At 39.8% G+C, this 133,645-nt stretch overlaps 1 protein-coding gene and 1 long non-coding RNA gene across 4 annotated transcripts; both read left to right on the top strand.

The window, feature by feature from the left end:
• The first annotated feature begins 23,571 nt into the window (after window positions 1–23,571).
• LOC111570442 (xylosyltransferase 1) lies at window positions 23,572–107,554 on the top strand. Its single transcript, XM_023273210.3, has 11 exons — window positions 23,572–23,994; window positions 65,724–66,315; window positions 72,234–72,406; window positions 72,608–72,810; window positions 78,392–78,472; window positions 81,500–81,716; window positions 82,148–82,324; window positions 86,503–86,768; window positions 91,846–92,044; window positions 98,365–98,698; window positions 104,326–107,554. Exons 1-11 carry the CDS (start codon window positions 23,707–23,709, stop codon window positions 104,646–104,648), a joined length of 2,853 nt encoding a protein of 950 aa, XP_023128978.2. The 5' UTR covers window positions 23,572–23,706; the 3' UTR covers window positions 104,649–107,554.
• Window positions 107,555–109,972: 2,418 nt separating this feature from the next.
• Window positions 109,973–121,227, top strand: LOC129348838 (uncharacterized). Of its 3 annotated transcripts, none has more exons than XR_008601553.1 (3): window positions 109,996–110,215; window positions 112,616–113,979; window positions 118,547–121,227. It is a non-coding gene; the product is annotated as an uncharacterized LOC129348838 (long non-coding RNA). The 3 variants fall into 3 exon arrangements; XR_008601552.1 differs by lacking the exon at window positions 118,547–121,227 and having other exon boundaries at window positions 109,999–110,215; window positions 112,616–112,764; window positions 113,756–114,123; XR_008601551.1 differs by lacking the exon at window positions 118,547–121,227 and having other exon boundaries at window positions 109,973–110,215; window positions 112,616–114,123.
• The last annotated feature ends 12,418 nt before the right edge of the window (window positions 121,228–133,645 follow it).

The following is a 133,645-nucleotide window of genomic DNA, read 5'->3' on the forward strand; positions in this document are numbered from 1 at the left end:
TTTAACATGGAGATCTAAGAGGATTGGCCCACTTTTGGAGCAAGCCTCAAGTGGCTATCTGAGGAATTGCATTATTTGGCACTTTGGCTTTGGCTTCATTTTTCAGCTGCAGAATTTGCTGCTTGTTTGTGCTTTATTTGTTGTTTTAATGCCCATGTTCAGTTTCCTTTTCACCATTTCCATGCACTGAAAAATCCTGATAAATGACTTCTCTGTGTTGGTGTGATGTGGCCAGCTGACATATCTAGATGCTAACATTTTGATCCACTAAAATACGAAATGTGGCTGAATTTCCCTCTGGACAGCTGCAAGTGAAGAAATGTACATCTGGAAGTGAGTGTTGTACTAAAAGGAATAGTCAGCTTGGGAAACATAGTTCCATGTGTGTGGGGTAAATATAAAGCCACTGACAGCAGCTGCTTAGCTTAGCATAAAAACTGGACTGATCCAGAGTCCCGCTGGACAGAACAAGAACAGCTGACATGTCATGTCTTAGTATGAGCAAACACATTAATGTAAAATTAACATTTTTCATCATATAGATGATTGTCAAAGTCGCATAATAAAACCTTTGAATCTCAAACGTTAACTGTCAAAATTGTGCACAGAGAGGTATTTATTTAATCCCTGCAAGACATTACAGACCTTTAAAAGCAAACAAGGACATTTGTTCTGATCACAGAAAGAGTGAAATATCTTTGGTTACAGGATGAACAGACCTTGAGTATTTCTGCCACTGTATGTATGTGTGTGTGTGTGTGTGTGTGTGTGTGTGTGTGTGTGTGTGTGTGTGTGTGTGTGTGTGTGTGTGTGTGTGTGTGTGTGTGTGTGTGTGTGTGTGTGTGTGTGTGTGTAGGGGGGTGTTATTGCTGAGGGCAGAAAATCAAAGGGAAGAGAAAACAATACAGGCTATTCTCTCCATTCTCTCCCCGGTGGTTTTCTGAGACCTGCTTCTCTGCAGAGATGCACCGCCCTCTCGTAATATTTTCTTTCTCCTTCCTCCTTTTTTTTCCCCTGTCGTCTATGTATTTTCATCTCTTTTTCTATGGGTTGTTTGTACCACGTTTCCACAGTTTTCTCTCTCTGCCTCTCTTTCTTTCCCCTCGTCTCCTGCTGTCTTTGCCTCTGGAGAAAACGAATGAAGCTGCCTCTCCTTACTCAGGGATTTGCAAGCATGTAAGAGAATCCTGCTTCTGCCTATAACTTAAAACGAAGCCTAAAGTGAATGAAATTAATAGTGACATGCCCACAACACACAAGAAAACACGCACATACACACATCTTCTACAGCTTGTGCAGCTCATCCACGTTCAAGTTGTGCTCCCTTGTAACAACACATCCCGGGATGCTCTCAAACCACTTCACCCCAGCACCCAGCTTGGATAAATGGTGCTCATCGTCTTGTAAAGTATCCTCGATTCCTCTCTGTTTCCCGTCTGACTTTGACTGAGTCCTCACTGTATCATTCTCCCACTTCGTCAGCGTGATGTGAATTTTAAAAAAGGAAGAGGAGGAGAGGGGTCCTCATGGACAGACTAGTCCTGTCCAACCATTTGTGGCTTCCATTAGCCCGGCCCATGCAGCCGCGCTGGTTTCACACTACATTTCCCTTCATTCACTTTAACACTCCATTGGGTCTCAAAAAGAAAGGGGTGGGGTGTAATTGCATTTTGAGTGATGTTTGTGTCATTACCTTGCTTCAAAGTCAGCTACAAACAACAACCATTTAGCAACACACTCCAGCCTGCCTTAAAAGTTGCAGCTGGCAATTTGGAGCAGAGCTAGTCTCAAGCAAAAAAAAAGAAAAAAGAGATAGACTGTGGATTTCAAGAGTCACTTTCAGCGGCATTTACTACTGATCACACATCGTCTGGAAGAAGAAGTTAAGGCCGAATGCACATTTGAACACTCCTCAATTGTTCTGTAAAGAAATACATATGTCAAGACATTGATACAAGATGTTTCCCCGTTTTTCAACAGGCCTGCATATCATTATGTACTGTTAGGAATTTAAAATGTCTGTTTATTTCCGATATTTAACATTTATGAAGACCTGCTGTGTTGTGAAGTTAGTATTGCACAAGCATGCAAGCTACACCAACTACACAACCATTTAACTACCTTTGACTATAGATGGCATAAACCTGCATTCTTTCAAATGGCCAGCAGGAGGCAACTCCTTCAGCTGCAAAAAAAAAATGTTTTTATAGAAGTCAATGAGAACATGACTCTACTTCTCACTTAATTTATTGCCTCTAAATAGTTTCCCAATGAATTTATGGTCTCAATCACTACTTTTGTGCTTCCTTAATACAACATGGTGACTAAAAGGTCACTACTGTACCGACACACTTAGTTTTCCTCAGGTGACTCCCATAAATTACATTCTTAAACAACCAAACTGCTTTGCATCGTTCTGAAGCAATCATAATTTGTCGCTAAAAAGTAGGCTATCACACAGTCGGAAAGGCTTCCAGTTTGAATCGGTGTGATAATGCAGGAGGAGAGAAAGGAGGCATACACCTGCAACACCAGGATTCGCAGCCAATCTGGAACCATTATGCTCAGACTTATGACTTTTGGTTGTAACTCTCTCACCCTCCCTAATCATCATCCCATTTTATGAGCACTAGCAGTTTGAGTGGCAGCGCTCTTTTTTCTTCTATATTATTCTTTGCTTGACAGTTTCACAATGATTACTACATGTTAGATGCTTGGCTAAGCATCTGCACTAAGCTACATGGTTGGGCTTAGGAAAATAGCTCAGGCTAAGTTACAAAAACAATTCTTTGACAACTGGGTGATGCGTCCAACCCCTCTAATATATGATTGGATGGTTGGAAATAATAAAAGGCAAAGATTTACTAAAATGCATTTGTGATAAGTCATGAACAAATGTAATCTGGCTGAAAACACACTTCTCCCAAAATGTATTTCAGAATGCAATCTATCAATCTGTTCTTTAAAAAAAAAAAATGATCCGCTGCTCGTTCATCGTATCCGGTTTCAAAAGGCCAAGTTTCAAACTCAAGGCTTTATAACAGTACTCCACAAACCAATAGTTGATATTACAATAGCTCAGTCTATCTTTTTTGTAGAATCTATGTGTTCAACCCACACAGAAAATACAGCCTACCTCAATGCCTCTCTTTCTGGATCCAGCTCTGCTATAGTTACAGTGGTGGCAAATCACCAGGCTGTCAAACCTCACAGTTATAGGCATGTACAGACATTACTATCTGTAAATAGCCAAGGACCCAAATCATAGCATGGTGTACCGTAAAAAGACTCTAACAAATGTCTAAACATGCATTTTTCAGTGCCTAAATAAATTGCACCAATCAAATTACTAGCAGCAACATTGCCAGTGAGGTTCACAAATGATTGGCATTGCTACAAAAGCTGCATCCAAGTGTAAGACAAATGTTACCAACATTTCTATAAAAATTAAAATGAAAGCACATTTTCCCATTGTATGTCCATTACTTTTATTATGTCATAATTTACATATGCATATGTAGACATATAATCAATACACCAAGATTTTTTTTAATTACTATTTGATTATATTACTTTGCATTAAAAACAGATGGATGGAAATCCACCTGCTGTCTCTGAAAAATAATGAATTAAACATACATCTGTCGTCTTTTAGGTAAGAATTTTGAGCAAATAAGGACATCATTCAAAATAAATACTGAAGACACACACTGATTTGTTAGATAAATCATATTTTTTGTTAAGTTTGAAAAAAAAAAACATCTGTATATTTAGAAACTATTACACAAAACCTGCAGATACAAACTGAATACGGCATGTTAGCGGTCTTGTCAGCAACATTTAAAATCTTCTTTTTTTTCCCGTTTTTGATCTTCACAGCTCTCAGTGCTGTTAAATGCATCAAGATCCTTCAGAGAAAGGAGGATTTATTTCTTGGTTGTTACAGTTGTTTTTTGCACTTCACAGACTACGTGATGCTGCTGAAAATTGCGTCTGACAGTAGAGTGGTTTTAATCTATTCTAGTTGAACGCTGCAGTTGTTTTGTCACATGTAATTGTTATTATTTGGCTTGTTGTTACAGTGGTGAGGTATAAAACCCAGCCCACTCTACTAATGCTCCTAATATAGATGCCTCTGATATTAAAATATGGTTTCCTTTTGGCATGATGTGATGCACGGCACTTTAATGGCTCCATCTACACAAGACTTCATTTATAAGCTGAGCAACAGTTGCATAAACACAGCTGTTGTTTATGTTTACGAAGGCTCGCAAGTGCCAATTGTTCCGCAGTTTCTGACTCAAAAGATAATAAAATTATGTGCTCAATTTCAACTCCAGAAAAGCTGCAGAGCATTGACCAGAAATAGGCTGCTGTTTGTCAGATTAATGAGGGAGTCATTTGCCAAGACGAGGGATGCTCAGCTGGACTCGCTCGTCAGATAAATATAGTTCAATCCAAAACACACCTTTGGTTCAACCTGTCAGAAAGTCAGGAATCATCTTCTTTGTATGTCTGTAGCTGCGAATAATCTGCCATCCTGCAGCGTCATGGCGACCTGGCACTCCTTACAGCCGGTGTACTCCCACAGTATTGACATGCATGTGTGAGTACGTGTGTGAGCTTTTACTGTTTTGCTATGCCTTAAATGCTAATCTGCTCGGACAACAGGACCAGCCGTGTCCAGGGGCTATGGGCTAAGGACAGAAGGACCTTGACTGTGCTGAGTCTGTCCGAGTGTAAGGGTGCCTCCACCCACTGAACTGGTCAGCCTCTCTCACCGCGTGACTGTCAACACAATTATGATTTGCCCTCATGGTGCAGAATTAGATAAATAAGGCTCAGGGGAGACAACTGCCTGAAAACGTAGACGACCATCTCACATGAAAAATTAGCCATTTTACCAGAAATGAAAGGTGTCGACGTTTTTTACCTTACATTAAAATAAAAAGGCTGATAAAATGAAAGACTGCCAACCTTAATTGAGTGACAGGGCAGAGAATGCGATAGTAGTGTGACAGTGGCACAGAGATAGTGGAGTTTGAGATAAAAAGAAGGAGAAGAGAGGGAGAACTAGAGAGATATGGGCAGGCAGCCAGTGGTGGCTCTGGAGGGAGTCTGGGATTGCTGGCGGTTGAACAGCACGCCAAGCAGCTGGTCAGTCCGCGCTATTTGCTATATTGGCCTTAAAGCACTGCTGAGATGAAAGCCAACAACCCCAGCCCCTGATGCACACAGACACACACACACACACACACACACACACACACACACACACACAGAAATCCACATGCCATCCTCTGAGCACATGCACCTGCACTCCTGTGGCTAAAAGGCAACTCCAATTATCGCATAATAGATCTTTGCCCCCTCGCTGGAACCGGGCCACGTGGATATCAGATGCACTAAACTTCTTCCTCCTACAGTTGTGAGAAGGAAAAAGAAGTCGACTAAGGGCTGGGAAAAAAAATCCACATATTTGTCAGGACAGTCCGATATTAGCAGCCCACATCACAAAATCACATGCATCAGCTGTAATAGCTCTCATTTATCACAATGCTCAGTAAGGAAGACCAACCTTATGCATGCAACGCTCCGTACCAAAGAGTTATGGCTTGTTGTCAGTGTGAGGGGCACTTCATAGATTAGATTCATCACTGACCTCATCAAGTGCACAAAGAAAACAAATTGGTTGAAAATGTGCACTGTTTGTCATTAGCTGACATGTGGCCTTATTTCCCTCCCCCTTCTTGTCACTCCCTAATTTGAGGCATCGATGCCGCGGGCTGCAACACAATGCAAAGAAATGTAGCAGCGCTGCTCTGCCGAGAGCGGGCGTTGCCTTGTATCTAGACAAACAAATCGATAAGCAGTCCACTCTATTCCATTATTGGGCAAAAAAAAAAAAAAAAGTTAACCACCGGCACCAACAGTGGGAGTACAGCAGCAGCAGCAGCGGAGAGTTGTGATGGGGAGGAGGGGAAGAAAACTGAATGAATTCCCAATTTATTTGAGAGCAAACACTTACACTGGCATCTTATTGATTGAGGACAAGTTGGGTGGAAACTATTAGTGTTTTAATGCTGAATTCAGCAGAGCTTTGCCTGCAGTGCCACCACTTCCACTGCCAAAAATATCAGATATGGCATTAAAGTTTGACCTTAGTTCCATCTAAAGTTTGCTCCAAACTTCACATAAAACTTTGAAAACTGATGTGATATTTCTCTGCCACGTTCAAAAGCATGCTGTGTCCAAGGTTGTTTTTACCTCTCTGTCAGACCATCTGTTGTATGTTTTGTTTTTTCAGTCAGTTTTAACACACTCAGCCATAAATGCAATTGATCGATCATTTCCTTGCAGAGAAAAACACAAGAGGTGCATACTTGAACAGCCAGAAAAAATTACTACTGTATTCAATTAAAAAAATATCTCATCATCTGAATAAAGATGCAAACTGTTGAGCTATGATCTAAGCCAGCTAAAGTCAGTCATTTATATCAAAGGTCACTGCTAATCAGCCAAACCATTAGGGGCAAATAATCTGCCTCAAAGTTGGGAAGCTCTGAGGGCTTCTGTCGCCGGCACATATATTTCCCAGTCTGTCTCCCTCATTACCTGCCTCCATTTCTTCTCTCTCCCTTTCTTTTTATAAACACACTCTCGCCTCTCTCAAATCATCACCGGTGTGACTATTTTTACCAATCTAACAAGGTTGCTTGGTCACAGAGGACTGTGGGGAGCGGCAAAGGACAGAAATGCTCACCGAATTCGAAGATGAAGACATGGTACTTCTGTTACGCCTGCCCTCAGAGCGAATGGCCCTGGGGCTGAAAGTGGAGCCCCCCTGAGATGGAGAGAGATGGGAGTCAAAGAAGACAGAGCCGGAACGAGAGCCGCCGCTACAGTCCAGGCGATTCTTAGACAAACTCTTAACCTTGAGGACAGATGAAAAGAATAAGCCTGGAGCCGAGTGAATATGTCGAAAAGCTGGGTTTAAATCAAGGATATGTGGTGTCATTTGGGGAGGAAAGGTTTGAACCTCTGAAAAGTCAAAATGGAGCAAAGATTTTGATCTAACTGCTAAGTAAAATGGCGCTACAGTGAGCTGTGTCAACTGGTGCTGGTCCTTCTCATCGTGTTAACTTTACCCAGAAGCATTAGTGGCTCTAATGATGTTTTTGAACTTGTGTCATCCATCTATGAGTTTCTACCTTTTGCTCTTCAACAAAGTCAGGCGATCTGTTTTCACTTGTTACTGGTCTTTATGCTAAGCTAAATGGCTTCTGGCTCCAGCTTCATTTTTAATGAAATGAGAGTGGTATCAATTTTCTCATTAACTCTCAGCAAGAAACTTAAAAGGTGTTTTTTGTGCATTTATTTCCTCAAATGTCATTCTGTCAATCGAGATACTTGCACTGTTGCCAAATGTTATACATAAGTCATAATTTGCATGCTGTCAAAACATCTCTCAACTGCCAGTTCAAGGACTTGACAACACCTCTGAAGGTGCCTTGTGGAATCTGGCACCAAGACATTAGGAGAAAATCCTTTAAGTTGGAAGTTGGAGTCAGTCTTGTTCCCCTTTGAACAAATATGTGATCCTCTTTAAAACAATGAAAACACATTAACTAGATATACTTAAAACAAAATGGGGATCTGCAGTTGTCTACGATCAGAAAGAAATTTTAAAAATTTGACCTGTATGGGAGGTATGCCTAGAAAAGGTTCAGAAAGAACGCTAAAGTAAAACTGCAGTTTGCCTGTAAATATATAGGCTAAGATCAGGCCTTTTAAAAATAATGTGCTCTGGACATACAAATGAAAGTGAGAAGAACCTCAAAACTATTGTGAAGCATGGTGGTTGAGATGTTATGATTTGAGGTTGCCTTGTTGCTTCAGACACTGGGCAAATTGTAGGCACTGAATCAACTATGAATTCTGCCACATATCAAATGGTGCTTGAAGATAATGTGAAGTCATCTGCCTGAAAGTTGAAGATGAACCAGAAGTGGACCATTCAATGGGATAATGAGTCTAAGAACACAGCAAGTCCACCAAAGGCTACTTTAAAAGGAACATCCTACTCAAAGCTCAGATTTGAATCCAAATGGGACGTTGAAACATTATGCAAAACGCCTGAGGGAGGTAATATCTGTTAATGGGAGCAGTACTAGCTTCTAAAATCAAGGGTGTAGTTACTGTTTCAACAGAACGATATTACATCTGTTGGTATTTTGTTGTATTTTTTCCTTGTGATCTTGGGCAAGTGCACCACATTTATCATTAAGCACTGCACCAAAGAGAATCAAATGTTTTCTTGTTCAAATATGTCGAAAAAGTCAGCAGTTTCCATTGGATGTACTTATATTTATCACTTTCTCACCTGACTCTACTTGACACTGCTGATCCCTTAAACCTTGCTGCTTTTGTAACACTCTGACCCAGTCATCTGGACATAATGATTTGGTTCTTGTCAAAGCTGCGCAGGTCTTTACACCCACATGCAACATGTTGAATAAAAAAAGCCAACTGCTCATCTAATATCTCCCAAGCCATCTTATTAGATAATCAATGCTGGTGACTTTGACCACTTCCGATATGTGGCAGCTCCAACTTGCCGCCAGTGTTTTGGTGAGCGATACTACAGGGCACCTTCAGAGGTAGTTGATGGTTTTCCTTTTCATTAAAATACTGCATGCAGGAAGGCATTGAACGGGCCAGGTTATATGAAATCCAATATCCTTCTATTTACATAGAGGTCACACACAGTCCACTGGATATTATCCGCCGGCTGCCATGTCATATGAATAACTCATGCACAAAAGAGAGGAACAGATGTCAATGTACAAAAAGTCATTTTCTATCTGTCAGACATAGAGAACCATTCAAACTCATTTAACTGTGCTTTGCATTATGTCTAGTCAGCAAAAAAAAAAAAAAAACACACATGAGGGGCAGGAACCGGCACAGATAAATTATTCTGTGCTTTAATGAAGGTGCACGGGGGTAGATTTGTTCTGCAAAATGGTGCGTTCCTGCGAGAGGAAGTTCACAGAGTGACTCGGGACAAACAGAATAGCTCTGAGGTCATACAACATCAATATTAATAGATGTAAAGCTACAGAGAGCTGCGCTATTTCCCAAAGGTTAATGCTTCTGACAGGTTACATGACATGACATCCATACAGTCTGGCTAAGAGAGAGGAGAGCTGTAGTTAAAGGTGCTCTTATTCTGTGGCTTTATTCTATAATGTTGACGGGGGGCAGAGCCAATTACAATGCATCCTAAATAGACAGCATGAATACGAGCAGCCCAAAGCTGACAGTTATTTCGATGTCATTCTGATTGTGTGCCATACGTCCCAGATATTAAAAGGTTTTCCATAACATTTGAAACCAAAATGTGCATGGCAATGAACTGGTCCTCTGGGGATGGACCTCCACACTAAGCAGTTATTGATAGGTTGCCATTTAATTTGAAATTTTGTCCTCCAGTGAATGAATCCCAATGACTTTGGTGATTTGGACTCTTCCAGTAATGACACCACTAGTCTAACAAACCGGATGTGGATGCAGGTATAAGCCACTGCTCATTTCAGGGGCTTTGTCTTTCTTTTCACTCTCTGTGTATTTTCTTCTGTATATGGGAAACAACAGCAGCTTCCTAGCAGCAACCTACCACACTGGAAATTTTAAATTTTGCTAAGGTTTGTTCCACCAAAGCAATTCCACCTGTCACTAATTTGAGGAAACACAGAAGCTGCATCCTTCACTCAACCCCACTCACACTGAACAGTGATTGGTATAAAGAAGTACAAACAAGCCAGAGAGGGGTTTTTTTGTTTTGTTTTTTCCTGTTTGTTTTTTAAAATCTCCTAGCAAAATGATACTGAGGAGCAACCAGACTATTATGTACCACAGAGTGGGCTGGCAAAATGAGACCACAACATCACCTACCATGTGAACTGTATCAGCATTTACTCGGTGGATTGGCACAATTTTCCCTGTAGATCCACCATGACATTTGTGATTTGACCTGTCAAATACTATTGGATTCGTTACCGTGAAATTTGGTGCAGACATTTGTATTTTGTTATAAATTGGTATTATTTTCCACTTTCAGTTAGCTTTTTTTAAACCAACATCTGTCCTGAGCATTACTACCAAATATTCATTCATTTTTAGGATTTTAACCCCTTAAATGCCAGTTTGTTTACATACTGCCACTTTAAAAATGATAGATTTTTTTTTGCCACAGACAAATTTCTTTAGGAAATAAAACATTAAAAGGAGTAAGAATGCCCTTGTGTGTTTAAAGATCCCCTTACATTTTATGTTGCACCATCACGTTAATGACCAAATATCTAAAGAAGCTGACATTCCCGTCAGCCCCAGCTATGCTTTACTGCTGATAAAGAAATTTTTGCGTGCTCACATGACCATACTAAACATCACCATCACATTGTCTCTGTGTGAATCCTAGCATGTTGATTTACCAGTGATCTTAAGCACCACTGATCCTACAGCTGCCACTAGCTGCTACATAACCCTAAAGCAGAATATGTCCACCCCCATGTCTCCATACAAGGAGTTCTTAATACACCTCTGACGATTGTGACCAAAGAGTTTGATTTTAACTTGTTGTGTCAACAGCACTTCCTTCCAGAATGACGCTGGCTTATTCAGACGTTGCTTTCAGATGCTCACATTTGTGATGAGGTCAGGTTTTCTTCTGATGATTGTTCCATGTATATCCTGTTTGTGTGTTGTTGATGCTGCAGAGTGTCTTGGTGCACCATCCCTCTGTGACAGCTAAACCTTCCTACACCTTTGCAGTCATGTGTGAATTCGGCTTAGTGTTTCTCCTGAGCAGATGTGTAGTATTTTCAGAAAAAATTCTTGGTCTTTCAGGTCTTGACATCCACAGTTGCCTTTAGCTGCTATTTCCTAATGACATTTTAGACAGTGGAAATTGCAAGCTGGAAGTGCTCTGGTATTTTTTCATAGCCTTCCGTTCTTTGTAGGCTGCCATTATCTTCATTTTCATATCCTCAGTCAGTTGCTTAGAAGTGAAGAAAGATTGTTTGTTGCAGGAGTTGTATTTACTTCTTAATCCCTATAAACTTATAAATGTGTAATTTTACCAGGGCTGCCAAACCTTTGCATATAATTGTAAGTACAGCCACACTGAGAGCTGTAATCTTGTTAGCTCTTGTTCTCCCAGACAGCAGTAACTGAGAAAACACTGTTGGATGGTTGGCATGTTGGGAGACTACCACATGATTTCACTTCAGCTGTCTGGTCTGAGCTGCTGCTGTCAACACTAAAAACACCATGAGCAGCTTTGTTTTGTGCTTGCTGTTCAACCAAAGCAAGAAAAACAGCAGTTTTCCACTTTATGGCCAAAATGGTTCACACCTACGAGTGAGAACAAATCAACCATCAGTACAAAGATATCTGTAAACTGCTTCGATTGCTCTGCTAAACAGTGCAGTCCATCTGTTCTGATCATTGAAGTTCCCCTCCTGGGTTCAATTAAACCTACAAAAACTCATTTGTGCTCATCAGAATTACAGATTTAGAAAATTTTCTCCATTAAAATAATAATAATAATAATCCCTTCATGATTTAAAATGGCTCAGGTGTAACTATACATCTCTTTCAGTAAGCACAGATCTATAATTGTGCACATGTGTCTAAGTGAGAATATTTTTATTCCAATCAGCTTGAGCATACCTGGTCTCCATCAACTCATTCGAATACTATAAAAGTACTTTGTGCAACATAATAATAGGTTGTAATAATTACTGGAGTAATTCAGCAAGACATGTTGTAACTGGAGACTGATTCTAAAAGAGCAATAATACATAAAGCCTCACCCTCCAAGCTGAAGGGTTGGTTTCCTTAATTTTCATGTCAAGCCCTGGCTGACAAAACACCATATAGGGTCTTTACATTTGACTCCACATCTGGATGCATAGTTTTTAAAAATTTTTTTAATAACACTGACTTTCTATTTATTGATGCTATAAGGACAAAACTAAGCATCGATTTCAACAGCTTTTATTTTTACTGAACTAATCTTTACTGCATAAAAGGCATAGATGTTGTTTAAGAGTGAAACTGTTCATTTAATGTCAGGTGAGGTGAGTTTTTCCAAAAGATAATACCAGTGAAATATTATATGTTTCCTGTCAGCCTTAATGGAGGGCAGGAGTAAACCATACAGAGCCTCATTTTTACAAAATGAGTCCAGATTAGCTCTGATTATGTTTTTCTATCACAAATATGAATCAGGCTAAGTGTTGGATATGAACTAGAATTCTTAAACGTCGTCTCTGTCTGTTCGACGTTCAAAAATCGAAGGTGTGAAGATACCTTGAGCAATCAGTCATTTTGAGTACTTTGCCTTTAAATAAAGTTATTGTAAGGTTTATGGAAATCATTCCAAAAGTAGATTCCTTCTGGAGGAGCTGGATGGGGTTTTTCTAGCACATATTTGCATTGTTATTCTGCGTGAAGTTTTATTTTGCCTTGTGCTGTCACTAGAAACAGTGTGAAATAAAGACAAAGGATAAAATGGTGTAAAAGATGAAAATCCTCACTGCTGTGTAGAAACATAAACAAAGAAAACAGAAATAGAGTACTAACCCTTTCTACTGCTGCCGAAGTTTATTACTTATTAACAACAAATAAAGGCAGCTCTCTTGCGGGCAATTAAAAAATGCAACCATACTTTGTTATTATGTCCTAAGATAGAAATACACACATGATTTAGCATTTTAATATAGGGGTTTATGACTCCAAATTGCTACAATGAACTTGCAATAGTCTCTTCTGAATAGGAAAAGACCTAAATTAGGTGTTTTTTTTCTTAAAACTATGTATACCATGTCGAATAGAAAGTGTGTCATCCAGGTTAGTCAACATTTCTCTTCATTTGATGAGTGTTCACAGCACTGTGCAGCTACCTTTATTAGTAGTAGTAATAAAAACCTGTCATGGATCCTTATTAATGATGGGCTGAACATCTACTAACTTGACAGTGGTCTTTGAAGAGGACTCCAGGAACCAGAATGATTGCCGTGTGTGGTATTTAGATTACCTCTGCAAAGGCGCATAAAACTGCTTTATATATCTAACATGGAAATCAGGCCCATATCAACAAAACATCAAATCACCACAGTGATGTGCAAATATGCTTCTACATCATTTGATGGCCTTCCACTTTACAAACCACGTGGTCTTAATGCACTGTCTCGTAGAACTCGTCTTTCGGCTGACTTCACTTTTCCTTATCCATTTGCCCTTTTGAAGCTGTGGCTTCACATTGTACTGGATGGTCTGTTTTTCCCTGGTGGTGATTTCAGCTTTGCACCTGATAAGAAGTGCTATGTTCCTCCAGGGTAAGCTGTCTGATGTGAGAGAAGCTTAGTACCCTGGAATACATCCATTTCCTCAGGAAACACACTCACATTCATGCACACGTGCACACACACATGCCAATGGAAACTGACACATAGCTTTTTACATATAACGTTGGTAACTGGCTGGAAATCATCAAATGGGCTTCCAATTGAGTCAGTCACAACAGCTAGCTGTCAGTGTGTACTAATGTCACAGTCACATCAAAGATATGTCACCTAATAGGGAAATATTTGAACACAAAACACGGCTGCTTAATGATTTTACAATGATCGTTGAGACCCCTGACTGTGGCAGGTGATGCTTTGACATAGTCAGCAGTTGTAAATTTAGCTTGTGTCAGTTTAACGAAGTCCTCTAAGAGAGAATTTTCTGACCACTCGGCCCTTAGTTACTGCTGCTGCACCTGTCATGATTTCCATTCCAGTATGGCACATGTGCAGATGACTGTGATAACAGTGGCAGCTTTACCATTTGAAATTTACAGTAATTATTAAGAGTGATTTTCATGAGAAAAAGCAGCACTGCATGCAACATTGGCCATTAATTTGCAAAGCAGAGTTAGTCTATAAGAAATAATGCAAATAAAGCATTGTTTGCTTTATTATCACCCTTGGCTAGCTTAAGTTCTCTAATATTATCCATGGATAAACAACTAGGAGCTTTGATGAAAGCTTTAATGTTTGTATTTTCAAACTGTGGCTTCATTTCAAAAATAGATGACAAAAAAATCAATTAATCAAATTAAACAGCTCACATTGCTCAAAACTCATAAGTAGCAACCTGCTTTCCACACTGTAAGATGCTCCATTCATGAAGAGGTATCTTCATTATGTAACCTTTTTTATAATACAATACCAAGTAGGTAGTAGGCTTGCTAGCCACATATGCTAATGTAGCTTCGATGAACAGTTTATTCTGTCCTTAAACTTTTTCTAAAATAAATTTGGTTTGAAACTATTTCGAAAAATACAAGGCACCGGCTTTCAAAATCTTTGTATACAGTAGCATCACACGCTAGAATGTCCACTTACCAGGTGCAAAAGTCATGCCAAAGACTTTATATTAGGATTTCCTTTGTAAATACTATTTTACAAATATAAAAGTAGACTAAAACACGAGTCAATTCACCATTATTTATATAACACTATAGAAACAACGGCTGCTGAGCCAAAATTCTTTCCAGCAGAGAAATGAGATTGTGAATTTACCTATTGAAGTTATTGAAGTTAAGACCCTACATTTTTGTTAATGGTGTGAAATCATCTGAGTGTATTAAATATGCTATGTACTGTTCACGCTATACAAAATTCTAGAAAATCCTAATTTATCTGACCAGATTACACTGAATTTGCAGCATTAAGACCAAGCAGCATTATTAAAAATGGAGATTTACCTGGCCTCTTTGAAAAATAAAGTTAAAACCCTACAGACCTATGCGTGTAAAACATAAGGATTCCCTATGGAGAAGCATATTTGTGACAGGAAAGGAAAAACCCCAGCAACAAGAGACCTCCAGCAGAACCAGGCTGAGGTAGGATGACCATCTGCCTCGACCAGCTGGGGTTAGGATCCAAACAAGAGAGAAAAAACTAGCAGAGAGAAAACAGACAACAAACATGAGAATAGAAACAGTGAACAGATTGGGGAAACCAGCGGCTGCAGATTAGACCGTCGCAGCTTCAGAGCCAAAAACACCTGCAGAGAAGACGGAGAGAACAAAGCACAATCTACAGGAGAGAGGCGAGAAAGTTAATGACATGAAATAGTGAATATAAATGCACGGAGGAAGTGACAAGAATGAATACATGTGAAGCCAGCCAAATGAATAGGACAGCTGAGAGAAGGACCATTGGCTGGATTAAAAAGAAATGGAACTATAAAGCAAAAGAGTTCAGGACAAAAGTGAGTGAAATTAGGCAATTGATCAAAACAAAACAGCAGGGCGATTAAAAAAAAAAAAACTGAGTGGACATGATTAGGGTGGCTTCAGGAAGAACTGAAAGAAATGGGGGAAAAAAATGAGCTTTTAATTTTTGATTTGAAATTGCCAGTGGTGGGAGAGCCTGAGTGCAATAACTGAAAAAACCTTGGTCGCCTTTGGTTTTGAGGCATGAATATGGGAATGAGTGGAGTAAACGATGACCTTAGTGGCCTTGAGGCAGAAAACAGAGCATATTGTAATGTATTGCAAAGCTAAACCTTTAGGGCTTTATAAACAAATAGTGGAATTTTACACTCAGTTCTGTATTTCAATAGTAGCCAATGCAAAAGAGCCAGAACCAGAAATTACCTGGTTTCATTTGAGTTGTCTTGATCAAATAATGTCAGTTTGTAGTGCGTCATCCAATGTGGAAGCAAACCCGGAAGCTAGAAAAAAATGTTTCTATTTCACATCTTGTATTTCTGTCCTGGGCACCATCTTTGCAGTCCAGTGTCCACTTCGAATAATACATCTACAGCTTACATAAGAAGCAAGAGGCCCTCACCTCTTCAGAATTGTGACATTTTCAGTCCCTGACACAGGCAGTACAGATCACTTGTGCTGATACCTACATCTTATTTATAGAGCACCTTAACGACTCCTTGAACTCTGTAGCAGCTCTTTGCAGTCGCATAAAAAAAGTCAACAAACCTCCCTCCCTTCCTGCGCGTACAGCATCAGCAATATATGAACCCCGACTGCATCTTTAGTCTCTTGTATCGCAGTGGGAAAAAGGGAGAAAAAAAAAGCCTCCCTCTGGTCTCCTGGGGCATCGCTGTCAAGGACACCTGTCTGCTGCTGTGTTTCTCTGTGTTCTACTGCACTCCAGTCAGCACGCTGCCTGATTACATAAAACACCGAGTGCATGAGAGTGTCCTACAGCAGGATGCCTGAGGCGTCACCAGTCGTGTTGTGCAGCGCCCACTCGAGCTCCTCTCCCCTCCCGTCCCAGACTGTCCCTCCACCAGCTGCCTGCTCATCTGTCCCTCTGCCTCCCCTGTTGTTAGTGCCTCAGAAAAACACAGGGCGGAGTGTTTCCCAGCAAGTTACTCTGGTCAGTCAATGTGTGTGCGTCTGTCTGTCGGAGTGACAAAGAGATCGACTCTAATTAAAATCAGCATTTGTTGCCACAGGGAATGGTAACCATCGTCGTGGCGACGGTCAGCCCACTCCATCCCCTAAGCAACAGAGCAACAGCTAATGAGAGGGGAAGACATGGCTCCTTGCTTCATTTTATTTTTCCCTTTTCTCTGTCTTTAGTCTTTTTAGATTGAGCTTCTGTTTTTCTGCTCTCTGACACTCATCTATCTCCTCTATTTTACTCTTTAATAATTTATTTATCCTATAGGCTCACATGCAATGCTTTGATTATGTTTTCTGACTTCTATTTTTGTCTTTCAACCACTCTCCATCTCACTCTTCCTTCATTTTTGTTGGTATGTGCATCTCCTCCCTTATTGCCATCCCATGTTCTTTTCTTTGCTCTCATCCCTGTTGTAATTAACGGCTATACATTTCTGCAGCTTTCAGCTTCCCTCCCCTCCTCCTGTTCCTCGCTGTCCTTGTGAAGTAAGAATTAACATTTTTAAGATGCTCAGATACCTTTGGAGTGTCTGTGAGCATATAAAGACATTTTGAAATTCAATGCAGCTTTTATCTGTCTGAGGTCTGCAGCTTTATCTGTGTAGCATTAACTCTGTTTGCCTGCAGAAATACCACCAACTTAATCATTTGTGCAACAATTCAAATGCTAACATACTTTAAGAAAGCTGTACGATGAGAATGCAGATTAGACATTTGAAATGTAAAGAACACTATCATCTCTGCTTTTGTGAGAAGTGCTGCACTCAAGCTCCCACAACGTTATATTCCTGTCTAACTACCTGCATTACAGCTTGCAAAATAGGAGACATGAACAAATAGGTCCCCTTATGTTTGGACAGACAAGTTGCTTCTTTGCTGTCGGGGAATCCTACAGGGACAAGATTAACAAACAGGTAAGCTGAAAATGAACAGATGTAACTCTGAAAATGGCAGGAATGTCTAATTACCTTGTTGGTTTACGAAACACAAGGTCAAAAGCTCAGGCTCTGAGAAGAAATATGTTCCTTTGTCTCCTATCGAACTGTTGTTTTGTACTCTGCGTATGCTTTGTCTGCGTGTCAGTCAAGGAATCCCTGAAGATGAAAACCACAGTGTGGAGCTCAAAGTGATTTCTTTTTCAGTGTTTCAATAGCCACCACACTATATAATTTGCTTCCTTGTCCTGGATATGATATATGCAAAACATCGACTGATGTCAGAATCTGCATCTAGCAATTTTATTGTTTTCCTTCCCCAATTATGCTATTTTGACCTTCATTCAACATCTAACCAGCTTTCAATTTGTCAGAAAGATGCAGCTACTGTCTGTGTCAAGTCTGCAATCTTATTTATTCACCTCAAACAAACAAGAATGAATAGCTTTCACCAGAGTGTCTGTGTTTTATACATCATTATTAGATGTAGTGTTGAGAGTTTTCGCATTCTTATGCTGATAAAACTGTGTTCTTTGTCCCAAAGCTTTCTGAACCTTGGTTTGTAGTCAGCATAGACTTAGACAGAGATTACATCATTGAGGAAACAATATGATGAAGTGAATAATGTTGATTATCTCCTAACAATGGTGCTTGTCAAGATCTGGGAGACAGTAACTGAACAACTGTCTCTTGTAGACAATGTGTTGGAAGCAGGGTGAATGGGCAAAGACTTGACAACTTTGATAAGGCCAAATCTTTATGGTTTATATTACTGGGTCGGAGTCAAACTGGGGTGAGTGCCTTCCTTCAGTGATCCGAGGAAGAACAAACCACAAACCAGCAACAGAGTGTAGAGGAATGTGCTGGAATATATCCAGTCGGAGGTGTTGAAGGTTCCAAGCCTTGGTACATCGGATTTGTTTGGTGTCACAGAGAATCTACAGCATATCAGGCATCAGTGGCCACAACGCCTTGCCACAAAGTTTTTCTTCACCAGTCAGCTCAAACCTCTTTAAATGTGCCTTTAGAAATATTCTTTGTTGTCGGCTAATAGTCATGTATCCCATCTGCAGCCTTTTATCACCTAAAGCTCAATTACTTATTCAGCACTACAGTGTAAACATGGTAAATGCTCAGAGTAGGCAGTAGACTCTTCTTTCATTTACCAATACACAGGGTCTGATGTAACCGTCCCTCGTGTGCCACATCTTGGTAAATGGAAAACACTCCCCACACAGCATAGCAGCTTTCATTAAAAGCTTCAGTTCTCAGTCGGGTGTGAGGCAGATGAGACTGCAACCTGAACGCCAAACAGAGTTGTCATTCTGAAGAGATTAGATAAACTAACGGTGTAGTTTGCTGGAGCTTTAACATCAGCAGGCTGAAAACCTGTAAACTGATGGGTCGTGTCTATCAGCGTGTCACAACTGTCACTCAGGATTGTAGCTTCCTCACAGGTTATCTTCTGGTAGAGTGCACTGGAAAAACAGAATTGCTCGACCAACTGAGAAGACACAACTGATTGAATCAAAACGAAGTAAAATATAATATTTATGTTCCAGGTTTAAGTTAGATTCTTCTCAAATGAGCATTGCTGCTACTTAATTTTGAGAAAAGTCAACTTGAAGTTTTCTGCTTTATCCAAATGTATGTACTTTACTTAAACTACAGCTCAAATATACTTTTATTAAAATGGATCTAGTCTTTGTTGCACTAGTAAATAAAGTTAGTGGAACGAAACAGATCAAATGACTATATATAACAGGTTTGTCACCCAGAAACTGGTCACCTAACCCTGAGATTTTGCTCAAGTTTTACAGAACATTTTAGTGTCTTTCAGCTAATTGTTCTGGTGTTCTGCTCTGCAAACTTCAAGCTCATCGATCCCATTTCAGGCCAGAGGAGGCAGCTGTTTTCAACAAAAACATCTAATAATCTCAACCTGAGATGACAGAGATAGCGAGTGTTGATCATTCAACAGCTACAGACCACACCAGAGCTAAAAAGACAAGATATATTGGATTTGCATTTGCTGATGAGATTTTAAAAAGGGCTCCAAATTAAGGTCTGTTTCATGTGTAAGTGTCTGCAAACACAATATATATATAATATCTTTTAATATCGTTATGAGTGGCAGGATGTTTGTGTTATCAGCTTTTTCACTGGGCCTAAATACTCATTGTTGGTTAATTAGTGGAAGATGGCAGCAGCCATGGAGATCTGGGAGATTCCAGTATTGTAAATGCAAATAATTTGCAAATTGTCATTTGTTTGGTACTCCAGAGATACTGCACGATCATACAATATCTGAGTGGACAATTTGAATATGTCAGAATGGCCAAAATCTTCTCTCCTAAAGTGATGTATGTGACAGTCCCAGTGATATTCAAGACAAAATAGTGGGAAATTGGAGGAATTCTCCAGTTCTCCTGTATCGGCCCTGAAGTGTTGCAACAGTAACCCAACCATGAGAGCTCCTTGTACTCTGAATCACACTAGCAGCGCTGCTGTCAGTTTGCCTGGCGTGGACTGCAGCCTAGTCTCTGGGCGAGTTTTATTTCCAGAGCCAGTGCAGATACAGTCATCCAAGTAAATTATAGTCTTGAGTGCATTAAATGACATAATTTGAGTCTTTTTCAAATTAAGAACATAGGCTGCATGTAAACGCTGTTACACTGTTCAAATGTGCTCTCAGCTTCTGAATTATGTAACAGCAGAGCACAGAATATGTCATCATGCAGTTAGAAAGTGGCCATAGACCTTCAGAAAAACAGATTACCATAAAAAAAATACCTTCATCTGCATTCTTCATGTGCCACCGGGTACACTTTACTTTATACTGAAAGGACACTTCTCATAATGCATCTTCAAAGCTGTGTTTAGAGCTACAGAAAGCATATCCTTCAATCCACCCTTGTGCCATTCTGTCCTGATGTCGACAGTCAACACAAAGAAGAGAATCATCATGAGTGAATGCAGTCGAACACTCTTATGTTGATATAATTCTTTCTAACTGACACATGGACCATGTTAATGATCAAAAGTACAATAATTACTGTCAGGACCAGATGAAATGTTGCACTGAAAAGACAAAAATGAAAAATAAAACCATTTTATTCATATAAACAAAGCAAAATTGTCAGATATTTGTCAGTTAAACTAAGTTACATACAGTGATATATCTTACTTTAAATCCTAATGTTGGCAGCATAATTGCAACCACTCACAAATCTCTTTATGTACATTCTAAACTTTCTTATAATTCAGTTTATTGAGGAATATTTAACACTGGATATAATGTGGACTTTCAGATTAGTGCAGTAAACCACGAATGAATGGTGCAACGAGACTTTGGAGGCCGGTGATTCAGTGTTTGAGGGAGCGACACCACTTGAAGTTCAACACTCATCGTACTTGAATCCCAGATTAGCTGAGATTTAGCAGTAAATTTATTTTAGCACCAATGCAGCACTGAAGCCCTATTTTCCTAAAGAATCTCTTGACTCACGAGTCAAAGTTTCCAATTATTCTCGGCGGTTCTATATTCGTTTTATTGCCACTGCAGGTCTTAACCCTCATAGCGTGAATTTCAGCCTTCTGTACAAACCACGCACAACTAAAATGTAGATGTAGGTGTAGATGAAGCGCTGATCTATGCATGTAGAGGAGCTTTCTATCTCGTGATGTTTGCATGTCAATAGAGCTCCGGATGTGTCTTTAACAAGCATCTCTGAGTCACTCCCCAGAATCCTGCTCAAAGTTTGATTGCACTAGAAATATTCCCTCCTCAGAGCAGGACTTGAGAGTTATTTATGAAGCTTCCTACACCAACTCTCAGAAAGCCTTAAACGGTCTCCTCTGAGTGTGAATGACATCATCATTCCCAGACTCTGTGTAGTTATTCTTAGCAATCACCATGTACAGTCAAGACTAACACACTGATATAGGCAAAATTTATAACAGTTTTATTTGTTATTCTGTAAGACATGGGTATTAAAAGTGCTCTAGATTTTTACATGGATTCAGTTAGATGAATTATTTAATGTGAGCTACTCGGTGAGAAATACAAGGTGACCACCAGTCTGAATGGGATTTTTCGGAATCATGCTGTGGAGTGATTGAATTTGTGCCGTTGGTGCTCTCAGGTGCAATGAATCCAATCACAGTTATGAGAGGGAGCCAAGTCATTGTTGTTGTAGTTGTATCTCTTTGTTGTCAGTTTGGCTGAAATTACATGAATTCTGTGGAGCGGAAACAGAATTGTGTGAAAATTACAATATCAGTAACTTAAAATATGAACTTTAGCTCTGCTACACCTTCAAACTACACTTGCAAGCCTGTTTTTAAACCTATGACCCTTGACAAATCTTTAATTAATTGTGGAGATTCCAAACATTCAAGCATTTTAAATATCACTACTGTTTTTTTTCTTTAAAGTGGAGAAGATGGTGATTGTAAATAGTGCATTTCACCATCATTCTGTTTGTTTGTAGATGTTTTTTACATAGATAGATAGATAGATAGATAGATAGATAGATAGACATTCAAAAATCTATACCAAAACAAGTACATTTCTAGAATGAAATTTTGCTGGCTCATCAATGCCGTGTACAAAAAGGAATATATATGAAGAAAAGACAAATACTATAAGAGAATACAACAAAAATGTAAGAATTAGGACGGACCTTATTGAAGTCCACTGCACTGAACAGATCTTCTTTCCACAAACAGGTGTGTTTCACAAAGAACATTTTGGATTTTCGCGGCAGGAAAATCACAGGTGTAAGCTAAAAAAAAATGAACAGCGGCTGAATTCCATTTAGCTCCTTCAATTGCTCACGCTGGTTCGCTGTTGTGACTCACTGGGAAACTTGAATAGAACTGAGGCATATTTTTAGCAACACCTGTGCTTTTCCTACTGCGACAAGTCAAAATGCCTGCTGTGTATCAAAAGTCCTGCTGGAGGAGGTATTAGGACTTTCCTTCTGTCAGAACAAAACCTGAGATCTGTTTACCACCCCAAGAAAATATAATAATGCTCCCTACTTAGTGAGCTCAGGTGTGTTTCCAATTCGTAACTAATTAGTTCTATCAGTGTAGGACGTGGTTTTCCTGTCTGTTGGAGGAGATACTATTCTATTCCAAAATCCTGTTTTTGTGGCTGACATGAAGGAGAAACCTTAGATGAGCGGGAGGCTGCAGAACTGAATGCTGTCAGGTGGTGAGCTACAGTAACCAGCTGGTCTGACACCAAATCCACAGAACAACATGCAAAGCAACCCCATGAGCCACGATAAATAAACCCATCCTGCACACGCGCAGACTTTTATTACTGACAGCCGAGGAAGGCAGGAGCACAGTCAAAATCACACTTGATTTTATTTAGATTTTTTTTGTTGTTTTAATTTCTGATGTCAACGAAGGTACCTTATTTATCTTTCAGTGTTCCAGGAACTCCCAAACTCTGAATTTTGCCTCTGGAGGATTTCATGTCCCCATCACTGGTTCACACTTCACTTAGAGGAAGATTAGAGCGAACAGCAGGGCGGCACATTGGTTAAAAAGACACTCAAGCAGATGACCAACACACATAATGACAATTCTCTGCCATTTTGGACTGTCTTGGCAAATCACCAGCTCCACGATACAGCTGTAACACAACTCCTCCAAATCAGGGGGGAGAAGAAAAAAAAGAGTTAATTTTCCTATTCTGGATTCCAGCTGGGCTTGTGACAAATGAAGATAATCTTTCCAAAACTTCGAAGACACCCTACAGATATTCCATTGGGATGTATGAATTAGTTAAAAGCCACCCGAGGCAATAATATATCAGGGGACCCAGAGCGCCTTTACGCCCCTGTTGGAATCTGTCTGTCATGAAGCCCCTGGAGGCTCAGTATTACTGCTATTTTCCGCCTTGTAATAATGAAAGTGGGCATTTCAACATTCGCAGGTTTTCGGTCATTATGAGAATTCCTTTTTGGAAAGATGAAAAATTAGACTATAATTTCTCTCACACAGAGAGAGGAGCCGCCTGGAGCATCATGTCTGTCAGCGCACCGACTCTCACCACACGGTGGCCCTGTGCCTCTCCGTGTCCACGCTCCTCCTCGCCTCCGCCACCGTAAAAAAGCTCAGCCTCCCTCCCTCTCTCTGTCTCCCTCTCCCACCTCCTCCACCAGCCTCCTCCTCCTCCTCCTCCCCCCTTCTCCTTCCACTCTTTTTGCTCCCGTCGCGCTGCGCACAGCCAACAGACGGTCCTCCAGCTCCGGTGCGAAGATGGTCGGCGGCTTGTGCGCTCGCAGGTTGGCCCGCCGGTCTCGGTCCGCCCTGATCGCAGCCCTCACGGTGCTGCTGGTGCAGACGCTGATCGTGTGGAACTTCAGCACCCTCGACTCCGGCGAGGAGAGAGAAAACGGGGCATCCAACGTGCGGGAGAAGAGGGACCGGGTCGCGGGCAACAAAGCCGCTGGCAGCGACTATTTCCAGCAGCACGGGGTCCGGCAGCGACGGCAGCAGCATCTTCCCCCGCCGGGGAGGGGGACGTCTCGCCACATACAGCAGCCGGTAAGCAGCTAAGACTAATCAGTATTACAGCACCAGCTTTTAGAAACAGCCGCTGTCTGAATGAGGGGGTTGGCAGGCGGGTCAAAACATCCCCAGTTTTGTTTGTTTTTTTACGCTTTTAGGAAGACGAGCGCACGGCGTGGCCTCCAAATGATGAGTGTTTGTTGTCACTTGAGTGGACACTGTCTCGTAGGGAAATGATACGATGTCTGAAGCGAGACAGATGCAGAAGCTTCTTTGTTTGCTGTGAAGACGAGCATCCTCGGCTGGATGAAGCCACATTGCCCCGTTTGAATGAGCGCACTCCGCTCCAGCCTCCAGTTTTCAAATGCCAAAGCTTGAAATGTGGACTCAGCGTGCAGATTACCTGCAGGGCAGAACGGTAGCAGAGAAGGGACACATCCTAAGATAGCAGCTGTGGAGGCGCCTGAGCAGCACAGCCTCTGACTGGGGTTGGAGCTCTATACCTGTCACGGTCTATTTGGTGTTTCAAGTCAACTACAGTAGCTGCGTGGCTCAGTCTGAGCAGGCCGAACTGAGACACAACCTAATTTGCAGAGTAGTTTTCTGATGAGTGTACAAACATCGTCAGCTGTTTGTGAAAACATGAGCACTTTTTTATTGTCAGTGGCAACATTAAGGAGGATATGGAGACGAAACAAACCTCTGCACAGTGAACATCCTGCACACAAAATGAATGAGTTGAGGATCCCCTGTGGAACTGAGAGGATTTAATGCAATGCTTTTCTCAGTGAAAATTTCTAAAAATTGGCTCCCAGAAACCCAAATATTTACATGTAGATTCCACTGACTGAGCTCCATACCCTGGAGGCTGTCACACTGAGCAGGTTTTGCACAGGGCTTCCTCCACGCAGCATCTGATTAATTTTCTCACAACCTGCTGTCAGGAATTACTGATCTTCCGACTGGCGTGGTCTCTCAAGCATCCAGGGTCCCCCAAAGAAGTTGGGAGTTGTTCCTGGCAGCCGTGCAGCAAGTTTCCCCTCATAAAAGCTGCCAGCCCATCCAAGTGTAGCCCTGCTCTTCAGCCACCATGCAACCAGCAGATAACTGTGATGCAGCATGATACACTGTGTGGCAGTCAGTCACTGTGTCATCTGTCTCCTCCGTACATTTTTACAGTGATTCACTCCCTTCATCTGGCGGGACTGTGTGTCCCACCTGCCGGCATCTCCGCAGTGCAAAGTCATGCCAAGGACGGGTTATATTTGAGTCAGTTGTCTGTTTTCCAACAGTTGGAGGATCCGCTAATGAAATATCGCTGTAATATCCCCCCTCGTTACTCGTGTATGAAGTGTGGTGCTCCTCAGTGAGTTGACATTAATATTTGCTTCCTGTGGATCAGTTGTGTCAGAACCTTTTCATGCTGCATCAACACCAATTTGTCCGAATCCGTTTCACAATTGAAAGACATAGTGGATCCGCTCACACGACCTTTCAGCGAACAGCTTTCATTCCTGTAACCTGCAGGCGCTTCACTGTATGCCAGTCAGTCCACCAGCCTGTCAGCTCAGCTCGCCGGCCGCCTGCCTGTCAGATTGTCGACTCGCTCGCTGCGGCTCTGTGGCCTCCGGACTCTTACGATTTCAACTGGTCGCCCTCAGCCACTTCTTACATATTCCCTCCACTAGCTAATCACTGCATTTTCATTTTTCTCTCTCCTTGTGGGTGGTGTGTATGTGTTTCCATGTGTATATGTGTGTGGCTTTGGTGAGGCAGAGTTGTCCAGCCTAAGGGTGACACATAAGCGCCAACTGATGCTATATGAGACATCTCAGGGAGGGGTTGCGCAGCACTTTGATCCAGAATAGAATGAGCCAGAAGGCACAATATGACAATGGCAGAATTGCTATGTGATAACTCGTGCTGCATGGAAACATTATGCATAGATTTGGATGTGTCCTCCCAGCAGGCAGGAGCTACAGTTGTCATTAGTGGTTGTCTCCTGTTGTGTCTCTTGAGGAAAAATGCCACTAGAGTGTAGACATTTTCCTCTATCGTATGACAGACACCACAGCTTGTTGCTTGCCTCTTCCAGTGCTGGATTTAATCTCATGAAAGATATTGTGGGCTGTGGCTAGCTGTTGCAAGATTGGTCATTGAAAAAGTTCCACACGCATTCATTAGTTTGTCATGTTTTACCTGACATCGGTTTATTACAAGAGTTATTATCACAATTATTTTTAATAGGTGCTTGTTAAGGCGGTCCCGGTGATGGATGTGAAAAACTTTTAATGTGCCAGAATTACAACCTACTTTCGGCAGCAAAATGAGTAAACCTCCTGAAAAGCTCCCAGCTTCACATCTGGTCGTCAGCGTTTTCTTTCCATCTGCCGCAGTAGTCATATACTATCATGATCCCCATGTGCCCAGCGGGTGTCGAGCTCACACATGTTGTAAAGACTTTCCCTGTTAGTCATGGTAAAACACGTAACATTACCTCTGATGTACACTTTTTCCACTGCTCTGAGTTTTCCTATTGACTTCCTATGGTACAGCGTTACAAACCGTCTGGATGTTCCGTCTACTGTTTTTTTTCTCCATATTCCCACAATATGGGGGTGATGTATGACAGGCTCAACCACAAATTATAAATTCTATTGTATTATAGAGATGTTCATCGCAGTTTTTTCCCACAGCGACACGCTCATCTTTGCCGCAGACCTAATTTATACAAAGAAAACGGGGATATTTTAATAGAACACTTTGTGATTGACAGAAGGCCTTGTTAATTCTGAGTCAGAGGAAAACACAGAAGGACAAGAGAAGAAAAAAATGTGGAAGGAAATCTCCCAACGCCTGTCCAGTCAGCTCTATAGGGGTTCCCATATGTGACCACATAATAATCTTCTCATGTCATTAAAAACCCCTTTTATCTTTAATCAAAAAAGAAGCTGCTTTTTGCAATTGAACGGAAAAAAAAGAGCCTTGGATCTGTTGAAAAAAAGGATTTAAAGACAGTCAGGATGCCCATTAACAATGTGGGAATGAAAAAATGATTCACTTCCGTCACGCTGGGATGAACTTTAAACTTCTAATCAGGCACAAAACAAGAAACAATGCACTGTACATATGTGTTGTATTTGGGAGCTTTGCTGAAATCCAGTGTAGTTGCCATGTATTCTGCAACCACCATCACCACAACCACAATGTGATTCATCCCACTGAGTCCATGATCACTCTGCTGACTCACACACACACACACACACACACACACACACACACACACACACGCACACACAGACACACACACACACACACACACACGCACACACACACACACACACACACACACACACACACACACACATACACTCCAGCGCTCCCACAAACACCCAAAATTATTCATGTACGTAGATGCAGGGAAGCAGCTCCCTGCAAACACGCCCACATGCACTTACAAATTTATAGCTGCAAACACACACACACACACACACACACACACACACACACACAATACAATCACATAAAGTATGACTCATTTTTTTCTAATTTACTTTTTTTTTTTTTTTTGAATTAACACCTAGCTGTATTTTTGTCCCGTTAGGTATTTTAAGATTGTGTTGCACGTGTTGCATTCACATTCATTCAGTTTAAAGTTGCAGAAATCTGGAAAAGACGATACGCTAAAAGGTTATTGTGGAATTTTTGTCCCCCCAATAAACCACTGCCTTCCCCAGCTAGTTCTTATTCATGCAGACTTGATTTTTTGACAGTGACTGACCTCATATGTGCTGTATTTTACAGAGAAGTAATACAAAAGTGTGGCATTTTCTGGCGTGGCATTTTTGATGGTGTAATTGTTTCTTGAAAGTCTTGTAGTCAGCGTGTAATAAAACCTCCTTTCTCACCTTTCCCACGTTTCAAATTCAGATCCTTCTCACATTGCGTTCCTGGCAGCGTCATTTGTTCCAGCGCCACTTCATGCGCCAGTCACTGTCACTGCCGGTTTTTTATCCTATCAAAGCCACTTTCGCAGCGGTAATTGGCAGTTAAATTGGCACTCCCCAAAAGTAAATCGTCTTGGAGTGTGAGCTATTCTGCTTTAAACAGACCTTTGAACATACATAATTACAGTCCGGAGACACCCAGAAGATACACTGTGCGATTTAAAATTTCAAACGTTGTAATCATTACATCAATAAAGTGTTATTCTGTAAAACCTGTAATGAGGGAAAAATAAAGTACAGCCTGCCCATCAGTCGGTCCATCTGTCGTGATGTTGCACACAGAGAGCTTCTTCTTTTTTGCCAGAGTTAGTCTCCGAGAAAGCTGAGAATATATTCGGATCTAAGCGAAGAAGCATCAGACTTGAAAGAGGCACATCGAAAAACCCGAGACACTTTGATGTTGAAATGTAATTTGTATACATGACACCATGCCTCTTCCTGCAACGGAAAAAAAGAACATTTTTATCATTATCATAATGTAATACCGTTAAAACCCTGTCATGTTATTTCACTAAGCCAATCCTACTAATATGCAAAATGTCAGTGTCATTGTGGAATCCTGAGACTTTAGATTATGTGCTTGTATAGTTTGGAAACTCAAAGCTTGGGTATCCCTAGCAACTCAAATACCACAACACAGACACTTCCCTGCTAAACACTCCTTCTAGCACAGGTGCTGAATGTACTGCAGGCCTCCTCAGTGTGGTATGCATGTCATCTTCTTACATCTCGTTCTGCCTTTCTTCTGTCTCTTTGCTGACGTTGCACAAAAGCCGAATAGCCGTTCCACTATTCAGCAGATGTCATGACATTAGAAATACTACACATACACTCGGGAACCAAAAACACAGTGGCATGACTCACATAGTCCTGTCAATTATGTTGACTTTTGCTTAGGAGATGAGAGTGGAGCGAGTTCCATTATCGTATTACATTTAATAGGGCAAATGGATAACTGCGGCATCAAGTTAATAGCAAACAGTGTGTTGAGAGTTTAACATGCGAATGACGTGTACAAGTACATAAAAATAACTCAAAAAACTTAGAAATTCCAATGCTTTGCTTATTTGATTTGAGAAGAAATGAGATTAAGAGTTCACTATCAACTTTTAGCACTTGAAATGAGATAAAGTAGTCATGTGCACAGCCACAAAACGTCATTTGCATACAAAAAAACTATCTAAGTGTGATACATAAAGTGTCCACATCATGAATCAGAGCCACCTTTACCTTCATTTGCAAAGCTTTGACCAAGTACAGGCGTTTTCCTTCCTCAGGCAAATTTTTGCAAACAAGGCAGCATGTGTGGACGCTCCTCTTTCTTGATGCCAGTTTTTATAACTCACTGTCCAGCAGGGTTGTGCTCATCACAGTCAGTCCACAAAAGAAAAAGTGAATCAGCAACAATTTCAACTGATTAATTATTTGAGTCATTTTAAAAGCTAAATATTCTCTTGTTCCAGCCTTCCAAAGAAAATGATTTGCTGATTTTTTTTTCCTGCTCTCTGTGTAGTAATTGTTCAGTATCATGGATCTTCCACTGCTGGTCTAACAAGACAGTCAAGATAGTGATGTTATAGATATTAATTGGGCTTTTGGGAATTCTAACCAGCATTTTCACTAATTTGATGTCTTATTTACTGTTAGAATCAATGGAAAGCCTAACTGATAAGATTAATCTATAATGAGGAAAATACATTAATTGCCGCCCTACTTATCAGACGAATATTGTGTCTCCATCAACAACAACACAATAACAGCACAAGGACAAGGAGAGGGCAAGAAAAGAAAAGTTAAAAAAAAATGTCTTAATGAGCTGTTGAGCCACCATGAGACGGGAAAAGAGGTTCAATGCTACTTGCTGTAGATTTTTGTAGTGTTAAAAACTCTGGTGGATGGAAAACAACATTTGTCTAAAAGATTTGGTGTTTTTACAGTGGTTGTAGAGAGCATTTTCAAACTTGTGACCCCTGCAGTTACATGTCCAATCTGTTTTTTCCATGTTTCCCATTCATTGTTTGTGTATGCAGATATGCAGTGCATTCTGATGGAATCACAACGTATTTTGAGAGACAGAGTGTCATGTTGAGCACTCCTCATTTGCAGAAATTTGAAGTCTAGGAGACTTCATGCAAATCAAGAGTGTCCGGCTCCAAGCCAAACAGGTTGGGAACCACTGCTTTAATAGATACCCCTCGATTGGAAGCATTCAACCAATCAGGTGAAGGCAGTGTTTGTGCACTTCTAGGATGTGTTCTTATGTGTGGGATGTATTATTCTAAGACTGTATTGGTTTTCCATTGCTGGCAAATGGCAACCCCATGGACACTTGCCATTATTTCCTCCGCTCATTTATTCAGGCTTTTGTCTTGAATTTGAAAGCAGAAAAGCAGAAAGAAAATCAACTTGGGGGTACTTTATTGACAGTGCATTTGCAGAATGATGTGCATTTCTGAGGAACACATTAGATTCTGCATGAGCCTGCATGTCTGTGTGTGCTCTGTGCTTAGCTTGATGCCTTTGTATGCTTCAACTGCAAAATCAAAGATCACAACTACGGTTCATCTCTCTCCTGTCAGGTCTAGTCAAACAAAGCTCACCATTACTACTAATTAGAGTTGCACCGCTCTGTGAACACACACACATACACACACACAAACATGCATGCAAAATCACCACCACCAATTCAGCCGCCTCGGCCGCCTCGGTGAAACAATCTTCCCCTCATCCTCTCATCATCCTCTGCTGCCGTTACAGATGGTTTCATTCCCCAACACATTAATAAACCATCATCCAGATGAATGAAGCCATATAATACCTAGCGTTGCCAATAATCCCATAGGTAAGAGGCTTAGCAGACAGGCCTGAGAGAGAGACAGAGTGAGAGACAGATAGGAAGACGACTTTGTGGTGGGGGGGCTGAATTAGTTTTATCTGAAGTCTGGTATCCATGTTGATATTTAGTGCAAAGCTAAAAGGCTGCACACACACGCACAGGTTTGGACCAGACCATCACCATATGGAGGGTTATTAGGCCAGGCCTTTAACTCCCTTGCTGTTTTGTATTATCAAGGTTAGCCCTTTAAATAGATCCTACTGTATTTTATTAGAGCAGATTAGTACCAAGTCCTATAACGCTGCATTTATCACGATCCAGAAAGAAATATCATTTTTAAAATTTACCCACAAAGCACACCTGTCAATTCACTACAGCGGTTTGAATTTAGATAGGATTGTTTTTGTCTTACATTGTGATCATTCACTCGTTCTTTCGTAATAAAGTTTCAAAATATTCAACCTGAGATCCTGTTCCAGCAAACTGGTTCCATTTTCTTCTAGCCTTTGGGGTTAATTTCAGAGAGGCTGTGGAAATGGGTCTTTAGGCACAAATGACTCAGAATTCCAGTAGCCATGATCGGCTTTTTATTTTTAAGCCCAGGCACACAGCATGAGTCTCTGAGCTCAGTCTGAACCAAAAAAGAAAAAAAAGAAAATCTTCTTTTGATCTAAGAGAAATGAATTTAAAGCCCTTGAAAATGTCGTATTTCATAAATTTCTTTATTGTGAGTGATGTTTACAAAATAAACAGTCCAAAAAAGATAGAACAACTTGATGGGATTTCTGCATCTTTGTGTTTTCCTTGGAAAATTTCACCAATATGTTGCATCAGTGTTTTGCAAAATCTGAATTAAATCAACCACACAGTCTGGCTGAGTTATCCGACATTAAACTGCCACTAAATAACAACTAATGAGTTTTTCAAATTTTAACTTTGAACTCTGCCAATTTTCTACATGGCACTCACTGATGAAAAGAGTCATAAGCTCTGGAGCAACTTTATAATGTTGGTAAAATCAACCCTGGTGAGATCATGGTGATGCCATCAGGGCGAATCTCAGCTATAAAACGGTTTGTTTTTCACTTGGGGTGTGGAGTTTGAATGATGTGGCTGTTTAACAGGCAGAGAGGGTCAATTGAAAAACTGTAAATGTGGATTGTGGTACATACAATATCCATCATTTTTGACTCATACTAGGGAATAAAGCTTCTGATTTCATGGCATCTGCTGCACAGATTCAGACAAATCTTTTTAGTTGCTTGACTTTATGGAATATTTTAGTTTTCACAAGCTTTATGGCCATGATTAAAGTGTTATTTTAATTTTGGCTTGTACACGCAGTTTTTGAGCGAAAATCAGTTGGTAAAGTGTAGTTCTATATTTAATGGGTTTTGATGGTCATACTCAATGCAACTTTAACTTAAGAGATAATCAGGTAGTGTTTCTAGAATGGAACACAAGTGGATTTTCTCATTGTGGTGCTGGCTGTTAAACTGGGAGGTGTGACATGATGAGAGGCTGTGAGTCCGATTGCCTTTAGTGGTAGCCGTATCCTTTTGTTGCTGATTTTCCCACCTTGATGGCAGTGTGCATGTACTTCATGTATAGCATCTCCGTTCCATCCCTCCCAGCTTCCACCCTGAACAGACCTCTGTAGGGGATCGTTAGACAGGATGAAGTCTGTTTGTCTTCCAGCCATAATGGTCACATCTCAGCGAAGAAACGCTCGACAGCCTTATTACTGGGGGAAGCACACTGCAGATTGCCCGCTTCTCTGCAATTCTTGCAACACTGCTCCACTGACACGCAACACGCTCATCCACACATGTAAAACGCAAATGCACACGCACATGGAATCACACCCACACAGACTAATGACACTGAGCACGAGCTATCGCCTTGTTATTTCCTCCTCAACATACCATGCCCTAATCTCCATGTATTGTGTTATTCTAATGAGATGGGGAGGGTTGTGACAGAGACAGAAAAGAGTGCATGGCATTGTGGTGAAGACACAGGGTGATGACATGATGAGGGGGGGGTAGAGATATGGGCGATCCGGCTTGTCAGGCAAAGCTTTTGTCCTTCCAGTCCCATGGAGCAAAAGGAGAGGAACTGACAGCGGTGCTTTTCTTCCTCTTCCTCCTCCTCCTCCCTTCTTTTTTTCTTCTTCTTCTCACAACTGGAGCTGAATGCCAACAGCCCAGAAGACTTGTCTTTGTGATTAAGAGAGAAAGCGAGAAGGAGAGACAGATATGCAAGACAGAAGAATACTGGAGGAAGAAATATTGGGAGGGGGAGAAAAAAAAGAAAAGATAAACGTCTCATCCCTTCTACAAATCCGATGTCGACTCAAATCCCGGCGTAATCCCCAAGGGGAAACCCAGTTGGGTTTTGGAGGCTTGTTAGTGTAGCTTGGGCCTGGCTAGCAAAGATGATGTGGTTGGAGACCATTTCTGGAAACTAACCTGAGTCCAAATGGCCTTCCCTCACACTGGGATCAGGTCTGTAATTTTTCCCCTCTATTAGTAAAGCTTAGGATTTAGTGGAAAGCTGGTGCCAAGACATTGATCAAGCTGGTTTTATCAAGCATCGCTAAATAGGAGCTCTGATTTAGGATTAGACTGAACAGGATGGTTGAGGGAATAATCCCAGTTCTCCATTTCCACTTAAAACACATGATTTCCAGGGCTTAGTTAGTCACTTTGATGAAGACACATTTCATTGTAATATCCACATCTGGACAATGAATGACTGCTTGTGTTTAAACTTTTGGAGACTTTTGTGTCAAGATGTTAAAAGGGCTGTAAAAGATTTTTCATTTAAGTCTAGTACTGTAAAAAAAATAGAGAATTTTAGGATACCAACAAAATGATGCTGTTGTCAAAAAAAACTTTACCTACATAAAGAATATATGCAATTAGAAATTAATGTTTTATTTTTAGTTGATGACCTTGACAATTTAGGCATGTCATCTTATAAAATAAAGAGTAACAACAGCATTAGTTTGAAGTTTTTGGCAACCACATTGAATGCAAAACCAACATTTACACCCCTTGAAGCTCTTGGTTGGTCAGGTGTTCCACTGTGTTCACCAGACAGTTTGGATTTGTTGCAGAACAGGTAATTTAAAGTGGGTTCTTCAGACATCAGTCAAGTTGCAGTTTACATCCATCTCAGTTCAAAATTGACCTTTTTGGATTTAAAATATTCCTTTTTGATTTTATTTCATTAGACATCAGTGTAAAATCTCATAATTAACGTATTAATTCTTGACTTATGGCCAGAAAGATATCGCAGTGACCTTTGACTATCAAACTCTCATCATGTAATCCTTGAGTCCAAGCTCCATTTTGTGCCAAATTTGAAGAAATTGCCTGAAGGCGTGTCTTTTTTATTGTGTTCAGACGAATGGGGCCGACATAAGACCACAGTGACCTTTGATCGTCAAAACTGAATCAGTTCATCCTCAAGAGATATTGTGTTCACAAGTATGGAACAGAAAATCGTATGTATAGAAAACTGGAAAACATTTTCTTTTTGCCAGCAAGGAGGCATGAAAACAGTACATTGAAAAACACAAAAATTCAGCATCTGAGCGGAACTGCGGAGTCAGGTGACGAGGAGGTTTTTCACAGTACAGATAGTAGTGTGATCCATCTTTTTAATATAGAATATTGATTAGAGCAGCTTGAAAGCTACATAAAGGATAGGAGAGGTGAAGGACACAATGACAGCACTACGCCAACATCCAGTAGTAAATATTCCCATTAAAGAAAATCTTAAAATATGGTAAGTAGAGGGGGTATTTGAAGTAGCACACAGGACACTGCATGATCATGACACTGTTAAAAGTACATCGTATGCAAGAGAATCAGGGTTTATGGTCAGGTAAAATTGAGTAATTCTTCACCGTGGGGCAAATGGAGCAGTTCAGCTAAGACTGCCCTTGCCTCAAGGCAGCCACTGTACAGGATATTTGGAGGTACATTGGAGACAGCAGAGATGTACTATTAGATGCAAACACCCACATAAAATGCGTATATATTCATACACACTCTCATTCTCTCTTCAGCGTCCCTTCCGTCCTTAAGGCACACCTACAGAATGCATAAAATCATAAAATAATCTCCTTTCCGAATCACAAAAAAAGCACTCGCCCACACAGTCTGCCTCACACACACATGCCTGAATGTGCACACAGGTCTCCGTCTTTTTCTCCTCCTCCATTGGCTCATGCATAACACACACATACACACTTTTGAGAGTAAATAAAATTATAAAGCACTCTGTGCACCGCATGAATAGCTGCTCTTCAGTATTCATGTTAAACCACCAGGACCAGCCGGAGAGCTCGTGCTCATTACCGAGCAGGTGTTTTCTCCATCAGCGGTGCATTTAGGTCCTGTCTGTTCTTCCCGCCTGCTTCCACTTCAAGTGCAGCGAGGTCTTAATGCAGACGCCTGCATTCACACCGTCTACCCTTTCTCCTTGACTACTTCCTCACCCTCTTCATCCCACTCCTCCTCCTCCCCGCCGGTCGCCCTCCCCTGCGTCTTCTTCTTCTTCTCCCATCTCAAGTGGGGATGTCTCACCGTACCGCTGAGTCGCTGGCTGGTCCTCCAGACGCTGCAGGCCTCCCAAATCAGCTTCAATGAGGAGCCCTGCAGAGGCTGTCGCTGTCGGGGAGAAATTGCGCTGTAATTGAGCTGCGTGATAATAATACGTTCTTCCCTCTGATTTCGTACCAGCGGTGAATCATCAACACCATCATCATCATGCCATCACATCAGCAACGCTCCACAGACGCTTCCACACCGCCGCCGCCGCCGGAGCTGACCTGCTCTTTCGCTGGATTCGCTCTCTCTCTCTCGTCAATTGCTCTCGTTCCACTTATTTTACTCCCATTTCCTCTCCCATAGACTTTTTCTCTCATTTTCGTGCTCACCAATAACTCACTTTTCTCATCCGTCTCCAACTATCCTTCCAGTTTCCATTCCATCTCATTGGTCGCCGTGCCTCAGAGGTATACAGAAATTACAATGTGCAAAAAAAAAAAGTGCTCGTGAGTGACGAGGAGGGGGTGGAGGAAGATAATCAGGATGGGTGATTGTGCGTGCGTGATGTCAAACATCATTTTGCTACGTGCTTAAGACATTTCTATGGTTGGATGCATGGAAGCCTGGTCATTTCAGTGCAACAGTTTTCGTTTCCGATTTGAATTTCAAACGCTTTGAACATTTAACCCACAAGTCCTTTCTCTTTCTCACTCTTTCGATCCTCTTGCATAAATCCTCGCATGCTCGTGCATTCCCACATGTGCGTAACACTTTCATGAGGGCACAAAGGCCTCTGTGTTTCCCTCGACGGCATTTGCGAGCAGTTTGTGAAAGGTGCTAAAGGGAGTGTGTGTCCATGTATGAGAGAAAAAAGAGTGAAACTGTGGCTGAGCAGCAAAGTTGGTTAAATTATGCCATGGAGGGAAGCAAAAAAGACGAACTGAGACGGAGGGTTAATGGAGACACATACACTCAGTTGAAAAGGAAGTTAAAGGAAAGCGAAGGCTTGCCAAGATTGGTTTTAGACCTTCGTGTATGTGTGTGTGTGAGCAGGAGGGGACTTTTCACACAGCTTTCAGGGCTTTAACCATCCTCATGAGAATTGCCTTTCCATAGAATAGAACCATTAGGAAAATCATTGACTGCTTATTGGTGTCAGCACTCTACTTGTGTTTGTGAGCTCAAACAAAGAACAATACAGCTCCTTTTCTCTCTCTCTCCCCTCTCCAAATGGCCAGTCTAACTTTTTGCAAGTTAAATCTGCTGTGAATGAAATCCGTTTTACTCCGGCAAATAGGCCTACAACAATCTTTTTATGTAACTCTCGAGTTTATTCGTTGTATACGTGAATATGTACTTTTTTTCTTCATGAAGGGCCAAGTCTGTCGGCACTCTTCCAGTAACTTTCATACATTCTTAATGGTTTTCTGAGGTTGTCTCCAGACGAGGCTTGGCTGCCTCTGTGGACCTGAAATGTGAGCACACCGACCACATATCATACCTGTGCATGCAAAATAGTAGCAAGTAGCTGGTGTATGTGGATGAATTTAAGTGCGACACACAGTTTGCCGTGTTTATATGCGCATATGCATGTGCTCCAGTGTATACTGTGTGCATACATAATTTTCTTAACTGCTGAGAAGGAGATTTGGTCAAAGCAATTATAATTCAGCCAGGGCATGTCTGCTTGCTTAGCACTCAAGTCTATTTGCCTAAAAGACACAAATGACTGCAATTTAACAGCAATAGAGGAGGACTGTAATGAGGTGGTAACTATTTGCCTGATGTGAGCATGTTGCTATAAGGTGGGAAATATAATCAAAGGAATAGGACTATATTTTCTCTTGTATTATGTCCAGTGGCAGCAATGGAGATTAATGAGTGGAGGGATTATTAGCTTCTCTACATTATTATGCTACATTTTCTCATTGCTATTTTTCTTTGTTTCTTTTTTTGTTGCTAGACTTGCAATCTAGCCATATACTATACTGCATCTCCTAAATGATTACATTGTATACCAGATGGAGAGGTTAATGGCTTTAATGGATCCGTATTAATGCAGCAGTAGCAATGAATGGGAAGTTAGTACATTTGCATGCACACTGGTATTCGTGTTTAGAGGAAAAGTTCTATATTTACAATAATGCACATATTCTGTATTGAATTTAAAAACAGTACATAACATGTTCATTAGTTCTGTTTCCTGCAGTTTCCAGTGTTTAACCGGCGCTGGCTGCATGCTTCCACCACTTATTTACTGTACAGACATTAAAGTGGTATTGATCTTCACATCTCGACTCTCAACGGGAAACGAATAAGCAGATTAACAAAATGTCAAGCTATTCCTTTAAAAATCTTATCCTGGTTTTGATTACATTTGGGATTTGACATTTACATAGAGCATTAGGAAATGTGATTCATTGTCTAGTTTTCTGATTGTATTGTCCATCACTTTGTTCTCTATGACCAGTTACTTCAGCAGATTTGGATAAATAAACTTTTGTTTCTGGCTGCCAGGACACTGCAGCTTTTATTATTAGCGATTTTAGATGAGAGCGACGAGTGATATTTGTCCTCATGTTCCACCGCATCACATGTCCCCCTCCAGCACGGCCCTTATCAACAGATGGAGTTTGTTCATTTCAGTCATGGAACTGATGATGTTCAAACTTTCCTTGTACCGTGCACCATCTGCTAATGAGGACTGTGTTTTGCACCAGAATGAGTGAGTACATGCATCTTGAGCTGATTGTTTAGTGAACAGGATATGATCTTAATATTTGCCAATATGTAAACAGAAAAGACCAAAAGCCTATTATTGACTTGCCCATGATTATATGTGGTGGATATATGTCATGTGGTGCTTGTGAAGCTGCAAATTACACCATGGAGAGAAGCCAGTTGTTAACATAGAGATGCCATCCTCCTTGCTTTCGCCGACCCAACTTTTCGTAAGGAATATAAAAAGGTGATGTGGTTTCATGTGATTGAATAAAATATTTACGAATTTTCCTCCTACGCACTAAAGCCACAGTATATTGTGAGCATAATTTTTGCTCCGGTGCTCTTCTCAGTGACATATCGTGTTCCATGTCACGCTGTCTGTACACCCCTTGAATTATTGATCCTGTCTTTCCTGTTCCTCGTGTGCATCAGTGACACCAAGCCAAAAATCCTTAAATGTATTTAATTTAACCAATAGAAACAGTAAGAACATAATCCCTGAGAGAAGCTAAAGCACTGTATATACTGAATTATAAATGCAGTGTGTGTTGGGTGTCAGAGATGCCTCCGATCAAACTGTTTATTGCCAGCAGGGCCTGTGGTGTCAATGCACACTGCATGCACAGAAATCCAGCACCATGTTGCATTACTTATGTTTAATGGATGAAGGGTTGTGGGGTTATGAAGCCCTCGGCGGTACACACTCTTCACGCGTGCGTGTTAGCAGAGGTATTTGTGTGGGTATGTGAATGCAACACCGAGCATCAAAGGTCAGGAAAGGTGATAGTTCAGCCTTGTGTGTTCCTGCGTGTGTGTGCGTTGCGCTCCACATGTCGTCTCATGCAGTGGACTCGATAATTCAGAGGACACGGGCTGCATGACGTGCACTGTGTTTGACCCCTCTCCACAGCAGCTGCTAATATAACGCTGCAGCTGTGTGTTTGTTTATGTCTCTGTGTTGTAACACGACTAAACGGGGTAAATGGGGCTAAATATGTACGTTTGTCACACACTTGTCATAATTAGTATGCACTCATTGTGAATGATATGTGTATCTTCTGCTGTTTTTCCTATCAGTGTACAGCTGTGTGTATTTAGCGCCTGCTGGGTCATCCCAGGCTCCCCACACTCTTGTCAGTTCCCTGCTTTGGCTCCCAGGGGCCCCAGAGGTATGTTTTTTTGCTAGGATATGCTGACAAATTGATGCTGCCGGATTGGCTAACTGCTCCTTCTGTGGCTGGCAACCAGCTGCAACGTACTCTGAATACCAAGTGATGGCCATGAGCGCTTTCTTCTGTCCCTTTGTTTCCCTACAAATACACACATACAAACAACATGACATCACTGAGCAAACCCCGACGTTCACATGGGCCCAGCTTGAGGAAAAAAGCTCCAAATCCAGCCTAAAATCTGGATCAAAGACCTAATCCTCAACTCTGGGGGATCTGATCTGACTCGCTCTGGGGTATGGCTATCAGCCATTGCTCCATTCCTCATTTGCCCCCTCTCTCTCTCCCTTTCTCCCCCTTTTTTTTTCTGTTGTTTCTCTCCAGCTTACTCTCTCGATTTTTGGACAGCTGTTTCACACTGGGAAAAGGAGGGAAAGTAGCTTTAATTTTGCCAATAATGCCTCAGTCTGTGCATCTGCTATGTCGGAGTGATTAGCGCAGCAGAAGCTGTCTTTACTATGGTGACAAGCCCATATGGTTTCCGTATGTACTAGTAAGCATTAGGCTTGATCTGTCACTTTGCATTAGGATTTGTTTTACATGGTAATATAATCATTAAATCTTTCCACAATACAGTAGAACAGAGAAAGTTTGTATGTTTAATGAAAGTACAAGAGCTTGTAAACGATGCTGCAGGAGGAGCTAAACTCTCCAACCAGACAGCAGCGAAAAGGGCTGAGAGTTAATCAAAATTATGTATATGTGTGTGTGTGTTTGGGGAGGATAGTGATTCAGTAAATGTGTGATAGATTTCTGACTTTGTTACAGTGCTGCACTCTTGAGTCTAATCTCACAAAATCCCCCACACACATACACAAACCAGACACACACACACACACACATACACATACAAGCCAGTCTTTGCATTCACAGTGTGACTGAACCTCAGCTATCCCTACACTCCTCTGTGAAGGTATTCGCTGCATCACACACACACACACTGACAAACACACATACAGAGGACGCTCTGTGTTGCTCTTTAACAGTTTCCTCTCAGACAGAGGGAGTGTGGCTCCTGCCTGGTTTCGGTTTGCCACACAGTGCACCACTGTAGCCGGCTCGCCAAGCCTGCGTCTTCCGGCCTTCCTTCAGCTGTACCAATAATCATCTAGCTTCCACCACTTGCCAAGGCCAGCCATATAATTACTGCACTCATCTGGCCGAATCTCTTCTCAATACAGTCGCAGTGAGCCGCTTTAGCCAAACCCTCGAGCGCATGAGACTGTGAGGCTGGAGCTCAGCGTTCGTAACCCTCGCTGCAGTGTGGTGAAGATAGAGCTGACTTTCTCAGCTTATCTTTCTTAGAAGGTCATGGATTAGCAATCCTTGGGCCTTCTAGCACACTGACTCATTCAAATGGATCAGCATCAAGCACAGCCAACAAACCAGTATCGCAGTTTTTGAAGCGCTCTGAGTTGTGGTAGGAAAGTCTGATTGGTGGTGGTTGGGCTGTGGTGGAACTGGATCTCGCTGGCATTCTTCTGGAGAAATGGAGAGTCAGTGTGTCTCGAAGAATAGGAGAGAGAATCAGACAGATTGAGCAGACTAATGAATATGTTTCATGATGCGTGGAAATGTCAGGTGTGTATGTACTTATATGGGTGGCTGCATCTGTGCCTTTTTATATCTAATTAGAGGACGCATGTGCAAGTGGACATGGATGACATGAATTTCCTCTGGCTACATCCTGTCTCCATAACAGGAAAAGAAGAAGTAGACAAAACTCAGCCAGGAAATGCTTAAATTGAACGTCTCTCAGTGCATCAATTCATGAAACATTCAGGGGAATTCCTCAGTCTTATGTTTTTTCCTGCACTGTACATCAGAGAGCCAGAGCGAAACAGTAAAGAACTGCATTAGTAGGTCAACTGGATGAATAATTTGGTATTTTTTCTGTAATTTCCTTTGACTTGTCTCCACTTCATCTCTGTATCTCCTCATCAGCTTGCTTCAGAAAGACAAACCCCATACTTCTGTTTAAAAATACAAAGATGCTGCAGGGGAATTTCTGCCTTTTCAAACTTTTTCAAATCACCAACTGACATCATTGCGTAAAAAGGGTCAGCACATGTTGTCTGACCTGTTTTTGCAACTCATCTTCTACTTTCAGATTGACATCTACCTGATACTGCTCGGAAATGAGATCAAGATCTGTCTATGGTTTTACATAACAGCTGCAGAATTATTAGCGTTATTATAATGCTGCAAAGGCATATAATTATAACCATAATGTTGATGCTGTCTGTAACAGCTGTACTGTAGTGGCAATATTTTCATTTTATTTTGCACTTAATTAAATGTTCTTCAGTAGAGAAAACTAAATTTAAAATATTGTTTAAAAAGTTACACCATTCATTTAGGGCAGGAACTTACGGTGTTTTTAAATAAGTGAATATTCAGGCAAATATTCTATTAGTCTATAAAATGTCAGAAGGCAGAAGAAGGTCAGGGGTGTAAAACCCAAAGATTTCAGAAAACAACCAAATATACACGTGTTTTTTTTTTTTAATAGATATTTCTAAACAGTTGATCTATTATCAAATTTGCTGCAGATAAAATGATTTATTGAGTCATTGTCTAAGTGTTTCTGGCTTTATAGTCAACCCTTAACATCGTGTTGAACTCCAGTGAGAACACTGCAGCAATTATTTTTAATAATCTGAAGTGACACCTCTAGTCTGATGTGTTTCTGTTGCAAAGCAGTGTGTCAGGAAGCCATTGTGAAAGTGATGTCATGTGGGTGTGATTATAACATTCTTCTTCCCCCTTTCACTGTCTAATTAATTAATTACTACATTCCAAGCTGTGCATGCTTCAATATTAAGCTGAACTTTTAACACAGAGCCGCAGCTGGTATGTTGATAACAGCCATAGACTACATATAAAGATAGACAAACTCTTCCATAGGTTTCCTTAACTGCGGTTTTGAAGATCAGTGTGGAGGCCATCAGCATCACCGTATTTACAGTGCCTGACTCCTCACTTATCCAAAATGAGTAAAGAGATGCAGGAGAGAAAGCTGAAGTGAACCAAGCAAAAGTTTCTGCATCAGAGACTGCCTTCTGATAGCATCCAATTGGCAAAGCACCCACACTTTTATTTATGCATAACTTTAAGCCTTAATACAATTCAAACAGGTGAATAATGTAAAACTTTCACCTTTGTACGGTTGTCACGAATGATAAAATGAGCTACAGAGACCAAAACTTTTGTTTATTACAGGCTATAAAGACATTTATTTCTGCTGTAAATTTGGATGTTTTACATTGAGGTCTATAAGGATTGACTCACTTTTGAAGTCAGCCTCAAGTGGCCATTCAAGGAACTGCAGTTTTTGGCTCTTATGTGTTTATTGCATTGCTTAGTAACAATAGACTGGATTTTTAAACAAGAAACTCATCATCATCATGGGTAATCACAATAGCTTTACATACTATCGAGACTCCAAGTGACAGTGGTCAAAGATATTGAATCATCATCCCACTTTGCCCAACTGTCAGCTTGGTGCGATCAGGGCGCTCTCACCTACCGACTGATCATAAAAGAGAATTGCAACCAGAAGGGCAGCACCTTGGTTGTGTGTTACACCCCTTTAGCAAAGCTGTTAAGTTGCACTTTGTGTCCTGCTGTGCCACTGGAAAACGTGGAAAGGATTTTGCCTTGTCAGACGCTTTGCAGAAAAGTAATTTCCTCTTGTTTCCACTGAGGCTGGAGATAAGCCACAACTCCTGGCACACTGAGGAACAACTTACAGATTATACATATTTTCTCTTATAGTAGAGAACAAACAAACCCACAAGAGCGTGCAGAATGCTGTAAGCTGTGGGAACTTTAAGGTCTCAAGAAGACACTTATGCAAAATATGATCATACACCCACACATACTATAGACACAGACCTACATGAACATATATGTGCACATATACAGTACAGACACCAGGCACAGCAACCATCTATTTTACAGGAGCATCTTCACAAATCTTCAAATTTTCTTCCACCACAGAAACACTGAAAAGAGATTTCTTTATTTAAACCTACTCATTTGTTTATTTCCACGTTTCAATTATGTATTTACGTCTGCTGTATTTACTTTTGGAAGCAGCAGGATTTGGTCGGAAAACCTCCGTACATCATTAGCGAGATAACCCACTGAGCAAAACTGACAAGTGCGAGAAAGAAAAGCAAGACAGAGAATGAAAAAACGAAGGAGGCAAATGACAAACATGATGAAATAAAGTTTTTCAGAATAACGCTGCGTGGGAGTAGATTTGGAGTGACCTAATTAAAATGTTGGAATCCAGAGAGGAATAAATTAAGAAAATGTCAGTTAGGCTGAGCCGGAGGAGGGGAGATTAAGAGGCGCAAGCTCATATACTGTCTGATTTCTGCTCTTCTTCTCTTTTATCGCTGCTGCATGGGAACATTGGTCTTTAATGACAACATAGTGAGTTGGTGTTTTCCTAATTTTAACCATCTAAGTATATTGTGAGAATTTACAATGACATATGGAAAAAGAAATGATGTCGCAAGCTCATAAAGTGTCACAAAAAAAAAGTTGAATATGCTGTAACTCGTCTGATACGGCCGATGTTCTGTCGAGTTCCCGAGGAAAGGGTGGAATGAAATTGAAAAATATAAAGAAAGAAGGTGACAGAAAGCTACTGAACCTCAACATAATAGTCCTACCTTGCAGTTTAAGTAGCTTAAGTTTCCACAGTACAGTAGCACTATGAAAGTCACTGGTCTATAAGCATTATCGAGCCAGCATCCTCATTGACTTCCAGCAGCTGTCCCAGATACGTTGCCCCTGTGGGGAGGCTCCATATGGGGCCAACGTTTTCTTGCTGCGCTGGACACGATGGGACCATACGGCTACTGTCGGACTGCATGTAGCGTGCATTAGAGCAGATGACAGCGATGGTAATGTGTCAATTGTCAACATGGAGGAAGGCAAAGACGGAATGAACAATGAGAGGCGGACGAGGGGGGAGGAAGGGAGGAGGAGGAAGGAAAGGACAGCTGGTACCAAGATTGGTGTTGGTTAAGGATGACTAAGTGACATGTTGACAAGAGACAGATAAGAGGACTCCGTGGAACAAAGATGAAAAAGGCAAGTTATCAGTGAGCCTGTGATGGCAGTGTGCTTCCGTAAAGTACAAGATCTTTGATTCTACTTCCCTTTGAAGCGATCCATGGAAATAACACCATGTGGCATGCATGAATTTCAGCAATGGATGGGAAAAAAAGAAGATTGAGTCTGGTGCAGCATCCCTAATGCTGAGGCTTCACAGTCTTCATTGACTTGCACAGCATTTTTTTCAGACATTACACCAGCGTGCCCTCATACTGTTTGGGCACTCGCTTTACTTCCAATTGAAATCAATTCTGAAAGTTGGATTCCATCAAAGTTTTAACAATGAAAAACTTCCGTGCTGAAAGGGATGTTATATCTAATCTATTGGGTAATAATCGCTTGCAAATGAAAAGTAGTTTCGGTTTACATTTTCAGGCGAGCTGAAATGAAAGTGAATTACCCCCCAACACTTGCGTGCCACACTCCAGCACACAGATCTTGCTGTGTAATCCAGGCGTTCAGTGTTTGTTCACAAGGCGTCTATTTCGGTGCTGCGCTTCATAACAACAACAGCAGGTCATTTGTTTCAATCTAACAAGAGATGGGTGCAACAAAGTATAAGTTTTTTTTCCTTTTCTCTTCAATTCCTTACAAAACTTCACGTCAGCTGCGGGAGACTTAACATAATTTCTGTCATTATTACTTACCCCAACCTTAAATCTTGAGTGGATTGTTAGGTGTGTCGTGCTTGGGTCTCCCATGCAGCACAAAACTATTCTTCTGGGGTGGTGGTTAGTGGCGATAGTGTTACAATAGCTGTAGGGCTACACTCCACTTAAGCTGCCACGCCTGTAATAAATAGCAGATTTCAGTGTGAAGCAGCTCATCTGTTGGTGTGTGGGAGCCTGAAAGAGAAAACGAGGGAAAGCTGAAGCACAACATGGCAAATGTAGTAGCTCACGGCGAAGATCTGACTGACTGCTGAGGCCTCAGCTGGTCTGTTTCCAACCACCTGTCGTTATCCATGATGGGCTGAACAGTTGATCACTTTATCCCATGGAGCTTATCATGGTGATTGACAACATATGAGTTATCAATAGGACAACATACGTGTTCTTCTGCACAGAACATGGTAAAGCAAAGGATAGGCTCAAGGATCGACAAACAATGCCATCCTGTATTACCCTATTTTCACCAAATCAAACCAAGTTTTACCCAGGTTTTGGACTGGTTCTAGTACTGGTTCAGGGTTGGTTCGACTCGTAATCACTAGAAAGTCTGCACAGTACAACATTTCAGCATCAACACTATGATATGCACATGTGATGTGAAGTCTAACACGTAATGCAGCAACTTTTTTTGCTGCTTGATGTAAATAGATAAACTCCCACAGCTTTCGTTCTCTGTGACTAATCTGCAAGAGAAGTCTGTCTGATCGAACTATAATTCCGATTTATGGGTTCTTTGATAAACTGAGTTTTACAAATAAAAAACAACAGAGTTTGTTGATATACAGGCTCCCCATGTGCATAGCGAAATGAGCGAGGAGCGAAATACCCAAGAGGAAACTTTTGTTACAAACAGAAATGCAACATTAATTTTATGGAAATATTTCAGCTACAGAAAGGATGTTGTTGACCAGAAACAGATTCTGTGCTGCATCACCCATCAGCACCACAAAGCTCTGTTTGACAAGCGCCCAGCCAGACCTACATGTCATTCAAAACAAAAAAACTACGCTCTTTTCTAGTTACGCCACATGAGAAAACTTCCAAATGGCTTTTTTCAATTCATTTTTTATTCTTTCCAATGTAGTTTCCCTTTGCTACAGAATCACCCCTATCATTCCAGAACGATAAATTTTTTCCAGATAATTATTCAAGTCACCTAATGAAAACCAACACATTTCAATGTCTTTTTTGTTTGTGACATTGTGCAGCCCTGTCTTCTAAGAGCTGTTTTGCTTTTCCATGGTATAGAGAGCCTCCATCTACATGTGATTACCAGAAAATATCACCACGCTACAGCTCAGCTAGGAAAATGCATAGCGAGATTTGATTTGACTTGTATTAACTTCAGATGAACTTTAGAATGCACCGAACAAGGATTTTAGATGTTGTAGTCAAACTCAGCAGGGATTTAATCACAGCCGGTATAGACAGGAAGATGGGTTTTTGTTATGCACCAGGATGTGCAAAATCTGCTTCCGAATACAAAGCTTTCATCTTCAGCTAACACCTTGAAAGGCCAAAAATTGAAGAATTAAAAACAATGGGGGTTACTGAAGGGTCTGTGGACTGAAACTATAGCTTTCCTGCTTTAAATCCAGATGTAGGCCCTGGTTTTGCATGACAGCGAATAAAATAGGACAGCATTTATTTAAAAAAAAACAAAACAAAAAACATTAATTTCATAATCTTGTGACATCCTCCTGTGTATATACATGTAAATGTTGTTGAAGGAAGCACTTATTCACATTTTATTCAGCAGAAATGTCATTCTGGTGAGGCTCAGTGCTGTTTAAGGATGCTGATGTCTGGCGTAGCTCAGAAAGTTTCTCCCTCTAGTTTGTTTCCCTTTTCTCACTAGTATTGTTTTAATCATTTCCCCTCATTTGTGCAATTTCCTGCATCTTCTTCTCTTGTGCCTCTCTGTCTCATTTGTCTCTTTTTTTTCGGTTTCTCTCGTGCCTCCACTTACTTTCACACAGTGGCTCTGTCGCCTCAGCACTTCTCCCACCGTGTGTCTTTCTGCTGCCAGTGTGTGTGTGTGTGTGTGTGTGTGTGTGTGTGTGTGTGTGTGTGTGTGTGTGTGTGTGTGTGTGTGTGTGTGTGTGTGTGTGTGTGTGTGTGTGTGTGTGTGTGTGTGTGTTTCCTTTCCTAGTGACATTTCTGTGCCAGGTGTGACAAATGGCAGGCAGAGAGGAAACATTTATTCCCTGTGGTGAGCTTAATTAGCCTATCAGCTAAGCTTTGGCACCAGCTTGTTTTGAAAACCACACACACACACACACATACACACGCACACACACTCTTTCTCTTGCATGCACACACATTTATCCTCAAGTAAGAATCCACCAACAAGTGCACATGTAAGCACACACACAACAGACGAATCACTTCGGTCGATGAATTGCACAGATAATTGGACAGTACAATTAAATGATGTCTAAATCACCGCTCCAATCCTTATTTTTCTTCTCTGGCTTCACATCCAGAGGGACTCAGTTGTAGCCAACCTCATCTTTTCTCTATTAAAAGGTTAAATCATGTACAAATTACAGCTCTCTTCCAGCAATTAGCATATGGTGGGTGTGCAGAGGCCATGGAAGGCCGGCAGGCAAGACTGGAGGAGAGACAGTGAAGAAATAGCTTGTGCATCATTGTCGTGCGCGATATTGCGAGCATCACAATCAGAGCAGCTCAACACCACATATATCTGTGTGCATGTGTGGAGACATCTGTCTTGTTCATTGTACCGCCTTTGTGCTAAAATGCTCATCTGCAGCTGAGGGATGGAAGTCGTGGGGCCAACGAAGGAGTCCTGGTGTCCAGTAGCCCTGCAGCCAAGTAAGATTGCTGTATCACACTGCTGCTAATTGCACACACACAGGAACACAAACGCTCACACAAGCTCATAAATGTGCTTTCAGTTGAATGAGTGGTGTCTGCGGGCCTTTTCTTTGTCTCTTCTCCCCTCCATCTGTGGACAAATTACAGACATTATTGGCTGCAAAAGAGACTCCCTGTCTACCTCCGTCTTCTCTTCCTTCATGCTGAGCTTAGGCCTTGGCATGTCCCTGTGCACCCCTGCTGTGGAGGAGGAAATGAGAGCCAAAAATGTTGCTGATGTGTCTTCCTGCAAAGCACCGGGTTTTCTAAGGCTTTGATGCCAGCCAGGTGGTGGAGGGGATATTAAGGTGCCCTTTAAGGGTAGAAATGGGGGAGGTGAACGTTGTAATTTGACCAGATTGCGGTGCGACTTGTTTTGGGTGCGGCCTGGTCATGCAGCCCCACCGGCAGCAAATGGCTTTTGATGTCGAGTTTAAAAGGTTTGGTGGGATTGTGGGAGACTCCATGCTGTTTTGAGGTGGGATTAGTATTGGAAAGTCAACAATGAGAAGGAAATGGTATTACTCGCTCCTCGACACCAGTTACTTTGCAGTTGCCGAGGTAAGATGTGCTGTGTAGATGGATACCATGTGTGCTTGTAAAACGATGTTTAACCCTGAGGTGTTGATATGATAAAGTTGCATAGAGGACCTTATAGACCAAAATGTCCATGTCCAAAACAGTTCAAAAAAATGTTATATATTGATGTTGCACTTTCAGTTATTATTCAAACAACACCAGACCTGATCATAACAACCGATTAGCCATTCATCTTTAGGATTTCAACCTCAGTTTGTTTACACAATAACATTGCTATTTTTTATATTAAAAAAAAACACAAAAAAGAATTGTTTTCAGCTGCACTGCACTGCACTGCACTGTATTTAGTACTAATTAGCAAAAATAGATTGTGAATAGGGTAAACATACCTGCTTCACTTCAGCATGTTGACACTGTTAGTATGTTAGAGTGCTGATGTTTGCTTTTCATCACTGCTGTACCCACAGCTTCACAAGAAGGTGCCTCAAACTATCAGTAATCTCAAAGTGACTTCAGTGGTATTTTTGGCAAAGCTATCTGATGTATCTGTTTGACATAAAGCTTTGAACACTTCTGCCCTTAAAGAGCCAATCAAATAAAATACTTATTGAATGCAGTATTCACTTCATGGCCTCTTCTCTTCTTACAAAAAAATTAAGTTGTGCCCCAGCTGAGAATCTAGTAGTACCTCCTACTATGAGGGATCAATATTCATGTTATCTCCTAATAATGTGAAACACAGAAATCGTCTACTTTACTAATGAACAGTGTGAGTAACTGAGGCAACTGGCACGACTGATGGAACAATACACTGCTCTAATGTTCGTCAACAAAGCTGCATAATGTATGCTATGTAGGCCTCAAGTATATTTTTCTCCTTTTTTATGTGTATCCCTACAGTCATATATACATATAGTGTCATGGACTGCGGCTCAAAACACAGTTGACCTACGCTCACCACTGTACCTGGAGGTCTCCAGTGTAGCGCCGCAGATGGAGCTCTGCTCACGCTATGCTTCCTGAGTAGACACAGTGTAATACAGGAGTCAAGCAGGGAGGCAGAGTCTGTGGTATAGTAGATATTGCAAAGAAAGACCACATTCTGCCATTAAGGAACTATATTTTTTTTTCAAAGTTAGTACAAAATTTCCACTGCGTAAATGTTATTATTGGACTGTTGATTTTTTTCTTAGATCCATTTGAGGTATAAAAACAGCTTAAGTCTAAATCCTCCTTTCTGCCTCAGGATCCTGTGCGCTGGACAGTGGGGCCTTCAATCATTTCGAAGTTTTAATGATCTGGGTGTCAGAGCAAAAGATCGTATCAGCCATCTGTGCCTTCGTTATTGCCAGCTTAGGTGCTTAACTCCTCACCTTCACTTTCTCCCCCCTCCAACTCTGCTTTTCCCTGCTTTCCTCAGATCTTTATCTCCCTGTCATTCTGTTTGACAGATAACTCTGTGGACTTTTGTGACTTTAGAAAGTTATCAGCGGCATTCCTCTGAAACACTAGATTATTAGAGTTTACTTTTTTCATTCTGCTGTGGCAGTGGAACCATATTACACTCGTGTCTGACTGTATCACAGCTGTTTGGAGCAAAGTCATTAGTTGTGCGCATTTGTTGTGTAAATACAAATCTGACCATGTATGACTTCCAAATGAATTGATTATCATTTGGAAAAGTATATTCAAGACAAATGTTGAACCGCTCACCATGCAGAGGGCATTAACTGAATGTAAATATGCAGCAACTGAACAACTTACACTTTTGAAAAAGTAATTTTTAGAATATTTCTGCTTCAGCAAATATTTGTGCTGCACCCTGACAGATTTTCACCCCAATTCTCTGAGCTGATAGCCAACCAACAACGCTCTCCACACAGTCCTTCTGATTCCTGCAACACAACCTCAACTGTTTCTATCTGACAGACAAGAAGTCATTATTATGTAATTGTGACCAGACTCAAAATATCCCCTTCTGGAAATAATTGGAGCCCTTGTGGGGTCCTCGCTTACACTGTAGCACAGTGTTAGGCAAATAGCAGACAGTGGGCCAAATCCAACAGAAATATTTGTCCTCGCTTTCACAGACTGTTGCAATTTTTTTATTATTATTATTATTATTTTTTTTTTACAGATCTACTCTAGATAACAATGTCATTAACCGACTTGTGTTGATACCAATAAAGAGAACTTTGTATTGAGGATTGTCGTCTCATACACAAATAGGGAGCAATCTAATAGATATGGTATGCTGAAAAAAAAAAGTCAAAGGCAACAACATTTGAAGAAAATGAAACCTATCGATTACAATTATAGATTTGTAGTGAAATGATATAATTTTCCTTTATGTAATATTCTATAGAAATGTAGTACATAGTATATAACCATATAGTAAAGATCTTTATTGTATCTTTTTTAAGCCTTATTTTACTTTACATAATCCTTGTCCTGCTTCTTCATGCCTCATCTGTATCCAGCTGCTGTAACATGTAAATCGCCTTAATGAGGGATCAGTGAAGATGAGTATCTCATCTCATCTTATCTTAAAAAGTTGATTCAGTGAGACAATAATGATCAGATAAACTGATAAATAAAATATTAGACATTTTTACAAAGATTTTTACTTTATGGAATTATTGGTGGTTTACTGGATCTTTGAGCTACTGACCAGTAGGTCGGGGGTTCAAGCCCCAGCACCACCAAGGTGCCACTGTTGGGCCCCTGAGCAAGGCCCTTAACCCTGTCTGCTCCAGGGGCATCGTAGTGTGGCTTGACCATGCGCTCTGAGCTCAGCTTCCTAACAAGCTGGAATATAGGAACAGACTGTGTTTAGTTGTATTCTGTGCAAGGACAATAAAGTTGAATCTTATCTTAACATCACTCACACTGTTTTGAATCACTAATTTGAAAACAGTTGTTTTTTTATATTAAGAATTGTACTTTTATTACTTTAATTACTTGAAGAAGCACTAGTACATTATAAATAGTTTTTATTAATTGTTATATGAAATATGCATATTTTGTATGAGTTGTGGTTAAGTCTTCATACTTGTGTGCTTCTGTAGAGTGTGCTGTGTGATGCAGTGGCTTTGGAGCCCAAGAGACATTTCCCAATGAGACAATAATGGAATAAATTCATCTAGCTGTCAAACACAAGCTCCTGTAACTCTGTAAATACTCTCTAACAGGAAAATGGCATCTGCCTTTAGCTACAACCTCAAAACAAGTTTTATGAATCTGTTTTATTTAGGAAGAAACATTACAACATTTACTGTGGGGCTGTGTTTCCACCATGTCTTTAATACTTTGCCAACCTCACTCTGAAAAAGGCTGAGAAACAATTACCTACAGTTGAATCTAGTTGCTGACCCCTTCTGTAATGCATCATCTATGACATCCCTGTATAAGACGTGTCCTGATCTGGTGCCCATATAATTCCAGGATAAGCTCAAAAATGCTAGCACAATAACGTCACCCCATTATATGATGGCCAAACGGGTTTACTGTGATCCTCCCTGTTCTGTTTGCCCTACTAAAGACCAGCATTAATGATCTGAAGTCAACAGAGGAAAAAACATGACGTAGACCTCTTTTTTGGTTGTTGCACAGCAGAACTTTAACTTCATCCAAAGTACTTTCAAGTACACAAGGAACAGAACGCTCTACTTTGCTTCTCCTCATACCCTTGAGCAACCCCCTAAAGGTGTCAACATCATAAAACAGAGTTCTTGTCTGATTTTAAGAAAGCATCCTCCTGTCCTCTGACAACACACCAATGTTAGAATTTGGACATTTTTTGTAGCTTTCCAAAGCTGACAGCTTAACATGAATTGCCTTCGAGAAGAAGCTCCCCAAAATGTTGCATCATTATCCCCAGTTGTGCGATTATCATGTCTTGCCTCTTCTCATGACAGATCTGTATCTGAACGGGGTAGAGCTGTAAACACTTTTTGACGTGAAGAAATGACGGTTTGTTTCAAGTGTAACGCCTGACTAAAAACAAGCCCTTTTGGTCGGCTCCAACAGAAAATACCAATTTATGAGGGTATATTTTCAATGATGTGTCTGCTTTATATTGCTTCTAGACATTGAACAAAACAAATTTATGATTAAAACCAAATGAATCCCTACACTTCCTCAGCATGTTGGTGTGTATACATAGAGAGGTCAAATGGCTTGACAATTCAGTCATCTGTCCTCAACCATTTGCTCCGATTGGAGAAACTTGATACAGAAACCTACAGAAACTTCAATGTCTTCTGCACCATCTTAGCCCTGGCTATCAGTATGTCATCTAATCTCAGCTAAATGGGTTTCGTTACTCTTACCTGTAATTCTTTCTCAGGCTTTCCTCGTATCCTGCAGCTGTCTCTGCAGTTGGCCTAATAGGACAAGCTTACACACATGCAGCCTCAGGTGATTAACGCTGTCTCCTCCCCATCTTTTCATCATCTCTCTCACCCCGCTGTAAGTCTATCAGTGCGCTGAATTTCATTTCCTCTGCAGCTATAACCAGAGCAGATAGTGTCCAGACTTCTGTGTACAACACATGTATCCGTAGTATTGTTAGAGTGAAAAAGGCCCTGACAATTCATGTCATTTGCAAAACATGCATTCTCAGAACATACATAGTGTTATTGCCTGATTCTAATATCGTGAAGTGCTTTCCTATATTTTTCTTGACACTAAATGCAGGTGAGAAAAAGATAATGTGCAGCAAAGCATGAGCTTCATTTGAACCCATGTTGGCATGTTTTTTGTGCATTTAAACCATCAGACCAACCACGAAACTAAAACATAATTGATGCATGTAAATAACATTCCCGTAAAAGCAAAGATGAATTACATAATACATCAAAACAACTAAAAGTAATACTCTGGACTGTTGTATTACCTCCAGTAATGTCTCTTTGCTGTTTGTTTATCAGGAGATAGAATAACTCAGAAACGTTGAGTTTGGCAGCTCATTCTGTAGATGTTTAAACTTTCCAAGAACTTTTAGGACCTTTGGTTCACATTGGCAGTTTTCATCAGCAGAACAGAAGAGTGTGTGGTATGGTTGCTCTGGAACTAACTACAAAGGGTTGAGTTGAGACTGTTTTGCTAAATCAGACACCTATGAAGAAAAACAATGAAATTTAGTTAAAAACTCTAGTGTACGTTGGTTTAGAATGGCATCTGTTTTTTCGGGAACATTGAAAAAGGTTAACATTGTGACAGAAGGTGTGTTTGCATATTGGTCCACTGCACACACACTGTTACATGATTTTAAAGAAGTGCAAAAAGAAATGTGTTTTTCTTGGTGGTGTTACAAAAATATCCTTGTAGATCTTGGTAAAGAAAAGTAGTAAGTAAAAGTAAAGTAAAAAATATATTTTTACAAGCTGAGTATGCAGCCTCCACCTCACATTTGCTACTAATGCTATTTTTTAATAAGTTTATTATATTAGTTCTGGATGTTTGCATGTTAAAAAGATGAGCATGGACATATGTAAACTTTTGAAATGCTCCAAAGTAGTCAAACCAAAGGTCCACATCCATTTTCATCTTTACACAAGACTCAAATGGCACTTTCCTGAGTCAAAGTCCTATGTTTAATCTACTTCATCTTAATCCGAGTGTGGACTTTGTTACTCTTTATAATATCTCTCCTTATCTAGCCTGAAAAGACTTATGATTGGCTAAAATCTACCATCACGGGCTGCATATTCTTAAACCATAGAAACATGAGATGGTGCAGAAGTCTAGTTTGCCCTCAACTTGAATTGCAATATGCAGGGAATTTCTGTCCAATAATGCAAATAAATACTGCTTACACTAGTTTTAACATCTGATAATTAGCACTAAACATGAACTCTGGATGAGGATGATGGGATTGTTATATTTTGACCAGAATCAATTTATTGGGCAAATTGAATTTTGATGAGAGAAAATTTACAGAGATCTCTAAGGGGACTATATTTCATCCTAAGAGCAGACATGAGTGTGTGGTTAAAAGTTAATGATAGTCCACCCAAAATTTAACTCAAAAACATTTTTGTCAAACTCATGGTGGACTGACAAGTAGAAAAGTCATCAGACCAGGATTCATGCTCTGGATCTGTATAATTTCATGGTAATCCATCAAATACCAAACCAGATGACTGATAGACTGACACTGGCATCCATAGAGCCACACCACTTGCTAAATATGTTTAAATAATTTCTGTCATTGAAATAACAACCAATCTAAAAGACTGTGCAGCCTTGGCAGATATAGAGACTCTCTGGGTGCTCTCAGGAAGTCCTCCTCCTTATTTATTTAGTCATTTACCAAAAATAACGGAGATTACACTACTTAGACACTAGAAATTTGTTTTATTTCCAGTCAAGATGGGCATTGGGGACTCCTTTTTTTCACTTCTCCATATTATTTATGTTGCACAATAATGTGCTTCTGGAGGCTTGTCCTGCTGGCAAAACGTGTGGTTGCTTTGCAGAAGTGAAACCATAATGCACCTCTGTGATATATTTGCACATCATTAGCATGCTACAGGCAGAAGTGTGGCTTTGTACACTTTATTTTTTACAATACGGTAACGATAGAGTGATGAATGAATCTTGCATGAATCCAGAGCTTGTCGTTTATCCATTGCACGAGCAAAGTGAAGCCACTGCGACTTCTGTGTGGGGGTCAAGCTGGGGTCGTGCTGTGTCACCACCGTGTCGCACAGATTCTTGGTGTCTCAGCTATGCTCCCTGACCCACTCACTACAAGCCTTACATCATACATTCACACGTCGTTCCCACCAGCTTATTCATGTAGAAGAAAGAGAGAGGGGATGCCTCACCCCTCACCCTCTTGTTTTCTTTTTCCCCCCCAACTTTTTCTTTATCTTACACTGCCCCCCTCTTTCACTTGTAATCTCTCTCACTGACTCTTTTTTTTCCCTTTTATCGCAGTTATTCCTATCCCCCGGTCTATTAGGGACCCATGTGAAATGTTTTTTGGGAAGGGTCCTTGCAACCACACACACATCCTTTGCACCCCTATAGATCAGCTGTAGGATCCCACTGTGCTGTCGGAGCGAGCGGCCTCAATGCATAGAGGGGACCCTGTGTTGCGATGCCATTCAGCGGGGGCCCATGATGTCACAGGGAAATCGCCTTCATCACACACACACACACACACACACACACACTGCACAGAGACGCAGCCCCTCCCCCACTCTCTTTTTTCTTTCTCATCGCCGTGGTGAATGGAATTGCATGGCTGTGCAGTTCAATCACTGTCAAGTGCAAAGAAAAGGGGTCTCTTGTGCAAAATTTCATGATTCACAATTGATTAAATAGGGGTGTCATTTCATGGCTGAACAGGGAGGTGTGTGGAGGGAGCTGGAGGGGGGGGGTAGCAAGGCTTTTTCATGCCCTTGTGAGATATGGCTCAGAAATCACCTGATGGGCCCCATTGAGAGCTGGAGATGTAAAGTTCTGGGGTTTTATTCAGGGAGGAAAGTAAGAGCGAGAGCAGGGGGTAAAGAGACACAGAAGGAGAATTGCCTCTGTCGTCTCATGGCTTTTTAAAAGGCTTTCATGCTCTTCAGAGATATAGACCTAATATACTGTATATAAGCTGTATGATTTAGATTTTTGTTGTCATGTGGAAATTCCCAGGGTTCAACCAGCGGGAAGGCAGAGGAGCACAGAGGATGGGGAAGTGCCTTTTTGAGATTAAAAGAGAAGGAATGAAGCTGAGTGAGTGGACATATATGACTTCACTGCATCTTACAAAAAGGACTCTGGCTACAGGAGTAATGAGGCCAGGGAAATAGGTTCCAGTGCTGTATTGCTGGCATTGTATTGAGTTGTACACCTCCGATTGTAACCAGAGAGCTTTGTTGAATACAAAACAGTCGTTCTAAAGTCAGAATGGTGTCTGACCAGTCAAAATGCTGGTCAAAGGGAGTCTGGCGACCTACAAGGAGCCTTTTTTCTTCTTTTTTTTTTTTTTTTTTTTACCACAAACAGATAGATGGTTAAACCTTTGTGGGCCCAAGGATGGTTCTAAGAGACGGAGTTAAAACAAAAGTCAAAAAATACTATAATGTTGGGTTGAGACAGACCTTGAACTCAATTTTCTCACCAACTGAGGAAGCTGAGAAAAGTTTTCTCGTGCATGCATATTACAGTCCAGTACCAGTTCTCCTTAACACATTCATACTCTGCAGCATTTTACTGTAAACTGCTATTTTAAGGAGGGAATTTCCGAAATAAATTCAGTATGGAGAACTTTACAAACTATAGCTGAAAGAGGACTGATTTACACAACACCCACTGTTTGCATCGAAATAATCCTTCTCATTGCTGTCTGTAATTGTCTACTGCAGGACAAAAATCAATAATGCACACGACTTTTTCACACAAAATAGACATATTTCCATTTCAACAGTATATTTGAGTTATGTTAAGCAGACATATCATTGTTTTGGTATGGAAATGAACACTGTTGAAAATAAAATTCATGAATGTAAATGTGTTTGTATGTGATAGATTAGCAAGATTCTGACTTGTTTTTACATATCAGCTACATATAGAATAGAAAATTATCTGGTCTGTAAAGATATGCAAATTGCACTTTTGTTTTTACACTTCTCTCTACTGTACATAAATACTGAGGCACTCATGCTCTCAAACTCTGTTTGGCTCCTGGTTTCTGTTGCCTCCGCAGCACAGAAATCATATATTACTCCACAGTCACACACAAACACACATGCATCGACACACACACACATACACACACATACACACATACACACACACACACACACACAGGTCCCCAGGATGAATCTGACTTGTACTAAACCAGTCTCACAAGTGATGTAGTGTGTGTGTGTGTGTGTGTCTGTGTGTGTGTGTCTGTGTGTGTACAATATGTTGTAGCGCGAAGACGCAGGTGTGTGTGTGTGTTTTGAATTCAGTCTGTGTGAGCTGCTGTGGAGCCAAGTAAGGATTTTGAAGGAGAGAACCAATCCTTGTGAGACTCAGGCAAGCCGGCTTCACTTTTGCCATATGCTTCGAGGATTTTAGCTCCAACATTGTTCTCAGTGTGAGTTTCCTTGTTGTTGGTACACACTCAGAATAAATCTTCAGGGTTATTTAAGGTCATCTCTCAACTCTATTGCTTCTTAATCCAATTTAGTGGTAAGTTCCAGCAGAGAATAATGGTGATATCTATTTAAACAATATTTTCTTATTTTTACGCTTTAGCAGTGCCATCAGTTCATTTCCACAACAGTGAGCACTTCCTAAATGGAATTATGCTCATTTGGTGACTCATTTACATTTCAAGCATTTATCTGATGCTCTTATCCAGAGTGACTTATAGTAAGTGCAAGAGATAAGTTAGCTTGAACTCCTAGATTTCAGATGCACAACACAGCCAAGTGTGAGTGTGAGCATAGAATGCTAATGTATAGAAATGCACAATGTATCAGTGACCATTGAGGACAGGTTTTTTTTTTTTTGTTTTTTTTTTTTGCAATGCAGTGGAAAGGTAATTAAACACAGAAGTGGCTGTATCGAACATTTTGTCAAAACCAACCGCTTGGAAAGAAGCCTTGAAAGGAGAGGAATTTCCCATAAGGCTTTTGTTATATTTTATTGATACATCCTCTAGTTATTCTTTTTTCTATTCCTACACGCTGCTTTTGTATTCTGTAGCAACAGATTTTTTATTTACCATGCACAAATAAACTCAACTCCTAACTCTAGCCTCAGATAATTTGATTTTTCTTGCAGAGTTTGATGAGAATATTGACAACGTCGGAACACAAAACTAAACCTGCAGACAATTAACTTGGCTTTACGCAAAGACTGGAAACAGGAGGAAACAGCTGCAAAACTATGGTAAACAATGTTTTTAATCTGCTTACAAATCTGCAACATGCCATCAGCATACCTTTTACTTAATAAGATGAGTTCTTAAATGCTGAAAAGACATTAACATCCTTTACCTCACACTCTGATGTGCTAAACGCATGAGTTGTTTGATTCAGTTTTAGTTTCATTTAAAGATACACAAAGTGAACACTTGACACAAAGCACATTCATTAGCAAAGAATAACTGGCTTTTAGTTAAACAAGAATTGCATTTTAGTGCAATTAACACCGACGTGAAGAAAGGAGGAAAAAGAAGCTGCTTCACATGAATTGTAATGGGCCCATTTCACAGCAGACATGTTGACTTCTGATGTAAAAGCACAGGAGTTAGCTTACTGAATAAGTAACAGTGGCTCTGTTCTTTTCAAAATGTACCACTAAGTCATGAATGCACATTAACAGGTCCACGAAAATCACCGTGATGAGTTTTATTATTTACATTACAACTGAGACAAGTCAACAAGTGAAAGCAGCAGCCTCATTTTGGTATTTTAAATTAGACGGAGGACAATCCAGTGTTATGTTAACCTTGATTTAAAGTTAGCTCCAGGTTATGTTGCTAAAGTGTAAGTATGTTTTTTCAAGTCCCTCTCTGGCCATTTATTTAAACCCTTAAAACTAACTTCCGTGTGCCAGAGTTGCATATTTATATGCTTTTTCTATAAAAATTCCTGCAATAAAAAGGCTTAGATGTAATTCTATTTCATTGCTATGAAGTCCCTACTTCACTCTACCTCTGGAGCACACCGGCTCACCTACAGTTTTGCTTGACCACTGCTCTACGCTACACAATGGCAAGTTGTAATGTTGAAATAAGGAAAGTGGAAAGCACCACTCTGCAAGTTGACGGGATTGGTTTCTTATATCTGACACATATAAAACCCTGTAAATCTGAAATTTTGTTCCACATGAAAAATTGTATCCATCTATTGCTGAAGCAGGACTGATTTCTGCCCATTTTTTTGGATATGTAAGAAGCAAAAATCATTTTCATTACTATCTGTAAGTAGCTATTGCAGGACAAAAAAGTGCAACCCCTCCTTATTTCATTAATGATGTTTTCAGGCATATAAAAAACACCATACGGACAAATATTGATTTAAAACATTGATTTTTACTGTAGTGATTTGTAATGTAGGTGATAGTTAAATCTCTTAGTAAAGTATACCCATTATTAAAACTTGGCTTTTAGTAAATTGTCTATAAATAAAGTCATATTTTATTGTTATTTTTATTATCCAGACAGCTGCAACAAAGCTAACAGGAGGCTGATTTGAAATCTCAATCTATCACAGCTTGTACATGCCCCAATAAGCCAAAGTAATCACAATCACCCGAGGCCTATCTTTAGTACTCTGGGATGATTTTAATGAGGCTACATAGGTGTAGGCTTCATATATCAACAGGCCATCAGAGAACATTGTCCTGAGCACTATGCATGCACAAGCAGAGCTCTGGGGAAACCACTATTGCAAGAGGCACATTGCACATTGCAAGTACTGCAGTGGAATGCAAACATACTGTGAGGGAAGCAGAAGTATTTTTTAATTCCCCTGTGGCCTTGAAGAAATTCCCCCCAGAGTTAATAAGTTTCTTCATATGTATCTTTGTGGTGAGCCTGTCATGCAGCGCTTTGCTGTCCCTGTTTTTTAAAGAAGAGGAACTTCTCTCTTCCATGTTTGTGTGTGGTTTTGTGTGTGCAGAGGTCTGGGCTTTTTGTCTACTTGCCCAGTTGAAATCCCTTCATGCAAATATAGTCAACTAAAGCCGTATAATTACAACACAAGAACGTCCATCAGGAAGAAGTGGAAATTTCACGGCATGTTTGTGTGTCCACCTCTGGCCTCTGGTCTTCTCGCAAGCCTCAAATAGTTGTCTGTGGAAGTCTTTAATCTTTTCTCAGCACGTTGAATCAGATTGTAATCATGTGTCTCTTTACCGAGATTCCCCATGTTCCCCACAGACATTTTTTTAAGTGTATGTTTTACTTTATTTTCGCATTTATTTTTTCTCCCAATTTTATTTCCTAGACTGAAAGCTTAACTCATTTTTTCATCTCTACTCACTGTCTGCCTCTTCTAGATTTTTTTAATACATTTGCACACACACACACATACACACACACAAAGACACACTCCCTCCTCCAACACTTTAGCTCCGGGCCTTGTCACAGGGCACACAAGAGGCTTCTGCACATACCAAGCCCAGACTGTTCATTCAGAGCCGCCGCTAATCACGCATTTGCACACACATACACGAACACACACACTTTCATTACATGTGACAAACATTCTTCAGTCTTAGCTGCTGGAAAAGAAAGGGATTAGCCAAAGGGCGAATACACTGAAAACCTTACATGATACATCCAAGCACAACATCTCTTATAAAATCCATCTATCTTAGGCATCAAAAAATATCCCTCAGTGGCTCCTCTTTGTACTTCTTCACCCTGACTCCTACATGGTTGCTTTTATTGTCGGGTAACTACAGCGTAGACTCTGAAACTCTTTACTGAAGGAGTTGAACTGGAGCCTACGTTGCCGTACCTCCTAAATCTTTGCGGATAAGACTGTTTGATAACTAAACTTTGAATTTCAGAACATAGAAAACAGCAGCAGCTCTTGCCAAACTCTACAACTGATAAGTAAGATTCCTAAGAAGCGTTTAGGTTGTCCCCGCTCTGCCCTCGCTCATTTTCTACAAGGTGTCCGGAGGTGCTGGAGCAGCTGTGAACCAAGTCTGTCGGTGTATCAGTCTCTCGTGTCGTGCCAGACGCCACATCTTGCTCGGAGTATTGCGGGGATTCAGTTCAGGTAATTAATCTGAGCTCGTTAGCCACATGGCAGGCAGGTCGTAGCAGAAGCTGCCGAGGTGACGCTGCAGCCACCTACTCACACTCAGCCACCGCCGCGTTTCTTAACAAACTTGACTCCACTGCATGTTTATGCACATTGTGTTATGGTTGTCTGCCTGGCTGTCCATACAGCAGCTTGTGTTGACAGAGTGCGCACTGCTGGCACACACAGTAGCTTATCTCAGCTTGGCCCCCTTAGGAATGATGTCTTTTAAAGGAAGCGCGGCCGAGAGGGTGGGGTGAAACCGATACGTGCTGCTACCTTGCTCTCCCTCACATCTACCATGGGACTGCAACAGTAAATGATGGCATTAGGGAGGAGAGGAGGGGGTGGAGCAGATGAACTGCTTTCCTTCCTAGAGCGAGGGATGATACAGCAGAGAGGGGGGGAGGAGAGGGAGAGGGGTGAAGCTGGACAGGTGCTGAGAGAGAGATATGTGCTTTTTTCCTCTGCTGCACAGGAGATTGGGGGGAATGGAGAGAAAGGGAGAGAAAGAGAGAAAAAGGACAGGTGAAATATTTCCCCCTGTGGCAGAGGAAATGAGGGAAAGTGGAAAGGGCCAGCTCTGTATTGAGAAATGGAATAAACCATCCCCAGAGGGGGTGCTGAAACTCCGGCTCCACGGGCCTCTCTCTAAATGCACCTACCAGTGATGGATGATTTTTACGTTTACCCCCTCTGCTTTTTCCTCACTCCTCAGCACAGCTCGGGCAGTTTGCTGTTTGTGTGCATGTGTGTGTGTCTGTGTATGCGTGTCGCTGCAAAACCACCTCACCGCATGCCAGGCAATCCTTGCTTCGCCTCCCCAACATTCCCAGGTAGTAGAAAACATATCCCCAGCAACAATCGATAGCTCCCCCCCAGCTCCCAGCCCCATCCGCAGTCCGACTCAGCTCTATCTCCAATGGCTGCCACCGCTATTAATTCTGTGCCCCACCGCTTCCCGCTTAGAGACCAGTCCCTGAGATTAAAGAGCGGCGCAGCTACTGGAGTCCTTTGCTCACAGGAGGGAGGCGAGGGGGAGGGAGAAGGGAGCACAGTGTGAAGATTGTTTATCCAGAGGAATCTCCTCAGTGCCAGCTTACAAATACTACTCATTTCCACTTCAGGCCACATGGGGCTAACCCTGTCTGACTCCTAACCGTGTCAATTAATTTGAAACAAATCAAAATCTCCATGGTGCTTTTTCTCTTCCTACCCCTGAAAAACAGTTATAGCTGGTTTGGATAAAAAAAAGATTATCATTCAGAATATTACCATGTAACATTGGCAAACTTTTTCCAGATACAGGTTGTCAAATGTGACAATTTGCTGCTTTTGTTTATAGGATTGTAAAGTGAAAATCTTTGGACTTTGGTGTGACAGTGTTTCCACACCTGACTGCGGCTGATTGGACTCTTTGTTTTTACTTTTCTCAAATTGTAAAAGACATTTTCTCCTTTCTCAACACTGCAAAATGCTTCTGTGATGAAATGCTGACAGCAGAAGTGCCATATCAGTCAATGAATGTCAGCTGAATGTCAGCTGAGTCAGACTAATCCTTTCACGTCTCGACTTGCTGTTAATTTAGTTATTTGATTAAACCTTCTGAACCTTAAGTGTTTTCTGAGTGTTAATTTTTTTTTGTTGCTGCTTTCACATTCTTTTCACTGTGGGCTCATTTTTCACTGCAATATGCTGTGAAGTCCTGCACGTCTATTGACACAAACTCCGAATTTTTGTCATGTGACTCTTGGTTACAGCTGAGTCCCTGATGGCTTCACGGATGCGCTAAGGAATGCAGATTTTATTTTTGGAGAAATTTTAAATAAGGCATGTGAATAATGGGTTCTTTCAAGAAATATCATGATTTTAAGCTTAGTTTTGGTTACATTTTCCAGTGATGTCACAGGCTGTGAAGGACCATGAGTTGAAAATCCAACAATTCCTGCAGTTTTTACTGATTCTGGCTCTGCTAAATGGTGTCTTTTTTAATATTGTGTCTTTCAACCCCAAGTTTTGCAATTCAGGGGGTGAAACAATCGCTCATTGGATGTGTGGACTCTGCTGTGTGATAGCAGTGTTGTTTGTTTTCCATTGGGTGTAAAGGTGTAGGAAAATGTGCTTTCTTGAAAATTGGATAGGAAGATTGATTCCACCTTCACGTTGGTTCGTCAGCTTATCGTAGCTTGACTTTGAGCTATAATTTCCCGGAACTGCTTACCAGATTAACAGAAAACACAAAATGTCTAATTAATTGTCTAAACTTTATTTAAATCTCACAGACGACCACAACAAAATAAAAAGAATAATACTCAAAACTGAGAACCAAGTGTGCCATTTACCAGCTAATACTGTAATTTATGGTCGACTAGAAAAAGCTGACAAAACATCTTACCTCTTGCTTGCATGTGGTATCTGTCTGCTGATAAGCTGAGGGACAGTCTGGCGCTGTTGTTTTTTTTTATGTGGCTCACTTGGGCATTTTTTCCAATCTAACTGTGTCTCTCATCTTCTCATGTCTCTCACAGTAAGACTCAAAGCAGGAGTATCTCCAGGGCAAACACATGCTGCCTCCACTTTACTTACTCTCTCTCTCCTAAACACAAACACACTGAAGTTTAGACTTTTACAACAACAAAAAAAAAAAAATCCAAAGAAAGCATACACTGAACACACATAATCGCGAATGCACACAGACTCATTTTTACCTCAACAAACATCCAGTGACTTGCACTGCATGGATTAGCCTCCTAAAGCATTCCCTTTGAAACTCTGCAAGTAGGGATTTCTTTTTAGGTGATCACTGGTCTAAGCAGCTGTTACACGCAGGATTAGCAGGTTCTGCCATTCAGACAAACATGGTGTGTGTTTAAACTGGCAGGACGAGGAAAGTAGAGAAAGACAAGGAGGAGAGGAGGAAGGGAGAGGTTATGACAGCCACGAGCGGAGATGAAGTCGAGAAGAATAAAAGCGGGAAGAGAGAAAGCGAGGTGCGAGGGACGTGAGAAGAGGAACAGATGATGAGAGAAGAGGAGCGAGATGTGGAGCAGAAGGGATGAGAGGTGAACAGAGTGGAGGGGAAGAATCTGGATGTGTGAAGAGAAGTGTGAAGGATAGGAGAGGAGAGGAGAGGAAAGGAGAGGAGAGAAGTAGAAAGCTTGCAGTGAGAATCAGACCTCTGCCAAGGAAGAAGCTTAAAGCAAGTCAACAATGAGTATGTTGTTCTGCTTCTGTCTTCTATCCATTTTTTTCCTTTCTTTTCTCACTTGCATAATATCATCCCCCATCCTGCCTCTCCTCGCCGGCCACCTTTGCGTCACGCTCATACGAGGTGTTTACAGAGAGGAAAGGTTGACGGGCTGATAACAGGCCTGGCTTTAGGGGTGGAAAGACATTTCCATGCCGAGCTGCTGCTGGTGAACAACAGCATCTCACTTGCTTCTCTTGCGTCTCCCACCTCTCCTGCTTCCATTGCCTTTTTTCTTCCTTCTTTTCTGTGTCTCGTAAATGGAGAAACACATCCCTGTCTTCATGAGCTTTATCTTTCCCCAGCTGCTGTTTGTCATTCCCCGTTCGGTTTCCCTCCTCTGCCTCCTCTCTTCTGTCTAGCAAGGTGTGCAACAGTGGTGTGGCAGCTCTCTTAGTTTTTCGTTTGATGCATCACGACACATTTCACTGAAACAAGCCAGCTCTTCCTGTGAGCAGAACTCGTGGACCTTGTCAGCGCTCCTTCGCCTCGCACTCCCCATTATCACTCATTACACTTCTCCCTCTTTCTGTTCAGCCCTGTGATGCTCCTTTGCTTTCAGCCTATTCTACCAGAAAGATAGAGAAATTGTACAGTCAAGCATTTACACACACACACACACACACACACACAATCTCATACATGCAGACACACAGCACTGACAAGTTCAGCCTTTCTAGTCCACCACTACAATTCCTTCACATCCTTATGTAGCTCCAGTGAAAAAGGGAATTGTACACATCCATGCACATACATGAGTAAACACAAACACCCACATAAACTCAGTCATATTCTGGCCTCTTTATCCTTCCTTGGTAATCTTTTACGGAGTGCTGGGCCCATTTGAGGGAGAATTTAATTGAAACCGGGGCTAATCTGATGATGGCACGGCGCGGCAGAGCCCTCAGCCCTGCTTCACCTCCAGTTAGGTTGCACCTTGTAGTCCTCGCACTCAATACCTTGCTACTTCATTTCATGCCTCACGGTTCAATGCAGCGCTGCCCGCTCATACATGCCACATTGATTGTTAATCCGACACTTGATATGCACCACGCTCGCTCAATTCTGATCTTGTTTTTCTTGTTTGCCCCCCACCCACCCCCTGTCCTCTTCCTCTTCCCTCACACCCTACTGTTTCCCCAATGCTTCCCTTGTCTTTCTCCCTCTATTTTATCCAGGATGGGTATTACTCCCACCGGCCGAAGGAGAAAAGTAGAGTCGACAGCAACAATGAGAACTCTGTGCCCAAAGACTTTGAGAATATAGACAATAGTAACTTCGGTGCACGCTCGCAGCCGCACCGGCAGTCTGTAGGAGCCACCAGCAGTAAGCAGCAGCGGGATCACCTGCAGGAGAAGGCCCACGCCCAGCAGCAGGCATGGCGCGACAGCTCCCCCGGTCTGGGCCGCAGCTCAAACGAGATTCTGCCTGTAGGCCACCAGCCGCTGGCAGTGGGCAACAACGACACCTCCTACCCGGGCGGTCACGGCACCGCAGAGGGACCGCGGCAGCACTACCGTTCCTCACAAGCCCAGCAGGCGCAGTCACAGCACAGACATCAGCACCCGCACAGGAGGCAGGCGACGGCAGCAACGCTGGAGGTGACCTACGACCAGCCACCCAAGTGCGAGATCAGCGGGAAGGAAGCCATTTCAGCTCTGTCGAGAGCCAAGAGCAAGGAGTGTCGGCAACAGATCGCTGAGGTGTACTGCAGACATAAGGAGGGGCAGTTAATGCCTGAGAAGGTCACTCGCTACTGCCCCCTCGAGGGTAAGTCCATCACTGTAATTTAAGTGACTGAAGTGATTAAAGTTAATATAAATGGCTGTAGAGTGGACGCGGTCACAAAAGTAGTGCCAGTGAAAGAATCAATATCTGTCAAGCTTCCCAGTGTGGGAACATTTGATTTTTAGATTGCTCAGTTCTAAATGAGTGTGTTATGTGAAACAAAAATGTTCTGTGCAACTCTAAGAGCTTCAGCTAGACTTGACTTTTTGGTTCTTGAAAATGTTTCTAGTCTCATCCAAGAGATCTAAAGTTTTGGAGATGTAGAACTCAGGAATCCTCTTGGATGAGAAATGAAACACCTTCAAGAACCAAAAAGAGAAGTCTGGTTGCTTTTTACTGTCACTTGTAGGATTTCTGTGACCTGACATGACTTAGAATCTGCACTGACTAGTTATGTTTAACGACCGTGTAAAGCCCCTGAAAATTTAGTTTTCCAAATCTCATACAACGTTACATTTTGATGACTAAATAAGCAGCAATCCTGATTAAAGTGAAAAATGTAATGAGCATGTGACACTCAAAAAGTTAACTAGTCTGCTTCATGAGGTCTGTATAAAGGGCAAACAACCCTACAATGGTGAAATGTCGCTAAACTTCAAATTATGTCGCAGCACCTTCCCACAACTCAGTCCAGCCAACTTCAAACCAGGGAAAAGTAAAGACAAAAACAGAAATGAAAAATTCTTTCTGATGTGATAAAATCCAAACTGTGGCAGATAAGTTTGTCATTTTATATACGGGTCTTTTGCTCTCAGTAATAAGCTGATTAAAAAAATAGTTTTTTAGAGTATTCAGCACCTCGTAGTTTGATTATTTTGGTTGTGCTGGACACTCTGTTCAATAAAAAAATTATAATTCAGCTCAGCGGATACAGAGCAGCACACTGGAATTCATAGTGCTGTAAAATACATTCAAATTCAACATTTATGTGACAGCAGTGGAATTAGATGTGGAATAAGAACTACCTTTTAGTTCTTTAAATTTAAAATCAAGACATCAGAAATCAGAAATTCACTGGAGCTCATTTTTCTAGCAGACTCATTAAAGTATACAACGCAAAAGAAAAATAATGCTGACAAGCTGTCAGTGCTTTTTCTTCATGTACTTTGACATTTAACTTTTTTCGCATTATGTCCTCCTACTCTCAGCTGTACAAGCTCCTCTTACAGGAGAAAAAATAGAAAATAATGCCGCCAAGCTCAGTACAAAGAGTCTGGTCTGACAGTCAGGCTACAGTACATGGTAAAATATTTCCTGTTCTTGTAATTGCAATTTGCCATCAAAGGCGAGAAATGTCTTTTTTGCTGATGTGTAATTGGTGAAGTGAATTGTTGGAGAAAATTGGAATGCTGCTTGTATTCCTTCCAAATTGGTTTCCAATTTTCATTTGTTTTTTTCAAGCTGGCCACAGAACACAGGTTCTTCCTTCCTTTTTTCAGACACACAAACACACGCACACAGAGTTTAGCTTTCTTTTTTTTTCCCTAAGAATTTATGGACATCTGCAGTCTGGTTGTAGATTCTGTAAACAAAATCTGTTGCGGCTACAGCCATCAGTGAGCAGCATGCATCAGCAGCCATATTTAAGTGACTATCCCATACGCACACACATGGGAGTGGACTGAAAGCAGTATGGACAGCAGGGGAGGAGGAGAAAGCTATTATAAATCCTGCCTGTTCTCGTCAGGTACCTTCCCGGCCCTCGCTCATCGTATTATAATTCAAGGAGGCACGGTGACTTAGCAACTTTTGTACATTCCCTCTTTCCCAAGAGCAGGAGCATCGTTTGTCTGCTCCTAAGCTCCTGTCATCTCACACAGCAACTCGGCGTCCCACTCAAACTGACAGTCTGATCAAAAGAGACAAAGAAATTGAAAAGGGCTTTCCTCTGATGGCTGGGCTGTAACAATGACAGCTAAATTAAATCACTTTTCTTTCTCTCCATCTACCTGCCTGCTGCCTGGCCTGTGTGTTTTCATTCTCTCCTCCCTCCTCTGTTCTCCGCCCCATTTCAAGTCGTAACCTTGTTAGCAGAAAATTGTCCAATTTGGTTTGATCGGTAGGCTATTCTGTCCTTGAGGCCTTGACTAAATTAGTAATTGTGTTAGCTCTGTATTAGCGTCGCTCAATTCAGAGAGAATGTCTTCGCTTTTTTTTTTTTTTTGCTGTCCATATGTTAACTGTTCTTAGAATTAACTAGCAGCTATGACATAACAATCTAGAGTCACAGCCTTGTACTGTAAAAAAATATGGGTATAAATCATACTCAAAGGTATATTTTGAATGAAATAAAACTTAAGACAGATTTAGCAACTACTGGTGAACTTTGTGGCACATTTAGCATGTTAGCTGATAATGTGCAAGACAAAAAAGAATACATCTTGTATATGTGAACCTGAGCCCAACAGTAGGAAGTGATAAGATCAGATAAAATATGATGATATATATATATATATATATATATATATATATATATATATATATATATATATATATATATATCATTGAATATAGAGCTTGCAATAAAAATTCCAACACAAAATTCAGTTAAAATATATTCTTTAAGGCTATAACTTGTGATGTGTTACTATACCAGTCAGATTGGGCTGCAATCAGTTGACTTCAATCCAGTTTTAATTCTATAGCACCAATTGGCAACATTAGTCCTCTTCAGCCACTTCACATAGTAAATTGAAAACATTACAATTCTACATAGTGGAGAGAACTCCAGTAAAACCATTGATTCACTTTGAGCAAGTTCTTGGCAACAGTGGGACGAAAAAAACTCCCCTTTAATATGAAGAAATCTCATAACATAGGGTGAGGATAAATAGGAGAGAAAATAAACAAGCAACAATAAGAACAAGAAACATTTGGGAAGCTGATGTGATGCCAGTAACTGTAAATTGGAAATGTGTAGCTCCAGAGCCACAGATACCTGCAGTGAGGACAACACACAAATTACATGAGAGATAAGGCAAAAGTTAGCGACCTGCAATAGGGATATATAAATGTATGAGGAGTGAAAGCGAGCAGAGTGGAGGAGATGTGGTTAGTGCATCATGGGAAGTCTCCCAGCAGCCTGGGCCCACAGCAGCATAACTAAGTTAAACTTCAAGGTCACTGGAGCCAGCCCTAACTATAAGGTTTACCAAAAAGGAAAGTTTTAAGCCTAATCTGACTGTTTCCCAAATTCAAACTGGAAGCTGGTTCCACAGGAGAGGAGCCTGATAGCTAAAAGGCTCTGCATACCGTCTCCTGAGACCAACAACTACATGTACAACATATAAAAAAAGGAATTATAGGCAACTGATCTGAAAAAAATAACAATACCTATAACTGGAAAAATGCTGATTATCTGAGCCGATGATCATTCAACCTTCATTAGCCAAGTAATTGATTGGTTGTATCTTAGTGGGTTGAGCAGCAGACATGTTAGCCAGCTCCAAACCAAAGCTGTTGGTTCTCTGTTGCTGCTGCACATGTAACTGTATACTGACATCATATCAACTTTAAAGGCGATGTTATCTCAGTGTTGTGTTAGCACTGCCTTACAAGTGCAAAATCAACAGAATCAAAGATAAAGGACATAAAGTTTGTTGTTGTATTGGTTTAAATCAGATCCATCTCTGTGGTTTATATCTGCAAACCTGACTTTGTGGATGGTCTCCAGCAGCAGCAGACACCATCTTTGAGACATTTTCAAATGCAATTTGGTACAAGCCCTTTGGGATGTAGCTCAGCTCTTGTCCTAACCTCTCATATGAGCAGTAAAGACGGAGGGTGGGTAAGAGCCTGAAGTTACACAAGATGATGGAGGAAGAGAGCGGGGTGATAGCAGATGAGGGAAAGGCAGTTTAAAAGATTGATGGCGGAGCGAAGCATGATGAAGAGTGATGAGTTCAAGAGGAGGCCTTCTGTCTTTTCTTTGCGACGAGCCCAGCGGTCTCTTCAGGTGCAGAGTCTCTTCAGAGAATACTCACATATGAAGCTCCTCTGCAGACAAACACACATTTTTGAACAAAACTGACAATAAAATTTAAACACACACACACACACACACACGGCAGTGCTCATTAGTTCAGCTAGCTAGCATAGCACATACTCTCAAAGTGCTTTGTGAAGCGACTGGCCAATTAACCGTGTGCAAAGCAAACCAGTGAACCTTCTTAGCTGGCCACCAATTACTGTTCAATCTGATATAGCCCACAGCAGTTTTCCCCCTGAGCTGTCACATGCAGAGAAAAAGAGAGAAAAGGCAGCAAGAACTAAGTGTGAGTGAATGACAGGAGCCACGGCCAATTGGAGCCAAGGGAGCGTGTCATTGGCCTCACCCCTGTGGTCAACCTTTAAACAAAGCCATGTTGGACACCTGCCCTTAAATCTGAATGAATGGTTGAGACCAGGCCCTCTTAGCCTAGTTTGTAAAGAGGAGACGCCTTTAAATTTTAAGTAATTACAGGACCTCAGGCTCAGACGTTGCAAGGAGCCGGGAGGGGCTTTTTTTTTTTTTTTTTTTTGGAGAAAACGTCACCTCAGGGGAATAAACAGCCCCCTCTTCAGTATTCCCTCAGCTTCCTCTGCTTCCACAGCACAGACAGGCTCTTGGGAACTGAAGTCCCAAATTATAGTCATTAATCTCCTTAAGGCATGTTCTATGAACAAACATGTCTCATAAGCTGAACAGTTGCTGTAATAACTGAAGATTTAAAAGCAAACAGTGTCTGTGATAATGTTCGGGGACTTGACAGTGCAGAACTGCTTCGAGGAAGTTTTTTTTTTTTTTAAAGTTTGAAGTGTTTCACGGCGGTTAAGGGTGGTACAAAACCACACAATGGAGCTGTGTGAGACTCGCTATGGCCCTCCAGAGATTGCTGGAATTGTTTCATTGGACAGTGGCCTGGCGGGTCGCGACCGGGGTTTTGTTTGCCTCCATGCTTATTGTTGTCATTTGTGCAAAAAAAAAAAATAAATAAATAAATCCAGGGCTTCTTTTGGGAGTTTTGCCTGAGAGGAATGATGGCACATTGTCAAACAGTGCTCCACCCTGAAAGCCCCAGCGGAATCGCTTATAGGATTCCTGTCTGAGGGAGGATAGTCGTTACAGTGGGTGCTGTGTGGTTGAAATTGTCACAGTTCCAATTCAATCACGCAACAAATGGATGAGTGACTCATGACTTTGTGGTGCTGTTTTTTTTGAGAGGGCTGAAGTAGCTATCTGACATTTCTGTTTTCATTTATTCACTTATTTATCACTACCTCAGATGTGCCACGGCTTTCTTGTTGCTGTGCATGATTCGGGGAAAAGAAGTCACCCTTGTTATACACCCACCTCCTGTTTGTGTTTTTCAAATCATAATGGCCATAATGGAGTGTCACTGTACACCTTGAAGAGTTTCCTAATTCCAGGCTATATAACACAGATTTCCTCAGTTCAGACTGTGTCACACTTAGACACAATCTAAAACATCCAGTGAATATTTGTTTGCAACATAGCAGTTAATTATTATGAATATGCTAATCGCCACTCAAAATTGCTACTCACTGTGTTGCTAAGCAACCTCGTTGTTTAGCTATTTGTGTTTATTGTTTAATAAAAGAATAACATTTAATTATCATTATTAACTGTAATCATTATACTTTTGCATTTGCTGTCTTTGTCCCTCGAAGATACTTACAGGTGCTCCCCATCATATAGTGGCTAATGGCACGGTTTGTGCAACCTCTCATAGCTCCCATTAAACAACAGAATTAGTAATCAAATATGTAAGCAACCTCTGAATGTATTACTGATTAAGGATTCAGGCAATATTGTGTGAATTAAATGCAGTGACAAGCAGATTTATTTTCATGTTTATGGTTACATACTAATAGATGTTGCTGTTTTTGTACCTGCACAGGCAAAGCCAATGTGAACATCCAGTGGGATGAAGACTCTGCTGAGAGCTTTCCATCAAAACCAGTGAGGATAGCGTTTGTCCTGGTGGTCCACGGTCGAGCGTCTCGCCAGTTTCATCGCCTCTTCAAAGCCATCTACCACACCTCCCACTACTACTACATACACGTTGATCAGGTGAACCACAGAAAGCCTACAAACACTTTGCACTTTCTTTAATGGGAGGCCAGCTGGGCTCTTTTAAACTCAATCGTTTTTAATGAATGTTTGGTCAAAGTAATTACATTTTCTTTATTTTTCAATTACTTGAGCTGGCAAAATGTAATCTCTTGGTATCAGACAATATTAATCAGTCTGTGATTAATGTCTTTGTTTCAGCGCTCTAACTACCTGCACAGGCAGGTGCAAGCCTTGGCTTCCCAGTACACCAATGTGAGGGTGACTCCCTGGCGAATGGCCACCATCTGGGGTGGAGCCAGTTTGCTCACCATGTATCTCCGCAGCATGGCCGACCTGCTGGCCATGAGGGACTGGAGCTGGGATTTCTTCATCAACCTCAGTGCTGCCGACTACCCCATCAGGTAACACAGCAGTTCTGCAAAGGAATGTGAGGGGGCCTACAGGAAAGAGAGTCATGTGATTTTGTAGAAAATGATGTAAGGTTTAGGAACAAGCATCCTGGTCACAAACCTGAGCACTGCACATGATTTTCACCTTAAGAAGGAAGTCACGACAATAGCAGCCCACTCTCAGCCAATATGGAAGAAATTCGATACACACTAAGTCTGAGCTCCTGTGGTTAACCGTGAGCTTTAAATACAGACTCACTCCAAACCAAACAGATCAATGAAGTAGAACCTCTGCTTTCTCCAACACTATTCAGTCACACCGTCTCTCCCAAGTGCCTGGTTCTTTGCTTGCACTCCATTGAATGGATTACATGGTGAACTGATTGCAATTTAATTGCCCAGGGTCAATACCTATTGACTCTGCAGGCCTGTTGTGTACTGTATGGTCCGAAAGTCATCTCTCCACTCGAAAACATCCTCATTAAGAGGCTGTAAAAAGTAATTAAAAGCTACAAAGTCTACGTGAACTAGACGTGAAGTCATGCAAATAGCCTATTGTGACTTGTAGTTTTTTCTTCATGTGAGTTTATGGTTCTTCTGGGAGTTGAGGGTCTGCTGGGTTTTTGATGTAGCTCTGCAGCAGCCAATTAAAATCCTCCTATTAAGGAGAGAGTTATCTCTCCTGCACAGCCAGATGTCCACCAGTTGAATTTAGACAAGCTGTAATGGCCACTGGGTGAAAAGAAGCTGCATCGGATGTCTCTACAGCTGGAGCCAAGAAGCTGGAGCAAATGTGGATTTTGTTCATGGGCGGTTTCAGTCTTGTTGTGTTAGTTGTTTTCACCATATCGATGAATGCTGCTGACGTGCTGTCTGTGTCTGTTTGCCTTCGCATGTGTCTCTCTGGTTCTGCACCAGCGTGTGCATGAGTTTAAATCTGGATAGTTCACTGTTCCTCTGCACCTGTCTGCGTACAGTTGTGCATATTTATCAATCTGTATGCCTGTTAGGCTGTCTGTGTGTCTGTCAGTGCATGATTAAAGGTATTTGTGAGTGTGCGCGCCGAGACACTGTTTTCTTCCTGTCTTTTGCCTCCTCATTTGCATGAGGGTGATGCTGTTGAAAAAAGGGCTGACAGTGGAGGTTTTAAGCCCCATCTGTTGGGAAACGAAACGATTGATGGAGCGAAAGAGGGAACCGAGAGGCAGAAATGACAGGGAGAGGCGAAGGAGCAAGAACAAGCAGTTAGGGAAGGGAAACGAGAGGGAACTGCGTGTTTTTGGATCCATGCAATATGGAAATATGGAAATTGCACCCTTGTATCTTTGCTTAGCAAGTGCATTTGTAACCACAGCTTAGATTTGACCAAGCCTGAGCCATGCATGCATATAGAAGTTGAACTTGCAAATATGGTCCTTTTAAGTGGCAGATCTTGGTTCAAGCCCTTTGTGGGAGCAGCATCCTGCTCCTCGACTGTCCTCAAGTAACAAACTGAAACCCATTCAGCTGTTTTTTTTAGGTTTTTTTTAGCTGACAATCTGTTCTTATCTCTTTCGGAAGAGGATCCGGCAAAAAGAGACTTTCTTCCTCAGAAGTAAACACATCAGCATTACATTATCATTTTGGACTTAGTAGCACAGAAAAAAAACATGTTGAAATAAGCAGATGCCTCACTTTTGCCAGACTGCAAAAGCCCTACAACCACTTGAGTTTCTCTTCCAGTTCCTTTGTCAGTTAATTACAAGCCATAACCAATTACTTACATTGATCCTATTAAATGCCCCCAACTAAAGCTGTCTAACCTGCACTAGTATTTCCTTAAGATGCAGTAATTTTGGTCACAGAATGGTGTTTCCTTTGTGACTGAGCTGCGTAGTTGCAGGCAGGAATGCGGGGGGCTCCGTTGCCCTGTGCTGCCCTGACTATTGCTGTTGTTATCAGTGGGACTGGAGACAAGCATTATTTCCCCTCTAATTCCCTGATAATGTCTGTCCTGCCGCATGGATGGCTCTCAAAGCCAATTCCAGAGCCCCTCACACCAGCAGAGGGGCTGTGTGTCCAGGGGGAGATATACCATGTGTGTGTGTGTGTGTGTGTGTCTGTGTGTGGGTGTGTGTGTGTGTGTCCAAAGAGGCCAGAGGATGAGTTACACGCTTGCTTTGTCAGAGAGTACAGCCCTCTTTCCCCGCTTTTATCTACACAGTCTCCTTGCTTTTTACCTCCTTTTCTCCCTTCAAAGCCCTTTTCATAGACTTTACAGCAGCTTTTAAGAAGTCGGAGCTTTGTGAGGCGTTGACTGGCTGCAGGCATCATATCTTCTAATCTCTTTCACTTTGTCATCTTGTGTCTGGAACAAAAAAAAGTGTTGCATCTCATATTTTAGCTTTGTTCCTTAAGTGAAGGGTGTCATTTCATGCTTTGAAAAAACGGAAGCCATTGTAACCTATTACAACTTCAAGATCTTGTTCAGAAACTCTAATGGGACTTTTAATTCGCTGGAGTTACAGAACTTTTTTGTCGGCTTTTCCAGGACAGAGATGACGAATGTATGATCCATGTCTCATCAGTCTGAGCGCGGCTGCAGCGTGGTTTCATAGTCTGTCAGGTTCGGCATTCAGCCATTCAATCCTGCAGCGGCATACTGAAAATCTCTGGTATAAAACAGACTTTGGAAGCAAAAACATGGCATAATCCGCAAGTTTAATTGACTCTGATAGTGAAAAGGTGCACATTTTTTAGGTGTTAGGTGGGGTTTAAAGTCGCAGCCGTGTGTGTGTGTGTGTGTGTGTGTGTGTGTGTGTGTGTGAATACCGCTGTGAGACAGAGCAGCCACAGGCCTGACAGTAAGCAAACTAGACCCAGTGGACGGGGTGACCACTCAGGTGGCAAATCTGGAGCTTGACATGAATTCCCCCTCGCTCAGTGAGTGTGTGTGTGTGTGTGTGTGTGTGTGTGTGTGTGTGTGTGTGTGTGTGTGTGTGTGTGTGTGTGTGTGTGTGTGTGTGTGTGTGTGTGTGCGTGTGTGTGTCTGTGTGCCAACGAGCATTTGTGTGTCTCTGTACATCGTATTGTCAGTGTGCATACTAGTAGATACTTGTATGCGTGCGTTAGTGTGTGGGAAGTGGAGACACAGAGGACTGCATCTGTCTCTACAGCACATCATCAGGCTTTATGGCTCAGGACCTCCTAAGATAAGCCCCCCAGGCTGTGAAATTGCTCCTTCAAGAGAAAATGACATTAATATGCGCTTGTCCCTCCCCCCACTGATTCTTGAGCCTCGCTGCTCTTTTAGAAAGGCAAGCCAAGTCATCATGAAAGGCCTCACCGCAGATGAAATGTTAGAACCATTGACTGGGGCATAGCCTGCAGAGCAAAGCTTTTAGCCTGTCTGGCCTGTGTATGAAGGAGAAGACTGCTCTACAATGTTCGAGCAGCATGGAGTCATTCATCAAAATCATGGATAGCAGAATCTTTTGTAAAATCCTAAATAGCTTGAACAGCTTGACGGAACAGAGGGACTGATACTGAAAGAAGCCGAGGTCTTTAATTGATTGGTATGTGACTTAAAGCTGCTGGGCATTTTGTTTTTCCGATCTCAAGTAATTCCGTGTTGCAAAAAAGTTGGCCTCTGCTCAATAATGTTTTTGTTATTGTTACTTGACTTGAGTGTTTGAGCTTCACTGTGCAGAATGATGCATGAGGAGGATTTGACACTGGAAGGCTGGAAAGTTTCTCTCTGCTCACCTTAAATCTTTGGAAACCGGCCGTGATCCAGTATTCAACTTACACAATTGTGATGTGGAAACTTGGAACCTGCAGTGTAAATACACTGAGAATGCATTTCCAGACGTTTGGTGTTTTGTGGCTGCCTTTTTAATTCAATAATGTTTGCATATTCGCACATCGTAGAGAGTGTTGTTTAACAAGTTAACTGCACTTGGTAGCAGTATAGGATACAAATTATGTAATTTTAGCATTAAACGTGTCTGGAGGGGATTTCTGAATATTCATGAATAAATGCAATCAGAGTTTTAAGCTTGTTTCAGATCGTTAATCTGACAGCATCTGAACGTGCCGAATTCATGGTCATGTTTCCATAAAAGTTGCAACACCAATGTAACTAGGTCGAGCCTATTAACATTTTCACTTTCAACATGACACAAGTGTGAAAACACGTTGAATGCTTTTCTTTATTTCTGCACCAATACTGGTCCAAAAACGTCACAGAAAGCAAATGAGGAAAAGAGGCTGCAGCCAAAATCATCACACACCTTTTACTTACATTTTGCTCTGTAATTGTGTATATGTTACTAATAGAAATGCCCATAAAAATAAAATGAAGAAGACAGAGTCGACAGGTCAGATTAATGAGAGAAAATGTTAACAGGAGCTGAGGTTTAGTTTGTTGCTTCCAGCTGTTTGCAGGAGTCTTTCCTCTGAGTTTATTAAATAGCATCAGACAGCAGTGGGATCCATATCAGTGTCTCCAATAGGAGAGAGCTGTGTGCACATGAAACAACAGCCTTAACTTCATTAATTTATTATAATTATAAAGGAGCCCTGCCTTGGAAACATGATAGATCAGGATCAAATGGCACGTCTCAACGTGTTTTTCCCTTATTTCAGACAGGTGAGCTGTCACTCACAGAGGCTCAGTTTAAGCACTGAAGCAAACCATTTAGTACACAGCAGATTAAGGTTTTATCTTCAGTTTATTTTTACATTATTATACATTGTGTAATCTACTGGAACTTACTTATTGTCCAGTTTCGTATATATGGTAAATACTGCATGCAAATCGTGGCTGTCTATGTCACTGTGGTGGGTTTGTCTAAATAAAGCTGTAAGGAACAGTAACATAAAAGGGACCTGAATGACAGAGTTGTTAAGGCCAGCAAGGTTACATATCCCATGTCTGAAAAGGGCAACTATCCAAAGTGATAAATGTCTGTAGTGATTGTTTTTAATGAGTTTATTCCTGCGGCCTGAGCAGTGGTAGCGCATTCTTCACCTTTTAGCACTCACTTGAAACCAGTCGTAACAGCTCCAACGAAAACACAAATACAAAAATCTCTTTAATGTGTCCTTGAAGGATCCCATCACTGACAGAAAAATAGAGAAAGTACATTTTGCAGGCCTTTGAAATGAAAGTGCATCTGTAATGTGATGTGTTACTGTGTGAAACTGAATTTCAATTACATGAAGAGAAATGTAGGCCTCCACTTCTACCTGTTTCACCTGGTCTGTTTGATCAGGAAGCAGAATACAAGGAGGAATAATTATGTCGTTTTTGAGGGCGAACATGCATCTTTACCACCTGTCAAGTCCTTGCTTATATGATTGGCAAAGTTTTCCCGTCACTCCAAATCACATATGAGTGCATTTGGCATATAGCAAGAGAGCTGCACATTTGAGTGAGGGACACAGTGTTAGAAGTGTTTTTTGTGCGTCATAGCAGCTGGTATAAGATGAAGCCATTTACATAATTTTCCTCCCAAACTATACTTTGTGCTGCAAAATCAATGTTCCGCTTCTAACCAGGTCTCACCAGATGTTTCCCAGTCAAAAGTAAGTCATTTTCATTCCATTTCAGGACCAATAACCAGCTGGTGGCCTTCCTGTCCAAATACAGAGACATGAACTTCATTAAGTCCCACGGCAGGGACAATGCTAGGTAAGATGAATGTTATTGAAGCCACTCTTTCCTTCGCTCTGTGTTTGCCTGTCTTACGCCTTCACACACACACACACACCCCCACACACACACACACAGCACCTATGCGCACACACTGCGCTCTCCTGCCAGCACAGCATGATCACTGAATCATAATGCAATTAGCTCCCATCTGTGGCTTCATTAATTAACCTTCTTGGTGGGGTGAGCTGGCGAGGTCGCTGCCAGAGCGGCCGTCTCTGCCGACACAACCCTGCCGCCCTCATGCTTTCTGCCCCATCACACCCTGGTGGCAAACCAGTCATCACCAAGCACTGTGGGCAAAAAAAATACCCCAAAGCACATGAAGAAAAAAAAAGAAGTCCAGCATGGACGCATGAGTCACCGTGAGTCAGCAGTACCTTTTTTTTGTGTTTGCAGTCGCAGTGTTTTATTCAGTGCTGTTTTGATGACAGTGTGGCTGCTTAGCTCCCTGATTTAAGCCCTTATTAACAACAATAATGATCTTGGTAATCCACCAGTATGTGCATATGTTTGGAAGACAAATTGAAACACTGGTAAAATGAATGAGTAGATCTGTAAAATGTCTGATTTAAATATGACTGTGTGAGGAACAAGTTCAGTGCGTCAACGGTGTTTGAGAGAACAGAGGGAACAGTCTGACCTGGATGACCTAAATTTGACTCCCTCCGTCTAACACTCGATACGTACACAGGAGTAACACCAGCCGTTATGTATGCAGGGTGCCACTCTGTAGCTGTTAAGTGTGTCGCGACAAGTGCAAGCAACACATTGATCCAGTCACTTCGGGTCAAGCATAGGGGACAAATTCTGCAATAATGCAAAGAAAAGTAAAATGTTGTGGCACTGAAGTTGTTGCTTCATTTATCTGAGCATGTATATTTCTTTGTTTGATTTCGTTAAAATAATTTAATTTGTAAAGAAATCCACACTGTCAAACTAATTTCGCTTAGACTTCATGACAAGCAGCTAAAAGTTGTGTTTGTTTTCTCCTGCAAGAGGACAGTGTTCACTGCAGCTTACAGTAAACAAGATCCACTTGTGACACACACAGCTAAGAAATTTTCTGTTTACAAGGAGTGAAAAACTGGGAGAAAATACAAATGAGCTGCTGATTATGCACAACGACAAGCTACAGAGCTTGTTTTTATGTAAATTGTATTTTTTTAGGGAAGGCTTTCACCTGGATTTTAGTATTTTTGGAAACAGACAAATTCACAGGAATAGTAAGTTGTATTTTTTATATTTAACCCTCATCCTACTAGCATGTTTAATATACAAGAAATACAGACTGGGGTTCCTGAGGACTCCCAGTATAAACTAACCTAAGAATCGCGCATCAAAATGAACTAAATTCTTCTTAAAACAAAATTAGTTATGTAGTTAAGGTCATCTGAAAAATGATGTCTGTTTGAAGAAAGTTACAGTTAATTTGAATATTGTATTAAACAAAAATATAGTACTAGAGTGGAACACAAAATTCTGGGGCTTGTCGTTTATGTAATTGTTATTTTAAAGGCTTTCCCCTGAAATTTTGTATCTTTAGAAATAGAGATGAATTGACAACAATAACAAACTTTGATTTATATATTTAACCGTTTTTCAATCAACATGTTTAATATACATGATATTCTGATTGGGGTCACTGAGGACTACCAGAATAAACTCCCATAAGAAACAACCATCACAGCTAAGTACCACCTAATTTCTTCTTAAAATGTAATTTTATATGCAATTAAGGTAATTTGAAAAAAAAAATAAAGATGACTATTAGGAAAGTTTCAGTTCATTTTCATAATCTGTAAAATGAAAATATAAGTAGTAGAGTGGTATAGAAAGTATAAAAGCAGAAAGTTTCAGGGCTTGTTTTTATGTAAATGTTAGTTTTTTAATACCTTTTCCTGGATTTTGGTGTTTTAAGCAGCAGAGATGAATTCACAACCATAATTAGCTTTAACTAATTTGTATGTCTAACCCTTATCTGACGAATACAACTACTGACTGCGGTCCTGTATTTGTATCCTGTATTTGTCCTTGAAATAATTTTTAATTAATGTCATCTGGAGGGAAAAAAATCATTTAGGAAAGTCACTGTTAATTTGGTATATAAAATGAAACAGATACTTTTCTTTAATACAGATTGCAGCTTTCATCCCAAGGACATTAACACTTAAAAGCTTTTTCTGCCACGTTTCAATTCTGGTATCATATAATTATCTGTCATTTTACTAAACATCATTTGCATTATAGTTGCATTTCTCAAAATTTCTGCAGTGATAAATATGACCAGTCTTAATCTGTTTGAACTTGTTGCCTAAGAGACAAACACTGATATCCTGCAAAACTATTATATTACAGTAAAGCACATCTTAATGCTCTGAGAAACAGAACAAACCACCTCAAATCAAAACCCCTCCTTCTAACCCTCTGTAGCCTCAGAAATGAATATGGTTTGTGCTTCTTCACTCACATCATGTCCTCATCATGCTCTGACTGCATGTTAGTCATATGCACGTTACACAGACCTATCTTATATAATAGAACATAAATGTTAATTTGATAGTTGTAGCATGTTTTATTTTTCTGTATTTAAACTTGATTTTTTTTTGGGGAAGGGCAGTATTTAGAGTAGCATCACATAAGAGAATCTGTGTTTGTCACCTTGAAAATGACTGACAGTGTCTCAACCCCCCTGGTAGTGTATTATTCTCTAAATTAGTAGCAAACATGAACTCATTAAATAGTTTATTCTGTTAAAACTGCATAATTTGAATGTTTTAGACTGGAGTCCCCAGGGACCTCAATACATTTGTATTTGTGAGAAGCACTAATTATATAAAGTCATTTGTAAGAAAATGAGTGACAAAGTCATGAATAATTGCAATGATACAATAAATAAAGCACCTGTGAGATTTGACAAAGAGTTTCCCTCTGGGGTTGGTGGGATGAGGGTTGAATGTATTCAATATTCAGTCTAATAATCCCCCCTTTGTGCCTTTTTGTCAGGTTTATCCGTAAACAAGGCCTGGATCGCCTGTTCTTTGAGTGCGACACCCACATGTGGAGGCTGGGAGACCGTAAAATACCAGAAGGCATCTCTGTGGATGGCGGGTCCGACTGGTTCCTCCTCAACCGCATGTTTGTGGAATATGTAATCAACTCCAAGGACGATCTGGTCACCAACATGAAGCGCTTCTACGCCTACACTCTGCTGCCTGCCGAGGTAACTCATACAGAAACCGCTTTCACAGGTTCAAGTGTTGCTTAATCTTTGACTGACAGGTGAGCACTGCTTTGTACTTACACTGCATCATTTATAGAAACTGTACACACTGTTCTCTTCTCATTGCTGTGTTAGATCTGCAGGGGGAAAAAGAGCTCAAAGGCGAACATAAAATCCTAAAGTGAAGGGAAGATGTAAAGGCTGACTTTCCAACCCTATACAAGGACTGGATGAGAATTGAATGATCTCTGTTGGGAAATTGAATGTTTATCATGAGCTCCCGTGAATCTCCTTTCTCTGCTGCTACTCTATTTCCTCTCGTGAATTGAATGGTGTAAAAAATAAAATTGCAATTTTCTAATTTCATCTCTCTATCTTTTGCCTCTCTCTCCCTCCCTCTCCCTATCCAATTTCTGTTTCTCATTTCCCAGTCATTCTTTCACACTGTGCTGGAGAACAGCGCCCACTGTGAGAGCATGGTGGATAACAATCTGCGCATCACCAACTGGAACCGCAAACTGGGCTGTAAATGCCAGTACAAGCACATTGTGGACTGGTGTGGATGCTCTCCTAATGACTTCAAGCCTGCAGACTTCCATCGATTCCAGGTAACAGACGACACTGACATAGCAACATTTGCTGGCAGCTTTCTGCTATTATTAACGTAGGGATTCTCAGTGGCAAAATGAATGTTTTTCATATTTACTGGGCTGGTCCATATTTTTGTGTGTGTTTTCTCAAGCGATTACTAAATAGAAATAATGACAATGAATGAAAATATTGGAATGGAACAGTTGGGTTGCATAATGCCTGGGCAAATTTCCTGATACAAATATAGTACAGGATGAATCTCTTCCTAAAACACCTTGATAAAAAGCTGCAGACAAATCTTCCAACTAACCAAATTTACTTGCATTTTAAAACTACAATTTGAACAATGTCTACAATAATGGGAAAAAAATGAGCCATATCTATAGAGAGACTGGAGACAAGTTAAAGGAAAAATGAAGACACACATAAAGAAACACAACAAATGCAGATGTTACCTCACAGTTACACTACATTGTACAACTAAACAATTCACATCCCATCGTGCTCTATATGCGCATGTATGAAAACACTCATTAGGTCAGGATTTTATTTTTGTATCAAGATGGCAACAGGAAAAGATCTAACTTTGAAAATGTTTCATTGTTAGGGCACAGATGGCAGGAGCTTCAGTCACAAAGACTGCTCAACTAGCTACTGTTTTAATAAAAACAGTGACTGACAGTATATGGTGGCCTAAATCTTTGCCAAGACTCTTTCTGTTGATTTTTCCTTTATTTTGTCACAGTCTACATTCCTGTATGATGCAATCAATATTAAATAATATTCTGTTTTCAACCTACTCATTTAGCTTTAAAGTAAAGTTGAAGTTAAGGAGTATTTTTGAGCAAAAAATCACATTTATTTCTGTATATTTTTAAGCTGATTTTACTTGTGAGACTTTTGGAAAATATTTGTAGTAGCTATTAATATCACTGACTTTACCGACATGTTGCTTTCAAAAAGAAAGAGAAAGTCCAGCTGGTTAAATTTTGCTGCTGCTTAATAAAGAAAACCATATAAGGAAAAAATGAACAAAAAGTCATGCAGCAGATGTCAGTTTCAAGCTATTTTTGTTGTAATTTTTGTGCATTTAATGCATAAAAATGTAATATCCTCCTAAAGCTGAGACCAAAACTCTTCAAAAAGTCAAGGATATAACATCTCAATAAATACTTCATAAATAAACCATTCAGTGGTCAATCAGAGGCATCGGGTTATCCTTTTAGCATGCAAAAATTAACATGCAACCAAAGCACCACATTCAGTAGATGTTTGCAGCATGTGCATCTCAGTGCATCATGGGAAATCAGCAGCAGTCATTCTCTAAATTCTCTGCCCTCAAGGTCTGTCCTCTCAACGTCAGCATCCAGTGTATTCCCACAGCTTTCACAGTCAATATGTGCAAAATTATGTCTCGATTAGTATGACCCTGAAAGGAAAAATAAAGAAATAATGGTCCCAATTAGATCCTCTTTGCCTTGGGGATGTGAGGGAGAGGAGGGTCAGCTGCCTTTTCAAAGTAGAAGTGATTGATTGGCAGTGAATCCAGGACCCCAGAGAAAGTTGCAGTTTGACTTTTAATGTGCTCCTTAAAAAGTAAAAGCGGAAAGTGACTACAAACATTCTGCTTCGGTTAAATATCCTTAAGTCGTATCCTTCAGGTACGGTGAGTCACTTCATCTCTCCGGCTGTCCACATACCAGCCGTCACACTGACCTCAGTTCTCCTTTTGCCAAATCCGTCTGCCGTCTGTCTTGCCTCAGTCTCTGGCAGCTCAGTGCCAACACATTACCCTGGCTTCCTTGGCACTGCTGCTGGGTCTGGTTGGCACCCTGGTATCAGTGAAGTCCAACCCTGGGAACAAAGCAGCCTTTGCAGAAGCCAGCCATTTCCCAGTATTAATAGGACTTAATATCCCATTGAGCGATCTCTTTGAACCTCAGCAGAGGGGATGGTACAGACAAGAAAGTAGACTTCAATTTGCTTTGCAGATGAGAATTATAATTCGAGGTACAACTGTTAAGTTTCTCACTTAGTGATTTTGAAGTGCACCTACCAAAGGAGAGGTTATTCTGGAAGAGTGTGTGATCGGCCTTTTGTCTTAGCGCAGTGTTGTTTAGTGTGTTTCAGAATGAAGTGCATTTGGGAAGTCTGTTGGAATGACAGGCTGTGACAGGTCAGTGCATCCAGATGACTGCACAGAGGGCATGTCAGAACACAAGATTTGTGAAAATATAAACAGTAAAATTCCCCCCTTTTGCATTTCATTTGATATCTCCAGCCGATAAGAGGAGTAAATGCATCATCTGGTCCCAGGGTTGCTCCTACGGCCTGTGAAAAAGCTGAACTCTCTGAACTGTGCCACAACTTGATTAGGTGTTTTTTTTTTTTTTTTTTTTAGCAGGTATGTGTTTGGTGCCGGTTGTGTATTGATAAATAGTTTGGTGTCTGGGGCTGAAAAGACTTCTTTGTGTGTAAGCCAAGCTCTGGAGGCGGCAGATTTCATGATGCACCATCAACCACACAAGCAGCAGGGTGGCGTGGACAAAGAGGGTGAAAAAGACATGTATGGGGGAGGCCAAACAAGCGACGAATGGAAAGAACTGTCAAGAAAAATAAATACTAAAAGGGCCATGCATGTGAAATCAGAGTGCTACTGCTTCAATATACATATTCATGAGATATAGGATTGTGCCTCCTTCATAGCTTTTTTAGTCAAACACTCCTGGCTGCTAATATTGACAATAGTTCCTGTAATGAAGCTGTCTGACACTGATGACTCGCAACTCCAGTGATGCACCCAAAATCCTTTCATCAATAGCGACTGCATCGTGATGTGATTAACCTTTTTCAGACCCCTCTCTTTGGAGTGTTTTGGAGATGTGCTGGAGCGTGTCCGATCAGCGGCGGCTCCACCTCACAAGTTACAGCACTTAAAGGATCTTCTGCTAAAGTTGTCTGTTACCACGGGGTTCCTTCAGAGGTCTTGTAGACTCTTGGCCTCAGTGAGTCAGAGTTGTTTTGGTAGTACAAGCATGACCAACAGCATATTAGACAGCAGAGGTCATAAGGTTTTAGCTCATATCTGCTAGTTTTTTTTCCTTGTTTTTTCTTTTTTTTTTTTTTAGTCCTGAAGCAAATGTATCTAGAAATTTACCAAATAAAGAAAAATTCGAATATTAGAGTAAAACAAAGCATAACTTTATATACCAGGAAAGTTTCTCTACTTTTCTCTTTTCTGTAAAGAAACTAAACTGTTATTACATTTCACAGTTTCACAGTGTGTTTATCCTTTATGTGTAAAACAGTTGCATAAAATCTTTTGTTGCTTCAGAAATTGTTGTCAGGTTAGAAAGAACAGAACGTACCAAATCACTGCTTGAACATTCAATTCAATTCAGTTTTATTTATATAGCGCCAATGCCTGAACATCAGTAGACCAAATGCATTGAAATTACACTATGTTGAAAAACAAAGCAAGAACAATCTGTAATGTTTTCTTTTTCAAGATTCAAGATTCGAGAGTTTTTATTTGTCACTTGCTTATTCATACACTATGTGAGGTGAAATGCAAAGTGACTACTCTCAAGGCTGTGCAATGACAATAAGATATTTTAAAAAGGACAAAGCTCTAAAAAGCAATAAAAAATTTAAAGTGAGGGCGAGAACTATTTGAAATACCCACATACAATTGCACTGCAGGTAATAGAGGCAGCAGATTGGATGAAGAAGGATACATTGAATTGTGTAAATGAGATTTCTGGTTCAGCTTCACTCAGCTGAACTGCAATGATTAATTGGTGGGGTTATCTTTGAAACAACCCCTCAATCCTTCCAGTTTATCTTGGAAACCCTTGTAGGGTCTTGACCCAAAGGTTGGAAACCACTGATAGGACGCCATTTGTGCTGAAGAAGAATAAAACTGAAGAGACTGAGTAGAGAGTAACTTTGAATCATTAAAGATTTCTCTGTTTTTATCTGCTACCTACAACCACCTCTACCTGCTATCTGCATATTCTTTCCCTTCTTTTGCCCACACGTCACTTTGACGCACATCTCACACATCGCATTTGTTCCCCTGACATGCTGGCACACCACCATTGCTTAATCTCCTTTTTCTTCTCTTTATCTCATCCGTCCCTGCCTTGCTGTTCCCCGCCCTCCCTTCCTCCTTCCACTCCCTCTGCCTCTGCAGCAAACAGTGCGGCCCACCTTCTTTGCCAGGAAGTTTGAAGCCAGCGTGAACCAGGAGATAGTGAACCAGCTGGATGCCTACCTCTTTGGACCTTTTCCCCAGGGAACACTGGCACTAAACTCGTACTGGGAGAATGTGTACGACGAGCCAGATGGCGTGGCCAGCCTGTCGGACACGCAGCTCACGTACTACCACTCCTTCTCGCGCCTGGGCCTGGCCAGAGCTGCCGCCTCGCTGCAGGGCAACCCAAAGGATCACAGCTGCAGGTTGGTTTTTGTGAACGCTTGCATGCACGCCAAGGTTGACGTCCCATCCCCACCCACATTTGTACATGCAAACAGTCCATTCACGTTTGTTCCATCATCATTATTATCATACACCTGCACCTACATCCACAGGTGCACTTCAGTTTGTTGTCACTCTCAAAGGACCACCACACCCATAAGAGCAACAACATACTGTACATAAAAGTCTTTTCTTTCTTTATTGATGCATTGTGTCACATAGATCACAGGTCATGGAAATATGAAAACAATGAATACTTCCAATCAGCAACTGGGAACACTGGGTTTTGCTATTCATTTTGTAACACAATATTACACTCAATTATCCCCGACATACTGAATGCATATAAGCCATAGCATTAAAATCTGACCTTCAGGCTGGTGTATTATTAGTGGAGATGCATGGATTCAAGGGTGCTTTTAATGTGCACTGCCATTCCAAGGTTTGGGGTCGCCCAGACAATTTCATGTTTTCCATGAAAACTCACACTTTTATCCATGTGCTAACATAACTGCACAAGGGTTTTCTAATCATCAATGAGCCTTTCAACACCATTAGCTAACACAATGTAGCATTAGAACACAGGAGTGATGGTTGCTGGAAATGTTCCTCTGTACCCCTATGGAGATATTGCATTAAAAATCAGCTGTTTCCAGCTAGAATAGTCATTTACCACATTAATAATGTCTAGACTGTATTTCTGATTAATTGAATGTTGTCTTCATTTTAAGAAAATGATTTTCTTTCAAAAATAAGGACATTTCTAAGTGACCCCAGACTTTTGAATGGTAGTGTATGTGGTTGAAAGGAAAAAGAAAAAAACACACCATCCTTTCATATTTAGTAGGCAAATAGAACATTTAAGCTTCATGTATTTCAGAAAGGATTTCAATAACATATGGTTTGAGCAGCATCTGGTGTGGGAGCAATTTAAATTTCCTGTGGTTTATTTGCACCATGATGAGTCCTACATACAAAGTGACTAACAGTGACAAATTAAATATGCTGATTCAAACGAGAGAGCAGAGGTGTAAATTGCTAATTTGCTTACGTGTGACAGAAAGCTGCAAAAAACATGCACAGACAATATAAACCTATAGCCAATATAGACTTAGGTAGCATTCTTATGTACAGCTTTATGACAGCAACAAACATTGAACTGACTTTTTCCCCATGAGTCAGAATAAAAGGAAATAAATAGAAAACAGCATGAAGGAAAGCAGTTGTTTCAGCAATATATAGAGACAAACTGTTTTCTGATCTGCCGTGGTTTTTGTTTCCCTTCATCCCAGCTACCGTTCCACACTGTTCTGCTGGGTAAAGTTTCAGAAATCATCAGGGAAACTGACTAGTGGAGCCTTTGAGAGCAGGATCACCTGCTGTTATAGAGTAAATCTAAGAGGCAACACGGAAGCGGTCAGCTCGGCTGGTGCGCACTGCGTGTGAACTGAGACAGTTTTTGCTCCTCGTTAGCTGGGAGGCGTCCGGTGCACAGCCTGCTGCATTGTGGGTGTTCTGTGAAATCTTGCAGGTAAAGTCAAGCAGTGAAAGAAAGCCTAGTTTCATGGTTTCCATCTGTCAGACCTCAAAACCGTCTATCAGCTGCAGCTGTTTCTATTTAAACACTGCCTGTGTGTGTGTGCGTATGTGTATTTGCTTATATGGGAGAGAAAAAAAGGGTCTCAAACAACCAAGATGTAACAGCTTTAAATGGCTGAGCAGGGAGGAGGTTATAGATCAAGAAAAAAAGAGAACTGCAGTAAACATCTATATGTGTGTAGCGTAGGTTTTGTATGTGTGTTAGTCTCTTTGTAAACAGCTCAAGAGCAATGTTGTTGGTGCACGCGTGTACATGTGTTTTTACTGCGTTTTCTTACCATATATGCACAAACTGAAGTGTAACCTCAGCACTTTGGTTTTTTTAGTGCATATGAGCCTCACTGAGTCAGTCAAGGGATCCAGCTGGTGTATTTGTGCAAACATATATTAAGCAAATGTGCACAGATTAAATGCTGTGTTAACATTTAAGAGCCCCGTTAAGCCTTTTGGGTAAAGTTCAGATCAAGTTTGAAGTCCTCATATGCAAACTGAAAGTCAATTAAAATTTGTTTTCATAGTGTTTGTACGTCGGCTTTGTCCGTAATTTGAATTTCATTCAAATTCAGCTTGCAAAAGGTGAACACAGAAAAAATAGATGATTCAGAGTTAAATGACTGACAATCAAGGTTATATGTGCCCACATCTGCTGATACACCTTGCTAGAATGTTATGTTTGCTTTTTTGTTGTGGGGGGGTAACCTCTAATATACACTTACTGGTATATTCCCAGAGTGAATGACAAGAAGAAAAGAGAAAAATAAACCTGCCAGCTTACCCAACGTTAGTCCCAGCTTGTGCCTCTCATGTATTTATATTGCACTGGAGGCTCACTGCAAAGTGCCTGGCTTTTCCAAAAGATAAGTTCCTGGCAATCTTCGAAAAACCCAGTATGTTGTTGAGCAACCCTGACCGCTGGTCTGAAGATATTCCCAGAATCGTCAAAGACTTTTCTGGCCACGTGGATTAAAAATATTCTGCCTGCTGCACAATAACAAAGACTTTCAGCCAATTCCCAAAGTGGCATCTTTTTCTTAGTCCAAAGTTGGTAGCTAACAATGACGTATCTTCTTGCTTAGTTTGTAAAATATGTGATTTTGATAAATGTTAAAATTTCTTTACAAATTGTTGTATTATTGTAAATATGCTCAGATTTTTGGTTGTGTTATTTCCATCTGAAAAAGGAAATGTAACTGCAATGTAGAAAATTATAAAGATTATTTTGATTATATGTGATAATACATTAGGGAAACAAACTGGGGCTAAACGAATACATGTTATATTGTGATACATATATAGGAATATGACTTTGTAGTCTAACACTGTGTTCAACATTTTCCAAGGCGTAATAAGATGTCATCATTTAACTCACAGTCATACTAAGTCCTGCCTCGTCTATGCTTGTTCAGTCATTAATTGATCTCAGCAGCATTACTGGGTGGAAGCAATGAATAATACATTGCATCTCATCATCATCTTTTCAGTGTAGTATGTAGACAGAAAAGTATCAATGTTAACCTTTAAGATGTTGCTACATAAGTATGATACGATTTTATGAAGCATATGAGGAAAAAAAAAAGAAACTAGCCCATGAATAATGTGAGTCACGAGTCATACAATTGCAGTGAGGCATTACTTAGATCAGGCTGGACAAAAAAAAAAACTGAGAAATAAACCTAAATTGCCTTGTGATTTTGCAATTCAGCCACACTGTGGTTTATTAGCGTTGTAATTAAATATACAATGTGTGTGGTGGGACTATGCGAGGCCTGCCTGGAGCTGTCTTATTTATGTTTTACTGATCTGGAATTTTACTTGACAAGTAATTAAAACCAATCAAGTTTTTTTTTTTTTTTTTTGACTTAAGCAAGACACAGCAATGTTCTCACTTGGAAATATGTCTTATTCAATTCCCTGTGTGGTGTCTCAAGTCAGTGTGTGGCCACTTATTCTGCATGCATGTAGAATTCAGATGTGCAACCAACAGATGGACGGATCAACCTCGGTGTGAGGCTGGAACAGGAGAGAGGAAAAGGACACAGAGAGCGATTTGGCTCTTTTAGCAGCCCGCTGTGACTCAATTGGTGAGACTGTGGAGTAAAAAAGGCTGAATGGAGCTTCTGTGCAGGCTACGCCCCGACCCCCTTCTCACTGCCTCTCCGCCTGGCAGCCACGTCTCTTTTGGGAAAGATGGGGCAGGGGGGGAACGAGAGCCGAGGGACAGAAAGCAGGATGAAAGAAGGAAAAGAAAGGAGAAGAGAGGAGCAAAGAGGAAAAGGCAGATGGGAAAATACAAAAGAGGAGGCGAAAGGGAGAAGGACACGGGAAAACAAAAAGGGGGAGCAACAGTGGAGGGAGTGTGCAATGCTATCCTTGTGGGTGTAAATATTTGCTGTTCTGCTTGTCAGGGTAGCATTTACCAGGACGGGTTGACTCCTGGTCCTTTAGTGGAATACTGATGAGGCCATGGGCTCAGGGGAGCAGGGAGAAACTCTGTGTGTTAAGCTGTGTGTGTGTGCTAAAGAAGTGGAATAAAGAGGAGTTTAAGGAAGCAGAAGGATGAGAAATCTGGGCGAGAAAGGAGTCAGAGAGCAGCTGTGGAGTGTTCCTCAGCAGTGCCCACCCTGGCCCCTTTTTGTTTTTCCAGAAGTCACCCTGGCTGCCCCGAGGGTCCGACCCCTCTGCCACGTATGAAGCAACTCACAAATAAACAGCAGACTAATCAGAGGGGGCAAGACCTCCGTTCGGCTTCAGCTGACTGGATGACCCAGTTCAACTTTGTTCGGCAGACTTATGATGTGTTTAGTTGGGTTTTGTGAATGTATGTGGTGTTCAGAACTCTGACTAATCTGAATCTGCTGCCAATGCAGCCCATGACTGTTCTGTAATCTTCAGACCGCTGTGGTCTCAACTGTCACGTGTCTTCTTTAGCCATTCATTCCACTTCAGAACTAGAGCACAGGCTAAAGCAACCGCACACTGCAAAGCAATATTTAGCATAGAAGAGATTTGTTATTTCCTTACTCTGATGTTCTCAAAGGTACTAAACCTTTAATTAAGTGTTCACCATTTCATAACTTATTTTTGATCCAATGTAATTCTCGTAAAGAAGTGTAAAAAGTTAAAAACTCCACCTACCCACGCAAGGAGCACTTTATGCGAATTATCTGCACAGTCGACACATGTCTTTGACCAATTGGATTTCTGTTAAAGGTCATTGAATTAATGTCTACCGTGTCTCACAATCACTGAGCACATTGACTCCCCACTAACCTTCAGTGCAAGCATACATTAGCATCCAGCCGCATTAGCATGTCCAAGGTTGCTTCTGTCAAGACGTTATCCAGATGAATCTCGATATTCTTCTCTCCTTACAGTATTAGCCCTGAAATGCAGTACAGCAGGTAGGTCAGCCAGTATCAGGTTTGCTAATGGATTCTCACTTTCTCGCTGCTCTGCCAGGTACTTCCCCATGGGCCACCCGGTGTCAGTCCACCTCTACTTCCAGGCAGACCAGTTCCAGGGCTACCTGGTCAAGCACCACGCCACCAACCTGGCAACGAGCAAGCTGGAGACCATGGAAACCTGGGTGGCACCCAAGAAGAACTTCAAGCTAACCACCCCTCCAACCAGCACATTCAGCAGGTTGCAGTTCGCAGAGGTGAGGCAGCATTTTAGCCTGCATAGCGTAGCGTTTATTTTTAATATGTACTAAAGTCACTTGTTTGGCATGATTCAACAAACAGTCAGTCGACCATTGTCAATGTCAGAAAATGAGTTCCATTAACAGTCTGAGCACCACATAAGAAAAACACAGCTCTTCAGCATATAATTAGAGGTGAGATATACAGCTCATTGCCATGGTGACCTTATATTCATCGCTATGCCGCCCTTGCCAAGACTCATGGCAGCACATCTCCATGCAATTAAGCTGGTGCCTGTAATGGCCTTGTAAAATGTAAATTGATTGAATTCATCCAAGTTTACAGGGATGAGCGCTTCATGTGCTGCTTATTTGTTGTTTCCTAATAGAACGTCTTTTCACCTTCACACTGGAATGCTTCCCCTGATTGTCTTGTTATGTTAATCTGTGTTTCTGTTTACCACAACGCCTGTTTAGGGTACAGCCATTCGGCTGTTATGTGACAGACACAGAGGGTCTTTTTAAAAGGGACAAAATTAACTGAGTGAATGTAAATTGACCTTTCTCTCTGCTTTATCATGCACAGCTTTGTAGGAAGCAGAAATGTCAACAAATTAGTGAATGAATTAGTTTGCTTTGTTTGTGCCCGTGGACAACACTCATAACACCTGGACACACCTTGATCCTGTTAGACCTTTTCCGGTGGTCTCAGAGTGAACACAAAGGGATCCAGACACCCAGCCGCCATGTGGCTCCCTTTCGCTAAGCCCTGTTTGTGTGTCTAGCCTATGAAACCGTGAGTGACAGAGAAGTGATGTGAGCTGTGGCTTTTATCTGGATGCTCAGCCTGAGAAAGCATTCGCTGTCTGGCACTGTGCAGTGGCTGTCAGTCATTCAGTTTGTCCATCTGTCATTCAAAACGTGAACAGAAAGAGCTTAAATAAGGAAGGCACGGCGTCGCAGCAGTAGCTCTGCACTTTTTGTCAACGTAGCAGATATGAACCATTATAGTAAAGCTATATGCTGGAGTTTGCTAGATAAACCATATGGTTGGCTTAACAATGTGTTCCCTGTCTTCTTTTAGATATGAAGAAAGACAGATATGTCTTTCTTTTCACTCCCCTGTTGCAGCCATCCAGCTGCCTTTATGGGCCTTTTTATAGCATGATTTACTATAGGACCATTTAAAGCCTGCACAGTTAAAATTAGTATTTCACCTCAAGTCAGACTTGACATTGAGAGGTATACTACGCTCTGCTGGATAAATCATATACTGTAGAATGACTGACTTTGACTGATGGTTTAGTCCTCCTTCTACCGCAATGTACACTATGTATATACACGTACATATCATGGGAGACGAGAAAACAACAGCAAAGCATTGTTACGTCATGTCATTCAATGCAACCAACCCACAAATTACAGCCTCGAGCATTACAAAAGTGTGAAAATACAAAAATCTTTCCATTATTAGCTTCCAACAGCTTCTATGACACTGCTGTTGTTTTGGATAATTTATGGGGTGCCTGCCTTTTTGCCATTTAATTCTCTAACAAGTGTGCAAAATTTAGCTTAGTAACTGGATTCATCAACATGCTGTGAACATGACACCAAAACGCCTCCTTATAAACCTATAAATGCATAGATCCAGAGTGCAGACGGGACATTTGGTCTGTTTTTTCTAGACTGCTGTCTGTTTCATCTTCAAGAAAAAATGCTGTTTGAAATAGATTTTCAGAGCTTTGGTGTGTACATAGTTTCAATATATTGTTCAAAAAACAAACAATTTGAGTTTAACATCCCTGCTGTTTGGCTCTCAACTCATATTTATTCTATTTTGAAAGCATATCTCTGTTTTTTTCTTTATATTCTTCATTGATATATTGACATAGGAGCACAGACAAACATCCAAAATGACTACCATTGTAATACAACTGCTGTTAAATGTCAAATAATTCAAAACTGCATCACACATTAACAACTACATTATCTCTAAGTTGACAAGCGGCATTCACTCTTATGAGCAATCGAAAAAAATACTTGAGAAAGGACAAAATGAAAAGACAAGCCCCAAAGTAGCAACCCACTGCAACAAAATGAATACAACGGTGATCACTGACACACAACTTAGAAAAACTAGCAAAAGAGGAGTGATAACGATGCAAAGCACACTGTCAAGATCACACAAGTGAAATGTGAAACTATGACCTGGCCAAGTATGTTGGGTGACTTGGATCCAATAAAACACTTTGGGGTATTTTAGAGAGAAAAAAAAGAAACACAACCCCTTCAGCAAAGGACAGCTGAAAAACAGACTCTGAATAATGGCAGAACTTCTCTCCAGAAATATGGTATTCCACATGCCAAGAAGCATTGAGACTGTTATCAAACATAAAGGTGAATACACAAAGTACTGAAAAGTTAAAAGACTTCAGTTCCTACTGTGAAGCCTGCATTTGGAATATAATAGATCTAAACTATTAGATTGTTCAGTGTATAAGTAATGCAGTGCAGTTATTGCAAGATGTTGCAAATTTTGAACTTTTAATATTTAAGTACACTAGGCTTGCTCTTCTGGTGAAAACAAAATCTATTGCATGTTGATGTGTAAGCCTAGGAGTGTTAGTAGGTGGATATTTTTCTTGACTTTGGCAGAACCAGCTGTTTACTTCTTTTTTTTTGCTAAGCTAAGCAGCTGCTGGTTTGTCATTCGCACAGACATGAATGTGATGTTGAGCTTCTCATCATATTTTGTACAAGCACATGAAATGGTGTATTTCCCAAGTCTGTTTTGATGCTTCATACAATTCTCTCAGTTTGTGCCCCTTTATAACATCGTTCCACTGTGTTTCTTTCTCCTACTAGTATCGATCCATCCTACCCATAGTGCCTCAGTAGATTTATCTGTGGCCCTGGGGAGTCCTCTGGTGCTGCTGGTGAACACCTGTGTTTGATTACCCCTCCCAAAAAAGTGCCACTAATAGGCTTCTGTACGGAGCCTCGAGGGGCTTTTCTATGATTTTAAGCAGGGCCAGATGTAGTGGCGTCCATGCCCTTGCTCGATCAAATTGACCTGCCTTATTTAATGGAAGTGTCAGACTGTAGGCGCCGGCAGGCCGGTGACGTGGAGAAAAGGTTTGCAGGGTTGTCAGGTCAGAGAGAAGAAATGGAATAGAGCTGGATTATGAGATGGGAATGTTTTATGTTTTCTATTAAGTCAGGCATGGAATTGAGCATAGGATGAAACAAGTAGTACAGGTAATAGATGTGAATTATGGGACGCATGTGGAGAAAGGTAATATGAGTGAAATGTATAATGTATGACTCATTATCAGACGTTAGATTTTCTTCTTCCGTTTGTCAGGTCAACAGCAGAGGATAAATGAGGGTTAAATCTTTTAGAATTAGCAATGTCTGTTAGTAATTGCTGGTTAAGGATGGAAAATTAGAATAATTGTTCCAAGTAAGCGGAAAGTGTGAGTCAACAGAGTGCCAGACCTGCAGAGAAAATGGAGTAACTGACATAAAGGAGGCCGAGTCGCGAGGGTGTTTGCTGGATCAGCATTAGTTCAACAAAAGCATGTTCCTCTAAGTAGCTATAAGCGAAGGAAGGTCATAAGCCTCTGACTTGGTGAGCGGTCGTGAGGCGTGATTGGGAATTGGTCGTAAGCCAAAGCTTATTGGGAAGAGACAGGTTGAGTGTGGAGGTCACTGTGGGCTATAGGCTGAGGATGAAATGGGCCAAAAGTTAATCCCTGTTTGACCTACTTTCATACTGGAAGAAAGAGTTTCTCGCTACTGGTGGCTTCATGTGTGCCAGAGTCCTCGTCTTAGTAACAGAAAGAATGATTGTGATAAAATTTAGTGGAAATGTTTCGAGAAACTTTTAGCAAATATGAAAATAAGGGTATGTGCAGTCTTTGCGTGGGCATGAGGACCCCAAGCTGTCTGCATAAATATACAGGAGATCAGTATACAGCATTGTGGAACTTGGTGGTTTTGTGGAAGAAACTGCCTTTTTTTTGGTCCGGTGGATCATGCGTATTAACCGTGTGTGTCGTATACAGGCAGCACGGTGGCTTGGTGGTTAGCACTTTTGCCTTGCAGCTTGAAGATATCTGGTTCGCATCCCGGCCTGGGCTCTTTCTGCATGGACCTTGCAAGTTCTCCTTGTGCATGCATGGGTTTTCTCCGGGGTGCTCCGTCTTCCTCTCACAGTCCAAAAATGATCAGGTTAATTGCTCCCCTCCTTCGCCCTAATTCAGCTGGGATAGACTCCAGCCCCCCTGCGACCCTAATGAGGATTAAGCGGTGTCTAGATAATAGATGGATGTTGTGTACATGTGTGTTAGTGCAGAGAGAGAGAAAAGCCTGTGGAGTGAAAAAGGGAAGCTTGAACTTGGACTGGAGCATCAGCTGCGCTTGTAAACTACATATTTACTCCGAGCAACCAGAAGCAACAACATGTGAACATTGTCAGAATCTCCCTCTCACAACTCCAAGTCTAGGCGGCCATCTGCATGCTCCCTCCTTGCGGAAAAAAGTGAAATTCCTCCGTCGATACTCCCCTCATTTCTTTGCCGGGGTTTAGAGGGAGAGTGCTGCCAATCAATTTGGGGGTGTTGTGTGAGCCAACAAGTCAGCCTTGAATAAAGTAATGAGCTACAGAGGTGCCAGACAAGGGAGTTGATTAGTAATTTAAAGAGAAAAGAACCGAGGTCCAAAGGGCAGGAATGGGCAGAGGTCAGTCCAATAATTGAGAAGAAAGTGAGGTGTCTTTAATGGATGGCCCAACACGCACACATTAGTTTTCAGTGTGTCTCATTTATGCAAGTAGTGTCTATTTATACTGTACATTGAAATCTCAGTTCTCAGAGGATGTAATGCAGAGTCAGTTCCAGTCAGCCATTGATCGTTCGGCCGGGTGAGGCTGTGTTAATCAGCTACCATTTTAAGGATGAGCGCTTCGTAAAGCCGCCATCCCTCTCACATTTCTGCCAGACATCTTTTACTGTCTGTGTGTGTGTGTGTGTGTGTGTGTGTGTGTGTGTGTGTGTGTGTGTGTGTGTGTGTGTTGCCTCCCTCTCTATCACCCTCCCTCATCAATCTCGATCGCTCTCTCGTTTTGCATACCGCACAGTTTTGCAATCTGTGTAATCCAACACATGCAGATCGCTTGTCTTCAGTTACAGTCTTGACCTAAAAGGCAATTAGCTGTACTCCTCTAACCTTCCTGTTGTTGTAATTTGCTCTTCCTCTCACTGTTTTGTCTTTTTTTTTGCTTCATATCATTTCAATTTACACATCTCTCCAGAGTGATCATCGTCAGAATCGTAAGTTAAAAAGACATAACCAGCAACTTGCAAACATATGTATGGTAAATGTTAATTATGCAAGCTCACAGTACATAATAATCTTAAAGTGGCTCATTGTTCCACTGGCAGTCTTCCAGTGCATTGCAGGCTGGCAGCAAGTTTCATGTTCTGCAGCCAGAGGCACTGTATGTCTCGTAATTCACCGAGGATATATTTGACTTACTGGCGCTATCTGTTACATTTTTATATTCGGGTTATTTATCTCAAAATTGTATCAGAGAAAGCACATCTCAGTCTTTGTGGAAGCATTGAAAACCTTATTTTATGAAGCTCACCCCCCTAGACTCCCTGTTTTTCTATCAAAAGGCTGTGGTTGCTGTGTTTGCATATAATCACCGTCTTTTTTGTTTGTTTTATTACACTGGTTCCAGGTTCTGCACTGTAGTTTTTGTTGAGGGCAATATCTGTTCACACTGGATACTAGTGTTCATTGCCTTCAGTCTGTCTCTTCCCATCACTGTAAAATGTGTTCAGATTGCAGGCAGGGATGCATTTGATCTTCACTCCTTGAGGATACGGTTGGGGTGTAGTTGTACATTTTCCTCAGCCTGCCTTTAATATTCCTTGCTGAGGATATTCTAAGGCAAGCAAGCAGCTATGGACAAATATGCTCAAATGTGCAGGACAAACCACTCAGGCTTGTCGGCTTCGAAGTATTATAACATTATATAACAATTTTGTTGAAGGTTGAGCTGAAATGCAGCTTGATGAAAAATGCATGCTGAAGATTGCTCCCATGATAATTTAGTGAAGATATTGGTTATCTTAACACTGTGGTTAAGTGGAGATGCATGCAATGAGCGTGTTACTTATTCATGATCATGTGCTCCATATATAGTTGCAGGAGTGGATTTATGTACCATTATTTCTTGTGCTTTTTGACGGCATTTCTCCCCTTGTCTCTGTTCTTACCCCATTCTGTCACTCACTCTCTTCCTCCCTCTTCTTTCTCTCCTCTGCCAGATCGGTACAGAGTGGGATGCCAAAGAACGTATGTTCAGAAACTTCGGCGGCCTGATGGGACCCATGGATGAGACGGTGGGAATGCAGAAGTGGACCAAAGGGCCCAATGTCACCGTCACGGTCGTGTGGATTGACCCCACCAATGTCATCGCAGCCACCTACGACATTCTGATTGATGCCGGCGCCGAATACACCCACTATCGACCGCCGCTCAACCAGCCTCTGCGACCAGGCGTGTGGAGCGTCCGCATCCTGCACCACTGGAGCCCCGTGGCTGAGATGCGCTTCCTCATTGCCCCGTTGGCTTACAACAAGCACCAGCCCATACGACAAGGTGAGAAAGAGATTCAGCCTCTGTGTTTGCAATGAGGCTCGTTTTTAACTAGCACATGTCATTTGTTTCAGCTTTAGTATAACACAAAATTACTATTGATTGTGCTATTTGCACACATAGCCTTGCAAAACTTATTGCACAGCTGTGCTGTTCCATCAACTACAGATGATCATTCATCAAAAAAGTACCTAAGGTGCTTTGCAAATGCCAAACATTTCTCTGCACACTGAGGTTTTGTAAAAGCCCTGCACTCTCTGCTACTGTGTAGACCTTCAAAGTGCAATTTAATACAGCAGCACAGTTTGTGATGCTTATAATATTGAGTCTTTGTTGAGTGCACCAGAGCAAGCTTGGGTTATAATTTGTAGGGCTGTATTTTGTGGTGTTTGTATCATATTGTCAATGAAGCCAGGGGTAGAAAGTAAAGTACATTCATAAGAACCTGTATTTGATTACAGTCTTACTTCCAATTTATGCCCTTTATTACTTTTGCAATAAATAATTACAGTGTACTAAAGAGCAGGTGCTTTGTAGTTAAACATTTTATACAATCCACACACTATATCTCAGAAATGAATCTGCAGTCACTGCAGCAAGATGATTTTAGTCAACCATTTTCACGACTTTTCTAATATAAGGTGTAATTTTCTTAATTTTAGAGCAGTGGCTTCACTTATTCAGTGTTAGAGTAAAGCATTTTGTGAGAGAATTTTAAAATTAACTTCACATTTTTGGCATTTTATTTTCCACTGACACCAGCATTGTGTCACAGTCTTAACACTGCGTTCACTGTGAAGTAATGTCTGCCGATTTAGGTGTTTCAAAATGTCTGCAGACACACACACACACACACACACACACACACACACCCACACGGCCTTGTATTTGCAGTGATGCCCTTTCTAATCAAGCCTCAGGGCCTCTGCAGACCCTGGTTATTTGTCATCAAGTCATCCCTAATAACCCAGCAAGCTGCTCATACATACTAAACAGAGTGTTAAACAACAGCGCACTTAGCCCTCCAAAAAACAATGACACAATTAAATCAATCAGTCAGCATGGATAAGGGGCAAGACTGCATTGTTCTAATCCATAAGCAGCCAGTTTGCTGTGAAAGTCACATGAGAGCTGAGACGCCGGCATAATCACGTCTTTCTCAGTTTAATAATCTCCCTGAGCCGTTTTAGTGATGAAGAGGAGCAGCAAATAAAGTTACAGCTTTTGTCTTTAGCCTGAGTCTCAGTGGGGCTGTTGTGCAACAGCATGACTTAAATATTAATCACTTTATGGCTGTTTTCAGTTGATTTGCTTTATGCAATCATCTGTATGTTCTGGTTTCCTATTGGTGTACGGGTGGCCATTGTGTACTGGTGCTAATTTAATATGTCAGCTTGGTATGTTTTCCATCATGAAGTGCTTCCTTACAGTTATATACTGTCAGTTTAACTTATATACAGTACCTCATAAAGTAGTAAATAGCACAATGTTCCCAGCCTTTGTGGATTTTCCTGCCTTAAAATGAAACATATCTACTTAGGATTCCTCCTCACAGGTCCTGACCTTGTTTTGAAAAGTTTTTTCTTCTCGGATTGTTTAATTTGGAGCAAATGTTTGGAACCCCAAAATGGTTCAAGTAACCAACATTTTTTCTTTTATATACCTAATATAAATGAAAATTGCCGATTTTATTTTCCTTTGTCCATAATTCAATCTTAGAAATGCAATTTAATTTCCTTTAAGTTTTCTAAAACAACATCTAATACAACCAAATGAAATTAAATTTTAGACTCCTTGAAACAAATTAATTCATTCTGGAAAATGTAGAAGTGTTCTCACCAAAATGGCAGTTTTCACTTGATTTTTAAGAACAAAAGCCTTTAAGGGCCCGAGTTAGAGGGAAAAAGGACTTAAGTGATCTTATGACCCCTCAGATTTATGGGGATTTCTTAGATTCGGTCTTCAAAGATGTTACTAAAAGGACCACGAGATCTGATTATATTCAACATCAATGGTCTCAAATGACTGAAAAGGCACAGTAATATGTAACCAGCTCACTTATAACTATTGAGCAACATGCATTCAAGTTTTAGACAGTTAAGATACTCATAATTTGTGTGACACCTAAACAAAACCAAAGCAGAAACGGCTCAGACAGTTAATTCTTATTTATGTCAAACTCAGATGTGTTCTTAGATTTATAGGAGTTGTAGAAATTGTGTACTGGAGCGAACAAGATACATTCTGTATCTGCAATTTAGGAGCTGATAGAAAACTCTGTGGTGTAATATGAGAACTATACAACGCTCTCATCAGCAGTTAATGACCCCATGACGACAGGATGAAAATAAACCACATTAAAACCACATTCATCTGGAAATAGCATCAGTGTGCATAATCTCCAGCTACAGTGAGTTCAACGTCACTACTAATTTATTGATCAATAGAAAACTAGCTTCAAAATATAAAATATTACACTTAAAGACACGTTGTACTCATAACGCATGGTGTGGGCTGAGGTCTGCACTTTGAAGAGCCTCAACTCTACAGCAATGGATCGTATTTTATAAACTAATCATATGTTTGGTTTATAAAATCCTCATCTAAGCAGTAACACCGGCTGTCAGATAATATGTAGTGCAGTAAAAATTACAATAAACACTGAAATGTGGTGGAGCAGAAGTGTGAAGTACAAGTACCTCGAAATTGCACAAGTGCTTGAGTAAATATATGTAATTACCTTCCTCCAGTGAGTTTTAAAGTTGCTGTATTTGTACACATTAGTCTGAGTTAACTTTACTTTAGAAACTGGGAACTGAGTGTATTTTACATTTGTAAGCTCCTTCTGTGTATTTCCACTAGATTACAGTTCAGTTGTCGTTTTTAGCATATAAATATGAAACATAGTTCATGCAAAATTAAAGCTGCAGTGAGCAGAAATCTGCCAAAGAGAACTTAAAAAGTGCAAAAATAGTCAAGTTAAAAGTCAGCATTCAGTTGTGGCTTCACACAGGTGAGTGAAATCCTGTTCGTGTAATTGTGCTACCACAGTCGACGTCTGCCAGGTGTCTCGTTGCTTTTTATACTATCTCACCTGATCTGAGTGAAAACACCCATGATTGGCTAAAGTTTGCTGTCATGTGCTAGAGATTCTAAACTCTCAAAACCAGACAAGAGGATGTGCAGAAGTCCACTTTCCTCTCAGACCCCTTAAACTGCAATATTCTGAAAGGTTATTATGGTTTTTTGGCCCATTGAATGAACAGTACCTTCCCCAGCTTTAAAGAGTGTCAGTGATCACATTTTGTGTATTTATTAACTGATCACAGTTGAAATCAAGCCTTTATTTTAGTCTCATTATCGCATACCTAAAGCAAGACTATGTGACTTCTGAAATAAGAAAAAACTAATCGAAAGATGCGTTCACAAGCAATAAACGTTCTCTCATTCTACTCAGCATACTATGTGATTTTCCTGCTGTAGTCTTTCTTGGTCTGGTATGACCACTAGCTTATGGTGATTCATGTCTGTGTAATGTTTGCGTATATCTGACATCACTGAGTCAGTTCACTGTCTTGAGGGCTTTTCTAATTCCTGCATGTGACTGTTCCTCTGCATTTCAGCTGCAAACGGAGCCTAAAAGAGAGAAGGAGAAATTCAGTGTTCCAGTATGCTGTAATTGTGTGGCAAGATGTTTTACGATTTAAAGGCTCAACTGCATATGTACTGTAGATGCCTGTAATGCAGTTCTTCTGAGACAAAAACATTTTAAATATCAGCGTTGTCCTTCTTCCTGGGAAAAAAGACACCACTTTTATCATTCATGTGTACTGGGTTTCTTATTAAATTATTTCTTATTCAAATTTAGTTGTAGATATCTGTTATTCACATTGCACATATTAATGCCACTTTCAAATTTATACTATTTGATTCCTAGTTCAAGATGTCTTTAATTTGCCTCCTCAATTCCAGATATCTATTTTGTCCTTTTTAGACATCTTCAGTTACATTTAAACAAGTCAGAATTATGTTGGAGATAACTCAAACTGAAATTCTACAGAATCACAAATATAGAGTTTTGACTTGGCGAAGTTAAACTGGAAATATTTTACTTACATTGGAAGCTACAGCAAATTGGAGGAGTAAGCAGTTTGATTTTCAAGCATATTGGGATGCCTCAGCTGTAACCACATATGACAAACTGTTTTACTCAAGTCTGAAAAGGACAGACCCGTTGCTGATAATGGAATCCTATTTCACAGCTTTTTCTAAAGACTTTTTAAAGACAGGCTGACCAGTGCCTATGAGACACCACATAAACCACCATTAACACTGTTCAAATGCTTTGCTGGACCAACATCTAATGAGAACGGCACGCCAACATTAAATTACAGACATCTTTGTTGATTTAAGTAGTCAGAATGACGCTATAGATATCCTAAATAAAAAATGCTAAACCAACTACACCTTGTCTAAATGACGATATCTGTAATGTTAATTTCAAATCGTCTAAATTCAGCTGTTAAATGCCCAAACAGTTTGTCATAGTAATTGCCACTTGCGGCTACAGTGACCGCTGTTTTGCAAAATTTACATGTTGTCACTAAGTCAGAAAACAGCACTTAGTTAAGTTTACGTTGTTGCTTTTGGTGTTGACGCACCGCTTTGGTTGACATTTTAATTAGAGAGTCGCGCATCATAAGAGGTTGCTGACATAAAGTATAGTTATATCATGTCCATATATTTTATGTGTTTAGCCTATAATGTGAGGATATGTAATTATTAGTGCCACTGAGCAGTCAACCTATTTGTGATGAAATGGAGATTCTAGTTATTATGTAATAATCTTGGAGATGCTTAGCTTGCTGCATGTGTGTTGTAATGTGTGTATTGGTCTTAGATGTTCCATCCACCCACCTATAATTTACTGCCATGTCTGGCACCAGGTTTTCCCTCCCACATGCAGTGCCAGTAAAACTTTATGATGTGGCCTTCCATGCGCTTTGGCAGCAGCAGACACACACACATCCACAATTACACATTTTTTAGACACAAAAACTCTACACAGTTGCACGACTTCATGACACATGCTGCTACCACATCGCTAACGGAGCACCTCATGTCTGACTGCATCTTTGTGTCACCAGTGTGAGAAAAGCACTGATGTCTGCTAACATCTGGGTGAGAGGCAGTTTGTGTTCCACAGCCACGCTTAGAAGGGATGGCTAGCGCCCCAGTTAGAGGGCCAGTGAGGAATTTAAAGCTTTGCCGGAGCTCAGGGTGGAGAAGGTGTTTTAAGGAGAAGTTGTGTCTGTGTTTACTGTCATCCTTCAGGGCTTGACCGTCATGGGAAGAAAGAATGAGGGCACGTCTTGAATATTTCTATGCTGTTTCCCGAAAAGCCAGCATTGCAGTAGCTTGACTTAGCACATCACACAAGCGGATTGAAGGAGTCCGGTTGTACAAATCAATTCAAACAAATGAGCAACTATTTTAAAGTTTTAATATAATAAGAAAGCAAATCACGTTTGCAGCTTTGATATTTTATCTTTTTACCCCCTTTTTAATCTAATCTGTCTTTCTGACCACTGATTGTCACTCATTGTCTGTTTCTTCCCGCATTTCTCCAGAGGATACTCTGAAGTTCCACAACGGGCCAGCAAAGAATAGCTACATGGAGCAGAGTTTCCACGGCCTCAACCCGGTGCTCAACATCCCTGTCAGCCTGGGTTACGTGGAGCAGGCCAAGAGAAACGCAGCCCTGACCGGCCCAGAGCTCGAGCACTGGTTAGACAGCCTGGTGGGCGAACTGTGGGAGGCGGCCGACATTTGCGCCGTGGGCCCCACCGCCTGTCCAGTCATGCAGGCCTGTCCTAAGAACCCGTGGAGCTCCCTGAGCCCAGACCCCAAGTCCCAGCTGGGAGCTCCGCGGGCCAGTGGTCGGATCAGGTAGCAGCGAGGCCTCCAGCTGGACAGGAGGCCGTGACACTGTTTATTTTTATTTATTCAAGGGCTTTCTTCCAGGTTAGGGGAGGAGGCGTGAGTGTTCTTCCTCTGTCTGGGGAGAAGAAGGAAACAAAAGAGAAAGTGGATTCTTTTTCTTTTTTTGGGGACGTTGGTGAGGGCGCCTGGACAGAAAGCGAGGAGGAATGGTTTTCATATCCTCCCACAGGAGGGGGGATTATGCTGGCTTTGCTATTTCAGTTTCTCTGTGTATTTATTTTCCTTCTCATGGCTGAGTTTTACTGTGATCAGACGTTGCAACTTTTGAGCATTTATTTTGCTGCTGAATGAATTAGGAAGTCAGCTTTTAACGCCCCGCACAGGGCACAGCGGTCATGCGAGTGTGGATTGTCGACAATGCTGGCAGACCAGGTTCTGCTCCAATAAGGCCTTAGTTGTAAGACATATGTGAGGAAGTAGCCAGGTACTGAATTAAATGTGCCTCATTACGGTTTCTGTCAACATCAATTAAATCAGACAATATCCGGATATTCAGACACCCTCAAAAAAGACGAGTATTTTAATACGACTCAAATACAGCTCTATTAATGAAGAAACTTTAAAGAAAAAAATGTTATAAAATTATTTAAAAGCAATTATTTTAGACCTCTGAGTATCAAGATAGTCCAGTGGCATTTGTAAATCAGTAGAGTAAATCACAGCTTCCTTCAGTTCAGTGCCTGATCAGGTTGTGGAACTGTTGTAACTCACAGTCTGCAGCAGTCACAAAATGGAACAAGAGGAATGCACATACAAAGACCTTCTCCAAATAATTGGATTACTGACGCAATTTGGATTTTAATAGAAATTTGCTGTAGACATTTTTGTTTTAAAAATGTACTAAATTCATGAAATGCTTCTTTTGGGGTTGTTGTACAATAGTATTTTAGGATTTTTAACATTCACATAGCGTAGATTTCTTGAATAACACCCACATGTCACGACAGATGGAGGACAAAGAGAGAACTGTTTTGTCCATCTTGGATTTTTTTTGTTATTCTTTACCAACCTGCCTCAAACTTGAAACAAATTTATCTCAAGCTGACCTTAAAAATCTTGTCCTTGTTTTAGATGTCACTTTTTTTCTTTATTTCAGTCATTTCAACGACTCTTTATGTTGTACATAATTATACAATAAGTCTCAAAAATTGTGTGAATGAAGATGGGGTGAGTCCATGAGTCGCTATTTATTTCTAAGTTTATATTAATACTGATATTTTTAGTCAGTGACTAAATAACTGCAACGCTGCCTTGGCAGCATGATAAATATTTTTTTGTAAAGAGAGCCGCCTTTATTTACAAAGGCCAACACCCCAAACTTATACTGTACCTTTTTATGGCCCACACCTGTGTGTTAGTCAGTGTTGTCCCGTGTGAATAGATCTTCTTGTCTTGGTTTCTTACATGGCTGTTTGTCAAGTGCATCACAAGAGAAAGTCACCTTGACCTGTGAGGTCAGAGGTCAGCTACCAAACAGAGAAGGTGAAAGAAAAAAAAAAAACAGCCTTCACAAGCAAACACACTGGACAATGTCTGGATCGAAGGAGAAACTGTGCTTAGTGGTGTTTTTACAGATCCTGTCAGTTTCAGAATGATAGTGAGTGGTAGTGATCTTACTGCTGTGACAATAATGTACAATTTCAAGTGAATATTATATTGTATCTTGACTGCAAAATGCATAATTTATTAGATTGGGTCTATGGCACCTTTTCAATCCTATTTACATTACTTGCTCTGCCATCAAGACAATCTCTGAACATTTGAGACGAGTTAATTACACCAAGGGTAGCGCTGTACCGCAACACATCCTGAACAAGAGGTACGGTCACGTATTTGTTTTACCTTGAAATAAGTTTCATCTGCACCCAATTAGGTTTTCAATCTGTGATTGTCAACATTGTTTAGCCATCACATGAGCTAAATGAGTGTTTTTGCACCGGCTAATTAAGAGACATTACTGTTCATTAATGTCAAGTTCACCTTGCCTCTTTGTCAGATGTGTGTATTATAATTGCTATCTCTCCATTCTTTCTCAAATCCACACTGTTACTACGTTTAGGCTGCAAAGGACAACTTTGTTTTCCACTGCTGCCATCTTTAAACTTATATTTACCACCGTGCTCTGAACAATTACTTCACACAATACATATTATAATGTAAGCGCAATGACAGTTTTGGAAAAAGGTGAATTAATTAAATGTAACTAAATGTGAAATTCCTATTTTGTAACAAAATGATTAACAAATGAAGAAGATGTACATAGGTATTTTGTATTGAAATATTGTCTAAAAGGTATTGTACATGTAAATACAGATATGGTTAAAAATGGCATTGAACTATTAAGAGTTTCTTGGAGTGTCAATAACTGGGCACAAATGAATTGATGGTGTTTATTGATCAAAGTACATAACCTGTTTCAATGTTTTGGACAACAACCTTGTCCTATTTGCCTCTCAGAGAAAAATCACATGCCAGATTGTTGTTGTTCTTGCTGGAATGTATTGTTGCGCAACTGTTGCACAAATTTCTCTGACTGACGTTTCCCCCGTTCTTTTGTTCCGGGGAGGCTCTGTGTGCCTTAGCTGACTTTTAGAACCTTCTCTGTCCATTAAAAGAAAAAACCCTTATTTTGTTATTTGTTTTGACCTTATGTGAAGAACGCCATGAGTCTGTCAAGTGATTATTGGTACTGCAACACCAAAATGATGTTTGCTGTTGTATATATCATCAGGCCTTCTGTCGTTATCAGCTTTTTATTATTTTTTCTTCCCTTTGGGATAGCTTTGTTGTACTTGACTGGCTTGTTTTACTTTTCTCTGACTGCTTTTTGACAATAAAATTCAATGGAAAAAAACAGCTCGTGGATTCCGCAGTATACTAGTGAGTATATTTTGGCTGATAAAACATTAAGCTGCTGAAGCATCTTTCAACCATTATTCTGTTATTGTTTATTAAATACACTTAGCTTTGCAGCTCAAGTCTGTTCAAATGGGTAATATAATGAAATTACTGTGTATTTTTAATCACCCATGGTAATCGTTAAACTGTAATCTTTTTTTATGATCGTAATTTCAGGGATAGTTGTATAAAGTGTTATTAGAGGAGGGGAATTAAGTTTGTACCAGAGCTCACAAACCAGACAGGTAAAGCAAAATGTGATTTAAAGATAATATTTTATATTATCAATTGGTTTAATTACTATGCGGAATGTAAAGTTCATGTGCAGTGGTGAAATGAGCGAGTTCAACTCAGCTCTGCGGAGCTTTTTCAGGTGATTGTTTAGTTTTACAGTTTTTGAACGAGACTCTCACCTGCATTGTTTTCTACTTTTACTTTTCAGGTTTTCAGCAAAATAAAGGTCTGATAAACCCACCCTGCCTTTCCTGCTCAACAGCAGATTGACAGTATCAGGCTAGTGAATGTGGAGGAACACTTAGTACCTAAAGTGACAACTGTGTGCGTCAGGAGTCGATGAAGTGAAAACTAAAGTTTAAAGGTGAAGCTAAAAGAGAATAACTGGCATGGAAAAGCATCAGAAACATGATTTCAAAAGTCTGCTATATAAATTAACAGTGTTTTTCTAACATGTTATTAAAAAAGTTTATTTAAAAATGCATTTGATATTAAAATAACCACAATAAATACATAAGTAGTTGTGAATTAAAGTGTAAAATTCAATAGAAAATGAATTTCTAAAGGTGCTCCTCCCAAACACTTGAGGGATGCTCACTGAAGAGAAAATTTTCATGTGCCTCACAGTTGGAAATCATCTGGAGCTTTAGCCATCGCTTCATGCCATAAGTGTTTTCCTCAGTCAAACTGAGGTGGTTGAGTCGCTAACTGCGGGTACATCTAGTTGCTCCCATATGTTTTCCACCAAATTAGCTTCAACAATTGTCGTCACACGGAGTTTCTCACCCAACACCCACATCACAGCACAGCTCTTTAATGTGTGGCTACAGGGAAAGTTTAAGCATTTCAAATGAATAATGGCTCCAGTTTACACATTAGATCCATGCATACAGTTACTGTTGAATGCAAAAGATTAGGCAACTCTAGGAAAATTGCTTTATTTTTGTCAATTTTTTTTTCAAAAGAAAAGAAGCAAACACAAGTTAAGAAGTCATTCTTTTTATCAAATATTAATGTAGTGTTTATTTCATGAACTTGATAAAAATAAAATAAACAACAATTTGGGCATCCGCCTAGTCTCATATCTTTATTAAATTGTTTGGCCTTTGTGAGTCATCAAGAAATCAACAATCCTCCAAACCTTGTGGCAAAAAAAGAGGTCCTCTAAGCAACCAACAGTGGATCTAAAAATGATGCTAATTAGCAGTGATGGCGAGATGAAGCTTCATGAAGCATTGAGGCTTTCCATCCAATTGTTTCCCTCATGGGTCGAAGCTTCATGGTGCTTCATTTGCTCTACTGCGCCATCAACTGGACAAATAAAAGTAAAACAGGCAGAGTGCCTATAGTGACACACTAGCTTTGCTATATGAAGCTTTGAATTGTGCTTAAATGATAATGCCAATAAACAAGTAATATACTTGATATAGTGTCTGCTTTTCCTGATAGCAGGGACAGAGGGGGAAATGGAAACAAATTGGAGAGAGATTTGTAGCTTGACTGCTTGATTGATGTCAGGTTCTGGCTTGCTGTAAAGTGCTTAGATATTTTTAATTGTAATGAGAGCTATATAAATAAAATTGATTGTGCTTTTGCTACTTGTTGTTTTGTGACTGTGCGTCTGGTACCAGTGACAACCTGTAAAACAAAAGTAGGGACAACATTTTATTTGTTTTTATTCAAAAATATCAATTTTTCCACAGTGCTGGGATTCAGGTGGCTTCTTTTTTTGGACAATATTTCTCTAGCTCCTTGGAACACAACAGACACTTCACCTTTTAAAATACCAGAAAAAGAAGAAATTAGAACAAGCGGTATGTGGTGTTGTCACAGTTATTCATATTACACTTCACTTGTTATGTGCCTACTTTATTAGGAGAAATCAGGTCAAAGTGTTCCCAGACAGGGGAGAATCTTCTCTTTCTGGCTGGTTCTATTAAAAAAAGAGTCTCAAACCGATTGAATGCAAAGATACAGCAGGTAAAAATCCAACAAATGTGAACGGGGAATCCATTGCGTTTCACTGCCCTTTGTTTTGAATTTGAATTGCACGTCGAACCTGCGAATCACTTCCTGAACCAGTCACGCGGTACGACCGGCTTGCGAGGCTTCGAACGTCATCATTTTGGCTCCTCCCCTAAATGAAGCAAGCCTCGATACGCGCTTCGTGGACACGCCCCCTCCATTACTCGGCACACGCTTCGAAGCGTCGGCACATCTCGTAACATCACTAATTAACTCTGATATAATAACTGTTGGTTTATTTATCGGTGGAGCAGCAGAACATTTTCCACAGACAGTTTTCCTGCCCGTTGGCTTGTTTTAACCAGTTTTCTGCCTTCGACTGATTCTACCAGCAGACACTGAAAGGACTCTGATAGTTCGGTAAGTAAATGTTTATTTTCGTATCGGTGCCGCTTTTAATGCACTTTATATGCAGCTTTAGTGTCAGATATAATGTGTGCCATGCACTCCAGATGTTGGTGGAGTTTGTTTCAGTGTGTGTTGACCAGAGAAGAAAGTTAGCATAGTAAATATTAGCTTTAATGTTAGCGATGCTAACCGAGCTAGCTGCTCAGCCTGATTAAAGCTAACGTAGCATTAAGCTAACGATGTTTGTGTTGAGTTTCATGTAAACAGCTGAAGTGTGTTGTGTTCATGTAATGTGGTTCATTAAGTTCATAAAACTGGTTGGTTGACATTAATGCAGTGTTTCTCAAATAGTGGGGCGCGCCCCCCTGGGGGGACACAGAGGCATGTCAAGGGGGGCGCGGGCGACTGGGAGGAAAAGGTCCTACAACACGGAACTAATTAGCTGAACTATTGTTTTAACGTCGGCCATTTTTTCGCGGCGTACAACAATACTGAAATTGTACTGACCCCATAGACTGTATATGCCATAGATACAAAAAATATATTAATACTAATGATCTTGTATATATATCTATGGTATATGCACTGGCCGTTCAGACTCCGAAGTACAGACTCCTGAGAACGGGAGAACGCATCGTTAATGTGCAGTCAGAACACCAGCGTACTCGATCACGTCACATACTCGGCTCATCTCCTCCGATTATTTTTACCAGCAATGTCAAACATACGGCCTGTGGGCCAAAACCGGCCCACCATACGGGCCATTTCGGCCCGCGGGACGACTTTACAAATGATAAAAATTACAACAACATTAACTGTAAATTTAAAATAATTTCTAGAACTTGCAAGTTGTTCTGCTCATGAAGTAAAATACTAGATTGTTCAGTTCCAGATACCTGTGACTGAATGTTTTGTGTTTTTGTAGATAAACTGTTTTCTGGCAGTTACAATGCATGTGTAAATGATGAACTGAGGCATAATAGGCTACTGTTGAAATTGAACTTGTTTTCCTTAAGAAATTTCAGGTTCATAATATTTTGTAAAAAGATAGTTCATTAAATGTGAACATTTTCAGAATATACTTTTTTGAACTAAAACAAAGGGGAAAAGTTGGAGCTGTGGTTATTTATAGGTTATTATGCTGTGATTTTACTGGTGGGGCCCACTGGAGATCAGATTGGGTTTATGTGGTCCCTGGACTAAAATGAGTTTGACACCCCTGATCTTTACTGTGAAAAACAACAAAATGGAATCAGATAAAATAACACAGCCCTGCATATTCATGTTTTCACAGTTTATATATATATATATATATATATATATATATATATATATATATATATATATTATATATATATATATATATTATATATATATATATATATGTATATATATGTATATATATATATATATATATATATGTATATATATATATGTATATATATATATATATATATATATATATATATATATATATATATATATATATATATGTATGTATGTATGTATACACACACAAAGTCACTGGGGGGGCACGAAAGTTTTTTGTCCTCTGAAGGGGGGCCCGACAGAAAAAATTTGAGAACCACTGCATTAATGTAACGTTCAGGAAACTTAAATGTGATTAAAGCAGTAACGTTAATGTTCTTGTTGTCAGTAATCAGCTTTAATTTGACGCTAAAACAGACTCTGATAGTTTTAAATGACATCAGTTTCATTAATTTGTTGAAAATTGTTTCATTTGTTGTTGTGATGTTGCTGCTGATTCATTAAAACCAGATGATCCATGTTGAAGACACGTTTAGTTCGAGTATCAGAAGTACAAGAAGGAAAATGGAAGTTCAGTTCTGCTACGTCAAAGATTTTAGGAATAAAATAACTAAATGAGTCTTTATGCCTCAGACTTTATTTTACAATAAAGAAATAATGAAATAATCACAGATAATAAAAATATAAATAGCAGAGAAAACCTGAGAGAATAATTTCCTGAAAAGTCTGTGAAGGAAAAGCAGCTTTTTATCCTGAAAGATCAGAATCAGCTCCAACATCTGCATCTGACAGAATCAAGTCAACCAGAAAGAAAATAAAAAAGAAAATGACTTCTTTCTGATCACATCTGTTCCACTGCTCACAGGCTGCTGCTGCTCACATTCTTCACATTTATTTTCCACTTTTAGAAGTTCAGTAGACAGGTGCTCTGCTTTGGAGTGTGACGATGTCATTGGTGATGTGGAGAGTGAAGTTTCCGTTTCACCCACAGCATGCTTTAGGGCAGCCAGGTCGGACTTGATGTTTCAAATACTGACCGACAGCTCAAATTTACCTGTCTGTAGTTTCGTTTTGATGGATGTTAAATTTTCACTCAAAGCCGCCAGGAGCTGAGTCTTTAAAATAACCGCTGTCTCATTACAGAGTGAAAGTAGCAGTTCCTCCTTAAGGTCAGAGATTGCAGCATCTGAGGGCCTCTTCAAAAGAAGACGTAGTTGATGAAGGCGTTCTGGAGCAGGACCAGAAAGACCACGACCAAGCAGCCTTGAGATCTTAGGCAGCGTCTCCCTCAGGTGGGTGTCAACGGTGTTCACGGTCAGGTCTGTGGTAATCCCGTCAGAAAACAAAACTGAAAAAAATCTAGATTATAAATCAACATGTAACTAAAGCACTCTGTGTATAACGCCATAGTATAGGATGTAGTTCAGAAAGTGTCAAAGTATAGTATACTTTTCAAGAATAACATAGTATGGCCTGTAGTTCATAGTATAGCTTGGCAAAAAAAAAAGATTATTATGTGGTTCAAAAAGTGCAAAATGATAGGATGTTGCCTAAAATTGTCATGTATGATATGTGGTTCAAAAAATGTCATAGTGCAGTATATTGTCAGAATAGTATGTTTTTCAAGAAAAATGAGTATATGTCGTCTAAAAAATACCATAGAATAATATTTCATTGCACAAGTAAAAGTATAGTAATTTTTAAAACTATTCAAATTCTTAAAAAATGTTGCTAAAAAATGACAAAAAAAACTTAAACAAAAAAGTCATAGTAATATGTCAATTTAAAAAGCCTATAGTATAGCATGTCACCCAACAAACATCATAGTATAGCATGTCGCTCTAAAAACGTCATAGTTTAGCCTTTAGTCCACAAAATGTTGTTTTGTCCTGGCTGTCTGAAGTAGGTGAGGAGCAACACCAAAACAGTCCAAACGCTGGTTTCCAGAGGGTTAGACGAGTATTTATTTGAAAGAGGAAGTTTACAACAGAACAACATTTGAGGGGTTTAAAAGCAAATGGGTGTTAGTAAAATAAAAATAAATAAACAGAACTAAAAGTGAACATCACGTTGACATTGATGGACATTCCAACCAGGAACAAAGTAAAAGATAATCAATATGAAAAAAACTCTTCCTGTTCACCTCTTAAAACCCAAAAACACACCGCAGTAGCATCCTAAACTAAAACTACCAATGTGTTCCCTGTTTTCCTTTGTGAACAATTCAAATGTCCCTCTCTATCTCCCCACACATCCACCAACCACTGGAACACATCTCCAAAGTTCTGCCGGGCCAGCTCAGCTTCCCCTCAGAAGAAGTGGCGCCACCTGCCAGATGAAGGAGCCTGTTGAGAGGCAGCTAGCATTGTGATTGGACTGTACTTTGGTCTGTTCCAATCCAGCTTCAGCTCCAGAGACGGCAGGCGGGACGAGTCAACGGAGGCCGGTTGGACGAAGGCATGCAGCTGAGTACAATCCAGAAAACAACAGAGGAGGAGTGCAGCATCGTATGTCTCTTAGAAAACATCATAGTATAGCCTTTGGTATGAAAGAGCGCCATCATATACATCGTATATTGTACAAATAACAAGTCAAAGGAAAGAGAGACATTTTTTTACTGATTTACGGTAATAAATCAATTTAAAAATGGTGCTACTTTGGCTCTGAACCTTTATCTACCTGTGGTCGCTCTGTCTTCTGGAGTGATTTGATTGGTTTTACGTCACAAATAAAACTCCTTTAACTTAACATCTGTAAACAAAAAAAAAACAAAACGTATCAACAAATTTTTCTGTTAAAGTTTGTGTTCTTGTAAGTTTAACTCCAAGATTTTAAATACTTTCATTTACTGCAAATGAATATCTACTCCAAATGTCTCACTAATAATCATTATCAGCCTTAAAAACCCACAAAACACCCCTCTATACTCCACCACACTTAGTACAGTCCGGTTCCCCCTTCTATAAATCTGCTTGGAATCTTCCACTTCCTGTTTGTCAAAGTGGCCTTCTACCTGGACAGGTTTTGTTGGAGCTCATGCAACAAACATTTTGGGTAACTGCACTTTAATATGGATGGATGACACTGAATTAGAGTCTGTTTTAATGAGACTGAGTTAAGATGTGTAGCTGTCATTAAATAGGAAATTATTTCTCTGAATTCACAGAGAAAAGTCTGAAATGTTTGCTAGGTTAGCGTCCCACATGTACTTTGGCTCAGCTAAAGCTAACTCTCTCCAACTTCTGGATCTCTTGAGTTGCTTCTTGTTAAAATATCTTGCTGTAGGTGCTGAAGCTCAGAAAGTCTGAGATGTTTGTTCAAAATAAGCTCATTCTCAAGTCTTATCTGAACTGTCTTCTTTTGTTTGAACTTTCCCTAAACTTAGGAGTTAAAGACAGAGCAGCACATCCAGACTCAGTCTCATTTATGTAGAGATTAAACTTCAGTGTCATTCATCGATGTTAAAATGCAGTTTTTCAAATGCTTGTTGCACATGCTCATGACCAAACCAGTCCAGGTGGAAGACGATGTGAAGAGAAAGCTCCAGAGGATGAATATCACACATTTACGTTGGAAATAAATGTCCTTTAGTTTGACATTGTCATGCAAATGATGTTCAAATCTTTGTTGAGTGTTTTGTTGATGTTGGTTTCTAAATGTTTTTTGACACTCGGCCCCAAAGATTAAAACCTTCTATGGCTCACAAGCTGCAACAATTCACACATTATCAACTATCTTTCTGACTAAACTAAGATAAAAAGTGAAAAACTGCCTGATTCCTGCATCATGAATGTAAATCTTTTTGGTTTTTATGACAGTAAACTTAATATGTTTGGGTTTGACATTTTATAAACCAAAACAATAAATGAATTACTGGAGAAAACAATCAACAGATTAATGGACAAAGAAAATGTTTTCCAACATATATGGCTGAATTACTCCAACATTAGAAGATATATACAATTTTAATTCAATTTTATTTATAGAATTCCAATTACAGGTCAAATTGTCTCAAGACGCTTTATTTTTAGATTTTTTTTGTCATATTTAAAATATGACTAAGAAATTTAAACCTCTTGAGTAATCCAATTTATTTGTTTTTTAAGAGACTAATCGGCAATTAAAATAACTTTCTCCACTAAAACTAATAAACATGAGGTCAAATAGAAGGAAGAGTTTTAAATACTGCAGTCCCACGACGACAAGAATAAAGTTTGTCAACAAAAACTAAATCATCTGGTGGATTCCATGAAAGTCCTAATAAAGGATAATAAAGTGTGATACTAAAGATTTGTGGTGTTAAAAATGTCAAAGTACAGATATCAAGTTGAACATCTTGGATGGAGGTTGATAAAAGTTGACCTTCTTTCATTTCTGTGGAGCGACTCCATGGATTTTATGGATGGTGGTTAAAGACCTGCTCTTCTAGTGGTCTTCCTTCTAGTCGCTGTAAAAAGTCAGTCCATCCTGGCCGACTTCAACACCTCTTCATGACAGCTTGTTCTACCTCAGACCTGGTGGAAACTCCAGAAACTCGGGAAAACCTGTGGAGACTCGAAGAACTCGTGGAGACTCGAAGAACTCGTCGGGCGGGGGAAGGTGTGGTGGGTGGTGGGGGGGAGGTGGGGGAGTAGAGGGGGGAGGCCGCCACCCACCTCCCCGCCTACTCTCCGCCCTGACTCCACCCAGACTCCGCCTTGGCTCCACCCATGTGGTGACTTCAGAACTACGATGCCAAAGGGACGACGAAATTATTTCTTTGTATCTGATCTGTAGCTCAGTGAGTTAAGGATTTGCCTATGGAGCTGCAGGTCGCTGGTTCAAGACCAGACCCTTCTTAAGTTTTATCAAAAGCCTGACAAAGACAAACAAAGAAAAAGGCCGGTGGTGGGTCTTGAACCTGCGACCCTCCGCTCTGTAGTCTCTCCTCTTATCCCCCTGAGCTACTCGCTCAGATACTAAATTTCCTTTTTTTTGCGCATTTATCATCTATTTTTTGTCGTTTTCGAATTTTTTTTATCTCGAGTCTCGACTCGACCGTTTTTCTCAGGAGGTTGGACTTTCAGCCTTTGTGCTGGAGGGTGGAACCCTCAGTTCCAAGACTTTCCAAAGCCTCCAGACCTCCCGAGTCCTCAGGACCTGAGCTTTCACACAGTCTGAGGGCTGAAATTTTCTAAGTCCCACAGTAGATCTCTGTTAGTTTGAACCTTCAGACAGTCCAAGGACTGATATCTTCCAAGTTCCTGAGTAGTTCTCTGTTAGTTTGAACCTTCAGACAGTCTGAGGGCTGAAATTTTCTAAGTCCCACAGTAGTTCTCTGTTAGATTGAACTTTCAGACAGCCCAAGGACTGATATCTTCCAAGTTCCTGAGTAGTTCTCTGTTAGTTTGAACCTTCAGACAGTCTGAGGGCTGAAGTTTTAAAAGTTTCTCAGTACTTCTCTGTTAGTTTGAACCTTCAGACAGTCTGAGGGCTGAAATTTTAAAAGTTTCTCAGTACTTCTCTGTTAGTTTGAACCTTTAGACAGTCTGAGGACTGAAATCTTAAAAGTTTCTCAGTACTTCTCTGTTAGTTTGAACTTTCTGGTTAACAGAAGCCTTAAAACTTGTGACCGTGAGTCTTGATTTCACATTTAGACCATCGATCTGAGTTCTTCTCAGACTTCACCTGTGGGTTTTTTAGAAATCCTGAACAAACTTTGATTCTCTTCACTGAACAGTAAAGTTTGTGGAGATCAGAAGGTAACATTAGTTTGATCGATGCCTTCAACTACTAGTAGACTTTATCTGGAAAGCAGTTTTCTGAAATGAGTTCTTAGTAAATCTGTCCACAATCAAACCAAGAACATAGAAAGAGGAAATGTTTGAAGAAACAACTTGGTTTTCATTTCAGACTAGAAAACGCTTCAAGACCTTTATTGTTTTTGCTCTTTTTGATAGTTTTATTGTCTCTTCTGTTTAATTTGATCTTCTAAAGTTTAACTGGTGTCTTTTCAAATGTTTTGTCTTTAGTTTGATTCTTCTTAAATGTTTAGTTTTGCTCTTTTCTCACCTTTTATTCTTTTCTAATGTCTGATTTGATTTCCAAATGTTTTGTCTCTTTAATGTTTGTTTTTTCAAATGTTTATCGGCTTGTTTGAAAAATTTCCTTTTCTTTCCCAATGTTCAATTTTTCGATTAAATCTTTAAGGTTTTTCTTTTTAAATGTTTTACCACCTTTTAATGTTTAATTTTCTTTTTAAATGCTTCATTGTATTTTCTGTTTAATTCCTTTTTAAAGTTTTATTGACTTTAAGATTTAATTTTCTAATTAAACATATATTTTTTTAATTAAATGTTTTGTCTTTTTAAAGGTTTAATTATCTAATTAAATGTTTTGTATTTTTTAAATGTTTAATATTCTTCTTGTTTAATTGTATTTTTTAAATGTTTAATTATCTAAAAATATTTCACCTTTAATGCTTAATATTTTGTTTAATAAATTTGGTTTAATTTCATAATTACATGTTTTGTATCTTCTGTTTAATTATATAAATATTTTGTCTGTTTAATATTATTTAATTGTATTTGATATTTAATTTGCTTTTTAAAAGTTTTATTCTATTAGGTGTTTTTTCCTTTGATTTAATTGCTTTTTTTAATGTAGTTTATTTCTTTAATCTTTTTTTCTGTCAAGACTTTAATCCCAACCTTAAAAATGAAACAAACCCTTAAATCACAATGAAAATACTTCTGTTGTCACAATCATGAGTTAGTCAATTATTCAGTTTATCAATTCAACTTTATTTGTTTAGCACCTTTCACACAGATGACAAAACTAAACAAGCAAAGAGAAAAAACTATGCTAAAACTATGATTAAAACTCAAAAACATATTTTTAAAAAAAGATTTAACATGGTAATAAAATATGTGTCCAGGGGATGGAGGGAGTTTATTGAAGTCTTCTTGGGCTCACATGGGAAATCATTTAAAATATAAACTTGATATTCAGTCTAAGGAAACTGCAGAGCGACAGAAGAACCAACATCATCTCCTGTTTTCTCCTTTAATGAGTCGACTCTTCTTGTGCTTTCAGACCAAAGAACTACAGACTCTTCACAACCTGCTCAAACTCTTGGTACAGAACCTCACCACACGGGTCAAGAAGGTTTCCATCTCATTTCTACTCTGAAGATCACTTTCTCCTGCTCAAACTGCTGACAAATGTTTCTGCTGCTCTAAAGTCTGATCTACAGAACTTCCTAAAAACTCTCAAAGTCTCTTCTGCTGCAGGTTGCTTTGTAGAACTGTTCCAGAAAACCTCACTAAACCACATGGAGGGGCCTCAAGATAGTCGTCCAAATGAAACCGTACAAAAACCAAACTAGCACAACCCAAACACTAAAGTCTCCTGCAGCCTACCAGAGAACCTCTGTGAACAGAGAATCAGGACAGGAACTCTTACCTTCTGGACAACCAACGCTGGTTCACAAACAAGAATACAGAATGTGTCTGACCAAAAACCTCTGAAAACTCACTACAGCCAAGATAAAGACACAACTCAGCTGCACCAAATCCACTAATCACTGCACACATTAGCACCATGTGCCAACTGTGGCTAAAGAACCACATTTACCAAGACAACTGTCCAGTACAAAGCCCTAAAACACACCAAGAAACACATTAAAGATGATTTTACTGCTGGAGGTTGCAAGCCAACGCCTAAACAAACTAAAGCAATGGAGCCAAACCCGGTTCACTGGTGAAGAGAAACAGAGGAAATGTTTGTCTGCAGCTAAATAAAGCAGGAAGACACTGAGCAGCTCAGGTGTTCCTGATAACACCAAGCAGCCACCTGGACAGCCAATAGGAACACAGCTTACTGGAAGTCCAGAGGGCTGGGTTAGTGGAGTAAATTTAGTTTAAAGTTGAAGCAGAAAGTTAACAAAGAAAGTTGAAAACCACCTTCTGAAACCTGAAATCTCTGAGTTTTCACACAAAGAATGTCTGAACATGTCAAACTTCATCGCTTTTTTGTTTTTTTTTAATAGATTTTTTCTTTATACCGTGTATGTTTGCAGAAAAATGACGTCATGAGGCAACCATAATAACATTGCACTGCAGGTCAAGTTAGGTTGTAGAAAATCTGGAAGAGCAAGAACGCAATATTGCAACCCAGAGGTTGGAGCATGGAGCTGGAATATGTAGTGCTGCTTCTCTATGGTATCTTGGTGGAGTCAATTCCATGCAGATGTCCAACTCTAGACGAGGCAAAACATCCCTGAATAGTTCTACCACCAGGTTTCACAGTGGGTTTGATACACTACAGTATCATTTTCCCTCCTGTTGGTCTCTTTAGATACACCCCACAACTGTCACACTTGGATTCATCTCATTTTTTCCAGTCATCCACTGAGAAATGCGGCTATGTCTCAGCCCAGGCCAAGTGTCTGGCCTTGTTTCCCCTCCTGAGAAGCAGTTTAAAGATGTTATTTGTCCTTGTTAAGGAAATTCTCAAAGTTAAATAAATGCTCTCAAAACAGATAAGTGTTCTCTCTGAGTTTTATTGGATGCAGTCCCTGAGCAGCCACTGCAGCTGAATGAGTGCTTTTAGCTCTCTCAGCAAACAGCTTTATACATTTTTGATGGAAATAATTACATTCTCCTTGCCTATTTCTCGACTCTCTGAGGAACACTAGCTTATATGTGCTTAATTCTTTGCCCTGGGTCATGTCTGGATCTTGTACTGGCCAGTTCACAGTCACGAGGTCAGCTTTGTCGTGTTGGTCGCCCAGTAAACAATGTCCTCTATTGAAGACATGAGTTGTTATGACAGCGTGGGTCTTAATTGCTCATGCACATACAATTCATGCCCTTGTGCAGTTTCCTGCCTTTGGAGTATCGGAACCAGCAAGCAATTAATGTACAAATCAGTGAAATGTTGACATGATTTCTAGTTGTGCGTCGTCAAGACACCTCCACATGAGCAGTGGGGAAAGCCTGTTATATGTCCAACATCACATGATGTCCTATTCAAATAATAATAAGGAAACAGATTACATGAGCAAATGATCACATAGGCAAATAATAAACAAAATAATTAGATGAGTAAATGATGAAATAGAATTTCTCTTTCAGTCTTTTGAAACCATCACTAGAAAGCTTTTATTGACCAACTGATTGCAGTCTTGTCTTCTTTATTTAGCAAATTCTGTATCTGAAATGAAGCTGCTTGTCAAACTTTTTGTGAGCAAAGTTTGATGTATTGATCTTCTGATGATGTGGTCACTTTTGGTCTGACTGATCCTGCTTTGGATACAACCAATCCAGTTTCCAGAAAGTGTTTTAGAGTGCTACTCACTGCCTCACAGCTTCAGTCTAGTCATGATTTCACGCTGAGAAACCCTTCTTTGCTCAGAACAACAATCTGACACCTTCACTTAGTTCTGATGCCATGTTTCCTGCTATCACAATTCTAGCGAGCAATGCCCAGCTGGAAACTTTAGCAAGCCTCCGAGGAGTCGATCAAATCTCTGTGTCATCTGATGCTGCTGCAATGTAACGATACAACTCAGAAACATTTACCTTCTTTACAAACAAGTTCAAATTTGTGTTCAAATTTGGTGCAGTTTGATTGCAGATCTAGAAATATTGCTGAATCTTCAATATGTTTTCTTCATTTTAACTTCTTTTGTTTTAAATGCTTCTTAAACTTTACATTTTCTGATTATCTCTCAGTTTACATGAAAATATGACAGATTTCTTGTGGTCTCAACCCTTCTATATGATGTGAAAATGAAAGATTTTTCTTAACTGTTTTTAACTGTAATTTGTTTGAACAATTTACTGTTGTTTTAAATTTTTAAATTACAAATTATAACCAGTAAAATCACACAAAAATGTAAATATTAAACATAAAAAATAAAATATCCTTATGTGGGGTTTTTTTGACAGTTTCTGAAAGTAAAATTACTCTGTTGGACTGAAAAAAAAATCATCATGAATTTTGGCACAAAAAAAGCTACAGTATACTATATCGAAAAAAAATGCGATTTTTCAACATGTTGTAAAAACGTGCCATATGATGAAATAATGTAAAGGAGGCCGTGAAAAAGACTCCAGAAAGGTTTTCTTTGAAAAAAAAAATCATCATGAATTTTGGCGCAAAAAAAATGCCATACTATACTATGTCGAAAAAAAAATGCGATTTTTCAACATGTTGTAAAAACGTGCCATATGATGAAATAATGTAAAGGAGGCCGTGAAAAACACTCCAGAAAGGTTTTCTTTGAAATAAAAATCATCATGAATTTTGGCGCAAAAAAAACGCCATACTTTACTATGTCGAAAAAAAAATGCGATTTTTCAACATGTTGTAAAAACGTGCCATATGATGAAACAATGTAAAGGAGGCCGTGAAAAACACTGCAGAAAGGTTTTCTTTGAAAAAAAAAAATCATCATGAATTTTGGCGCAAAAAAAACGCCATAGTATGCTATGTCGAAAAAAAATGCGATTTTTCAACATGTTGTAAAAACGTGCCATATGATGAAATAATGTAAAGGAGGCCATGAAAAACACTCCAGAAAGGTTTTCTTTGAAAAAAAAATCATCATGAATTTTGGCGCAAAAAAAACGCCTTACTATACTATGTCGAAAAAAAAATGCGATTTTTCAACATGTTGTAAAAACGTGCCATATGATGAAATAATGTAAAGGAGGCCGTGAAAAACACTCCAGAAAGGTTTTCTTTGAAAAAAAATCATCATGAATTTTGGCGCAAAAAAAACGCCATACTATACTATGTCGAAAAAAAAATGCGATTTTTCAACATGTTGTAAAAACGTGCCATATGATGAATAATGTAAAGGAGGCTGTGAAAAACACTCCAGAAAGGTTTTCTTTGAAAAATATTGCTGAATCTTCAATATGTTTTCTTCATTTTAACTTCTTTTGTTTTAAATGCTTCTTAAACTTTACATTTTCTGATTATCTCTCAGTTTACATGAAAATATGACAGATTTTTTTGTGGTCTCAACCCTTCTATATGATGTAAAAATGAAAGATTTTTCTTAACTGTTTTTAACTGTAATTTGTTTGAACAATTTACTGTTGTTTTAAATATTTAAATTACAAATTATAACCAGTAAAATCACACAAAAATTTAAATATTAAACATAAAAAATAAAATATCCATATGTGGGTTTTTTTGACAGTTTCTGAAAGTAAAATTACTCTGTTGGACTGGAAGAATAATACTATATGATATGTGCCATTATTTGAAAGAACAATTGTGTACATTAAATATTGAAAAATAGTATATATCATTTTCAAACAGTTTTTTTTACAGGTTTTCCCTGTTTTGTTAAAGTACTGATAGTGTCTACTAAAATCACAGAAAAAATGCATTGAATTATTATTTTTTAAAACGTGTAAGAACTATACATAACGCCCACATCAAAAATTTATATTCTAACAAATAGTTATTTGTTCTTTTACAATGTATGACCAAATAAGTGACGCTGTTTATTATTTATTTATTTTACAATTTTCACAGTTTTCAAAGCTTATACTACATAACTTTTTTGTAGATTTTTTCTGGCAACCTTGCTGCCAGGTTTTCATCGCTTTTTTTTTTTTTTTTTTTTAATAGATTTTTTTTTTATACCGTGTATGTTTGCAGAAAAATGACGTCATGAGGCAACCATAATAACATTGCACTGCAGGAGTCCACTAAATAGCAGCAAATTCCCAATGAAGTATCATCTGTATTGACTTCGTTACACTTCAAGAATCCACAAAATGTTTGTCCAAACTTTACCCTTACAACTGGATGATGTAGAGTTACAGTCACTGTACTTAAAGCAGCTCAAAACAAAAACAGAGACCTGTAAGTAGATAGAGAAGCTGGCATCTGAGTGTGTGTTCCCCTGAGGCCCGCTAACACAAGGCAGCACTGTTTAGTGTTTGACAGGCTTTGATCAAAGGAACACGACAGTGGCAACAGATCTCATCTACTGTCCCATAAGATAGATTAGGCCTATTGGGATGTGCAGCCTAATTAGTCCGGGCTTACACTGCTGTAGGTTTGTGTATGTGTGTGTGCGTGTGTTTCCCGAATAAGCAAGCACATGAGTCACTGAGTGAGAAAGCAAAAAACATGGCACACAGGTTTACAGGTTTGTGTGGGTATGCTATTTAAGGCGGATGTGAAGTGCTGTGATGCTGGATTCACCCGCAGCAGGATAAGCGGTATTATGTTTGCTCGGCTACGATGAGAAACACTAAAAGCTTTCCTGCTGATGTTGGGAGGAAATGTCTCAGATTAATAGCAGATAAACACTCCGGTGATCATTTTGAGCTTTTAACTCTGGCTCACTGAGACACATGCTGCTTTATTAATTAGCATCCCTGATACGCAGAGAGATTGTAATAACAGTGATTGCAGGCATCTTTCTCAATACTATAACATCTGCACATGGAGAGCAGAAGAAGGCTTAGTTAACAGCGAATATATTTAAGCCTCAATAGATTATACAAATGAGACCTGTACATTTTACAGCTAAATAACACTCAATGACACACCTATATGAAATGAAAATACATGACTGCACTACTACCTTTAAGAAATGAAGTATTAAAATTCCAATTAACATGAAATATAAAAATGCAAATGTAGTTATTTAATACAAATACAAAACATCACTCTTTCCAAATTGTTTGCAGATAATCAGCTTTTTCCTTATTGTAAACATATCTCTTAAAAACTAATGAATGAATTGGTTGTACTCAGAATTACTATTCACTGTTCCACAGGCCTCCATTGTGGAAATAAAAAAATAATCAGTGAGTCACAAAGCTGTACAGGAGCCTGTACCTTCAATACAATGAACATGGGCATTGTAGAGTTGTTTAAATTTTTTTTAAGCCATCCCACATATACTGTCCTGCTGCCATAAATAGTTACAGTCCCAAAAACAAGTCACCGTTGAAAGGAACTCATATTAAATCTCAACTACAGTTCACCAGAAAGCATGCGAGAGAATCTGATGACAAGTAGAAGAAGGTTCTTTGGGTTGAGGAGATCAAAATAGAGCTTTTAGGCCTTTAAACTAGATGCTATGTTTGATGGACGCCAAACTCTGCGCATCTTTACAAACACACCATCCTCACCATGAAGCATGGTGGTGGCAGCGTCATGATGTGGAGATGCTTCTCTGCAGTCGGTCCTGAAAGATTTGTAAAGGTAAAGGGTAAAATGAATGCAGCAAAGTAGAGTGAAATCCCCCAAGACAACCTGATGCAGTCTGCAAGAGGACTGGGACTTGGGAGATGATTTGTTTTCAAGCAAGGCAATGACCTGAAGCAAACAGCCACAGCTACACAGAATTGGTTTAAAGACAACAAGGTGAATGTTCTGAAGTGGCCGAGTCAGATATCAGACCTCAATCCAACTGAGAATTTGTGGCTGGAATTGCAAAAGGCTGTTCACTGACAATGCCTGTGCAATCTGACAGTTCTGCAAAGAAGAATGTGGTAAAATAACAGTGTCCAGAATGTGCAAACCTAATTTAAACCTATCCACACTGGTGTATCTATTAAATACTACCTTTAATTGGGTGGATATATATATATGTAATCACTTACTTTAAGTTTTATATTTTTAATTAATTTACACTACCAGTCAAAGATTTGGACACACCTTCTCAATCAGTGTTTTTTATTTAATTATTTTATACATTGTAGATTAATACTGAAGACATCAGAACTATGAAAGAATACATATGGAATTATGTTGTAAACAAAAAAGGGTTAATCTTCAGTATTATTTTCTACATTAATCTACAATGTAGAAAACAATACAAAAAATAAATAACAAGCACTGAATGAAAAGGTGTGTACAAATTTTTGACTGGTAGTGTACCTTACATTGTAGAAATCTGTTTTCACTTTGTCATGAAAGAGTCTTTCTTGTAAATTATTGTTTAAAAAATCAAATTAACTTGACCACAATTCAATGTTTTAACAAAAAAAAAAAAACAAAGGGGAAAACTTCCATGGGAGGTGAATACTTTTTAATGGCACTGCATTAGCACACATGATGTGTATCAATCTGCAACCAAGGACAGTCTATGATAAATTCATTTTTTACTCCTGTCTTGGTCATGTTTGCAAAAGCCTAGAGTGTCCAGCTTTTAAATAAAACTTTAGATTCCTGACCTTTAACAAAAAAACAAAGAAAAAAGAAAATATTTTCAGCCGGCTCACTTCTGTCAACTTAAGTGTCAGTGTCACAAAAAAGTTAACATGTAAAATTTCGAACACACTGTTAGTAGCATTTGTTCACCATAACGACAAATTTTCCTTTTTCACAACAATTTCCGAGAATTTTGATTGGTCTTTCAATCATTTGTGTGCTGAATATTGCAGGGAATTTGCATTTTACCAGTAAAGGTAGATCAGGCCTGCATTGCATACTCTTATCAACAGAAAATAAAAAAAAAAGCAGTTTGGAAACCAGTTTGAGCTGGAGTCTGCACTGGACTACAGTGGTGTGTAGTCTCCTTATTTCTCTTCCATATGAATTCTTCTGCTGCTGCTGATTTTCTCTCTTGCCCTCATCTCTCGTAGTCTTTTATTACTGGTTGGTTTGTCTATTGTCTGTCAGCAACATTACTCAAAAACAGACCAACAGATTTGGATGAAATTTTCAGGGAAGGTCAGAAATGACACAAGGACCAAGGGATTAGATTTTGGCAGCGATCCGGCTTACAGTCTGGAGCCACGGATTTGGTGAAGATTTCTGTATCATTGCCAGATTGCGACACAGCGTCGCTGTAACTATGACAACAAGTGAACACTACCTCGACTGCCTTCTGACGATCGCATGATTGCGATCCTACTACACATCAACCACTGTAAAGCTCCAGCATGAAGATTTTAAAACTTGATACACATCACTTTAATCCTCTCTTATTAATATTCTTAAAAGAAATTCAATATGTTATATTTAAAGTGGCTAACTGACCATCTAATACTAAGAAACTTGGTGATTGATTTCACCTCTCATCCCAGTTCCTCCATGTGTGCAGCCTGCTGTCCTGAGATTTTACATGTTAAGATTTTCAAACCCAGCTAGCAAAACTGTTCTGCAGTCAAACTTATCTTTGAAATAAGCCAGCATCCTTAGGATACACTGACTGCAAAACATCAAAACCTTATGGCAATCTTAAATTGGATACTCAAGACAAGAACAAAAAAATATGTAAAAATATATTTCATATTTGTTGTGAATATATTACGAAGCAAGTCATAGTTTAAATGGAAGGGAAAAAATAAACGCTGCTTGAAAGAGTAAATTTCTGAAAATGTTTGAAATACTGTTCAGCTGCCCAAAAAATATGAGCTAAGTGTTACACTGAAACTTGAAAAAGTGTGCCTGAGATAAAAGAGAGGATTGCGGTGGTATAATATAATTTGACACGAGTACAGACATCGCACTCTGCTTGATGCCCAGATTTTGAAAAGCCACTTTGCGTTTGGAAACAATGAAGACTTTATAAGTGGAACTTGCAGCCATCTAACCATGAAACTCACAGCCAAGTCAAGTGTCAATCCAAGAAAGCATCAAGTGGCCATCTGGACACTAATGCCAGTAAGCCTGTGAATACACAGATGGCTCATTTTTGATGCCTTTCCATGTTTGAAGGGCTCTTTCTTTTGAAATGTATATTACAGCAATACTTAGTGAATAAAAACTAGTAATGTGTGATGTTTCTTCCTGTTTTGCATTATCCAGATCTTAGACCGAACTGAAAAAAATCACATCACACATTAGGTTGTTCTTTGTACTACAGTTGGCAGAGCCTTCAGAAGTAAGACACTCCAGAAAGGTTTTCTTTATAAAAAAAAAATCATCATGAATTTTGGCGCAAAAAAAACGCCATAGTATACTATGTTGGAAAAAAATGCGATTTTTCAACATGTTGTAAAAATGTGCCATATGATGAAATAATGTAAAGGAGGCCGTGAAAAACATTCCAGAAAGGTTTTCTTTGAAAAAAAAATCATCATGAATTTTGGCGCAAAAAAACGCCATACTATACTATGTCGGAAAAAAAATGCGATTTTTCAACATGTTGTAAAAACGTGCCATTTCATGAAATAACGTAAAGGAGGCTTTGAAAAACACTCCAGAAAGGTTTTCTTTGAAAAACAAATCGTCATGAATTGTGGCGCAAAAAAACGCCATACTATACTATGTCGAAAAAACAATGTGATTTTTCAACATGTTGTAAAAATGTGCCATATGATGAAATAATGTAAAGGAGGCCATGAAAAACACTCCAGAAAGGTTTTCTTTTTAAAAAAAATCATCATGAATTTTGGCGCAAAAAAAACGCCATACTATACTATGTCGAAAAAAAAATACGATTTTTCAACATGTTGTAAGAACGTGCCATTTCATGAAATAACGTAAAGGAGGCTGTGAAAAACACTCCAGAAAGGTTTTCTTTGAAAATAAAATCATCATGAATTGTGGCGCCAAAAAAACGCCATACTATACTACGTCGAAAAAAAATTTCGATTTTTCAACATGTTGTAAAAACGTGCCACATGATGAAATAATGTCAAGGAGGCCGTGAAAAACACTCCAGAAAGGTTTTCTTTGAAAAAAAAATCATCATGAATTTTGGCGCAAAAAAAACGCCATACTATACTATGTCGGAAAAAAAATGCGATTTTTCAACATGTTGTAAAAACGTGCCATATGATGAAATAATGTAAAGGAGGCCGTGAAAAACATTCCAGAAAGGTTTTCTTTGAAAAAAAAATCATCATGAATTTTGGCGCAAAAAAAAACGCCATACTATACTATGTCGAAAAAAAAATGCGATTTTTTCAACATGTTGTAAAAACGTGCCACATGATGAAATAATGTAAAGGAGTCCGTGAAAAACACTCCAGAAAGGTTTTCTTTGAAAAAAAAATCATCATGAATTTTGGCGCAAAAAAACGCCATACTATACTATGTCGAAAAAAAAATGCGATTTTTCAACATGTTGTAAAAACGTGCCACATGATGAAATAATGTAAAGGAGTCCGTGAAAAACACTCCAGAAAGGTTTTCTTTGAAAAAAAATCATCATGAATTGTGGCGCAAAAAAAACGCCATACTATATTATGTCGAAAAAAAAATACGATTTTTCAACATGTTGTAAAAACGTGCCACATGATGAAATAATGTAAAGGAGGCCGTGAAAAACACTCCAGAAAGGTTTTCTTTAAAAAAAAAATCATCATGAATTTTGGCGCAAAAAAACGCCATACTATACTATGTCGAAAAAAAAATGAGATTTTTCAACATGTTGTAAAAACGTGCCATTTCATGAAATAACGTAAAGGAGGCTGTGAAAAACACTCCAGAAAGGTTTTCTTTGAAAAAAAAATCATCATGAATTGTGGCGCAAAAAAACGCCATACTATACTATGTCGAAAAAAAAAATGAGATTTTTCAACATGTTGTAAAAACGTGCCACATGATGAAATAATGTAAAGGAGGCCGTGAAAAACACTCCAGACAGGTTTTCTTTGAAAAAAAAATCATCATGAATTGTGGCGCAAAAAAACGCCATACTATACTATGTCGAAAAAAAAATTCGATTTTTCAACATGTTGTAAAAATGTGCCATATGATGAAATAATGTAAAGGAGGCCGTGAAAAACACTCCAGAAAGGTTTTCTTTGAAAAAAAAATCATCATGAATTTTGGCGCAAAAAAAGGCCTTACTATATTATGTCGAAAAAAAAATGAGATTTTTCAACATGTTGTAAAAACGTGCCATTTCATGAAATAACGTAAAGGAGGCTGTGAAAAACACTCCAGAAAGGTTTTCTTTGAAAAAAAAATCATCATGAATTGTGGCGCAAAAAAACGCCATACTATACTATGTCGAAAAAAAAATTCGATTTTTCAACATGTTGTAAAAATGTGCCATATGATGAAATAATGTAAAGGAGGCCGTGAAAAACACTCCAGAAAGGTTTTCTTTGAAAAAAAAATCATCATGAATTTTGGCGCAAAAAAAAGGCCTTACTATACTATGTCGAAAAAAAAATGAGATTTTTCAACATGTTGTAAAAACGTGCCACATGATGAAATAATGTAAAGGAGGCCGTGAAAAACACTCCAGACAGGTTTTCTTTGAAAAAAAAATCATCATGAATTGTGGCGCAAAAAAACGCCATACTATACTATGTTGAAAAAACAATGTGATTTTTCAACATGTTGTAAAAATGTGCCATATGATGAAATAATATAAAGGAGGCCGTGAAAAACACTCCAGAAAGGTTTTCTTTGAAAAAAAAATCATCATGAATTTTGGCGCATAAAAAATGCCATACTATACTATGTCGAAAAAAAAATACGATTTTTCAACATGTTGTAAAAACGTGCCATTTCATGAAATAACGTAAAGGAGGCTGTGAAACACACTCCAGAAAGGTTTTCTTTCAAAATAAAATCATCATGAATTGTGGCGCCAAAAAAACGCCATACTATACTACGTCGAAAAAAAATTTCGATTTTTCAACATGTTGTAAAAACGTGCCATATGATGAAATAATGTAAAGGAGGCCGTGAAAAACACTCCAGAAAGGTTTTCTTTGAAAAAAAAAATCATCATGAATTGTGGCGCAAAAAAAACGCCATACTATATTATGTCGAAAAAAAAATACGATTTTTCAACATGTTGTAAAAACGTGCCACATGATGAAATAATGTAAAGGAGGCCGTGAAAAACACTCCAGAAAGGTTTTCTTTTAAAAAAAAATCATCATGAATTTTGGCGCAAAAAAACGCCATACTATACTATGTCGAGAAAAAAAATGAGATTTTTCAACATGTTGTAAAAACGTGCCATTTCATGAAATAACGTAAAGGAGGCTGTGAAAAACACTCCAGAAAGGTTTTCTTTGAAAAAAAAATCATCATGAATTGTGGCGCAAAAAAACGCCATACTATACTATGTCGAAAAAAAAATGAGATTTTTCAACATGTTGTAAAAACGTGCCACATGATGAAATAATGTAAAGGAGGCCGTGAAAAACACTCCAGACAGGTTTTCTTTGAAAAAAAAATCATCATGAATTTTGGCGCAAAAAAAACGCCATACTATACTATGTCGAAAAAAAATGCGATTTTTCAACATGTTGTAAAAACGTGCCATATGATGAAATAATGTAAAGGAGGCCATGAAAAACACTCCAGAAAGGTTTTCTTTGAAAAAAAAATCATCATGAATTGTGGCGCAAAAAAACGCCATACTATACTATGTCGAAAAAAAATTCGATTTTTCAACATGTTGTAAAAACGTGCCACATGATGAAATAATGTAAAGGAGGCCGTGAAAAACCCTCCAGAAAGGTTTTCTTTGAAAAAAAAAATCATCATGAATTGTGGCGCAAAAAAACGCCATACTATACTATGTCGAAAAAAAAATGTGATTTTTCAACATGTTGTAAAAATGTGCCATATGATGAAATAATGTAAAGGAGGCCGTGAAAAACACTCCAGAAAGGTTTTCTTTTAAAAAAAAATCATCATGAATTTTGGCGCAAAAAAACGCCATACTATACTATGTCGAAAAAAAAATGAGATTTTTCAACATGTTGTAAAAACGTGCCATTTCATGAAATAACGTAAAGGAGGCTGTGAAAAACACTCCAGAAAGGTTTTCTTTGAAAAAAAATCATCATGAATTGTGGCGCAAAAAAACGCCATACTATACTATGTCGAAAAAAAAATTAGATTTTTCAACATGTTGTAAAAATGTGCCATATGATGAAATAATGTAAAGGAGGCAGTGAAAAACACTCCAGAAAGGTTTTCTTTGAAAAAAAAATCATCATGAATTTTGGCGCAAAAAAACGCCTTACTATACTATGTCGAAAAAAAAAATGAGATTTTTCAACATGTTGTAAAAACGTGCCATATGATGAAATAATGTAAAGGAGGCCGTGAAAAACACTCCAGACAGGTTTTCTTTGAAAAAAAAATCATCATGAATTTTGGCGCAAAAAAAACGCCATACTATACTATGTCGAAAAAAAAATGCGATTTTTCAACATGTTGTAAAAACGTGCCACATGATGAAATAATGTAAAGGAGGCCGTGAAAAACACTCCAGAAAGGTTTTCTTTGAAAAAAAAATCATCATGAATTGTGGCGCAAAAAAACGCCTTACTATACTATGTCGAAAAAAAAAATGAGATTTTTCAACATGTTGTAAAAACGTGCCATTTCATGAAATAACGTAAAGGAGGCTGTGAAAAACACTCCAGAAAGGTTTTCTTTTTTAAAAAAATCATCATGAATTTTGGCGCAAAAAAAACGCCATACTATACTATGTCGAAAAAAAAATACGATTTTTCAACATGTTCTAAAAATGTGCCATATGATGAAATAATGTAAAGGAGGCCATGAAAAACACTCCAGAAAGGTTTTCTTTGAAAAAAAAATCATCATGAATTTTGGCGCAAAAAAAACGCCTTACTATACTATGTCGAAAAAAAAAATGAGATTTTTCAACATGTTGTAAAAATGTGCCATATGATGAAATAATGTAAAGGAGGCCGTGAAAAACACTCCAGAAAGGTTTTCTTTGAAAAAAAAATCATCAGGAATTTTGGCGCAAAAAAACGCCTTACTATACTATGTCAAAAAAAAAATGCGATTTTTCAACATGTTGTAAAAACGTGCCACATGATGAAATAATGTAAAGGAGGCCGTGAAAAACACTCCAGAAAGGTTTTCTTTGAAAAAAAAAATCATCATGAATTTTGGCGCAAAAAAAACGCCATACTATACTATGTCGAAAAAAAAATGCGATTTTTCAACATGTTGTAAAAATGTGCCATATGATGAAATAATGTAAAGGAGGCCGTGAAAAACACTCCAGAAAGGTTTTCTTTTTAAAAAAAATCATCATGAATTTTGGCGCAAAAAAAACGCCATACTATACTATGTCGAAAAAAAAATAGGATTTTTCAACATGTTGTAAAAACGTGCCATATGATGAAATAATGTAAAGGAGGCCATGAAAAACACTCCAGAAAGGTTTTTTTTGAAAAAAAAATCATCATGAATTGTGGCGCAAAAAAACGCCATACTATACTATGTCGAAAAAAAATGAGATTTTTCAACATGTTGTAAAAACGTGCCACATGATGAAATAATGTAAAGGAGGCTGTGAAAAACCCTCCAGAAAGGTTTTCTTTGAAAAAAAAATCATCATGAATTGTGGCGCAAAAAAACGCCATACTATACTATGTCGAAAAAAAAATGTGATTTTTCAACATGTTGTAAAAATGTGCCATATGATGAAATAATGTAAAGGAGGCCGTGAAAAACACTCCAGAAAGGTTTTCTTTTAAAAAAAAATCATCATGAATTATGGTGCAAAAAAACGCCATACTATACTATGTCGAAAAAAAATGAGTTTTTCAACATGTTGTAAAAACGTGCCATTTCATGAAATAACGTAAAGGAGGCTGTGAAAAACACTCCAGAAAGGTTTTCTTTGAAAAAAAAATCATCATGAATTGTGGCGCAAAAAAACGCCATACTATACTATGTCGAAAAAAAATTCGATTTTTCAACATGTTGTAAAAATGTGCCATATGATGAAATAATGTAAAGGAGGCCGTGAAAAACACTCCAGAAAGGTTTTCTTTGAAAAAAAAATCATCATGAATTTTGGCGCAAAAAAACGCCTTACTATACTATGTCGAAAAAAAAAAGAGAATTTTTCAACATGTTGTAAAAACGTGCCATATGATGAAATAATGTAAAGGAGGCCGTGAAAAACACTCCAGACAGGTTTTCTTTGAAAAAAAAATCATCATGAATTTTGGCGCAAAAAAAACGCCATACTATACTATGTCGAAAAAAAAATGCGATTTTTCAACATGTTGTAAAAACGTGCCACATGATGAAATAATGTAAAGGAGGCCGTGAAAAACACTCCAGAAAGGTTTTCTTTGAAAAAAAAATCATCATGAATTGTGGCGCAAAAAAACGCCATACTATACTATGTCGAAAAAAAAATGTGATTTTTCAACATGTTGTAAAAATGTGCCATATGATGAAATAATGTAAAGGAGGCCGTGAAAAACACTCCAGAAAGGTTTTCTT

The sequence above is a fragment of the Amphiprion ocellaris genome, chromosome 4 (assembly GCF_022539595.1).
Source record: "Amphiprion ocellaris isolate individual 3 ecotype Okinawa chromosome 4, ASM2253959v1, whole genome shotgun sequence".
NCBI classification, from domain to species: domain Eukaryota; kingdom Metazoa; phylum Chordata; class Actinopteri; family Pomacentridae; genus Amphiprion; species Amphiprion ocellaris.

Coding starts and splice junctions, on each gene's coding strand:
- LOC111570442 (XM_023273210.3), top strand. CDS start 23,707: ATGGTCGGCGGCTTGTGCGCTCGCAGGTTGGCCCGCCGGTCTCGGTCC. Junction 23,995..65,723: donor CTCGCCACATACAGCAGCCG/GTAAGCAGCTAA, acceptor TATTTTATCCAG/GATGGGTATTACTCCCACCG. Junction 82,325..86,502: donor CAGACTTCCATCGATTCCAG/GTAACAGACGAC, acceptor CTGCCTCTGCAG/CAAACAGTGCGGCCCACCTT.